This window comes from Ovis canadensis, chromosome 14 (genome assembly GCF_042477335.2).
Source record: "Ovis canadensis isolate MfBH-ARS-UI-01 breed Bighorn chromosome 14, ARS-UI_OviCan_v2, whole genome shotgun sequence".
NCBI classification, from domain to species: Eukaryota; Metazoa; Chordata; class Mammalia; order Artiodactyla; family Bovidae; genus Ovis; species Ovis canadensis.
The window spans coordinates 75,502,412-75,604,461 of NC_091258.1; the positions used below are offsets into that span (position 1 = coordinate 75,502,412).

Below are 102,050 nucleotides of genomic sequence, written 5' to 3' on the forward strand. Positions count from 1 at the left end.
CTCAAGTGACCCACCTGCAGCTGGAGGTTCTCTTGCCCCTGTGGTCCACTTGCAAATTTACCAAGAGGAAGCTAGGGGCAGAGAATCAAGCATTCTTAAACTACTCAATTCTTTTTCTTTTTTTCTTTTTGTGGCCACATCCTGCAGCAAGCGACCCCATGGACTGTAGCCCACCAGGCTCCTCTGTCCGTGGGAATCTCCAGTGGGTCGGGTAGCCATTCCTTTCTTCCAGGGATCTTCCCAACCAAGGGTCAGACCCGGGCCTCTTGTATTGCAGGCAGATTCTTTATCGATGAGCCACCAGCGAAGCCCCTGAAACATCGCAGATTCTATTATGGATGATCTCACCTGGGCTATAAATGATACACTTAAGCTGAGTAATCACTTAATTCTATGTCTATCTCCATCATGCTGCTGCTGCTGCTGCTGCTGCTAAGTCACTTCAGTCGTGTCTGACTTTGTGTGACCCCACAGACGGCAGCCCACCAGGCTCCCCCGTCCCTGGGATTCTCCAGGCAAGAACACTGGAGTGGGTTGCCATTGCCTTCTCCAATGCATGAAAGTGAAAAGTGAAAGTGAAGTTGCTTAGTTGTCTCCGACTCTTCATGACCCCATGGACTGCAGCCCACCAGGCTCCCCTGTCCCTGGGATTCTCCAGGCAAGAGTACTGGAGTGGGGTGCCATTGCCTTCTCTGGTCTATCTCCATAGAGATTGTTAAATCTAGCCTAATTGTTGGGTACAAACCATGCATGTCTAATACATTGCATTTTTTTCTGAGCCAAAAAAAAAAAACAACAACAACTGACCTTCAGTTAACAACATTATTGGAATCTGGAGTTACATTCCAAGAACTGCTCATCCTGGGAACCAAAGGAGGTAAAATATTCCCTTTAGGGATTTCCCTGGTGGTCCAGTGGCTAAGACTCCATGTTCCCAATGTGGAGGGCCTGGGTTCAGTCTCTGGTTGGGGAACCAGATGCCACATGTCACAAGTGCAGGTCCTGCATGTCACAGCTAGGACCTGGCACAGCCAAATAAAACAAATAAATTAAATAAATAAATAAAAAATTTTAAACTCCTCTATAAGGGTCATATTTATTCCATGAAAATTTCCATTTACACTAACACATTGTTAGTAAAATTGTGTTCCGCTTGAAGATTCATTGATTCCCTTTTCCTTTTAGCTTGTGTTCTAGACCATATCTTAAAACAGATACATTTCTTCTGCAGCACGGCCATAATCAAGTCTTTTCAAACCCTTATGCTATGAATCACCAACCCTGAAAAAGTTGGGTTCATTTTTGTTTTACTCATTTACAGCATTAAGTGAAAGTGTTCCCAGTTCTGGTGCAGGTCATTAGCATGTGTGTGCATGCTCAGTCGTGTCTGACTCTCTGCGACCCCAGGGACTGTAGCCCGCCAGGCTCCTCTGTCCATGGGATTCTCCAGGCAAGAATACTGGAGTGGGTTGCCATTTCCTTCTCCAGGGGATCTTCCCATCCCAGGGGTTGAACCCAAGTCTCTTACATCTCCTGCATTGGCAGGCAGGTTCTTCATCACCAGTACCACCTGGGTAGCTCCCATTAGCATGTAGTCAGGTATAAATGGTTTGTCCAGTGATGAGTACCATGAAAATTCACCCATGCACAGAGGAAACTGGGATTGGTGTGGGAGCAGCTGTCCTGGCTGGGTTGGTCCAGATGTCCTGTCAGCATTGGAGCTGAGCCCTTGATAAAGTAAGACATGTAAACGTGGTAAGGAAATACCTGAAGATTCTTTGGAAGGACTGATGTTGAAGCTGAAGCTCCAATACTTTGGCCACCTGATGCTAAGGGCCAACTCATTGGAAAAGACCCTGATGCTAAGAAAGATTGAGAGCAGGAAGAGAAGGGCAGCGGCAGAGGATGAGATGGTTGGATGGCATCACCAACTCGATGGACACGAGTTTAAGCAAGCTCCAGGAGTTGGTGATGGCAGGGAAGCCTGGCGTGCAGTCCATGGGGTCGCTAAGAGTCAGATGCAACTGAGCAGCTGAACAATAACAACAATGATGGTAAGGAGGCTGGGGATGAAAGAGATTGATATGGGGTGGGGTGGGGGGAGGTGGATGAAGAAGTTTGGTACAGGAGGTCAGAAGCCTGGCAGGATGCACACTCTGGACACACTACCTGCCCAAACCCAGTCAGTCCCTCCAGTCCAACCATCCTTCCTGCCCATAGTTTAGACCTTGTGGAGAATTCACGGATCTGGCAGGGTTTCTGAAAGTGATGAAGAGCCATGACGATCCAATCCCTTCAGTGAGATTTCCACATTCCAAGTTCTTGCTGAAAATACAAACCTTCTGGAGAGATGCCTCACTGAATTCCCCAGACGAGCTTACCCTGATAGCATGCTGGATTCAACAGGTGAGCTATAGGATATCCGGTACAATTTGAAATTCAGATAAACAATGGATGATGTTTTAATATAAACGTCCCATATATTGAATATTTGGGACACGTGAAAATGTTTGAAAGTGTTGGCTCAGTCGTGTCCAACTCTCTGCGACCCTATGGACTGTATAGCCTGCCAGCCAGGCAAAATTTCCCAGGCGAGAATACTGGAGTGGGTTACCATTCCCTTCTCCAGGGGATCTTCCTGACCCAGGGATTGAACCTGGGTCTCCTGCATTGCAGGTGGATTCTTTACCATCTGAGCCACCAGGGAAGCCCTCATTTGGGACATTCTTATAGGAAAAAAAAAATGAGTTGCTATTGAAGTGAGGAAATTATCTGTTATTTAAGCCTGTAATATATGAGAATACTTCTTTGAATAGCAGACGATTCATTGTGTACTCGAAATCCAAATGTTACTGAGCATCCTGTATTTTTTTTGCTATTTATTTTTATTTATGTGGCTGCACCAGGTCTTAGTTGCAGCATGTGGGATCTAGATCCCTGACCAGGAATTGAAACCGGGCCCCTCGCATTGGGAGAGCAGGGTCTGAGCCACCGGACCACCAGGGAAGTCTTGAGCAACCTGTTTTTTTTTTTTTTTTTTAACATCCTGTATTTTATCTGGTCACCTCTTCTGCCACCCAGAGGTCTGTGAGTGCATTTGCCTCACAGAACCATCTCTGCACCTTTGTTGATGTGGCCAGACGGCTCTAAGTCCCACGTGGGAAGACATCATTTCTGATTGAGAAACATGTTTGGGGGCAAGAAGCTATATCAAACTGCTGTTGGCATGGGTGAACTCAAGAATGACATCTGTTCTCAAGGAACTTATGGTCCTAGCAGAGCAGAGAAAATCACATCATGAAATAAAATGGAGATCGATGAACAATCTTCTCTTTTTTGCTGCTTCCCCATCACCCAGATCCTTCCCCATAAATTATATTCCCTTTGTTCTGGTCTATATTGTAGAACCTGAGTGATTTGACCTGTAAGGGTGTCCCATAGTCTGGATTTTTCTGGCTAAATCTTCCTGGTGCAATGATCCTTGGTCTTTATTTCCTGCCAGTTGACAGTAAGATCTGGAATTGGTTCAGATGGTTATGCCTAGTATGCTTCCTGTTCATTTTGTAACATTTTATTTCATTTTTTAAAGTTCCCATCTTAAAAAAAAATCATTACAATAGAGGCTTCTGAGTATGACCCACTGCACCCTGCCAAAAAAAAAAAAAAAAAAAAGCGATCTGTTTTGCAAAGAAAAAGAGAGGGTACTTTGGTCTTGTCAGGAACATATTTTCTGAGGAAATGGCATTTACCTTTAAAAGGATACACAGGGTGGTGATTAGCTAGCTAAAAGCATTCCAGGCAGAGTGGATCAGGCTGACAGCCCTCTTCAGCAAAGCAATAATGCACAGTGAGGGGGGGGGTTGACATCTAACAAGACAGAGGGTAATGATGATGCAGAGCTTGCAGGGATACAGTTAGTTAAGTCCCTGTAAGGGCTGGTAAGAATTTGCCTTTACAAGGGCTTTTGTTCCATTAACGGTTTTTTTTTTTGAGCTGGGTTTAGGTCAGGATAATTATGTGCGTTTTGAAAAGAACATTGCGGTCTAGCTCCAGAGCAAATCCTGGAGAGGCCGGAGTGGAAGTAGGGTAAGTGCAAAAAGGGATGCTCACAGAGCGTCCTCCTCCGGGTGAGATGCTGCTGCCCAGTGGGATGCAGCGGGAGGAAGGGGCTTGTTTGCAGGGTGGATCCTTCAGCAGCTGGAATCAAGGCCTTTAAGTCTGAGGAGTGGGAGTGTGTATGAAAGGAAGGGGAGTGTATACAACAGGCTATGGATGCAGATCAACAGGCCAAATCTGACCTCTATCCAAAATGACCTGCACACATCTCTGTGTGCTCAGTTGCCAAGTTGTGTTCGACTCTGCGACCCCCTGGACTGCAGCACGCCAGGCTTCTCTGTCCATCACCATCTCCCGGAGTTTGCTCAAATTCATGTCCATTGAGTTGGTGATGCTATCCAACCATCTCGTCCTCTGTTGCCCCCTTCCCCTCCCACCTTCCATCTTTCCCAGCATCAGGGTCTTTTCCAATAAGTCAGTTCTTTGCATCAGGTGGCCAGAGTATTGGAGCTTCAGCTTCAGCATCAGTGCTTCCAATGAATCTTCAGGGTTGCTTTCCTTTACGATTGACTAACTTGATCTCCTTGCAGTCCAAGGGGCTCTCAAGAGTCTTCTCCAGCACCACAGTTCAGAGCCACCAGGGAAACCAGCAAATGCTTTTTGGATTTAATTGTTGCCATAGGATTTTCCACTTTGAAGTACAGCCTCAATGTTTCAGCAGTTCAGTTTCTCACTGGTTTTTTTTTTTCAGCAGAACGAGTTTCACTTCCATGGACTATTTGTTCGTATCTTTTGAACTTGGGGACACGATTTCCAAAGATATTTGATCATTTGTTTTGGGATGTACCCCAGTCCTCTCTGTTTGCAAGAGGCTGATCTGAATGATCTAGCATCCCCTTATTTTATACCACTCTCACTCACCCTGACTATAACACCATACAATTGGAATTTCTTTTTTCTGTTATGCTGTGTGGAATGCTGGATCTGAGGTCTCCAACCAGGGAGCTAACCCTGCCTTGATAGTGGAAGCAAAGTCTTAACCACAGGACCAGCAGAGAATTCCATTCCTTTCCCCATGCTCCACCCCTCCCCCGTGCCCAATTTTTAAAAAAATTATTTTTTATTGGAGTATAGTTGATCTACAATGTTGTTAGTTTCAGGTGTACAGCAAACTGATTCAGTTATACATGTATCTATTCTTTTTCAGATTCTTTTCCCATATAGGTTCTTACAGAGTATTGAATAAAATTCCCTGTGCTATACAGTAGGTCCTTGTTGATTATTTTATATACAGTAGTGTGCATATGTTAATCCTAAATCCTAATTGATATACCTTACCAAAAGAAAATGCAATTTTCAATATCATCATTGAAAAAAATGAGACTGGGCATAGTGCGAAATCTCTGTAAAGTGACTGACATCATGGCTTACCTGTGATAATCTGATCTCATTAGTTGGGAAGCAATGCTTTGGCCACCTGATGCAAAGAGTGGACTCTTTGGAAAAGACCCTGATGCTGGGAAAGATTGAAGGCAAAAGAGAAGAAGGCGGCAGGAGATGAGATGGTTAGATAGCATCACGGACTCAATGGACATGAGTTTGAGCAAACTTAGGGAGATCGTGAAGGACAGAGAAGCTTGGAGAGCTGCAGTCTATAGGGTCGCAAAGAGTCAGACGGGACTTAGCGACTGAACGACGATAACAACCAGAGGCCAAAAAAAAAAAAAAAATACCAGAAGCTTCCAGTAGGTGGGGCTAATAACACAAATTAGATCTGCAGTCTCAGCGTCTAACTCCTGGCTTGTAGGAGCTTCTAGATAAGCAAGGGGCTTGACATCTCTGAGCCCTGAAGTCACTATGAGAACTGCTTTAGCAATGTCCAGGGTAAATAAATGAAAGCACATGCTCTTTACGCACTGGGAGTGCGGATTTGCTAAATAGAGCCAAAATCTGAGCTACTTGCTAGTGGCTCCTCCGCCCGATCGTCTGAACCAGGGCTCAGTGAAATTACTCACTGGCCCATTTCACCCACTCAGCAAGCTTTCTGCAGACCAGCGCCCACGCTGAATCCAGAGACATGTCAGTCTTGTTCTTGGCTTTGAGGTGCTCCCACTCTGATGAAGACAGTCACAGCCCAGATGGCACAAACAATGGATTGCTTGTGTTGATGTAAAAAAACACACGTAATGAGAGTTGGGAGCCAAGGACGTTTGTGTGCTTGTGATTGTCGCACAGTCGTGTCCGACTCTTTGCGACCCCATGGACGGTAGCCCGCCAGGCTCCTCTGTCCATAGGGATTCTCCAGGCAAGAATACTGGAGTAGGTTGCCATGCCCTCCTCCAGCGGGTCTTCCCCATCCAGGGATCGAACCCAGGTCTCCCGCTTTGCGGGCAGATCCTTTACCCACTGAGCCACCAGGGAAGCCCCAAAGTAAGTTTATTTGGGGGCAAAATGAGGACCGCAGCTGGAAAGACAGCACCTCAGGCAGCTCTGAGAAACTGCTCCAAACAGGCAGGGGGAAGGTCAACTATGTATGTGATTTGGGGGAAGGCAAGTGTATGCAATCAAGCAATTTTTTTTTTTTCCTGCAGGTTTCTGCTAGTCACGAGGAGCAGACGTCACCATGTAGGATTTTAGTGCTTTCTTAGATATGGGGAGATACAAGACCTGGGCTTATAAAATCAGCTCCTGGAAATATCTTTCTGAAGACCTGTCCTGCCAGTTTTTCCTGGAGCACAAACTACCTCATTTTGTTACTGAGTCCAAGCTGCTCTGCTTGCCACACAATAATAGGACAGTGAATCCTAGAGGCGAGGTGTTGAGGCACGGAAGAGAGTTTAATCGGGGGCCGGCAGACCGAGAAGAGGGCAGGCTGGTGCCTCAAGATCACCATCTTATTGGGGTCTGGATACCAGGTTTTTTCCAGATCAGAGAGAAAGAAGCAATGAGGAACTAAAGTCTAAAGGTGCAAGAGAGAGGGAGAGGCAGTGAGGAAGTAGTGGAAGGGTCTTCAGTCCTGCAAAACATCTCCAAGGGGAGGTCTGGCCTTCAGAAGGGGTGTGTTAATCTGTTCTGTCCACAGGTGGGGAGGAACACATTCTCTCTCTGTGAGCTGAACAAAGGCACTTTAGTTTACAGACTAGCAGAAGGGCAGGGTCCTCCAGGCAAACCATTAAGTATGATTATAATAATAAAGGCAAGCCAAAGAAACAGTTTCCAACATGGAGTCAGAATTGGCCTCCTCTCTGCAACAGTTCCTGCTCTCCACCCTGAGCTCCTTTCAGGGGGTGTTGAAGGTCAGCAGCTGCAGTAGCATCGGATTTAATCCTTGTAGAGGTGGATGGCAAGTGCCAATTTGTAGCTGAAGCATGTTGAGTCACAGATTTCACTCACTAAAAAGAAGTTTTCACCCCAAAATAAAGTCCTGGGATAATTGCAGACATGTGTCTTCCTGGGGGGTTACACCTCTTCCTCAAAATTTGTTTCTAGTCTACTCAGCCCCTCTTCTTTCTCCACGTTCACCCCGACTTTGCTTTCCTGTTCAGTCAGCTGGGACCACACTTTGCCGGGGTCTCAGTGTGCCCATCTGTGAAATGGGTATCTGCTACATGCTAAGTCACTTGCAGTCATGTCCGACCCTTTGCGATCCCATGGATTGCAGCACACTAGGCTTCCCTGCCCTTCACCATCCCCCTGAGTTTGCACAAACTTATGTCCATTGAGTCAGTGATGCCATCCAACCATCTCATCCTCCGTCACCCCCTTCTTCCACTCTCATGGAGCTTCTATTTCAGAAATCAGGTTCCTGACTATGAAATTTCAGCTTTACTCACCAGCCCCACCATTCCAGCCTCATAAAATCTGGAAAAATTTTAAGAGGAAATTTCCTGGCGGTCCAGTAGTTAGGACTCTGGCTTTCACTGCCCAGGGTGTGAGAAGCCACAGGCCTTGGCTCCAGAACAAAGCTTTTCAGATTAAACTTTTTATCCTGTGAATGTGAGTTTTTACAACACCTTTACATACCCCCCACCCTACTATGCTTGCCTATCTTACTTCCCTTTGAAATAGGGGCCCACATGGATTCCCAGAGTTCAGATAAAATAATTTTTAGTCCACAAATTATCCCTATTCCTGTGTGTGTTGTTTGTTTGTTTGTTTTGACTGTACTGTGAGACAAATGTGATCTGAGTTCCCCAACTAGGAGTTTTAACCCGTACCCCCCTGCAGTGGAAGCAGTCTTAATCACTGGACCACCAGGGACATTCCTTTTGTCCCCAAATTATATTTATCCCCAAATAAAAACAATTCAGCTCCTGAAGATGCAGAAAGAAATCTTAGATAAACTTCATCTGCCTCCCCAAAAAACAGCTGCCCTCAACCACTTCCTCCAAGGGGAGTTTCCTGTAAATTCAATTGCCAAGGCAGAAGGCCCATAGCCCTAGCATCAGAAAGCCCCATAGAACTTTCCATACCCTCCCACTGAAGCCCTTATGCGCACCCCTTCAGTTAAAGTGTTAATTGCTCTTTGCAACACAGTGGACTGTAGCCCGCCAGGCTCCTCTGTCCTTGGGCTTCTCTAGGCAAGGATACTAGAGTGGATTAGCCATGACCTCCTCCAGGGGATTTCCCAACACAGGGGTCAAACCCAGAGGTCAAACCCAGGTCTCCTGCATTGCAGGCGGATTCTACACCATCTGAGCCATCAGGGAAGCCTTTTGTAAGTTTCTCTAGTTTCTCAATACTGGGAGGTCCTTTATGCACTTGTTAATAAGCTTCTTTTCTCCTGTTAATCTTGCTACTGTTAGTTTTCTGGCCTTCAGCTACTAGACCTGATTTGGAAGAGAAAAAGCTTTTCCTCCCAAAGCTTTCTTTAGAATGTCTTTCATAAGATCTCAAACCAGAGTCACCCCTATACTGTACCCCCACCCAGTGGCCATAGCTCAGGTTCTGAACCCTTGAGCATGGACCCCAAGTACTAAGGGATTATATCTCTCTTTCTTACCAGTGAATTAGGACCCGGAAAATAGATTTCAACTAATACCTAATGAACAAAGAAATTGCTCAAAAGAAATCTTCTGGAATATTCAGTGAAATTGGATTTTGGAAACTAAAAAAGTGTCCTAGTAAATCCTAAACAGATGAAAAAGAAAATGAGATTAAGCCCCACCCCCAGAGCTCTTCAGGATTCCAGTCATCCAAGAGGAATTCCCTGCTAAGTGAGCTATCTTTGTTCTTTGTGTTAAAAATATATTTTTGCATCTAGCTCAGGAGACTCAGTTCTTTGAAGTGAGCTGGACATCTGAAATCTCTTTTCCAGAAGCTGTAATGCCTTGGAATATTTTCTAGACCTCTACCCTGTCAATGAAAAATCAGTCAATCCAAGAGAAAAAAATGGGAAACTTTATTTCAGCTGAATTTGAGGATCAGCAGGGCTCAGAAAATAAAGAATGCCCCTGCAATGCAGGAGACCCAGGTTTGATCCTTGGGTTCGGAAGACCCCCTGGAGAAGGAAATGGGAACCCACTCCAGTATTCTTGCCTGGGAGATCCCATGGACAGAGGAGCCTGGCAAAGAGCTGGACACGACAGAAGCAACTCATACACACGTACAAGACTAACCTTGGTGACTCCTGTGACCCCTCACAAGATCTCGAAGGAATCCTCTTTTTTTGTTGTTTTGTTTGCCTTGCTGCAAGACTTGCAGGATCTTAGTCCCCCACGGGGAATCAAACCCATGCCCCTTGCAGTGGACGTGTAGTCATAGCCATTGGACCACTGGGGAATTTCCTCAGCTTCAGATTTAACTGTTCATCCTGTATTTTGCCTGGCAACTCCAGACTGAGGAGCTGAATTTTTTCCCCGCCTGGTTTTTTTTTTTTTTAAATTGAAATAAAGTTGATTTTCAATGTTGTGTTAATTTCTGGTGTACAAAAAAATGACTAAGTTATACATATATATAAAATTTTAAAATATTATTTTCCATTATGGTTTATCTCAGGATACTGAGTACAATTCCCTGTGCTATTCAGTAGGACCTTGTGAGGAGCTGAATTCTTAATTAAATTTTAAAGAGCTACACATGGCTAATGGTTATTGTGTTGGAAACACAGAGTTGATGGTAAAAATGAGTCCAGAGGGCAGATAATAGGACCTAATTATTGAGATGATTGCCAGGGCTGAGCAGAGAGGTCCTTCATGGCCCATCCCTTCCCTCCCTTATCTCCAAGCCTTCATCGCTGTGGCATGTTCTCTCTCTTTTTTTCTTAAAGTACATCATCAGTAAAACCCATCTGAGTGTAGAATCCCAGAATAAATGGTATGGTTCTCAGTGTTTAACAGTGCAGGTTCTGGAACAAGTATTAAAGAAAAAAAAAATCCACCGGACACTTGTTAAAAGTTGGTGAAGACTTGGGAATTCTCAGGTGGTCCAGTGATTAGGACTCCATGCTTTGGTCCTTGCCCCCCACACCGTATCTTCTGCCTGCCTTTTGCCGTGGAACACTTTAGTCAAAGAATAAGTTTGATCAGAGAAGGGAGAAATGCTGAAACAAAGGAAAACGATCAAAGGAGACTAAATAATAATGTAGTCATTCAACATAGGCAAGGACCTTTAGTTTCCTCTCAAGAGCTATGGACACTATTCCGAGCCATATCTGTGAGCTGTCTTATAGATAGCAAAGCAGCAGGTGGAGAAGTTAACTACAGGGCGACCGGACTGCACCCTGGACATGAGCTGCCACAATTCAGAGAATTAATTGACTGGAAAGAAATGGGAACAAATGGACCCTGAAACTGAAGATTAACTGTACCTAACACAATCAAGTTGATGCTGCTCAGACCACTGATGACCAATTTGAAGATGACTGTTGGAGAGGACTGTGCTGTTTCTGCCTGTAGCCCCCCTCCCCCGTCTATAAACGCTCTCACCCCCTTCTTGGAGTGGGGTGGAGTCGGCTTTTGGATCGGTGTCCACCACCCTCCCCCACCCCAGTTGCCAGCATCTGAAATAAAGCAAACTTAACTTTCCACCAAACTGGCCTGATTATTTGCTTTTGAGTGGCAGGCAGCCAGACCCCACACATGCTTTTGGTAACACTTTTTGCCGAGGGCCCAGGTTCAATTCCTGGTCAGGGAACTAAGACCCCACAAGTGGCACCGTGCAGCCAAAAAGGGGCGCAGACTATCAACCGCAGATTGGCACTTGACTCTACGAGGGTTAAATCATGAGCTGCGGCAGCTGTTGCCTTTCACCACGGCCTGAAAGGAGCTCACAGAAAGGAGGCAGGCTGTGCTCAGTGGAAAAACTGGCAGGACAGGTCTTTAGAAATTTAGATATTTTCAGGAACTGATTTTATGAGCCCCATTCTTGTATCTCCTCATATCTAGGAAAGCAATAAAATCCTTCCTGGTGATATCTGCTCCTCGTGATTAGCAAAAACCTTCTGCAGGAAAAAAAAGAGAAGTGCTTGATTGCAGAACTTCTCTTGCCCAAAATCATGTACAGACTGACCTTCCCCCTGCCTCTCTGGAGCCGTTTGTCAGAGCTATCTGAGGTCTGTCTCTAGACTGCAGTCCTCATTTTGTCCCAAAGAAAACTTAACTCGCAGCTCTCACATGGCGCTTTTTCTTTCTTTCTTTTTTAAGTCAACGAGACTTAACAGAAACAGACTAACAGATTTAGAGAAGGAACTTACGATTTCCAAGGGGGGAAAGGGGGAAAGACAGACTGGGAGTTTAGGATGGACATGTACACACTGCTATTCTAAAACAGGTAACCAACAAGGACCTGCTGTAAGGCACAAGGACCTCTACTCAAAATTCTATGATAATCTAAATTGGAAAAGAATTTGAAAAAGGATATGTGCTGTGCCCAGTTGAGTCTGACACTTTGTGAGCCCAGAGACTAGAGCCCACCAAGCTCCTCTGTCCATGAGGAGAATCCTGGAGTGAGTTGGCATTTCCTCCTCCAAGGGTTTCTTCCCCACCCAGGAATTGAACCAGGGTCTCCTGTATTGCAGGCAGATTCTTTACCATATGAGCCAGAAGGAAATGGCAACCCACTCCAGTATTCTTGCCTGGAGAATCCCATGGACTGAGGAGCCTGGTGGGCTGCAGCCCACGGGGTCACAAAGAGTCGGACACGACTGAGTGACTTTAACTTAACTAACTTAACTTAAGGAAGCCCAGGGGGATTGAGATTGGGCTCAAATTCAGGGAGTCAGAGCCTGAACAGCAGTGTAAATGTGAGTGAGTGGCTGGAAAATTACCAGGAGACCTCATGGTGGGGGTACACTTACTAATTCGCTTAACAGGATTCTTGCTGAAAGCGAGCCAACGGCTTAGACATCAGGGGGTGTTGGATGAGGAACTTGATCAGAGATCAGAAGTTATCAGTTATCAAGGGTGGGGTGGAGACAGGCAGATTTTTTTTCGAAGATTGGACTGGGAGGGCCATGGGCAGGTCAAGGTCAAGGTGCCTCAGTTAAGAGGCTACAGGGGAGCCTGACTCAATCAGGCTTAAGTCAAAGACAGAGTCTTGGTCAGTGTTATCCAGAGGAAGAAATGTGCCTCTCCTCTTCTAGGTTCTCTTGTTCTAAATTGACATGAGACCAAGTATTCCCTGGTGGACCAGTGACTGGGACCCGGTGCTGCCACTGCAGGGGGAAGACTGGGACGCGACTGAGAGACAGAATAGCAATATACATGAGGGAGCCTGAGGAAAACGGAGCAAATAGCCAGGGTGGCCCAAACCTTTGCCTTACAAACCACCTTCAGCTAAGACAAAAGAAGATGCTGAGGCTGGTAGAATGGGACTTGAGAGAAGGGCAATTCACATGGAGATGAAAGCAAATGTTTGGTAAACAAACATTTGCTTGGGCCGGGCTGGGACAATGGAACTCAGAGCGGGGTCTGATCTCCAGGCCTCCAGGTTCTCCCCCATCTCGACACACACACTTGCCACGTAGTCTTTGTAGACATCACTGGTGGTAGCTTTATTCCGAGAACAGGTTCTCTCTCTCTTTTCTTTTAATGTGTAAATTTCTTAAATTTTTGGCAGCACCTTGTGGGATGTGGGATCGAATCTGTGCCCCCCTGCATTGGAAGCTCAGAGTCTTAGCCACTGGCTGCTGCTGCTAAGTCACTTCAGTCGTGTCTGACTCTGTACGACCCCATAGACGGTGGCCCACCAGGCTCCTCCGTCCCTGGGATTCTCCAGGCAAGAATACTGGAGTGGGTTGCCATTTCCTTCTCCAAAGCATGCGTGCATGCTAAGTCGCTTCAGTTCAGTCCGGCTCTGTGCGACCCTATGGACACCAGCCCACCAGGCTCCTCTGTTCATGGGATTCTCTTGGCAAGAATACTGGAGTGGGTTGCCATTTCCTTCTCCACTTAACCACTGGACTACCAGGGAAGTCCCCAGGCTCTCTATGTAAACTCTTAAGGCAGTTCACTTAAGGCAGTGTTCGACTTTTGCGACCCCATGGACTGCAGCCCACCAGGCTCCTAATCTAATGAGAAAAACAGAAGACCAATCCCAACAGAGGAGGCCGGCAGATTAGGGTCCCTGGGGTCCCCAAGAGACAGACACAACTGGGCAACTGAGCACATAATCCCAGTTGAAGCACATTCTATAAGACCTGAGCAGAAGGCCTCAAAACTGTCCCCAAATAAGAAAAGCTTGAGAAACCCTCCCAGCCAAGTGTAACCCCCCCCAAAAAAACCTAAGGAAACTGAGTTAACCATGGATTGCAGCTAATAATAATATTGGCTTATTAAATATAACAAGTTTGTTGTACTAATGTTCTAATAGCAAAACTAAGGAAATATAAATTAACTATGGACCGCAGCTAATAACAGTAACGATATTGGTTTATCCACTGTAACAAATGTGTTCTACCAATATACTAATGATGTATTTTTAAATTTATTTTTATAGGTATCAATTACATTTCAAATTCTTTTACCATTTAGGTTATTATAGAGTACCTAGTTCTCTGTGCTCTGTTTGTTACATTTAAAAAGCCAATATTATTATTATTATTAGCTGCAGTCCATGGTTAATTCAGCTTTCCCTAGGATTTTTTTTTTTTTAACCTTAACCTAATGTCATTTTCTGTTCCAGCATCCACTCAGGACATCACATTACACATAGTTGTCCTGTTTTCTTAGGCTCCACTTCTGCCTTTGGCTGCAAGGGTTTCTCAGTCCTTGTTGGAGTAATAATGTATTCATGTATAGGGGAAACTAGGGGTAGGCATAGTGGAAACTCTACACGTTGTAAATCTAAACTTGTTCCAAAAGGAAAAGTTTCATTATTTTATTTTATTTAAGTTTCTTTTTTTTAAAAGGGGAGAAAAAGCCATAAATTAAAAAACGGTTCTGGCTCAGTCATTTCTTAGAAATCCAAAGAATGAGAGTTAAGTCCCACCCAGTCAAGTCCCCACCCCTAGGGGGCTTTCATAGTAAATTTGCCATTATTAAACAGATGTTTGCCTACTCTTTGTGTGCTGGTGATATTCAAAATACTCTCTGAAACAGCTATCAAATCTCATTCTTTGTGCTGAATGAGGGTCTGAACCTCTTTCCTGAGGAGAAGGAAGGAATTCCTGCCCTCAAGTCCCCTTTTCCCTTTCAGATTCCCACCCCCATCCATTGCCATCAGCTTTTGCATCAGCTTCCACAGCCTGGCCCCACAAAATCTGTCCATCTGCCCCACAGGTAGAATTTGTAATTGAGGGAATAATAAGCTTGTCCTTGACCCTGAGCCTGCCTTCCAGGTCTTAGCAAAGAATCCTGCTAAATCTTTTCCCTGACCCTAGAGAGCTAATCACCTCTCATGCCAAATCAAGTTCCTCTCCCTCCATTTAACCTCTGAGTCCTTGACCTGCCTTAATGAGAATCCTATTAGACTCACTTAGTAAGACCCCTCCTCACTTTGGTATATCTTCTCAAGGATTTTGCATCCACTGACCCCTCACTCAACATTCTGGCTGCAAATCCACATTTCACCTTGAGAAAGACCCTGATGCTGGGAAAGACTGAAGGCCAAAGGAGAAAGGGACGGCTGAGGATGAGATGGTTAGACAGCATCATCGACTTAATAGTGAAGGACAGGGAAGCCTGGCGCGCTGCAGTCCGTGGGGTCACAAAAACACGACTTAGAAACTGAACATGGAATCAGATATTCTGTCAATCCATCTCCCCTGTTGAGAAAATTTTTACCCTGAAAAAGTTCAGAACAGCCATCCCAAACTATGTAGCTGCATGTCTATTGGATAAATTGATTAGTGAAGGGGTTTGCAAGATCTCACAAGATTTGCCTTCAGAATCCCCTGAATTAAAACTCCTGGGACTTCCCTGGTGGTGGTCCAGTGTTTAAGACTCCATACTTCCACTGCTCTGGGCATGGGTTCCATCCCTGGTTAGGAACTAAGATCCTGAATGCCACGTGGGTGGCCAAAAAAGAAAAAAAACCTTAAAACTCGTGACTTTGCTTCCATCTAAAGCTGAGGCAAACCCATGTCTTCTCAGTGTTAATCAACAACAGTATCAGACACATTCGAACACCTCTGACAGTCACGAGAGCTCATGACTCTCATACCTTCCTCTCTTTTATCATTACATGCGTTCCATCACCAATATTGTTAGAATGGCTTGCCTGGTGGCTTGCCTGGTGGCTCAAGATGGTAAAGAATCTGCCTGCAATGAGGCAGACCCGGGTTCAATCCCCAGGTCAGGAAGATCCCCTGAAGAAGGGCATGGCAACCCACTCCAGTATTCTTGCCTGGAGAATCCCAAGGACAGGAGCCTGGTGGGCTACAGTCCATGAGGTTGCAAAGAGACAGACATGACTGAGAGACTAACATTTTCATCCTCACAAAGCTTGAATATAGATGGTTAAATTAGGCAAATTATACTCTTTAAATGAATTTCTTTTCCACACAATGTAGAGAACCCTGAAGGAAATGCAAAATAATCAAGGTGAAAACCAGGACAGAATTCTTAAGATGCCTGACAAATATTCTCAGTGAGGGCTATGTGACTCCAAGCACATCCCATCCTAAGTAACTGTGATCAACATTTGATACGCCTCCCTGAGGTTTCCTCTTGGTTCTCTGCTGCTGCTGCTAAGTCGCTTCAGTTGTATCCAACTCTGTGCGACCCCATAGATGGCAGCCTAGGAGGTTCCCCCATCCCTGGGATTCTCCAGGCAAGGACACTGGAGTGGGTTGCCGTTTCCTTCTCCAATGCATGAAAGTGGAAAGTAAAAGTGAAGACGCTCAGTCGTGTCCGACTCTTAGAGACCCCATGGACTGCAGCCTTCCAGGCTCCTCCGTCCATGGGATTGTCCAGGCAAGAGCACTGGAGTGGGGTGCCATAGCTGTCTCCCTTGGTTCTCAGTGGGTGTTACTAAAAGTAAAATTATCATTACACAGATTTACATTCACAGGGATTCTCACATTTTCTAAAGTGTTCTCCCAGACTCTCTCTCTCTCTCTTTTTTTTTTTCCAGTTGGCAGATTTATTTATTCAGTGAATATTTTCAGAAGTCTGTGATGGACCAAGCACGGGAGACACAGTTCTGAACAAAATAGAAAACATCCTTCCTTCATTAAGCTTGCATTCTTGTTTTGGAAACAGATAACAAAGAAATAAGCAAATGAGATTTTAATATCAGCTAATTATGCATACCAAGTACTCTAGATACAGCATGGAGGTGAATGTCAAAAATTACAATTTTTTTTTCAAATGTGCACTAACTTTGACACTTTCTGAAATATATTCATGTGTTCATGCTCATTTATTTATTTTTTGATTGGATGAAAATTGTTTTACAACATTATATCGGTTTCTGCCATACAACAACGTGAATCAGTCATAACTGTACCATTTTATTTATTCCATATATTTCTTTTGGCCTCATCACATGGCATGTGGGATCTTGGTTTCCTGACCAATGATAAAACCCATGCCCCCTGCATTGGAAGTGTGGAGTCTTAACCACAGGACCATCAGGGAAGTTCCATGGAATTGCTATTTTAGAAAAGCTGGTTGGAGGAAGTATCCTTGAGGAGGCATGATTCAATGAAATCAGGAAAGAAAGCAATTAAAGAACTGGAAAATTCTGGACAAGTAGACCTACTATGTTTCGTGTCTGTATCATTACAACTTTCAAAACTTTGCTCTATTTCTTTCCCATAGCCTGTGATATTCTAGGGCTTCCCTGGTGGCCCAACATGGGGCCTGGTGGCCTGCAACGTGGGAGTCGCAGAAGACACAGGTTCAATCCCTGGGTCAGGAAGAGCCCCTGGAGGAGGGCATGGCATCCCACTCCAGTATTCTTGTACGGAGAATCACATGCATAGAGAAGCCTGGTGGGCTACCTGTGTCCCAAGTGTCGCAGAGTTGGACACGACTGAAGGGATTTAGCACTCACGAGATGTTCTAACATCACTGCTTACTTGATTGATTTTGAAGGCCATAATGAGCATCCCCTTACTCAGTGGTGTCCAACTCTCTGCGTGACCGTTTGGACACAGTGTACCCACCAGGCTTCTCTGTCCATGGGATTCTCCAGGCAAGAATCCTGGAGTGGGGTGCCGCTTCCTTCTCTAGGGGATCTTCCTGACTCAGGCATCAAATCCAGGTCTCCTGCATTGGCAGGCAGATTCTTTACCTTTGAGCCACCAGCGAAGCCCAGATATGTTAAGTGATGTCTAATAAGTCTCAGCTGTCGAACACACAGGTAAGGTCTTCTAAAGTGTTTCACCTAGTCTGGAAATAGTCCTCACTTCCCCCCACTTTTTCTTCTCAACTTCAGCACTAAGCAGTAACTTTACATTAAATTGCAGGAATTCTTTTAATAAACACGATTATCACCCATTCACCTCCAGGCTGTACCTCATTGTTGAGCAAAGAACTCTGTACACAAAAGGATTTCAAACACTGTTGAGAATCTTTTTTTTTCTTTCTTTTAAAAAAGCTATTCTTACTGGTATGCAGACCAGCCAGATAAAGGTACGAATTGGGCGGGGATGGTAGGGAGACCAGGTGATTGTAATGACAACAAAGTCTAGTGATTTGCAAATGAAGAGCTTTCAATTCTGCAGGAAGAATGTTTGATTTAGCAAACTTTTCCCATTTAGTCCTATTCTCCCCCAGCCACCCCAGGCTATCAAATCTCATTTCTTAAATCTTTGGAATTTTTGAATCCAAAAAAAAAGAAGAAAAAAAAGTGGCTCAGTAAAGAGGAAAGGTAAAGAATGTTCCTGCAATGTAGGAGACCCAGGTTCAACCCCTGGTTTGGGACAAATCCCTGGAAAGGGAAATGGGAATCCACTCCAGTATTCTTGCCTGGAGAATCCCCATGGACAGCAAAGTCTGGCAGGCTACATTCCATGGGGTTGCAGTGTCGGACTGGACTGAGTGACTAATACCTTCAAAGAGGAAAGATATTAACTTGAGACTTAAGGTTCATTAATAGTTAATAAATCAAGTATACATCAATAAAACTTTAATAGGTAACAAATCAATTGTACATCAATAAAGCTGGGGAGAAATTGGAAAAAGCAGCTAATGAACTTATTAACTTGAGATTTTAATGGGCACATTGGTGGTAGTTTAGTTGCTAAGTCATGTCTGATTCTTGTAACTGGGTTCCTCTGTCCACGGCATTTCCCAGGCTAGAATACCAGAGTGGGTTGCCATTTCCTTCTCCGCAGGATTTACCTAAAATCAACTTTGAATGGAAGTCTTTGTTTCACCTTTCTTAAAGTCAATTGCGCTAATAGAGTTTTTCACCATTAAGAACAAATGCTTTTTGCATTTTTACTAAGTGCGGGCCCGAGGGCTGATTTGGGGATGGGAGGATGTAGGTGAATAAGACAAACCACTGTCCCCAGGGAGCTGAGCTCAAAGGACGACTGTGACAAGTAATTGAACTGGCGGCTAGTGATTAGACAAAGAGAAATTCTAAGCCCTTGAAATGTGAGAGACACATAGGGGTCAGCCCTGAACGTGCTCCTTGAGGGTGAAGGGCACGAAGAAAAAACTGTCAGTCACTGAGAAAATAAGGTGATGTGGGTTTGGGGACAGAGCAGAGGGTCCAGGTGGAGAGGAGTGGCGAGGTTAGATTTGGGTGGAAACCAATGTCTCCATTTTTACCAAATCCACATTTTAGGGAATTCCCTGATGTTCCAATGGTTAGGGCTCAATGCTTTCATTGCCACGGGCCCAGGTTTGATACCTAGTTGTGAAACTAAGATCCCACAAGCCTCTCAGGGTGGCCAAAAATAAAAAAAGCTCATTGTAAAGAAAATTCTTTTCTTTAAAGAAAAAATAGAAAAGGAAATATTAAAAAATGCTCATTCTAACACAACATTGCAAATCAACTATTTGCCAATAAAATTTTTAAATAAAAATATTAATGAAAAATGATTATTATAGCACTATTAATAAATTATCCTAAATTTGCAAAAATTGAAAATGTCTAACAGGGGCTTAATGAAATTTGCCATTAATCATTAAGGCACATTATTTATTGTTTTTACCATATTATTTATATATTTTCTGAACTTCATCCAACAATCTTTAGCAAATTCCATGGACTTGTTACTCTTTGTCCAGAATTTCTTATAGGGAGAATACTCAGATCTCAATAATATGCATAAATTTAGTAAAACAGCACATTTTTAAAAGATCCTGAAACTATTTTGAGAAATTGTAATATAGTTGTTAAAAAGAAGCATTTAAAATACCTTTTAGTGGGGTTTTGGATTTAAAGAACGCAGAAGTGATCCCTACATCAATGCTTTGCATGAATATGCAGAGACTCAGGGATAATATGAACAGAATTAGATGTGTCCTTGCTTGTTTTTTTTTCCGTCCATCACCCTTCCTCTAGGTTTCACTCTTTCAGCTTCCACGCCATTCACATTGTAAAGCGCTGTCCATAGTTTAGAATGTTTGCCAAGACCCCTGGCATTATCCACAAAAGGTTGAGGGTACTCCATTGCCTTCCCCAGTTGTGACAACCAAATGTGTCTCCAAACTTTGCCAGATGTCCCCTGGGGAGGGAAAAAAAAACACCCTCAATCCAAAACCACTATCCTAGACTATAAAATCCATGGTTTTATTCACCCCAAACCCCCCAGACACTAGCAAGCATGCCTTGGCGTGTCTTATGTGCTCAACAAATAATTGCTAAATAGTAAATAGTAGATGAATGAATAACCGAGTCCCCGGAAGGTACAGTTATATTCTTTTGGGGGTACTTCTGTTAGGTAGGTAGAACCGGGAAAAGGAGTCCAAAATGGCGGTGGCTAAAAGCACTGCTATGCATTTTCCTAGTTTGTTTATAATTTGTTTTTTTCTGATGGTATAAACAATGAAGGAGTCGACGGCTTAAAAAAAATATATATTGGAGGATGGGTCTCACTCAGAATGGGGCAGGGTGGGTCTGGGTGGAGACCTGTGGAGGGGAGTGGTCTTCTCCGCAAAGGCTGGGTCTTTGGCTTATATAAGAGGTCGGCAGGTCTGGAACCTGACTGCCTGGCGAGAGAAGCAATGAGATCTTGTATCTTGTGAGTATCACCTGCACATTCTTTTCCTTAAATTGCTCATCCTTTTGTCTTTCCAGCTGCTCTATTTTCAGTAAGTTTTATTGCTTTGCCTTCTGAAATTGCACTGGGTTGCTACCTCTCGGTTTAACCCGAAGCTACCTTTTTCCCATTTAAACTGCCCTTGTGAATTCTAATAGGTTTTTTCATTCTTTTTCAGCCAGGAGGCATGCAGGGTATTCCCAACGTGGGATCGAACCCACGTCTCCTGCATCGAAAGTACTGAGGCGTAATAACCAAGAATGCCACCCACAACTCGCCCAACCAGTGTGTACTGCTCTGGTGCCTGAGTTTTGTGTCCCCAGAGTTGCTCTAGTGTTTGGCCAGCGACATGTAGGGACGGGAGGTTTCTTGCTTCATTTCAGCGTAAATTGAGGCAGCCTTGAGGTTTTCACTTCTACCCGCACGACGTGGCAAGAGAGGGGTCCTAGTTCCCAACCAGGGACTAAACCTTCCCCACCTCCGTGCTTCAAATGCAGAGGACTTGGCTGGGAAGTCCAAGGCAAAGTCAGAAGTCGAATAACCTCAGCATGCAGACTTCTCACCTGCATGTTAACTGTCCTTCACCGAGGTTTCACTCCTATAATAGTGGAGGGGCGGGGGGTGACCACGAGCTTCATAACCGGGCTTCCCTGTTGGCTTTTCCCTCTTGTTGCCCTTGCGGTTTGGGGTTAAGGCGGGGTTAGTGTTAATCCTTTGAAGCGTTCAGTCTTCTCAGTCCTTCACTTGGTGATCCTGGCCCGCAACTTCTCAGCCTGTGGTACTCAAACTGTGGGGGCACTTCCGTTTTACGAAGGGAAGTGCCGCCATGTTTTGAGTGTTACCGGTTGAGAGAGGAGCTTCCACTTGGTGAAAACATTAACTGGGCGCCTGGTATGAGTGGGGAAGTTGTCTAAAGTTTCCTTAACGTTGTCTCCTTACACCAATGGCTTTTCCAGAGATCACTAAACTTAATTCTTTCCTAGTATCAGGGTCAGAACAGGTTCCAGCAAACCCAGACCGGGATGCTCAAAATGGGGGTGCTTGCCGATCTGTGACTGGAAAGTGCTCCCATTTCGAGCGTCCCTGTTCGGGAAAGCCATCTAACGGTTGGAATCTGCGATGTCTGCTCGCGTTTACCGATCGTGCACTTCATTACTGACTCAAGTCGGAGATTCTGTCAGCAACCACGGATTTCCCACGTAGTCAATGGTGGGTTTTACTTCCAACTCCACGGCTTTTGTCTGTAATCTGCTTTTTGTAACCTGTAATCTGTTGCTCCATTAAAAGCTCTGCCTATTATAATTGTATGTCAACAATCATTTGCTTTCAATCTTAAAAGCTCTGCCTAGTATAATTTTATTTCAATTATAAAATTCGTTTAAATATTAATAAAAACAGTATGCCTGTATTGTGTGCTGTTATTTTCCTGGTCATTTCCATAGTTGGTCCTTGGGAACACTATGGGGAGTTTCTGGGGGTTTGCTGGAAAGTGGGTCTACCTCAGTGGGCGCCTCAGGGATCTCTATGGGTCCCTTGTAGGAATTGGCCATTCTTCAGGGTGCAGCTTTGATCCCTAGTGTGGAAAACGAAGATCCTGCGTGTTGCTCAGGATTAAGCCCTGGAGGTGGGTTTCTAGGGTTCTAGCAATCTCACTCCCTGGGTTGGGGACTAAGGTCACAAGTCTTAGTAAGCCAGAAACTTACTAGTAAGCCAGAAACTTACTGGTTCCAAGGGCTAGTTATGTGGGAGACAGTTACCATGGGGATGGGGACATGGTTCATGTGAATCAGAAGTGGTGAGCCGCGGATAATTTTGTTTGCTTCTCACCTCCTGTGTGACCCTCCAAACCTCTGCAGCTGGGGTGGAGCATTCTATAGTGTTTGAGGGGTGGCTGCTGTGGTCTCAAACATTTTTTTTCCAAGTTTTGCTTAGTAGCACCTGGGATATAAAGTAACCGTCAAGGTTAAAAAGGGAGCTTTCTGACAAGCTCCAAAGAACTTCTTGCTATTTCCTTCTCCAACGCGTGAACGTGTTCAGTTGTGTCCGACTCTTGGCGACACTATGGACTGCAGCCTACCAGGCTCCTCCGTCCATGTGATTTTTCCAGGCAAGAGTACTGGAGTGGGTTGCCATTGCCTTCCCCGAAACAAGCGCATAAGTGTTGTTCCTTTAGGGCTTCCGTGGGGCTCAGGCAGGGCTTCTCGTGGCTCAGGTTAAAGCGTCTGCCTCCAATGCGGGAGACCCGTGTTCGATCCCTGGGTAGGGAAGATCCCCTGGAGAACTAAATGGCAACCCACTCCAGTATTGCCTGGAGAATCCCATGGACTGAGGAGCCTGGTGGTTTGCAGTCCACGGGGTCACAAAGAGTCGGACACGACTGAGTGACTTTACTTACTGGTGCTTAGAGGCGTAAACACGTACAGTAGCAGTTTGTATCTGATGTGGCTTCCCAGGTGGCTCAGGTAAAAGGACCGGACTGCTAATGCAGGAGACATAAAAGATTTGAGCTTAGTCCCTAGAGGTCGGGAAGGTCCCCTGGAGAAAGGAATGGTAACACTCCAGTAACCTTCCCTGGAAAACGGACAGAGGCGTCTGGCTGGCTACAGTCCATGGTGTCCCAAAAGAGCCAGACATGACTTAGCAACTTAACAGTCTGGCTATTTAGCACTCAGTGTTAAAAGAATTAAGTTTAGAATTTGTTCAGAAGTTCAAGCGGCTAAGTTTAGAATTTGTTCAGAGGTTCAAGCGGCTGAACTGTGATCTTAGAATCAATGGGCTAGCAGTTTGCCCAAGATGCTTAAAGTGAAATCGCTCAGTCGTGTCCGACTCTTTGAGACCCCATGGACTGTAGCCTACCAGGCTCCTCTGTCCATGGGATTTTCCAGGCAATAGTACTGGAGTGGGTTGCCATTTCCTTCTCCAGGGATGGGTAAATGTGGAAAGTCAATTGCCAGGACTCTTGTGCTTAGAATCGAATTTAGAGATACAACTTAATGTAAATTTTATTAATAGTTGGGTAATTCTGAAATCTACTAAGATTCAGTTGTAATGGTTACAGGTGTGTAATAATGGTGATTCACAATTTCTAAACGTTATACCTCATTCGTAGTGGGAAATCCTGGCCATTATAATCGGGACATCCCATCTCTGAGAAGTTGTGCCATGTAGTCCTCCCCAAACCACTCCAGCCCCGGAACCTTGAGTGTCCAGTAATTAAATCCTGGAGTCCTGTGTTGCTGGTTTTAAACGAAGGCGGCTCATCAGTAAAGAATCCGCCTGCAATGCTGGAGCCGGAGTTCTGACTACAAAGCCAGAAAACTCATACCTTCAACTTATGGTGTACTCTCAACTTTTATGCCCAGAAGTTCCCTTAGCCTTCAGCTTTATGACAGCAGCTGCATGTGCTAAGTCCTTTCAGTCTCACTCTTTGTGACCCTATGGGCTGGAACCTGCCAAGCTCCTCTGTCCATGGGATTCTCCGGGCAAGAATACTGTTGCCACGCCCTCCTCCAGGGGATCTCCCTGACCCAGGCAGGGATCAAACCTGCGTCTTTAACGTCTGCTCCATTGGCAGGTGGATTGTTTACCACTCGCGCCACCTGGGAAGCCCTTATGACAGTTTAGGGATTGCTTTAAGTGGGTCAGATTACCCCTAGTTCAGCTTGCTCATGAATTTAGGGCTGCCAGAGGGGAAGGATGGGGGAAAGGGTAGTTTGGGATGGATAATATACTGCTCTATTTAAGATGGATAACCAATAAGCAGCACCAAGTTCCTTATCGGGGCCTCCTGTTGTGAGCAAACTCAGGCAAGCAGGCCTGGCCGAGGAGGGTGGTTATGGCCAACAGTTCCCTGACACTTAATTGTGGGCACTGTCGCTGTATTTTTACTTTCTACGACATTTATAGCAGGACTTCACAAGATGCCAACAACTCTCCCCAGCCCATTGTCCTCTGACAATGCTGGGTGTCCTGGGAAGGGGGAGGTTGGAGGGGGGCTGACAAAAATCACCCTCAGTTGAGAGCTTCTGTTCTAGAATCATCTGGGACCCTGCCCTGAATTCTCTCCATGGCACCAACTCTCCAAACTAAAATTCCACCCTCTTGCCCAGCAATCGCACACACCCCAAGCAGCAAAGATTATCCTGCAGAGGATCTTGTCTCTTGAGGAAGTAAAGAGACAGAGATCATCATTGATTCATGGGTCCTGGGATGGTCCTCTTCTGTCCTGACTTCAAGAGAAGAATCAGCAGCCCAGCCACTCAGCAGCCAATGTCCAAGTAAGGTTTTGTCACTCGAAGTGCCGCCAAACTTCGGTGGGTCATTTTATTCAGGTCCATCCCAAACAACCTGAGGACACAAGATGGGAAATATTCCAGGCCACTATGGTGGCATTCCGTCCATACAGCAAATCTCTCATACATCCTGCTTGGGTACAATATGTTAATTCCATTAAGTAGTTCATCATTGTAAATCAAATCTTATTGGGAGATAAGCTTGCTCTAAGCTATACCCCATTTTTAAGACCCTAGCCTGTGTGAGCAAATTTAATTTGTAATCATCTTATGGAAGGGCTTCCCCTGGTAGCTCAAACAGTAAAGAATCTGCCCGCAACGCAGGAGACTCAGGTTTGATCCCTGGCTGGGAAAGATACCTGGAGGAGGAAATGGCAGCCCACTCCAGCATTCTTGCCTGGAGAAGCCCACGGACAGAGGAGCCTGGAGGGCTGCAGTCCATGAGGTCACAAAGAGTCGGATATGACTGAGTGCCTAAGCATACTGACTCCTGACCCCAAGCCCCAGGGCCCGTCTCCTCCAGAGGCAGGGACCATCTCTCACCAGAGGACTCGGAGTTTGCAGCCCGGGTGGCTCAGCCTCTCGCACAGCAGCCTGACACCTGTGTTCCCCAGGGCGTTGTTGGTCAGATAAAGGTCTGTGAGGGTCTGGTTGACGCCCAGGGCAGAAGAAATGTCCTCACAAGCTTTGCCCGTGAGGCTGCAGCTGTCCAGCCTGTGGAAGATGAGAAGCGGTTGAAGCAACATTGGCAGTTCGTGTTGGAAAGGGAATCAGGGTGACATTTTTAGGGATCAGTTTAAGGAAGAAGTAGACTAGAATCAGATCAGTCCAGGTTAAGGCCGATGTGGTGAGGGAAAGCATTTCATAAAGGCATTTAAAGACATTCCCCTTTGCTGTGCAGTAGAAACTAACACAAAGTTGTAAAGCAACTATACGATAAAAATTCAAGTTTTTCATTTTATTTATTTTAATTGCTATTTATTTTTGGTTGTGCTGAGTCTTCGTTGCTGTGTGGGCTTTGGTTGTGGTGAGTGGGGGCTACTCCTTAGCTGCGGTGCTCGGGCTTCTCATTGCAGTTGCTTCTCTTGTTGCAGAGCTTGGGTTTCAGCTGGTTCACCTCATGGGCTCAGTAGTTGTGGCTCACGGGCTCTCGAGCTGAGGATCAATAGCTGTGGCACTCAGGCTTAGTTGCTCTCTGACATGTGAGGACTTCATGGGCCAGGGATCGAACCCATGTCTCCTGCACTGGCAAGCAGACGCTTTATCACTGAGCCACCAGTGAAGCCCCAAAATTAATTTTTTAAAACAAAAGAAGAAAAAAAAATAAAACAAAAGAAGAAAGAAAGAAAAAAGATCATAGCTCCATCTGTAATGGATATCCCGATTCTGCAGCCAAGAATTTCTCCTTCTGGTAATTCTATCCCAATTTCTCATTGAAACCCTCATCTCAGGGATTAATGTCTATAAGCTCTAGCAGTAGATATAGGGGCCAGGCCTAAGCTGGTTGGTTTCCTTGTCCCCAGCCACCACGAGTGGTTCCCTCTGCGCACAGGATCCATCCAAAACAGTGACCCAGAATCATGCTTTCCCTAGAGACTTTTTCAGAACTTGCACCTGAAAAGAAGTCAATCTATAGAGCTGTAGGCTTTTTGCCACCATGTATTGGATCAAGGCTAATTTTAACTCATAATGGAGCCAGTACAGGAATAAGTAGAGGGGATAATGGAGATCAAGTATCTGAATGCCTAGATCAAGCCATACCTGAAACCTACACTTCTAGCTACACAACTTGATCAATGCTCTCCCCCATTTTTTTTTTTTTTTTAAGAAGCCAGCATGATTTGGGCTACTTCCTGCCCCACCCAACACTACTATGCCATCTGATTTTCTCTGGTTTCTATTCTGTCCAATTGTGTTTCTTTCCTGTATTCCATGCTGTTACAGTAAAAACAGGTAGCATTGAAATGTTGTTGTAGCTGGGATGTTAGATGGAAATGTTTTCATCTTTGGCTGAGGCTGTGAGGCAATACGTGCCTCCAAACAAGGTAGAAGGCAACAGTTCAGGACTTGAAATGGACGAGAAAGACCCAGGTGGGTGACGTGTAATCACTACCTCACAGGCACAGAAGGGTAAGGAGCAGGACATACAGTGAGAGCTGGGGAGGGGATTGTGGAGAGAGCTTGACCCAGATCATCCCATGTCGGGAGCACCTTCTCTGGGGTCCCCATGAGAACACACAAGTGATCCCCACAAGACAGGTATCATTTGGACACCTGCCAGACTGGGAGGGGCTGGTGCTGACATCCCAGAGGGAACCTAGCAGCATCAGTGAAGGGAGAGATGGGGCTTCCTTGGTCCAGTGGTTAAGAATCCACCTGACAGTGCAAGAGACGCGGGTTAGACTCCTGGTCCCGGAAGACCCCACATGCTGAGGAGCAGCTAAGCCCACGAGCCACAACCACTGAGTCCGTGCTGTAGAGTCTGTGCTCCGCAAAAAGAGAAGCCACCGCAGTGAGAAGCCTGTGTACTTCAGCTAGAGAAAGCCCTCTCGCAGCAACCAAGGCCCAAGTGCGGGCAAAAATAAATAATGAAAGGGAGACATGCTGTCCCTAAGCCCTCAGCTTCGTTTCCAGTTACCCAGGGCCCCAGATAAGCAAGAGATTTACGAAGGGAGGAAAATTAAAAATAGATAAGCCTGGGCTTCCCTGGTGGTCCTGTGGTTAAGAATCTGCTTGCCTGTGGAGGGAGCAGGGGTTCGATCCCTGGTCCAGGAAGATCATACATGCCAGGGAACAACCACAACCACTGAGTCAGCGCTCTAGAGCCGGTGAGTCACAGGTACTGAAGCCTGCCTGCCTAGAGCCTCTAAGAGATTCTTGACCATCTGAGCCACCAGCATAGACTCGCAAGAAGAGAACCCAAGGCAATGAGAAGCCCTTGCCCCGCAACAAAGAGCAGCCCCTGCTCTTTGCGACCAGAGAAAAGCAGTGAAGACCCAGCACAGCCAAAAATAACTAATTAACACAATTAATTAAAAAAATAGACACAGCCTCCTCTCATTCTGTGTTTTGGGAGGAAGGGATGGGCTGTTATTGGGAGAAAGGGGAAGGAAGAAAGGTTCATTAACATTTGACTGAAGTTTATTCTGGATCAGACTGAAGTTTTTAAAAAATATTTATTTATTTATTATTTATTTAACTGCATCAGGTCTTGGTTGAGGCATGTGGGATCTAGTTCCCGATCAGGCATTGAACTCAGGCCCCCTGCATTGGGAGCGAGGAGACTTATTAGCCACTGGACCACCTGGGAAGTCCCAGATTGAACTTTTATTACATAAAGGTTACCAGAAAGCTACAAATCTGCCCAAGTAAATGCCCAGAGAAAAGGGGAGTTTTACAGAACATGTTTAGAGGCAATGACTGGATGGAAAAACTTAGCCTCGTCTGTTTGTATTCCAGAGGATGAATTACTCAGCGACTCATTCACGCAGCTTTTCTCTCCACCTCTGAGCATCTCGTATCTTCCAGAGAGATGGAGGGATGGAAGGATAAGTCCAATAGAAAGAAAGATAAGGACAGATCCCCTCCCACCCCTGCCAGGGACCAGCATCACACCCAGCAGTCCTGGCTCCCAGCCACTCACCACAGTTTCCGGAGTCTGCAGGTGGGGTGTCGCAGCCCCTCACACAGCAAGGACATGCCGCGGTCTCCCAGGTCATTAAAGCTCAGGTCCAGCTCCCACAGGTGGGAGCTGACCCCAAGCACAGCAGAGAGACCCTCACAGGCCGCAGAGCTGAGCCGGCAAATGCCGAGCCTGGGAAGACATTAAGCACAGGAGAGAGCTGGCTCATTCCTTCTGAAGTTTTTTGGGGGAAGAGAGGTTGGATCTTACTTCCTCCACCAGGGATTGAACCCCGGTCCTCAGCAGTGAAAGCAGGGAGTCCTAACCACTGGACTACAGGGAATTCCCAGATGTCTTCAGCTTAATGGGGCCGAAAATGCTACTGTATTAACTAGTGAGTATTATGCAAAAGAAGCAGACTCACAGATACAAGAACAAACTAGTGTTTAGGGGTGGGGAGAGGGAATGGGGGAGGGGCAAGATGAAATTGACAGTCCTGCTGCTTTTTTTTTTTTGCCCCACCCAGAAGTTTCTGGTCTTAGTCCCCCAACCAGGGATCGAACCCCAGCCCCCAGCAGTGAAAGTGTAGAGTCCTAACCACTGGACCGCCAGGGAATTCCTCATTTTCTTTTTTTTTAAATTTGCTTTTTCATCTGTTCCACCATTTAAAAATATAATCTCTGAGCCAGATCTTTCTTTTTTTTTTTCCCCTGAGCCAGATCTTATGCTAGTCACTGGCACACGCTGTTGCCACGATGTGCTGTTCCTGTACTTCTGGAATACAACAACACACACACACATTTTGATAAGTGACACTGAGGAGAAAAATAAGGTCAAATAGGATCCTAAAGTAATCTTATCTAGGAGCTGGAGAAGGTGTGCCTGAAGAAGCAGCATTTGCTTTGGATCCTAACAGATGAAACAGGTATTATCAGGGTGAAAAAAAGAAGAAATCAGAGCAGAAGTGCATCTCAGGGAGTCTTCCCTGGTGGTCCAGTGGCTAAGACTCCAGGCTGCCAATGCAGGGGGCCTGGGTTCGATCCCTAGTCAGGAAACTAGATCCCACATACTACAACTAAGAGTTTGCATACCACAACTAAAAATCCTGCATGCTGCAAGTAAGACCCTGGGGGCAGCTACATAAATAAATAATAAATAAAATAAATATTAGAAGAAAAAAAAAAAGGAGTGCATTCCAGGAAGAAGGAACTGCTTGTGCAAAGGCTCTGTGGCAGAAAAACCTTTGACAGGAGGCCGATGGAGTTAGAGGTTAGGAGAGGAGGGGAGGGAGACAGCCCCCCTGAGCCCAGGCAGGAGGGCAGGAATCATGACTTTGGACTCCTAGGATGGTGAGGAAAGCGGGGACTCACCGGAGGGTCTGGAGTTTGCACTGGGGGTGCCTGAGGCCCTCACACAGCAGCAGCACCCCGGGGTCCCCCAGGTCATTCAGGCTTAGGTCCAGCTCCACCAGGCTCTGGTTCACGCGGAGGGTGGACGCCAGGTCTTCACATGCAGCACCAGTGAGAAGGCAGATCTTCAACCTGCAAAATCCAGTTCGGCGTGTGCTCAGGAGGGTTTCCTGTACAATGCTGATGCTATCCTCACTGCCCCCAATCTTTTTAAAAAATGTTATTACAGTCGACTTGATTTACAATGTTCTTTTAATACCATGTTCTTTTAATATAATACAATGTTCCTTTAATAGCAAAGTGACTCAAGTTATACATATGCGTTCTTTTTCATATTCTTTTCCATTAGGGTTTATCACAGTTTTATATAGTTCCCTGTGCTGTACAGTAGGGCCTTGTTTATCCATTCAGTCTATAATAGTGAGCATCTGCTAACCCCAAACGCCCAGGCCTTCCCTCCTCCACCCTGCCTTCCCCTTTGCAACCACAAGTCTGTTCTCTGCAACAGTGAATCCGTTTGTGTCATAGATAAGTCTATTTGTGTCACATTTTAGATGCCACGTATAGGTGATATCATTTTAGATTCCATGTGTAAGGGATATCATTTGTCTTTCTCTTTCTGAGTGACTTTGCTTAGTATGATCATCTCTAGGTCCATCCATGTTGCTGCAAATGCCTGCCCCTAATCTTAAAAGTAATGTTTTCAAATAAACCACTTGTTTGAAATATGGCCAAAGGCCTAAATAGACATTTCTCCAAAGAAGACATATAAATGGCCACAAATCACGTGAAAAAAATGTTCAACATTATTAATCATTAGGAAAATGCAAGACAAAAGCACAATGAGATATCACCTCATACCCGTTTGGATAGACATTATCCAAAAAAACAGAGAACAACAGGTGTTAGTGAGGATGTGGAGAAATTGGAACCTCTTTGCACTGTTGGTAGAAATGTACAATGGTGCAGTGGCTACGGAAAATAGCGCTTCCTCAAAAAATTAAAAATAACTGTGTGTGTGTGTGTTCAGTTGTGATTGACTCTTTGCAAACCCATGAACTGTAGCCTGCCAGGCTCCTTTGTCCATGGGATTTCTCAGACAAGAATACTGGAGTAGGTTGCCATTCCCTTCTTCTGAAGATATTCCCCACCCAGGGTTTGAACCTAGGTCTTGTGCATTGCAGGCAGATTCTTTACCCTCTGAGCCACAGGGAAGCCCATATGAGGTCCCTAAAGGAGTCAGATTCACAGAGACACCGGTAGAACTCACCACAAAATCCGCAGCCTACAGACTGGGTGCCTCAAGCCTTGACACAGCAGCCTCAGGCCCGAGTCTTCCAGCGCGTTTCCTGTCAGGTCCAGCTCCAGCAGATGGCGACTAGCGCTGAGCACAGAGGCGAGCTCCTGGCAGGCCTCGGCCTCCAGCTGACACTTCCTCAACCTTGGGAGGAAAGAGAAGAGTTGAAGAGGGTGCCATCTTGCTTTTCCGTGTCCTGATGCTTCCTGCTCTGGCCCATTGAATCAGCCGACATGCTTCCCTGGTGGCTCAATGGAAAAGAACCTGCCTGCCAATACGAGAGACGTGGGTTCGATCCCTGGGTCAGGAAGAACCCCTGGAGGAGGAAATGGCAGCCCACTCCAGTATTCTTGCCTGCAGCATCCGATGGACAGAGGAACCTGGCAGGCTATAGTCCATGGAGTCGCAAAGAATCAGACATGACTAAGCGACTTCACGTTCTTCTTTCTATAGTTCCTTTTGGAGAAGGAAATGGCAACCCACTCCACTGTTCTTGCCTGGAGAATTCCATGGACGGAGGGGCCTGGTGGGCTGCAGTCTATGGGTTGCAGAGTCGGACACAACTAAGCAACTAACACACACACACACACACACACACACACACACGGGTGGTCTCATAGAGTCAGTGTACACAGTAATAGTTCGGAGCAGGGTCTCTAGGGTTCAACAACCTGTTCCCCACCCCCCATACTTTGACCTCAAGGGAGATTTTTGTTTTGTTTTTGGGGTTTTTGGTTGTTTGTTTAGCTGCTTGTGGGACCTTAGTTCTCAGACCAGGGATTGAACCCTGACCCTTGGCAGCGAGAGGACAGAGTCCTAACCACTGAACCACCAGGGAATTCCCTCAAGCGAGTTTTCCTCAGGTCTCAGCTTTCTGTTACATGTGCCACCATGTCTCAAGTCACTGACTACAATAAGGATATTAAGTATGCCGGCTCAGGGTGGTTGTGAGGATTACATAATTTATTAGAAGCAGTGGGGTAGAGCCAGCCTGACACATGGTCAGTGCTCTACCAGCGGGAGTCACTGTTTGTTGAACATCCTGGAGGAGGCGCCTCCTCACCCAGCTTTGGCACATGGTGTGCAGTGAGGGAAGGCTCTCTGGGAGGACTTGAGCTGGTTCTCGAAGGGTAAGTAGAAGTTGATTTGGAGGAATAAGATGAGGGGTAGTGAGATAATAGAAAAAAAAACATCACACACACACACACACACACACAAAGTCTCTGCTCTGGCTCCTGGCACAGAGTTCCTAAATCTTTAATTTTCTAAGGGATAAAACAAAAGCAAAAACATGGGACTTCCCTGGTGGTCCAGTGGTTAAAATCTGCCTTGCAATGCAGGGGACACAGGTTCCAGGCAATGAAGCCTTATTCTGACGCCATCTCCAGGTAGATAGTGTTAGAACCAATTGAAATTCCAGAACACCCAGTTGGCGTCACATGCCTTCGTGTGAGGATAACTCCACACATAAAGTGTCAGAAGTAGAGTGTTGGGGGCCTTCCCTGGAGGTCCAACGGTTAAGAGTTTACCTTCCCACTGGGGTGGGGGGGGTGCAGTCTGGGTTTGATCCCTGATCGGGGAACTAAGATCCCACATGCCTTGTGGCCAAAAATCCAAAAATACAAAACAGAAGCAATATTGTAGCTAATTCAATAAAGAGTTTGAAAGTGGTCCACATCAAAAAGAAGTCTTTAAAAATGGGGAAAAAAATGGAGCATTCTTATGAGTAGTAGTAACAAAAACATAGAGGGGGAAGGCAGGGTGATTTTTTGAAAACAGTGGCACGGAAGAAAAAGGAAGTTGCACAAGAAAAGGATCTTTGCATGGAGACCTTTGGGGTTCTGAGTACTCAGGATGTGGTCAATAAATAGGGTGTGGGTTCTGGGTGGGCAGGGGCCCCAGGGACTCCTCACCATGTGGAAATGACTGGGGTCAGAAGAGGCCAGAAACAGGTTCTCCAAAGTGCAAAGAGTCCAGAGCGGGAGTCTCAGGTCAAGGGTCTAAGGGCAGCTCTAATTTGAGCTCAGTGGTAAAGAATATGCCTGTCAAGCAGAAGATTTGGGTTCAAACCCTGGGTCGGGAAGATCCCCTGGAGGAAGAAATGGCAGCCCACTCCAGTATTCTTGCCTGCAGCATCCCATGGACAGAGGAACCTGGTGGGCTACAGTCCACGGGGTGGCAAAAGAGTCAGACACGACTGAAGTGACTCAGCACACTCGCACAAAGTGCAGAGTCTGGGAGGGGTGGCATCTCAGGTCACGGGCCTAAGGGCAGCTGTGATGAGAGGTAGGGGTTTGGGGATTGGCATCTGGGGAGATGCTTCAAGTCCCAGGACACAAGCAGCTTGTCCCAGGAGGTCACAGAGGTGAAGGACATGTTCCTGGGCGGGGCGGGGGGGGACACTCACTGCACCACCTGCAGCCTGCACTTGGGGTGCCGGAGCCCCTGGCAAAGCAGCTGCATGCCCAGTAGCCCCAGGGCATTGCCACTGAGGTCCATCCTCAGTAAGTGCTTGTTGGTGATCAGTGCGGTCGTCAGGTCCTGGCAGACGGAGCTGGAAACTCGGCATCTCTTCAGCCTGGGACGCAAAGAGGAAAAGAGCCAGGTGATTTCGTTTGGGGTTGTTTTGTAAAGGGGCTTCCCAGGCGGCGGGTACTAGTGGTAAAGAACCCGCCTGCCAACGCAGGAGATGTAAGAGAGGCAGGTTCGATCCCTGGGTGGGGAAGAGCCCCTGGAGGAGGGCACAGCAACCACTCCAGTATTCTTGCCTGGAGAATCCCACGGACAGAGGAGCCTGGCGGGCTGCAGTCCATGGGGTCACAAAGAGTCAGACACAACTGAGCGATTAAGACACATAGTTGGTTTACAATCTTGTGTTAGTTTCAGGTATACAGCAAGGCAAGGTGATTCAGCTTTACCGAATACATACAAATATAAAAATTATATGAATACATATATGAATATATATATCAGATTCTTTTCCTTTATAGGTTATTATAAGATATTGAGTAGAGTTCCTTGTTCTCTACAGTAGATCCTTGTTGGTTATCTATTTTATATATGAGCTTTCCTGGTGGCTCAGAGGTAAAGAACCCACCTGCCAATGCAGGAAATGCAGGTTCAATCCCTGGGTTGGGAAGATCCCCTGGAGAAGGCCATGGCAACGCCCTGTAGTATTCTTGCCAAGACTACAGTCCATGGGCTCGCAGAGTGGGGCCCGACTCAACAACTAAATGACAACAACAAAGTGTGTATATTTTAATCTCCACCCCCTAATTTATCCCTCCTCTCCCCATTCTCTCTTCTTTTCTCCATCACTACAAGAAGGTAATTAAGTTAAAGTGAGGTCATTAGGGTGGACCCTGGTCCCATATGACTGGTGTCCTTATGCGGAGAGGAGATTAGGACAGAGACACACACAGAGGAAAGACCCTGTGAGGGCATGGAGAAGGTGGTCATCTGCAAGGCAGGGAGAGGGGCCCCGGAGGAAACCAAGCCTGCCGACGCGCTGAGCCAGAACTCCCAGCCTCCACAGCTTTGAGAAAATCAAAGTCCATCACTTAAGTCATCCAGCCCGTGGTGCTTTCTTATGGGAGCCCAAGCAAACATCATCCTATGATTTTTTTTTTTTTTTTTTTGGCTACACCATGCAGCTTGCAGGATTTTAGCACCCCAACCAGGGATTAAACCTGTGCCCCTGGCAGTAGAAGCTGGACGTCTTAACCACTGGACCACCAGGGAAGTCCCACCCTATGCTCTTTCTGATGGAATCCCTTAGGATGGAACGGTAGGGCCCCCAGAAGCTCACAGACCAGCCTGGACTCACCTCAGGTTCTGCAGTCTGCAGTTGGGGTGTCTGAGTCCTTGACACAGCAGCTTTACCCCCTGGCTTCCCAGGGCGTTGCTGTGCAAAGCCAGCTCCACCAGGCTGGGGTTGGTGCTGAGGGCAGCAGCCAGCTGCTCGCTGTAGACATCAGGTAAAACGTGCCTTTCGGGGCTGCGGGAAGGACACAGGATGGTCGATTTAAAGATGGTTGGCCCTGGCATGTGTGCTCAGCCCCTCAGTCGTCTCCCACTCTTTGCCCGCCAGGCTCCTCTGTCCGTGGAATTTCCCAGTAAGAAGACTGGAGTGGGTTAGCATTTCCTTCTCCTGGGCATTTTCCCAACCCAGGGATCGAACCCACGTCTCCTGTGTCTCCTGTATTGGCAGGTGGGTTCTTTGCCATGGAGCCTGAGGGCTTCCCAAGCAGCGCTAGTGGTAAAGAACCCACCTGTCAATACAGGAGACGTAAGAGACAGAGGTTCAGTCCCTGGGTCAGGAAGATCCCCTGGAGGAGGGCATGGCATCCCACTTCAGTATTCTTACCTGGAGAATCCCATGGACAGAGGAGCCTGGTGGGTTACAGTCCATGGGGCCGCAAAGAGTCAGACACGACTGAAGCGACCTAGCACACACGCGCGCACCAGGGAAGCTCTATATTTGAATGTGGACTGAGTATTAGAAGATATTAAGGAATTGTGTCTTTTGGTTGTTGCTTTTGTTTTTTGCTATGCTGATCAATTCCTGGGTTCAATCTGGTATTGAATCCAGACCCTTCGCAGTGACAGTGGGAAGCCCTAACCACTGGAAAGTGAAAATGAAATTGCCCAGTCATGTCCAACTCTTTGTGACCCCATGCACTGTAGCCTACCAAGTTCCTCCATCCATGGGATTTTCCAGGCACGAGTACTGGAGTGGGTTGCCGTTTCCTTCTCCAGGGGATCTTCCCAACCCAGGGATTGAACCTGGGTCTCCCGCATTGTAGGCAGATGCTTTACTGTCTGAGCCACCAGGGAAGTCCCCTAACCACTGGACCACCAGGAAATTCCCAGGAATTGTTAATTTTGTTAGGAATGATGATGCCATGGTGAGGGAAAGGGGCACAGGTTCAATCCCTGGTTGGGGAAATAGAATCCCACAAGCCTAGCAGGAACAATCCTCTCCCGCCAAATTTCTTTTGAGAAAAAAAAAAAAAGCAAGACAGGGAACAATAGATGAAGCACATTTGGCAAAATGTTGCTAACTGGTTAAATAAATGATGAATATATATATTCATCTATCTATCTCTCTATATATACTCTGCATATATTTGAAATAATCCATTGTAACATTTTTTTTTTTCCAAAAGCATTAGCAAGCAACTCAGAGAGGGCAGAAAACCATATAGCTCCGCTCCTTGATTGAGTAACTATCAGGGAGCTCTTTAAATTTATTGATTTATTTATTTTGGCAGTGCATGCAGCGTGGGGGATCTAAGTTCCAAACAAGGATTAAACCTGCACCCCCTGCAGCGGAAGCACGGAGTCTTAACCCCTGGCCCACCAGGGAAAGCCCCAGAGAGCTCTTTAAAACCTTTCGTCTGTACTTGTGGTTCCCAAGTGCGGTCCCCAGGCCAGCAGCATCACCTGCTCTTCCGGTCTTCATTCTCTCTCAGTAAAGTTTGGGTGTTTCCCCCGTTATGCTGTCTTACGTCAGTTTAATTCTTAGGCCCAGCCAGAGACCCTAAGAAGGAAGAGGATTCTTCTTCCCCCGCAGTTCCAAAGCTGATGAAATCATTGTGAGACTGCACAAACTATTATTCCATCCGTTTCCCCACATATTTGCCTTTCCACAGCTTGCTGCACCGGAAACTCAAAACCCTTTTCTTTCGTCTTGTCACAGCCCTAAAAACGTATTGTTTTTGTTAAGACTGTCCCTAAGCCCAAATACTTTTTGTTTGAAATTTTTAATTGGAGGATAATTGCTTACAACCTTATGTTACTTTCTGCCATACACCAGCATGAGTCAGCCACAGGTATACACATGTCTCCTCCCTCTTGAACCTCCCTCCCATCTCCCACCCCATTCCACCCCTCTAGGTTGTCATGGAGCACCAGGTTGAGCTCCCCAAGTCAGACAGCAAATTCCCCCCGGCTGTCTATTTACATATGGCAATGTATGTTTCCACGATCCTCTCTCAATTCCTCCCTCCCTCTCCTTCCCCCACTGTGCCCACGAGTCTGTGTCCTTTGTCTGCCTGTGTCTCCATTGCTGCCCTGCAGATAGGTTCATCGGTGCCATCTCTCCAGGTTCCACATATATATATATATGCATAACCCCAAATTCTACGGATCCCTTTGGGGTACTCATTTCTGGGTCCATCCACGTGTAAGTGGGAACAAACGTGCCACTAAACTTCTATTTTTTTTTTTTAGCTTATGAATCTGTCTTTTGTAAGTCTAATTTATAAGCCCCCAGTCTCACAACCTAAGAGAGGAGAAGAAGCAAGAATGTTTCCTTTCCACTCCACTTATGTTGAAATCCTTGCTTCTAAGGTGATTCCTCAGGGAACCCAAACCAAAACAAAGTCCTAGCCGAACACACACACAAAGAATGTCACTTGCTCAGAGTTTCCTTCACTGACCACCTCCTTTCATGTTGCCCTTCCCCCTCCAAGTCTCTGTCTGTTATATAATATTACCCGGTTTTACTTTCTTCCTAATAGATAACTGGCTTTGCAGCTACCTTAATCAATTTCATTTCATTTGCCTATTGATTTATTTACTATTCTTTGTCTATCTTTGTTCTCCATTGAACGTTTGCTCTGTTAGGGGTACTGGCTGGCCTATTCATACTGTCTTCAATCTATAAAAAAAAAATGCCCAGCAACAAGGACCTACTTACTATATAGCACAGGGGACTATACTCAATATCTTGTAACAACTTATAATAGAAAATAATCTGAAAAAGTATATATATATATGTATGTATTATATATGTGAGTCACTTTGCTGTACACCTGAAACTAACACAGAATTGTTAATCAGCTACACCTCAATGTGAAAAAACTTTCAAGAAAAAAAAGACCATATAGTAAGTTTAGAAAAATCACTGGGAATTCCCTGGAGGTCTAGTGCTTAGGACTGTGTGCTATCACTGCCAGGGGCCCAGGTTCCATCCCTGGTCAGGGAACTAAGATCTCCTAAGCCCAGCAGGGCAAGGACAAGGAAAAAAAAAAACAACCTGAAAAAAAAGGGATAGCCCAGACCACAGATATAAAGCCCTGGATAATATATGTTGACTGGATACATTCTCCTTGACATGGGCCACTATTTAGTCCTGATAAGTATTGCTTAGAGCTTCCCTGGTGGCTCAGTGGTAAAGAATCCACCTGCCAATGCATGAGACCTGGGTTCCATCCCTGGGTCAGGAGGATCCCCTGGAGCAGGGCATGGCAACCCACTCCAGTATTCTTGCCTGGAGAATCCCATGGACAGAGAAGCCTGTCAGGCTACAGTTCATGGGGTCTCAAAGAGTTGGACACAACTGAGCAACCATTAGTGTTTTTGTTCTTGTTGTTTAAGAACTGGAAAATGACCTGGGCACTGTTGACACTTTGGAGCCAAATAGTTCTTAGTGATGGAGGCTGTCCTGTGCACCTTAGGATATTTTTGCAGCATTCCTGACCTCCACCCACTAGACCCCTATCATCTGTCTGATCTCCCCTAACTGTGACAGCGAAATCCTTCTCCACATATTGCCAAATATCTCCTAGGATGGAGGGAAAAGTCACCCGCTTTGAGAACATGAACCTGGCTAAGGGCATGAGCTCGGGGAGCGAGCCCCAGCAAATACTTACGACGTTGCCAGGGGCCATCTCAGCCCGTCTTCTCCATCGGCTTGGTAGGCAGCCCCGAACAGCTGCAGCACCTCGGCTTTCCTGCAGCTCTTCACACAAAAGGAGGACACTATGTATTCCATCTTGGTGGTGATGTTGTTGACCACGACCACCTGGAAGTGGCTGAGGGCTTGTTGGATGAATTCCTCCTCCTGGAGCTCGTACAGGCAGCCGAAGACCTCCAGGGCACCCTGCTTCAGGGTGGACCCCTCGCTCCGAGCCTTGCGGCGGATCCACTCGAGCAGCTCGGTCTTGACGCCAGGCGAGACCTTCCAGCCCAGCGTCTTCTCCAGGTAGCTCCTAGTCTCCTCGTTCAGGAGTCCAAACAGGAAACGGACCGTGAGGGCTAAGAAGCTCCTCTCGGAGAAGGCGTACTCGGTCAGCAACCTGCTGAGGTCCTGCTCGGGGCCGGACCCGCTCGCTCCATCATCCAAAACGTAGTGCATGGCCGCGAAAAACTCCTGGAAACTCAGGTGGATGAAACTGTAGAGCGTCTCGCAGTTGATGTCCTTCTGGAAGATGTTCATGTTGAGGAAGGAAGAGACGTCGGCCGCGTCCAGGCCGTGCTCCCGGAGGTCGCGCTCCGCAAAGAGGATCTTCTGTTCCCAGAGGCCGTGGGCCGCCAGGGCGCACAGCCCCCTCCGGTTGGGCGGGGACGGCAGGGTGGGAGTCCCTGGCTTGGGCTGCATCAGACTCAGGAGGTAGAGCAGGTACACGGCCGTCGTGGTCCTCGACCTCCGTCTTAATAGCCCCCCGCCCTCCAGCTGCTGCTTGAGGCAGGTGCAGACCACCCAGCACACCATGGGGACAAAACAGAGAGTGAAGAGGGGCTCGTCGTCCCTCACGAAGCTGAAGACCTGGCCTGCCTGCTCCCTGTCTTGGAAATACCTGTGGAAGTACTCCTTGCGCTCTGCCTCGGAGAAGCCCAGGATCGCCACGTGCCTGGGATGCTCGAGTGAGCGCTGGAGCTTGGCCAGAGCAGTGGGCCTCGTGGTGATGAGGAGAGACAGCTCGGGCAGGAGCTTTTTACGAATCAGGCTGCCCAGGAGGACCTCCACGGGCGCTTTCTTTTCCCAGCAGAGGCACCAGGGGCCCTGCGGGTCGTGGAAGGAGGGTCTGAGTTCGTCAAAGCCATCCATGATGACGAGGAGACGCTCAGGCACGCGGACGAGCTCCTGGAGAGGAGCGCAGGGCTCCGGCCAGCAGCCGGCCAGGAGGTCTCGCGCGCTGCGCTCCGCGGTGCCCCGGTTCATCTCCCGGCAGTTGATGTAGCAGACGTAGTCGAACCTGTCTTGGAAGAGCTTCCCATCGGCCCAGTCGAGCATCACTTTGTGGGCCAGCATGGATTTGCCCATGCCCGCCGCGCCCTGCAGGACGACGGTGCGCGGGGGCTCCGGGCGCTCTTCATCTGGCTCGAAGAGGGCCTCGATCTGGATGAGGCTGGCTGGCTGGCCAGCGGTCCCCGCGTTGCTCTGGCCTGTGTCCAAGAGCTTCTGCTGGGCGCACCTGGGGCTGGAGTGTTCCTTCGCCAGGAGGAGCCGCGTGTACCGGTGGCTGAGGTTGACGAACTCCCCCAGGCGCGCGTTGCGGTCTTCCATTAGCCGGAATTTCCTGCGGACGTAGTCTCTGTAGGTTTCCTGGGAATCTAACGGAGAGGAATGAAGGACCGTGAAAAATAGATTGGTCAGCAGCTTTTAATGAAGGCGTGCATTAATGCAAACTGTGGTCTAGGGAACTATCTGCTTTGCGATGACCTTGGAAGTCTTCTAGATGGAGCCTGGGAACTTTGGTACTTTGGTACAACACCACAGATCTTGCCTCCTTGTGGGAAGCAGAAGCATCAACATGGGAACTATTCTTTTTTTGTTGTTTTTCTTTTAACTTCCCAGGTGGCTCAGATGGTGAAGAATCCTCCTGCAGTTCGAGAGACCTGGGTTCAATCCCTGGGTTGGGGAGATCCCCTGGAGAAGGGGACAGCTACCCACTCCAGTATTCTGGCCTGGAGAATTCCATGGACAGAGGAACCTGGTGGGCTACAGCCCATGGGGTCTCAAAAGAATCACACATGACTGAGCACACCCACAGGGATAGTTGATTTATTTTACAATGTGGTGTCAATCTCTGCTGTACAGCAAACTGACTCACTTATATACATATAGACATTCTTTTTCTAACTATTCTTTTCCATTGATTTATCACAGGATATCGAATATACTTCACTGTGGTACTGTAAGACCTTGTTGTTTATCCATCCTATATAGAATAGTTTGGATCCGCTAATCCAAAACTAGTCCTTCCCTCCTCCACCCACCTCCCCCTTGGCAATTAGGAGTCTGTTTTCTAGGTCTGTGAGTCTGTTTTGTGGATAGGTTCATTTGCGCCATATTTTAGATTCTACCCGTAAGTGATATCATATCGTATTTGTCTTTCTGACTTCACCTAGCACGACAATCTCTAGTTGCATCTGTGTTGCTGCAAATGGCATGATTTCATTCTTTCTTGTGGCTGAATAGCATTCCAGCTTCTTCAGGCTGGAATGGATAAAGAAGATGTAATATATATATATTTATCTTTATCCATTCAACTGCCGATGGACATTTAGGTCATTCCCATGTCTCGGCTACTGTGATTAATGCTGCTGTGAGCAAAGGGGTGCATGTATCTTTTCGAATTCGAGTTTTGTTCGGGTATATGCCCAAGAGTGGGATTGCTGGGTCGTATGGTAATTCTAGTTTCAGTTTTCTGAGGAACCTGCATGCTGTTTTCCATAGTGGCTGCACCAGCTTACATGGCTCGTGGCTCACCTTTTCTTGGAGCGGCAGGCAAGACGTCCAGAGAACATGCTGACTCGCTGCCCAGTGAGGGTGGGCCACCAGGTGGAGCGTCTGGAAGAGGAATTTGCCAGATCAGCTGGCATGTATCTGACTAGCCCTTCACGACAGTAACTTCCATTACATCAAACTGTCTACATGGTAATAACTCATGCCCACGGGTATCGATCATAGTGATTGGCACCTCCATCCATCTGATTAATCCCTCAGCCAGAGCATTCTGAGTCGGCTTGGATTCCTCCTCCCCTTCAACCCCACACCAGAAACTAGCATTTTTGAGATGTCTTTTATACATGTGTACCTGGCATATTTTTTTATTCAGTACTTATTTATTGAACATCTTCTATTCTTTTATGGACTCCAAAATATATATTTATTAAGTACTTAGTATGAAAAGTGGGGTTTCCGAGCCAGCCAGGGTGATTGAGCAGGGAGAGGGAGAAAATGAGTAAAGGAATCACAGAGAAAGTAGTGCTTTCAGGGTTCTGACAGATGAATAGGAGTTTTCCAGGTGAAGAAGAGGGAGGTACTCCAGGCAGCTCAAACAAAGGCCAGGGGGATGGGTTAGAGGTGCCTCTTGGGAGCCCAGCAATCATCAGGAAGGAGAAGGGGCGATCTTCCCCAGTGGTCCAGTGATTAAGAACCGGCCTTCCAATGCAAGAGAAGTTCAATCTCCACTGGGGGAACTAAGATTTCACCTGCCTCCAGGCAACTGGAGAGAGAAACCAGCATGCTACAATGAGGACCCCAAGTGTCACAAGTAAGACCAGGTGCGGCCAAATTAATTAATTAATTTTTAAGACAGGAAGCAGCACAAAAATCTTGAAAAAAAAAACCACAGCAAAACAAAAACACAAAAGAAGGGAATCGGTGGGTAGCAGCCTCAGCCCGGACCGTCACCACCTCCTTACCCCTCCCTTGGTCCTCTCTGTGGCCTCTCTCCCACAGGTCCTTCCTGTTGATACGCTGAAAGACGCCAAGGGCCAGCAGCCAGGCCTCCCGTGGCCCGAAGTGAGCCGCCAGCAGCTGGGCCATTTCCAGGGGACCCGCCGGCTCCATCCGCCCCCAGGGGATCTTGGCCTCCCCCATTTCTGTCGCAGTCCCCAGGTATAACTTGAACTTCTTCAGCTCCACGGCCTCCAGTTCCTCCAAGTAGGTGCAGAGGCGACCCAGCTCACTCCTGAGCGGGGCTGGGGACATGGGGGCTCCGTGGGCCCTCCAGGAGAGAGGCTGGAGGGGTGTTTCTATACCCGGGAGGAGTGAGGACACATGCCCAGCTCTGATCACCGCAGGCAGAGACGTGAACGCCCAGACAGCCCTTCTGTTGAAATAGTGCCTCCTCCCCCTTCGATTCCTTCCCACCCCTCCCCACCACACCCTCACCTCACCAACAGGTCCACTTTGAAGAGGAGGAAGTGGAGACAGATTGGGAAATCGCAGGAGGCCTTGAGTGGTAGTGAGAAAAAGCTTTCACTTCCCTCCTTCTTCCCCGCTCCCTGGACCAAACATTCTTTGTCCTGACTACTGTCTTTGCCTCACTGGGTCCGAGGTAGATCATTATCAAAATAGTTCTTGCCCTTGGGCTCGGGGGATGCTTTCCTGGTGGTGCTAGTGGTAAAGAGCCTGCCTGCCAGTGCAGGAGACATAAGAGAGGTGGGTTCGATCCCTGGGTCGGGAAGATCCCCTGGAGGAGGGCATGGCAACCCGCCCCAGTATTCTTGTCTGGAGAATCCCATGGACAGAGGAGCCTGGTGGGCTACAGTCCATGGGGTTGCACAGAGTCAGACAGGACTGAGGCAGCCTAGCAACGCATGCTTCCTCATGGGAGAATGAGACCTCCTTTCCGATGATATCGGACTTGGATGTGTCGCTTGCATTAACCAATGTCATGGGAGCAAATGTGAACATGAAATGTGGGTGAAGGTGAGCAAATTTTTCTTCCAGGTATTGATGAGGGAGACAGAAGCTTAGAGGGGTACATGGATTCTCCACCATCACACAGCTAAACAAGGGCAGAGATAGCCATCTCATCTCCTTCAGACCAGGAAGCTGCCCTCGGATGAATGAAAGGGTATAGTCAGGACTTCCCTGGTGATCCTGGGGTTCAGAATCCCTCTTCCAGGGCAGGGGGTGTGGGTATGATCCCTGCTGGGGGAACTAAGCCCACAGACTCTGGGGCCAGCCTGCCAAAATTAAGACCCCACGCAGTGCACCCCCTACCCCTAAGAAGATACAGTCTGAGAAGGATGTAGCTCAAATAGCTATCAGGTATTTATGCTGGGAAAGATTTAGGTTGGATGGGGAGAAAGGAGGGATCTTATAATTGGATATTCTTTTTTTCCTTAAAGATTCATTTATTTATTTTTGGCTGTGCTGATTTTTCATTGCTCTATGTGGGTTTTCTCTAGTTGTGGTGAGTGGGGACTATTCTTCCTTGTGGTTCTCGGGCTTGTCATTGTGGTGGCTTCTCGTTGTGGAGCCGAGGCTCTAGGGAGATGGTCAGTAGTTGTGGCACATGGGCTTAGCTGTTCCATGGTACAAGGAACCTTCACTGACCAGGGATCAAACCCATGTCCCCTGCATTGGCAAGCAGATTCCTATCCACTGTGCATGCCTGCATGCTAAGTCACTTCAGTCAAGTCTTTGTGACCCTATGGACTGTAGCCCATCAGACTCCTCTGTCCATGGGATTCTCCAGGCAAGGATGCTGGAGGGGTTTACCATGCTCTCTTCCAAGGAATCATCCCAACCCAGGGGATCGAACCCATGTCTCTTATATCTCCAGCATCAGAAGGCAGGTTCTTTACCACTAAAGCCACTTGGGAAGCCCCTTATCCACTGTTCCACCAAGGATGTCCAGGGAGCCAGTGAATGGTTATGAACATGGCAACGAGGTGAAGAAGGGGTTTGGGGGAAATGCTTTGGTTTCTAGGTCTTTCTAGGGACAGTGATGCAATGTGGATACCCTCTGCGGTCTTCACATTCCTCTCCCCCCACCCCTTGCCCTGGGTCTTTTCTGGTCAAGTGAGAGCCTGGAAGTGCTTTCTAAGCTTCACCCTAAACTTTTATAGGCTTGGTGAGGAAATGAAGAAGTAGGACACAGCGTAAGTCCTTCCACAGTCTATGTAAACTGGGAATTTCAGAGACGAGGTGTTTGGCTCTGACACTTAACTTGTGACGTGCTTTAATTGTCCCATTCTCAGTTCCCTCTTTCCTCAACCACCATCCACACTGGAAGTCTGCCTCTTCAACTGCTGGAGCTTCTAGGAGGAAAGACAGGACCCCTGTGCTTAGTGGAAAGGGGAGGGATTCGTGAGGGCCAATCAAGTTTTTTAGACTCAGAATAGAGCTGGATTCATATACAAACAATATGGCTTTTCATGTAACAAACTATAGTGAAATAGAATAATGTACATATATATATATATTATATGACTGAATCACATTGCTGTATACCTGAAATTAACACAATACTGTAAATCAACAATGCTTCAAAATTTTTTTTTAGCGGTTAAGCAATGGAACTGGGGTTAGTGAACATTTCTGGGTACAACTGCAAAATCATGTCTCCAGGCAGGGATTCTCAAACCCTAATGTGCATCACCAGGAGACCTTATTGAAATAAAAATTCTATTTTAGTGGGTGTGAGGGTCTACATTTCTTTCTGTCTTTTTATTAATTTTATTGGAGTATAGCTTCTTTACAGTGTTGTGTTAGCTTTTGCTATACAGCAAAATGATCACCGCGGAGCACTGAGCGGAGTGCCCCGTGCTGTACAGCAGGCTCTCACTGTTCTCCGCTGTGCATGTATGTCTGTCCCAGTTCCCCAGTTCATCCCTGCTTTCCCCTTGGTATTAGTACCTTTGTTCTCTACATCTGTTTCTGCTTTGCAAAGAAGTTCATCTGTACCATTTTCCTAAATTCCACACATGGGCAATATTATATATTTGTTTTCAAGGTTCTGGAGAAGGAAATGGCAACCCACTCCAGTATTCTTGCCTGGAGAATCCCATGAATGGAAGAGCTTGGTGGGCTACAGTCCATGGGTCACAAGGCTCAGCATGTAATAGTCTATATCAGTACTTCATTCCTTTTTTGGGGAGGGGCTTCCCTGGTGGCTCAGATGGCAAAGAATCTGCCCACAATGTGGGAGACTTTGAATCCCATGGACTGAGGAGCCTGGTGGGCTGCAGTCCACGGGGTCACAACGAGTCGGACACGACTGAGTGACTTTATTACTTACTTACTTACTTACTTACTTACTTTTCGATCCCTGGGTCAGGAAGATCCCTTGGAGAAGGAAATGCTGACTCACTCCAGTATTCCTGCCTGGAGAATCCCATGGACAGAGGAACCTGGTGGGCTACGTTCCATGGGATTGCGAAGAGTTGGACATGACTGAGCGACTAACACTTCATTCCTTTTAATGGCTGAATAATATTCTTTTGTGGGACTTCCCTGGGGACTCAGTGGTGAAAAATCCCATGGACAGAGGAGCCTGGTGGACTGCGGTCCACGGGGTTGCAAAGGAGTCAGATATGAGTTGTTGACTAAACAGCAACAATATTCCTTCGTATGATATGGAATGGTTTTGAGTATGGGAGGGATGGAGTTGGATCTGCACCAGGGAAGATATCTCAGGGTGATAATGGACAATGAACCAAAGGAGGCAGCCTGGAGCCATGGTGCAGGCTCTGACCTGGGACAGGGAATGCGTTCAATTCAGGGGTGAGTCACACGAGTTCTCAGGCAGGGGGTGAGAAAGAAGGTGGTGGTAGCCTGCACCCTCTAAGGGTTAGACCTTGGCTTCCCCGATGACGCTCTCATTACCTTACCTCTTCCCCTTCCTTCCCAGGAGGGAAAAACATAGTTCTAGGAATTCAGAGGGGAGGGAAGCTGAATCGCTAACCTGTTTCGCAATACTCTTTCAAGAAAACACTTCTTTCTCATGGGAAGGAAGAGACTTGGCAATTTTGGGGCCTTCTGGGGCTCAGCACTTGTTTCTGGAAACACAGGAAAGGAGCCGTTCCAATGCATGACTTCAACTTCTGCTTCTATACGTAAGGAGGGACAATTTTTTTTTTTTAAAGCCACTTCAGGAAACACATAAAATGCTTCTTGAGACTTTTCCCTCTCACCAAGAAGATGTGATTTTCTGATTGTAGACAATGACATCTCTGTCTCTCTCTTTTGGCATGTGAGATTTTAGTTCCCTGTCCAGGCATGGAACCTGTGTTCCAAGCAGCTCAGTCTTAACCTCTGAACCTCCAGGGAAGTCCCAGCAATGCCGTATCTTTATTTACAAATATTCTAGTGTGTTAATAAGTGGAAAGAAATGTAAGGAGGTTAGGAAATGTGGGGGCTTCCCAGGTGGCTCAGCAGTAAAGAATCTGCCTGACAATGCTGGAGACACAGGTTTGATCCCGGAGTCAGGAAGATCCCCTGGAGGAGGAAATGGCAACCCACTCGAGTATTCTTGCCTGGAGAAGCCCATGGGCAGAGGAGCCTGGTGAGTGACAGTCCACAGGTTTGCAGAGTCAGACAGGACTGAGCTTCTGAGCATAAGCTGGATAAAATATGCTGAAGAATCTCTGGCAGAAGTCTGAGACACGATTTTCATGCTGACTGTAAATCTAAATTCCCTCATGTAGGGGAGACATATCCTAGTTTTTTTAGACATAGCCTTGCTTTTTCTTTAAGAAGTTGTTTTTTTTTTTTTTTTTAATTTGGCTGTGTTGGGTCTTAGTTGGGGGCACATAGGATCTTCATTTCATTGTGATGTATGGACTCACTAGTTGTGGTACTCAGGCTATTTTTGGTGTGAGGGTTTAGTTGCTCCTCGGCATGTGGGATCTTCAATTCCCAGGGATTGAACCCATGTCCCCTGCACTGTAAGGCAGATTCTTAACCACTGGACCACCAGGTAAGTCCCAGTGATTAAAGGCAATTTTTAATTGTCTTACTCTATGCGGTATGATGAAAACTCTGCCCCCATTCAGCTCCATCATTGGTATAATCTCTGTTACTCACTAATGCGTTGTAAGCTGGACTTGCTTTTACATGAGGTGACAAAATGCTGAGTTTTTAGCAACTGAATGAGACTCCAGGCTGTTCCATAGGCTATCACAGTGGTGGCTTACATACACCCTTTTTGTTCAGTTGCTAAGTCACATCCGACTCTTTTTGAGCTTGTGGACTGTGGCAAGCCAGGCTTCCCTGTCCTTCAGTCTCTCCCGGAGTTTGCTCAAACTCATGTCCATTGAGTCAATGATGCCATCCAGCCATATCATCCTCTGTCACCCCCTTTGTTGTCACATAAAGAAAACATCAAGCTTTACCCCCCTCAAACATGCTCATCACCACCAGCATCCCCAGCTCATAACCAACTGACCAAAAAGAGAGACCATCACTCTCAGCTTACAGATGGGGAAACTGAGGCTCTGAGGGAGGCCCAGAGAGTACAGCAGGGATAGAAGATAGATGACCTCCAAATTTAAGTCAGTCTGGCTCCAAAGTTCAAGCTTTTAAATGCTTAGCAGCTGGAAGGGCACTTATCAACCCAGCAGACTGCTGCTCCAGTTTGAAAGAGGCCAAACAGTGAAGTGACCTGCAGACCATCACACGGCTCCCCAAAGCTGTCACAGTGTTGGTGCTCCCACTGCTCAGGGCCCCGCTGTCGACAGGTCCCCGTCACGCCCCCTGTGCCCTGCGAGGTTGTGCAACTTCCTCAGCCTTGTCCTCACTCTCTGACCACAGACCCCGGCAGGAAGCTCCCAGCCTGACTGGTCCCTCCCCAACTGGGTTTGAGGAACAGTCAGATATTAACAGATCATTGCCCAAGAGGCTCCCACTGTTCCTGCCCAGGACCACTGCCTGCAGATGATATTGAAAATGAACATTGAGGGGGCTTCCCTAGTGGCTCAGTGGTAAGGAATCTGCCTGCCAGTGTTGGAGACATGGGTTCAATCCCTGGTCTGGGAGGAGCCCACATGTGTAGAAGTACATAAGCCTGTGGGCCACACCTACTGAGTCTATGCTTGAGAGCCCGGGAGTTGCAACTACTGAGCCCACAGCCTGTTGCTACTGAAGCCCGCACTCCCTAGAGCCTGTGCTCTGCAACAGGAGAAGCTACTGCAATGAGAAGCCCACGTACCACAACTAGAGGGTAGCCCCCAAAGCAATGAAGACCCAGCACAGCCAAAAACAAATTTTAAAATAAAATGTATCTGAAAAATTAGCATAGAGCAAAAATGGGTGGTGCTTAAAGAAAATTTGTCAGGTTCTTAATATCACAGACCAGTTCATGTCTCTCTTTAGAAGCTCTCCTAGGATCTCAGACTTATCCTTCAGGGCACACAGAGTGCTTTGCAGCTACTGATATGTATTGCTCTTGCCCAATTAGCCTACGACCACCAGGAACAGACCTGTAAGACTGACAAAGCTGAGTTTATTGCAGAGGAAACAGGTGAGACCTGAGAAGGGGCAGGGAGGGAGGCAAAGAAGAACTCTCACCTCCTTTCTGGTTTCTGGATTCCTGAACAAGTGGGGTCCCTGGAGCCCAGACTGATTTGTACTGGAACACCCTCTCCACCCCAGAGTGCACACCTTTTTACTTCCACAGCAGTTCTCTCTCCCACATTTTTCTTTCTTCCTTTCTTTTTTTTCCCCCTTGGCTGCGCAGCCTGTGGGATCTTAGTCCCCCGCTCAAGGGTTGAACCTGCACCCGCCACCGGAGAAAGCAGAGTCCTAACCACCGGAGGGCCAGGGAATTCCAGGTTCTGTCCCTTTATCTTGGCTTCTCCAGCCCAGGTTTTACTCTGAGAATTTTCTTTTATAGCTACAATACCAGGGAAGTTTATAGTAAGCCGATGTAACCAAGAATCCTAGTGCTGAGATAAGATAGACTTTCCTTTTCTCTTACAGAGGATGTTTGCGGTTGATGCAAGGCCAGCAGGCGGCGCTGTTCCGAACGCTCATCCAGGGACCTAGAGTGATGCGGTGTGTGGTGTTCGGTGGCTAAATTGTTTGCGTCTCTGCAATCCTCTGGGCTGTGTGGCCCACCAGGCTCCTCTGTCCGTGGGATTTCCCAGGTCAGAATACTGGAGGGGGTAGCCATTTTCTCCTCCATGGCATCTTCCCGACCTAGGGATCGAACCCGTGTCTCCTGCTTTGGCAGCTGGATTCTTTACCATCTGGGAAGCTCGATGGGGTCTCTGCTCTCAACAGTTGCTTCCACCTCTTGTCCTTCCACAGAGGTCACATTCCCCAGGCAGCAGGAAGATGGGAGGGGGGAAAACATGGAGAGAAGGCAATTTTCTTATGAAATCACAGTCCATGAAACACACAGATCATTCCACGTACATCCCATCCTCTAAGACTCAGTCACGAGAGCAAAGGAGCTGCAGGAAGGATGGGAAATGTTGTCCCTAACTGTATATTATGTGTCCGGATAAAATTCGAAGTCTCCTGTTTTTAACCTGGAGACTGGGTAAGCAGAATGACTAGCAGTCTCCATCAGTTCAGTTCAGTGGCTCAGTCGTGGCCAAATCTTTGAGACCCCACGGACTGCAGCACGCCAGGCTTCCCTGTCCATCACCAACTCCTGCAGCTTACTCAAACTCATGTCCAGTCTCCGTGGTTACTGACAAATAACTGTGCTTTCTGAGCAGAGGAGCAATCCATTTCATCTTCTATTTTACTAGAATGCAGAAATAACCACCATCAGCTTTCCCAGAGCAAACTTTTTCTCTAAGGCCTTCACTGAAAAAAAAAAAAAGGAAATGGATTAAATATCGAGCAGCCCCTCTGGAAGCCTTAGGCTCTGAGTTTCTTGGGAGAAAACCTCAGCTTCCTTGATCAGCAAATTCCTGCTAACTTTCTGGACCAGCTCATTCCTCAGGCAGCAGATGACGGGGTTCACCAGGGTCGACCTGATCGCGTGGCAGGAAGTCCCTCCTTGTTATAGCTCAAGCCGCATGGTCTGCCTGGGGCTCAGGTACACAGAGAAGGGGTGAGGCGGGGGAGGCTGAGCAGCTCGCGGAGGTGAGGGAGACCACCAGGACTTGGGACAAGTGGGTGGAGAAGGCGGCCCCTCGAGGAAGGCAGGTGCAGGCCTGTGCCAATGATGCAGAGCTGTAGGACAGGCCGGGCCCTGCCGCGGGGCCTGCCAGGGTGCACACGGCCACCAGGAAGGATGCCAGCGCCAGGGGCCGGGTGGCTGCGCACGCCCGCTCCAGCAAGGGCATGCTGTTGCAGAGGGAGTGGTCCAGGATGCTGGGGCCACAGACGGGGAGAGGACATCCAGGTGAGGGGCCTAGTGAGGAAGAGGAGGCCGCCCGCCCAGCCGCTGGGTCCGAGGACCGGGCAGATGCACATGCGCATGGGGCGCTGGGTACCACCCAGGTGGCATGGCCAGGCAGCGGTCCGCGGACATCCCCGCGGCAGCAGGGGCTCCGCGGGGCCCAGGGTGAAGTCGAGCCCCGTCTGGGTGAAGCATCCGGCTCAGGGGACAGTCCCGCGTCCCGTGAGGAGGTGGGCCTGCAGCTGCGGGGTCACGGCCGAGGGGAAGCCCACCTCCAGCAGCGAGGAGGGCCGCAGGAAGGAGTCCCTGGTGGATGGCCTGGCGGCGGTCAGCCAGAGTCAAGGTGATGATGAGCAGGTTTTCCGGAAGGGTCAGTGCCTAAGTGATAAGGAGCACCGTGAAAGGGAGGAGCTAGTGACCCCCAGGAGCACGAGCCGCCCCCACCCCGGCCCCTTCCAGGGGGTCCGCTCTGCTGGTTCCGTGTGTGGCCCGCGCTCCTGGTTTGGTTCTGGCTCTCTAGGGCTTAGCCTCTTTGGGGTCTCCTCAGTAATGCAGGGATGGGAAGAGTACCCACCCCACGGGGGAGTCATGAAGAGGAAATGAAGGGAAACTTACAACAGGGATCGGCTGGTCATAAACGCCCTCCGGGATGCTCGCTATTATCTGTTGGTAGTGGAAGAAGTATTTCATCAGAATTCCCAGGGCTTCCCTGGTGACCCAGTGAATAAGCATCCACCTGCCAGTGCAGGAGAGGCAGGTTCCATCCCTGGTCCGAGAAGAACCCACATGCCTGGGAGCAGCTAAGCCCTTGTCCCACAACTACTGAACCTGAGTACCCTAGAGCCCATGCTTGGCAATAAAAGAAGCCACCACACTGAAAAGCCTGGACACGCAACAAAGAGTAGCACCTGCTCTCCACAACTAGAGAAAGCCTGCCTGCAGGAGCAGAGACCCACCACAGCCAAATAAATAAATACAACTATAAGAAACTTTTTCCTCTTGCCTCCCACAAACCCTGTTACTTACTTAGTTATTTGACTGCCGTGTCTGTTGCTGCAGGCCTGTGAAGTCTAGTTCCCTATCTGGGGATTGAACCCAGACCCCCTGCATTGGGGGCAGGGGTCTTAGCCACTGGACCACTAGGGACGTCCCCAAACCTGTTATTTACTGATTACTTTGTTAACCCATTGAGGGGTGAGACCTGTTACTTGAAGGGCTTTTATTGTCTACTGAGTGAGTTCATATAGATTGGAATCAGAAAAAATAATATAGAGGACTGGGGTTTTGCATTTCACAGCTGTTTATTTACCTGTTTGCTTATGTTTATGAATGGTAATGTCATATACTGTTTCAGAAGTGCATGTCTCATTACCGTTTTTTTTTTTTTTTTTGCATTGCTGCGTTTTCTCAAATAGAGCATACAGTTGCAGCCAGCCCCCAGATCGAGATGCAGGGTAGGAACAGCACCTTGTGTCCCTATAGTCACAACCCCCCTCCCAAAAGGTCTTTCCTGGTGACTCAGTGGTAAAGAACCTGCCTGCCAATGCAGAAGACCTGGGTTCCATCCCTGAGTTGGGAAGATCCCCTGGGGGAGGAAATGGCAACTCGTTCCAGTATTCTTGTCTGGAAATCCCATGGACAGAAGCCCTGGTGGGCTACAGTCCATGGGGGTGCAAAGCGTTGGACAGGACTTAGCCCTTGCTTGTTGCAACTAGAGAATGCCTGTGTGCACCAACAAGACCCCACTGCCCTCAAAAATAGATAAATAAATAAAATTTTAAAAAGAAGATTCTACTGTTAAAAAATAAATAAAAAGAAAATTGCATCTGATTGATTTAGGACATCTGTATAAAGTTAATATATATATATATATATATATATATATATATATATATATATATATATTTAACCCATGCCTCCTGCAGTGGAAGCATACAGTTTTAACCACAAGACTGCCAGGGAGGTCCTGAGCCAAAGTAAATTTTTGCTCCCCTTATCATTGGTCTACTGTGGCAACCAGTTTAGGGTATCCAAGTAAAATGCAGGGGGGCAAGGTAAATTTGAAATTCCAAAAGACAATGAATAAGCTTCATTTATTAAATGTCCATGTGTCATGTAATTCAGGATACATGTGCTGGGGACATGGTTGTGCCTAGCGTAGTGAAGTAGTCATCCTTACCCCTTACCTCCTCTTTCTCTTCTGCCTCCGTACTCATCTCTCCCAGCAAACAGAGCTGCTTGAGGAAGAGGACTAAGTCGCATTCCACTTCATCCTCTTCCATCCCTTTGTGCAAGGCTGGACACAAGCATGATGCTTGTTAGCTGCTTTTGTTGCTGTAGCAGAAGTGATGAAAATCAATGCTTTTGCTGCAAGAATTAACATCAGAGATTTTAAAACTCCTCTTCTCTTGATTCAGGCACAGCTAGGCTTGGGGTCCCCCACACTGGAGTGTGTCAGGTCACGTGCAGACTGTGGGGATTCGAGTCGCAAAAGAGGACTTGGGGGGAGCAGGGTTAAGTGGGGTCCTGAGTCTCACAGCCCACACTTCTCAGGGTCCTTGATGATCAAATGAATTCAAGTGTCCACAGAAATAATCAATAAACTATCTGTAATAGGAATAGGAAAGAGTTTTATCTGAGCCAAACTGAGGACTATAGCAAGGGAGACAGTGTCCCTATAGCTCTGGGAAGCTGCTCCATTGAAGCATGGTTTCCAGCACAGTCTTACACCTCATCCAAACAAAGCTCACACATCAACACGACAGGGTGTATTCCTTCAAAGTTTCAAAAGAGACAGCCTTAGTGCAGAGACAGCGAGGCAACAGGTCCCTGGTGTCTGGGAAGAGAACCTTATCTTCTAGGAAGTGTTACCATGGACACCATGAGAAGGGAGTTATTCATCCTTATCTTCAAAACAGACGCTCTTTACCTCAGTGGTTAACGCAGATGAGCTGCGAGGGTTGGACAGGCTGTCTTAGCTCACACAGGACCCCACTTAACCTTAGTTCAGGCTGAACCATGGATGAGCCGAAATGACTTCCTCATTCCTCAATATGTGAATATTTTCTCCATCACAGGATATAAAAATCTTAGAACTGTATGATCCAGCAATTTTACTTCTGAGAATATATCCAAAAGAATTAAAAGCACACTCTGGAAGAGATAGTTGTAAACTGCTGTTCACTGCAGTATTATTCACAGTAACTAAAGTAGGAAAGCAAGCCAAATGCCATTGACCAAGAACGGGTAAGTCAAGTGTGTAGTGATAGAATATTCTTTAATGTTAAAAAGGGAAGGGAATTCCAACACATGTTACAACATAGAGGAATCTTGTGGACATTTTGCTAAGTGATATCATCCTGACAGGAAATGACTAATATTCTGTGATTCCACTTAAGTAAAGGACATGGAGTGGTCAGTTTCACAGAGACAGAGAGCAAAATGGTGATTGCCAGGAACTGTGAAGGAGGAAGGGGGAATTGTCGATGAATGGGTGCAGAGTTTAAGTTTTGCCAGATGAAAAAAAATCCTGGAGTTTGGTTGGACAAAATGTGAATGTACTTAATGCGATTGAACTGGACACTTAAAGATGGTTAAAATGGTCAATTTTATTTTATGAATATTGTACTGCAACAAAAATCATCTTGGAACTATTCCCCGAGGGTAACCACAGAAGAGTCAGGGCTGATAGTAACACGGCAGATGGTCCCCGCCCACCCAGCCCCACCCCCACCCCTACCCCCACCGCACCCCAACAACCCAGGGTTAAGGACTGTCTTCTGTGCTCAGGACTCCCTGCTTCGGTTCTTGGAGATGTCTCAGCTCCAGCCCTGCACGGCTTAACCTCAGCCTCTTTGACTGACCCAGAGCTCCAGGCTCTGCTCCAAGGATCCAGTAAGTCTGGGGTCACCCTCTTCTGTGGGAGACTGGGCACTGAGTTCACGTCCTCCCAAAGAGACCTCTGCAACCCCAGAGTGCTGGGGGGTCAGCCTGGCTCCAGCCTGAGGGTGGAGAGACCCATTTTCTACATGAAAGCAGGAGCTGGGAATGTGTGTGAAAAAAAGGTGTGTCGGGGAGGCGGGGTGATTGGACCAGTGTCCTGGCAATATGTGAATATTTTTGATTCAAATAAGAGCAATAATTACCCTCAAACAGTGAATGTGACACGTGGACCCCTGATTTCTGTCTTCACTATACTCTCTGCCCTCCGTGTCTGTGGGTTCCTCATCTGAAGATACAGGAGTGACTGCAAGGAACTTGGGCACCATGGATTTGGGTATTCGTGAGGGGTGACAGTTTGATGATTTATATTAAATTACTTTTGGGTTTGCTACACCCAGCCCTGGTAGCTCAGATGGTAAAGAATCTACTTGCAATGCAGAGACCTGGTTTTGATCCCTGAGTCTCAAAGATTCCCTAGAGACAGAAATGGCAACCCACTCCAGTATTCTTGCCTGGAGAATCCCGTGGACAGAGGAGCCCGGCAGGCTATAGTCCGTGGGGTCACAAAGAGTCAGACGAGACTGAACGACTAACACACACACACCCAGCAACTCTGTGAAGCCAGTTCTATTATTTACCATTGGTAGCAATTTAAACAATGGTAGCATAATACAAGTTACATGAAATTTACCATCTTAGCCATTTTTAAGTGTTGTTCTTGTTCAGTCACTAAGCTGTGTCTGACTCTTTGAGACCCCATGGACTGTAGCCTGCCAGGCTTCCCTGTGCTGCGCTATATCCTGGAGTTTGCTCAAATTCATGTCCATTGAGTCGACATTGCCATCCAACCATCTCATCCTCTGTCACCCCCTTCTCTTCCTGCCCTCCGTCTTTCCTAGCATCGGGGTTAACACATTCAAATTGCTTCATATGGTGGGCCCATAAAAATTCTGAGGCACAAATACAATCAGGTAATTGAGGGTTATACACTCCCCTGAGCTAAGGAGAAGGAAGTAGGGATCTGGGGCTTCAAAAGGGAAGAAGACAACTTACAGGAAAATGGGGAGAACAAATGCTTGGGAAAAAATGTTTGCAGCTCCAGGCAGGAGAGTCTTTCTGAGATAAAAAGTTATCCCTGGTAATAGGTCCTGGAATAGGTTGCCTAATCTAAATGACTTTGAGCCATAAAGTGTGAGGAAAAAATATATATATATTTTTTTGAGTCTGCAGCATCTTAATTGTGTTCAGCTCAAAAGAACCCACAAGCCAAAGTGACACATTTTAGGGTGATGTTTTCTGCTCCCCCAACTTCCCTTCAGCCAGCCTCCCAGTAACTTTGAAACATATTAAAAGATGTATTTATGCTTAAGGAACCAAAGCTCAGAGATGGAGAACTTGCCCAGTGTGTCCTGGGCAAGTTTACCACCTGCTCCCCGTCACTCTCCTGGTGGTTCAGATGGTAAAGAATCTGCCTGCAATTCAGGAGACATAAGAGACCTGGGTTCAATCCCTGGGTCAGGAAGATCCCCTGGAGAAGGAAATGGCAACCCAATCCAGTATTCTTGCCTGGAGAATCCCGTGGACAGAGGAGCCTGGCCCTAGTGGGCTGCAGCCCATGGGGTCACAAAGAGTTAGACACGACTGAGTGACTCACTATTCACTCACTTTTCCCCATCACTCTATTGCTTTGTGGAATTGGACTCGCAGGGCCAAGGGCAGATGGACATTCTTTCTTCTAAAATTAATTTTATTGAAGTAAAGTTGATTTAGAATGTATTAACTTTGGCTGTCCGGCAAAGGGATTCAATTATACATATGTATTTTGGTGCCTTTTGATACTCTTTTCCATTATGGTTTATCCCAGGATATTGAATAGAGTTTCCTGGGTTACGCAGCAGAACCTTGTTTAGGATGGACATTCTTGATGGCTCTGTGTCTTGTTTTCTCAGCAGATCGTGGTCTCCTCAACTATGTCTAGGATTCTGTGTCAATATGTTCTCCAGTTTGGTCAGAAGCTGGTCTGCAGGCGGCCTCTGGAGCCCATAGAAGAATCTGAGAGTCCCACGGCTCATCTGAACATCCTAGATCTGGTTGTCTTGGGTGTGGGCAGAAGCCTGGGAGCCGGCGTGTACGTCTTGATTGGCTTCATTGCCAAGCTCATAGCTGGACCATCAGTTGTCATCTGCTTCTTGGTGGACTCCCTGTCTTCTGTGTTGTTCGGGCTCTGCTATGCTGAGCTGGGGGCCCGGATGCCACGCTTTGATTCTGTGTATCTCCATAGCTATGTCATCCTGGGACAACTGTGTGCCTTTGTCATTGGCTGGAACCTCATTTTGTCCTTATTTGTTGGTGAGATGATGGGTAGGGGGAAGATGTGGGCTGAAGATCCAGAAACAGGGAGGTGATATTGGGGTCTTACTCATTCATAAACCCCTTGCTATTGCAGCGGGAAGCTGGTAATAGTGGCCAAACCCTTTTCAACTTCTTTCTACTCAGCTCTGTCCTGTTTTGCTTAAATGATGGACCAAGAACTCAGAGGAAAGGGAACTGTAGTGGGTAGATGAGAGGGAGACATGGTCCACAGGCTCACCCCCTCCTCATATTGAAGTCTCTGCTCAGCTGTTGTCTTTGTGGGATTTTCCATTATCTCTAGATTTTACATTTCACCCTCATCTCCCTGCCCTCCTGGTCCCACTTCCCCATGTTCTGTTCTTATATAACATTGATCTCCTCTCAGTACATTAGGGACTTCCTGGTGGCTCAGACGGTAAAGCGTCTGTCTACCATGTGGGAGACCTGGGTTCGATCCCTGGGTTGGGAAGAGTCCCTGGAGAAGGAAATGGCAACCCACTCCAGTACTCTTGCCTAGAAAATCCCATGGATGGAGGAGCTTGGTGCAGGCTACTGTCCATGGGATCGCAAAGAGTTGGGCACGACTGAGCAACTTCACTTCACTTCACTTCAGTGTGTTAACCAGTTGATGTATTTTGTGAATCATTTGGGTCTGCTTTCCCCTTCCCTCTCTCCCCTCTCCCCATGAAGAGAAACTTTGAGATTAGGGTTTTTGCTTAGTTTTTTTTTTTTTTAATACATCCCAAGGCACATAGCAGAGGATGTGTGTTTGTATGTGTTACTGAATATTCCTCTTACCACTGCAGGCACTGCCTGTGTGGCCAAGGCCTGGAGCATCGCCTTCGACAGCCTCACTGGGAACCACATCTCTCAGGCGTTAGAAGGAACCTTCTCTCCGTATATGCCCTCTGCCCTCGCCACGTTCCCCGACTTTGTCGCGCTGGGCCCGCTGCTGCTGATTACTGGTGAGAAGGGGTCAGTGATAGAAGAGTGAGGTGTGGAGGGGGAAGTCGGGTGGAAGGCTTGGAGTGGTGGAATGATGGGGGGCTTAGAACAGGAAGAAGGGTCTGGGATATGAGAGACAGAAGGGGAGGACATAGCTGGTCATTTTCTGCCCTTGGCAGTAGAGATTCTGGGCTGGATCATTCTGTGGTGTGGGGTTGTCCTGTGCATTGTAAGGTGGGTTTTCTTTTTTTTTAAAGTCATTATAGAGTTTTGAGCAACATCCCTGGCCTTTACCCATTAGATACCCCTGATGCCCATTCCCCCAAACTGAGATACTGAGAATGTCCCCAGACAGTGCCAAATGTCCCTTGGAAGGCAAAATTATGCCTGCTCAGAATCATTTCCTTAGACCAAAAAAGTTCCTTCCTCTCCATTGAGACCGAAGATGTTTTTTCAATGGAGATGAAATTCTCATGGTGTAAAATTAACAATTTTAATACTTTCCCACCTTTTTTGAGATATATTTGACATAAACAATTGTCTAAATTCAAGGTACACAATGTCATGATTTTTTTAGATCCCCCCTGTTGTGAGATGATTGCCACAGTAAGAAATTAACCATCATAAAGGGCGCACTCAGTGACATCTAGTAAATTCACAGTGTTGTACAATCATCACCTCCACCTAGTTCCAGAGATTTTCATCACCTGAAAAGGAAACCCGGTACCCACTGAGCAGTCACTGTCCATCTGCCACCTCGATCCCGGTCCAAAAACTCCCAGACCCTGGTGACCACTAGTCTGCTTTCTGTCTTTATATATTTATTTATTTTGGATGCTTCCTATTCCATCTTATCCAAGGAGTACTGGTTCTTGGAGTTCCTGTGTCAGCCTGGATTATCAAAGTGTTCACAAGCTTGAATATTTTGATTCCAATCTTCATGATCATCTCTGGCTTCATTAAGGGAGACCTGCACAACTGGCAGCTCACGGAACAGGACTACAAAAACACATCTGGAGCCAGTGACATCTCTAGGACTGGAGGGTATCCTTGACCTTAGTAACACGTGTGAGGGGTGAGGGTGTGCTGGGCTGACAACATGGTGGGGCCTCGAGAGACCTAGGCTGGTGGATCCAGGTGATGGTGGTCCTGGAGCCTAGGACTTGTGGTGTTAACAGAGAAGTCCGGTAGAGACGGCTGAACTCACCTCACCCATGTTCGTCCTCGTTCCTTCTCTCACCATAGCTTGGGCCCTCTGGGTTCTGGAGGGTTTGTGCCTTTTGGCTTTGAAGGGATTCTCCACGGAGCGGCTGTATTTTTCAGATCATATTTTGGTTTTGATGTCATTGTCACTAAAGGTAACAAGGTCATTGAATGTCCCGTTGGGGGTGTGGGCATGGTTTGCGCTCCCCTTGGGCTTAGGGACGGGAAGAGGGTGAGCCTGCTTGTGGAGGTGCGTGAGGGAGGGGGTTTTGCGCTTTCACTCCAGTGTGTTTCCTGACCCAGTGCTTCCACCCGTCCTGCAGGGAGAGAAGCTCGAAATCCTCAGCGTTCCGTCCCCTTGAGCATGGTGATCTCCATCTTCATCTGCTTTTTGGCGTACTCAGCTGTCTCGGCAGCGCTCACCCTCATGGTGCCCTACTACCAGCTTCATCACTACAATCCTTTGCCACAGGCCCTTTTCCACGTCGGGTGGGCCCCTGCCGGGTATGTCATGGCCGTCGTCTTCCTATGCACCCTTTTATACAGGTCAGTGTCCTGGGCTCCTCCCCATCTACTGTCAGATGCTCAGGAATCCTGTTCCTTGGGACTGAGAGACAAGAGGGAAGGACACCTCTCATGGACTCGGGAGCAGATGGCCGGTCTGTCCTGCTTCTCCGCATGTTCCCATTTTCTTATCCAGCCTCCTTGGAGCCATGTTTGTCTTGTCTCGGTTGATCTGTGCAATGGCAGGTGACGGGCTCCTTTTCCGGGGACTTGGCTGGATCCATGCCGGAACCCACAGGCCGATCATGGCCATCCTGGCTTCTGGAACTCTTGCAGGTGAATAAGCAAAACCCACTCCTTCCCTAATCAGTTCCCCTCACCTGGACTTTTCCAGTGGTTTCTCATTCCCTTCTCCCACCCTCATTCTAGCAATCATCGCATTACCCTTCGAGCTCCGTGATATTGTGGAATTCATGTTAATTGGGATCATGCTTGCTTACACCTTTGTGGCTTTTTCTGTGCTTGTCCTCAGGTGAGACTCCACTGCACTTTGACTGCGGGTCTTGGACTTGTGGGAATTATAGGGAGGTAGTCATCTTTGGCTCATATGACGCCTTCTCAAATCCTGCTCTGCTTAATGCAGCACAGATGGGGAATAGATTGTGTGATGTTGGATCAGTAGGGGCTACTCTTAATATTGCTTTAATACCTCTAATTCAGGTACCAGGCAGATCAGAATTTCAGCACAAGTAAGAAAACAGAGGAAGAAACTGAGATGGGGCCTGTAATTGAAGAAAGTGCGTCAGGATCTATACCTGAAGCAGGAATGTCAAACTTTCTAAAGAGTCTGTGGTTCCCTGCCAGCACCATCCCCACCCAGAAATCTGGCCAGATTGTCTATGGATGTGTCTTCCTGCTTGGTGAGCAGTGGGATTTCTCTTTGGTCATATTCTAAAAGTGACAGGAGGTGGTGGGAATGTGTATTTTGGAAATTGAAAAGCCTTGGAGATACAATGTCCCTTCCTGGGGTGAGGAGCTTTGGAACGGGGTGTGACCCAAGGCACTGATACATTTGTCTTCTGGGTCCAGCCTGTTCTCCTCCTCCTTGACCCTTGCAGTTCTCCTGCTGAGCATCCTGAGCCTGATCCTGGCCCAGTGGCCCAGACGTGTGTTCTCTGGAGACCCCGTGCTCACAACAGTGGCTGTGCTGCTGCTGCTGCTCATCACTGGGGTCAGTGTCATCATCTGGAGGCAGCCCCAGGACCCCTCTCCCCTTTATTTCAAGGTAGGTGACCTTATGTGTCCAAAGTGTCCACCTTCAGTGAATGAAGTCTGCATGCTCTGAGGTCTAAACATCCTCTCCTGGTCCAGAGAAGAAGAGAAGTTGCTGAAACTAATGGGCCCTTCCCAGTTCCACACAGAGTGCTTTACATACACAATCTCAGCAGGCACTGAACACACAGCCTGAAAAGGACTCGAGTCTTCTCACCCACGTTGGGTAGGGTCTCCCTTTCAGACGTCTGGGCTGTGTCCAGGGATAAACTGACTCTGCCCACAGGTCCCTGCTCTGCCTGTCCTCCCACTGGTGAGCATCTTTGTGAACATTTACCTGATGGTGCAGATCACCTCTGGGGCCTGGGTCCAATTTGGCATCTGGAATGCAATTGGTAAGTGACTTTCCGGGATAAAGAGGTGTGACTGAACCCAATACTCTTCTTACTATCTTGTCTCCAAAAGTTTGTCAGACACCGTACTAGGAGGTCTATTAGGTATTTGTAAGTGATGAGAGCTCCTACTTTCCCTTCTCACCGTCTCATTTCCCTACTAGGATTTGTCATATACTTTGGATATGGGATCCGACACAGCCTGGCGGGGAATGACGAGCCACAGCCACCAGCCTCCAATTCTCAGACTTGACAAAAACATCCCTGGTGTTTTACAAAAGCATTCTGTAACCACAGGACATCGATGCTGTGTGGAATCCCTCTAGGCACTGCAGTTATCTTCTGGTTCAAGGGACATTTGAGTCTGTGGACTGTTGTTATGGTCTTCTTGACAGACCGGAACCTGGGGACAGGAGTCGACAAAAAGAAGGTGAAGCAAAGAAGGACGTGGGGGACCCAAGTCTCTAGCAGAACAAGGGTACTTTATTCATGACAGCGTGTGCTTATATATTGTTATACAAGGAAGCTTTAGGGAGAAAAATAAAGTTGAGTAAAAAACACCACAACCAGATGCTTAACAGTCACGAAGGGAATAATAGTCATAGGTCCGTAACAACAGTAACTAGGGGAATAGCAATCATCACAGGGCCAGAAGACAATCCATGTATTGGAAATAGGAAGATGACTAAGTAGTTTTACAAAAAAGTGAAAAGGTTACTGAAAGGAATCCATGTATGTGTTCTGCCTCGTGACCTCAGTCCTGAGAACTGGGTGCAGCTCTGCTCATTCGTGTTTTCCAGGAACTGATAGGGAACAGAAGGCCCTTAAGAAACAGAAAACAACATATAGGAGTCCTTAAAATTAAACGTTCCCTGACAGACTGTGATGATGTATGCATTTAAAGCTCTATATTAACTGGCAGTGGACAAAATCACATTGGTGGTGTACATGTATATTTTTTAAAAAAACTTTTAATAGCATAATATGCATAATGAAAAGTTCAGTCTTCACAAATGTGTAGCAGGATGAACTTTCATAAAGAAAGTACCATGATATAATCAACATCCAGAGGAAGAAACAAAATATTAACCTGCAGGTAAGAAGAGCCTGCTTCTGGCTCTTTGCAGGAAAAGCACCAGAGACTGCCTCATGGGAAGGAAACTCAGGTACTATATATTGTGTCCAGAGTTACACTTGCAATATTAGGACAAACAGATTGGAAGGAAAAGGAAGGCAACAGACACACTGTAAACAGTAACAGAAGAAAGCTAGGGTAGTTATTTTACTATCAGACAATGTAGACTCTTAAAAAAGAGATTAATAACAGATAAAGTAGATCATTCATATCAATAAAATGATCATTAAAAAAAAATCTCTTCCCCCACTTCATTGAGACATAGTGTAACATTGTGTAAATGATTGTTTTTCTTTACTTTTCTATTGTAAACTCAGAGTCACACAGTAGAGTTGATCCAGAAAACTTCTCAACTGAAAAATGAAACTGCATTGCTAGAAGTGGGGGAAAGGGGTTTAGGTAATGGGTGGTTGATAAATGGTTATAGTTGAGTGAGACTCTAGGACAGGAAGTGAAAGTAAAAAGACAAGATAAAAAGTGGTTGCTGCAGAACAGAATGTTGAAATTTAGAGTATGGACATTCTAAAAGCTGGTAATGATGAAGTATAGGATTGTTTGTTGGAACAATGGGAGTAGAGTGAAGGAGGTCAAGAAATAGTACAAGTTATTAGATTGCCCTGGGTAGCTATACAATGTGATTGGGTAGCCTAAATCCAGGCTTTGTAACCAAGTACCAAACTGAATGGTGGAGACAGAGCCAAGGGGGCAAAAGCAGGCTAATGCCCTCAAAACCATGTGTCCTGACACGGAAGGGGTAGGAGGAGGTTTATAATAACTGTTCAAAGAGGAGAACATGATGAGCTAATAGACATTCTTCTGATGGGTTGGTGTGAGGTCACTGGGAATGAGCATCATCAACTTTCTGATTCCACCTGGTCTGGGGTCTATGTGTTCATGGGAAGTGTACAGTTAACTTGTTTCACCTGGGTGGGGCGTTCGATAGCTGCAACATAGCTCAAAAGTATCATTGTATGTATCTCAAATGGGCAGGGCAGAATCCTGGCCCTACCACATCACAGGGCTGTGCTATTGTGTGTTTTTTTTCAGTTTTTCTTTTGGCTGCTTAGGGTCCTAGCTGCAGTGCGCAGGATCTTCATTCGTCATGTGGGATCTCTCCTTTCAGTGCATGGAGTGCGGCTGTGGCACGTGGACTCAGTAGTTGTGGCTCTCCCCGTCCAGTTGCTCCACGGCATATGGTATCTTTGTTCCCCAGAAAGAAAGTGAAAGTGTTAGCCGTTCTGTCGTCTCCGACTCTTTGTGACCCCGTGGACTGTGTCCATGGAATTCTCCAGGCAAGAATGCTGAGGTGGCTTCCCTGTCTTCCTCCGGGGGATCTTCCCAACTCAGGGATGGAACCCAGAGCTCTTCTGTCTCCTGCACTGGCAGGCACGTTCTTTACCACTAGTGCCACCTGGGAAGCACTTACGTGCACTACGGGCCTCTTATTTGGTCGAAACCATAATCTGCCTGCGATGTGGGAGATCTGGGTTTGATCCCTGCGTCAGGAAGATCCCCTGGAGGAAGACATGGCAACCCACTTCAGTATTCTTGCCTGGAGAATTCCACGCATAGAGGAGCCTGGTGGACTACTGTCCGTGGGATTGCAGAATCGGACATGACTCAGAGCAATTAACACTTCAGTTCAGTCCAGTCGCTCAGTCATGTCTGACTCTGCGACCCCATGGACTGCAGCATGTCAGCCCTCCCAGTCCATCACCAACTCCTGGAACTTGCTCAAACTTGTCCATCGAGTTGGTGATGCCATCCAACCAGCTCATCCTCTGTCGTCCCCTTCTCTTCCCACCTTCAATCTTTCCCAGCATCAGGGTCTTTTTCAGTGAGTCAGTTCTTCTGCTGAATGGGAGAAGATAAATCTGCAAACGATACATTAATGTTCAACATATATAAACAGCTCACACAACTCAACATCAGAGAAACAAACAAACAACTCAACTAAAACATGAGCAGCACTGAATAGATATTTTTCAAAGAGGAAATGCTGTGGCCAACAGACACATGACAAGATGCTCAACAGCGCTAATCATCAAGGAAATGCAAATCAAAACCGCGAGAGACGCCATCTTGCACCTGTCAGACAGCTGTCATCAAAAAGGACAGAAATGACAAAGGTTGGCTAGGATTTGGACAAAATGGGACCTATGTACACTGTTGGCAGGGGTGTAAACTGATGCAGCCACTGTAGAAAAAACTGTATGGTGGTGTCTCTTAGAACTAAAAATAGAACTATCATATGATGTAGCAAGTCCATTGCTGGGTATGTGGCAGTGTAAAGGAAAAAGCGGAGTGCGTTTTTCTCTTTCCCTTTCCTGAGAAAAAGAAGAAAAAAGAAAACAGTGAGCAGGCCTAAACATTCCTTTTTTTTTTTTTTTTTTAACTTTAACTGCTCCTAACTCTGCATGTCTGTAACTGGCTTTGCTTTTCTGGCCCCTGCACCTCACACTTATTACCCTTTGCTTACCCTTATGACATTCCTTTCACCTTGCTACGTTTCAGAAAGAAGGCCGCAGACCCACTGAACTGCCAGACTCAATTACTGGCTTACTGACGCCAGCCTGTGATGGGTTTTGAAAGGATGCAAGAGGAAGAAGAGAAGATCCTACTATCTTGGTTCCTCTCCACTGACTCCTGACTGTGAGCCTTCATCTTATAAAACCCCCTATACTTCTAGGGGTTAGGAGGGGAGGCACAGTTCTTGAGGCATGAACCTGCCTTATTTCCTTCTCTGCCAATTGAGAATTAAAGCCACCTTTCTATTACCTCCAAAGTCTGTCTCCATATATTTTTTTTCAGCTTCAGTGGGCAGAGAAAGCCAAGATTTTGGCCGGCAACAGCTATGTACACACATACACACGCACACACACACAAATATATGCATGTGTGTGTGCACGTGTGTGTGCGCTAAGTCACTTCAGTCGTGTCCAACTCTGTGTGCCCCATGGACTATAGCCAGCCAGCTTCCTCTGTCCATGGGATTCTCCAGGCAAGAATACTGGAGCGGGTTGCTATCCCCTTCTCCAGGGAATCTTCCTTACCCAAGGATAGAGCGCTGTCTCTTATATCTCCTGCCCTGGTAGTTTGGCAGGCAGGTTCTTCACCACTAGCGCCACCTATGTGTGTGTGTGTGTGTGTGTGTGTGTGTGTGTGTGTGTAAACAGCTCCTTGAAGAAGTGGACCAAGTCACATCCTCTTCCGTCCCTTTGTGCAAGGCAGGATGCAGGCACGGTGCTTGTTCCAGGCTTGCATTGTTTGAATTCACATTAGAGATGTTAAGCTGCCTTCTCCTGGTCGGGGCACAGCTGAGCTTGAAGGTCCCCACACTGGGGTGTCTCAGGTCGGGTGCAGACTGTGGGGAGTCAAGTCATGTAAGAGGACTGGGAGGGAGCAGGGGTGAGTGGGATCTCAAGTCTTACAGCTCGTATTTCTCACGGTCCTTGATCAAATGAGGTCAAGTGTCCACAGAAATGATCAATGAAAAGTACATAACTGAAATAGGAAAGAGTTTTCTTTGAGGCAAACTGTGGCCCTCAAGGGAGACAGTGTCCCTAAAGCTCTGAGGAACTGCTCTGCTGAAGCGTGGGGTCCAGCGCAGTCTTCTACCTCATCCAAGCAAAGGTCATACATCAACATGACAGGGTGTATTCTGTCAAGATTTCGAAAGAGACAGACCTAGTTCATAGCGAGACCGAAGCTTCCTGGTGTCTGGGGAGGGAACCTTATCTTCCAGGGAGTGTTAACGCAGACACTGTGAGAAAGGAGTTCATATTTATCTTCAAAACACATGTTCTTTACCTCAATGGTTAAAGCAGATGTGCTCTGAGGGTCTGACAGGCTGTTTTAATTCACACAGAGTTCAGGCTGAACCATGGATAAGCCAAAATGACTTCCCCATACCTCAATATGTGAACATCTTCTCCATCACAAGCAGATAAAAATCTTAAAACCATATGACCCAGCAATTCTACCTCTGAGGATGTACCCAGAAGAACTGAAACCACACTCAGGAAGAGACGTGTGTACATTCATGCTCACAGAAGCATTATTCACAATAGCTAGAACACAAAAGCAACCCAAGTGCCCGCTGACCAAGAAATGGATAATGCAGTGTGTACAAGGAATATGGTGTGTGCTGTTTATTCAGCGTTAGAAAGGAAGGGAACTGTGGACATTCTTCTAAGTGAAATGAGCCTGACAGGAAAGGACAAATACCGTAGGACTCCATGGAATGAAGTGCCTGGTGTAGTCAGATTCACAGAGACAGAAAGTGGAAGGGTGATTGCAAGGAACTGAGGGAGAAAACGGGAATTTTTGCTTAATGGGTACAGAGGTTAAGTTTTGCCAGATGAAACAAAGTCCTGGAGTTTGGTTGCACAAAAGGTGAGTGTAGTTAATATGATTGGATCAGACACTTAAAGATGGTTAAAATGGTCAATTTTATGTTATGTGTGTTTTACCACAATAAAATAAACCTTTCAGGACCTCCCCCGAGGGTAACCACAGAAGAGTCAGGGCTGATAGCAACACAGCAGATGCTCCCTGCCCGCCCAGCTCCATCTCCACCCCAACAACCCAGGGGTGAGGACTGTCTGCTGTGCTCAGGACTCTCTGGTTCGGTTCTTGGAGATGTCTCACTCCAGCCCCGCATGGCTTAACCTCAGCCTCCCTGACTGACCCAGTGCTCCAGGCTCTGCTCCAAGGATCCAGTAAGTCTGGGGTCACCCTCTTCTGTGGGAGACTGGGCGCTGAGTTCACATCCTCCCAAAGAGACCCCTGCAATCCCAGAATGTAGGGTGGGGGGTTCAGCCTGGCCCCTGACTGACCCGTTTTCCAATGAAAGCAAGAGCTGGGAGCTGGGAGTGTGTGTGAAAAAAAGGTGTGTGTGTGTGGGATGGAGGATAATTGGACCTGTGTCCTGATGATCTAAGCCTATTTTTTTGACTTATGTACAAACCATATTAATAATTACCCTCATACAGTGAATGGACGGGTGGACCCCCGATTTCAGTCTTCTACATACCGTCTGCCCTCCGTGTCTGTGGGCGCCTCATCTGAAGATATGGGGGCAACTGTAAGGAACTTGAGCTTCGTGGAGTTGGGTATTTGTGAGGGGCAACTGTATGGTGATTTATAGTATATTACTTTTGGGTTTGCTACACCCAGCAACTCTGTGAAGCTGACTATATTATTCACCATTAGTGGCAATTTTTTAAATGGTGGCAAAATACACATAACAGAGAATTTACCATTTTGACCATTTTTAAGTGTACAGTTCAGTAATGTTAGGTGTTATGTACATTGTAAGAGTTCTGATCTCCAGAACTCTTTTCACCTTGTAAAACTGAAACTGGGTCTCCATTTTATAATAACTCCTATTTATTTATTTTATAATGACTTCTATTTATTCCCTCTACTGAACCACCATTCTGCTTTCTTTATTGTTGATGTGTTTACATGGCTGCTCCTGGTCTTAGTTGCCTCATGGGGGATCTTTCGTTGTGACGCAAGGACTCTGTAGTCGTGTCTTGAGGGCTCCAGAGCACACGGGCCTCAGTAGTTGTGGTCTGCAGGCTCAGCCGCCCCACAGCATGTGGGGTCTTAGTTCCCAGACCAGGAATTGACCAGTCTCCCCTGCACTGCAAGGCCATCTTAACCACTGGACCACCAGGCAAGTTCCCACCATTCTACTTTCGGCCTCTATGATTTTGACTGCTTTCAGTACTTCATAGAACTAGAATCATACGATATTTGTACTATGTCACTTAGCATAATGTTTTCAAGTTTCCTCCATGTTGTAGCGTGTATCAGAAATGTCAGTGTTTTCAAGGCTGAATAATATTTCAGTGCATGTATAGACCTCATCACGTGTATCCATTTCTTTGAGGATGGACATCCGGGTTGCTTCCAATGTTCAACTATTGTGATTAATGCTGCTATGAATATAGGTGTACAAGTGTCTCTTTGAGATCCTATTTTCAGTTCTTTTGGGTGTACAGCCAGCAGTGGAATTGCTGGATCATGTGGTAATTCCATTTTTAGTTTTTTTTACATTCCTACTCACGGTGCACAGGGGTTTGTCAGCAGCATTTGAGCAAGAAGACCTTCTCTGCACAGGTCCAGAGAAGTGTATGGCTTGTTCAAAGGCACAGTAGTGTTCGAGGAGCCAAGATTCTAATCAGAATGTCCTGGCTCTTTGTTTTTATTTTTTTTTAATTTTTATTTTTACTTTATTTTACTTTACAATACTGTATTGGTTTTTCCATACATTGACATGAATCCACCACGGGTGTACATGCGTTCCCACACATGAACCCCCCTCCCACCTCCCTCCCCATAACATCTCTCTGGGTCATCACTGTGCGCCAGCCCCAAGCATGCTGTGTCCTGCGTTGGACATAGACTGGCGATTCGATTCTTACATGATAGTATACATGTTACAATGCCATTCTCCCAAATCATCCCACCCTCTCCCTCTCCCTCTGAGTCCAAAAGTCCGTTATACACATCTGTGTCTTTTTTCCTGTCTTGCATACAGGGTCGTCATTGCCATCTTTCTAAATTCCATATATATGTGTTAGTATACTGTATTGGTGTTTTTCTTTCTGACTTACTTCACTCTGTATAATCGGCTCCAGTTTCATCCATCTCATCAGAACTGATTCAGATGTATTCTTTTTAATGGCTGAGTAATACTCCATTGTGTATATGTACCACAGCTTTCTTATCCATTCATCTGCTGATGGACATCTAGGTTGTTTCCATGTCCTGGCTATTATAAACAGTGCTGCGATGAACATTGGGGTACACGTGTCTCTTTCAATTCTGGTTTCCTTGGTGTGTATGCCCAACAGTGGGATTGCTGGGTCATAAGGTAGTTCTATTTGCAATTTTTTAAAGAATCTCCACACTGTTCTCCATAGTGGCTGTACTAGTTTGCATTCCCACCAACAGTGTAGGAGGGTTCCCTTTTCTCCACACCCTCTCCAGCATTTATTGCTTGCAGATTTTTGGATCACAGACAGAATGTCCTGGCTCTTTGAATGCTTGCTCTGAATCAAAATGTTAAACTTGGACTTCAGAGTATCAGGGGCGGAAGCTCCCTGATGGTGACTTGTGGTCACTGGGTCAGCCTAGCCCTGCAGAACAGTGTAGTGAAGGGACATTTCATGCCCCAAAGCAGCCGGAAACAGTCCTGTCATTCCTGATTCAGAGTAAAGGTTAGTCCCTCATCCCTCCAGGCAGTTAGTTGGGAGGCCACTCTGCTGTGATGCTTTGACTGAGCTGGGCTTGAGTCTGTCCCTCCCTACAAATTCCATCTCCTTCTCCCCCAAAGCAGAGTCCCTGTTCCATGTCACTCTTCAGGCAACAGAACAGGAAGCTACCAGGTTTTATGATCTTCATCATGGAAACAGGTGGAGTCTATGATTTCTGATCACCAAGCCCCTTAGTCACTTCATCCCTATCTAAGACACAAGGAAATGATGATCATAAGGACAGTTTTCCCAGTGGTAGAGAGAAAAGCAGGACAAAGTTTGTATTTAGCATGTGCAATAGCAGCTAGCTAATAAATAGCAGAGCTGGATTTGAAATGGCAGAAATGGTTGATTTTGTTAAAACCAAGAAATCATCATTCTTATCCACTCAGATCACACCCATTAAGCAGATACTTTGAATCAGGCACTGTGCCGAAAGGTTTTGCTTCTGTAGGGACAGAAATTTCCTTTGCTAAGCTCTTTGGCTGGTTTAATAATTAAACTGACATAAGGCAGGCAAACAGGCACTTCCCTGGTGATCCAGTGGCTAAGACTCTGTGCCCACATTGCAGGGAGCCTGGGTTCGATTCCTGGTTGGGGAACTAGACCCTGTATGCTGCAACTGAGTTCACCTGCCTCAACGAAAGATCTTGCATGCTGCAACTAAGACCCAGTGCAGCCAAAAAAAAAAAAAAAAAGACAGATTAGGAGATTCAATTTGCTTCATAGGGGAGCCCCATAGAAATTCTGAGGCTCAAGACACTCAAACAATTGAGACTCATATCTTCTCTTGAGCTAAGGAGAAAGGAGTAGGGATCTGGGGCTTCAAATGGGAGGAAGAGAACCCACAGGAAGATAGGAAGAAAAAATGCTTGGAAGACCCTTGTGAGTCCCTTGGATGGCAGGGAGATCAAACCAGTCAATCCTAAAAGAAATCCACCCTGAATATTCATTGGAAGGACTGATGATGAAGCTGAAGCTCCAATACTTTGGCCACCTGATGCGAAGAACTGACTCATTGGAAAAGACTCTGATGCTGGGAAAGATTGAGGGCAGGAGGACAAGGGGATGACAGAGGATGAGATGGCTGGATAGCAGCTTCGACTCAATGAATGTGAATTTGAGCAAACTCTGAGTGATAGTGAAGGGCAGAGGAGCCTGGTGTGCTGCAGTTCATGGGGTCACAAAGAGTCGGACATGACTGAGCGGCTGAATGACAGCAACAAAAGAGCTCAAGTGCTTGGTATACAAATGTCTGCCACTCCAGGCAGGCAATCCTTTTAGAAAGAAACAGTTGTCTTTGGTGATAGCTCTCTTCCTGGTGTAGGTCCCTTGTGAAAATCGCTAAGTCGTGTCCGACTCTTTGCGACCCCATGGACTATAGAGTCCATGGAATTCTCCAGGCAGGAATACTGGAGTTGGTAGCCTTTCCCTTCTCCAGGGGATCTTCCCAACCCAGGGATCAAACCCAGGCCTCTCACATTGCAGGCGGATTCTTCACTAGCTGATTACCTTATTTTGAGCAGTTATGGGAGTGGCAAGGAGCTTCTCCTGAGTCTACTGGGTCTTCACTGCCTTCGGCTCAAAACAGTCAACCCATCAAAGGGGTACATTTGAGAAGATGTATTCTGCTCCCCTGGAGAAGGCAATGGCACCCCACTCCAGTACTCTTGCCTGGAAAATCCCATGGATGGAGGAGCCTGGTAGGCTGCCGTTCATGGGGTTGCTAAGAGTCGGACACAACTGAGCAACTTCGTTTTCACTTATCACTTTCATGCATTGGAGAAGGAAATGGCAACCCACTCCAGTGTTCTTGCCTGGAGAATCCCAGGGACGGGGGAGCCGGATGGGCTGCACAGAGTCAGACACGACTGAAGTGACTTAGCAGCAGCAGCAGCATTCTGCTCCCCATCACTTCTCTTTAAACAATCTTTCTAGTAATTTTGAAACACATTAAGAGGTTTCTTTGTGTTTGAAGAAACCAAAGCTCAGAGATGGAGCACTTACCCAATGTGTCTTTTTACCACCTGCCCCTCATCACTCCAATACTTCATGGATTTTAACTCCTAGGGTCAAGGACGGATACGCAGTCTTGATGACTCTGTGTTTTGTTTTCTCAGCAGATCATAGCATCCTCAACTATGTCTAGGATGGTGCGTCAGTATGTTCACCAGTTTGGTCAGAAGCTGGTCCACAGGCGAGGGGCAGACACCATAAAGGAGTCTGACGGTCTCAAGATTCAGCTGAGCGCCACAGAGCTGGTGTTCTTGGGTGTGGGCAGGAACCTGGGAGCCGGCCTGTATATCGTGTTTGGTGCAGTGGCCAAGTACGTAGCTGAACCAGCGATTGTCGTCTGCTTCTTGGTGGCCGGCCTGTCTTCTCTGCTGTCGAGGCTCTGCTATGTGGAGTTTGATGCACGGGTACCACGCTCCTCTTCTGCGTATGTCTGCAGCTACGTCACGATGGGACAGCTCTGGGCCTTCGTTGTTGGCTGGAACATCATACTGTTATTTTTAATTGGTGAGGTGATGGGACCAGGCGACAGGTGTGGGGGAAAGGTGTGGGGGCTAAGGTCAGGAAACTGGGCGATGGGATTGTGGTCTCATTCATGGGCACTTTGTTACCTGACTTGAGGTGGGAAATGGGTAACCGTGGCTGGAAAACCCCACAACTTCATTCTAGTCAGCTCTCTCCTGCTTTCCTTAAATAATTGGACTGAGAAAGAGAAGGAAAGGAAACTGGGCACGGGTGGGAGGGAGGCGTGTCCCACAGGCTCATCACCTCATTGTATTGGAGTCTTTGCTCAGCTGTTGCCTCTGAGTGATTTTTTTTTGGGGGGGGTTGCCACTTGATTTAAAATTTCATCCTTCCACTTTTAGCCCTCCTCGTCCAACTTCCTTGTTTTCTTTCCTTGTGAAACACTGATCTCCTCCTAACATATTAAATAGTGGACCTATTTTGTGAATTATCCCAGTCTGCTCTCGATACCCCATGAAAAAAATCTTTGAGCTTATATGTTTTGTCTATTTTTCCCTCCAAAATACGTCCGTTGGCACTTACTAGGTGTTCAATTTTGTCTGTGAACGTTCATTCTTCTGCTGCTGCAGCCACTGCGTGTACAGCCCGCGCCTGGAGGTACGCCTTTGACAGCCTCACTGGGGACAACGTCTCCCAGGCATTGGAGGGAACTTTCCCTCTGCGTGTGCCCTACTTACTGGCCACATATGCAGACTTTTTCGCATTGGGCCTGGTGCTGCTGCTTGCGGGTGAGTCAGGGGTCAGATATGAGATGGGATGCGGGGACTCCCCTGGTGGCCCAGTGGTTAAGAATCCGCCTTGCAATGTGGGGACGCAGTTCGATCCCTGGTCAGGGAATTAGGATCCCATGTGCCGCAGAACAACTAAGCCCAAGTCCTTAGCCTGCACACTACAACTGGAGAATCTCTGTGTCTGTGTGTGTGTGTGTGTGTGTGTGTGTGTGTGTGTGTGTGTGTGTATGGTTGCTCAGTCATGTCTGACACTTTGGGCTATAGCCCAATAGGCTTCTTTGTCCGTGGGGCTCTCCAGGCAGGAACGCTGGAGTGGGTTGCCATTTCCTTCTCCAGAGGATCTTCCTGACCTGGGAAGTGAACCCATGTCTCCTGTGTTTCCTGCACTGCAGGCGGATTCTTTATCCACTGATTCCCAAACTTTGCTGTTTGGGTCACAACAAAGGATCCCACAGCTAAGACCCAACTCAGCCAAATTACTAACTAAATAAAATATTTTTTTTAAAAAAAGATGGACTGAGGAGGGCGTGGAGAGGAGCTGAGGTTGGGAAAGACTTGGGGGTGGGGATTAGGACTGGAAGGGCTGTCTGTGCTATGAGAGGCAGGAAAGCAAGATCTGGGGGGTTGTTTCCCACTCTTGGCTCTCTTGACAATTACAGCCGGTTCCTTCCTTGGTAGGGGGGCTGTTCTGTGATTTCAGGATGTTTTAAAAAATCACTGTTGGATGCTGAGTGCCACCCCCGACCTTTGCTTACTAGATACCAGTGAAATCCACTCCCCCAATTCTGACAATTGGAATGTCTCCAGACCATGCCAAATGTTTGGGGAATAAAATTTAATCCCAGGTGAAAATCATTTACTTAGACTGACATATTTTAGTCTTGGTACTGAGACCAAAGTTGTTTTTTTTTTTTCCAGAGGAAATTCATAAAGCATAAATTTATCATTTTGCTATTTTCCTCAGCTTTACTGAGATATAACTGATATACAGCACAGTAAGTTTGAGGTGTGCAATGTGATTTTTTTTTTTTGGCTGTACTAGATCTTTGTTGCTGCTCACAGGTTTTCTCTAGTTGCAGAGAGTATGGGTTATTCTTTGCTGTGAATCAGAGGCTTCCTTTTGCGAGGCTTCTAATGTTGCAGAGCACGGGTTCTAGAGCTCGGGCTCAGTAGTTACAGCACATGGGCTTAGTTTTCTTTGGCACGTGGAATGTCCCTGGACCAGGGATGGAACTCTTGTCCCCTGCACTGGCCAGCAGACTCCCAACCACCGGACCACCAGGGAAATCCCACAGTGATGACCTGATAGACCTGCCTATGTGAGATGATCGCCACAATAAGAAATGAACTATTAGGACCTTCCTGGTGGTCCCATGGCCAAGACTCCTTGCTCCCCTCGCAGGGGACTAAGGTTCCACCCCTGGTCAGGGAACTACGATCCCACTGATGCAACTAAGAGTTCGCATGCCACACCTAAAGACTCTGTTATGCCACAGCGAAGACTCAGCCCAGCCAAATAGAAATAAAATAAAAAATTTTTCTAATTATGACAAACTATCTTATGGGTACAATTCAGGGGTGCTAGTACATTTACAATGTTGTCCAGCCATCACCTGCATCGAGTTTCAAACATGTTCATCTTCCTTGAAGGGCACCCTGTATCCACTGAGCATCACGGTCCATCCACCCCACCCCCACAGCCCCCAGCCCCCAGGCTGCTCCCTGGCTCTATGGACTTAGTTACTGCGCGTGTCTCATATTCCATCTCTCCTGCAGTACTACTCGCTCTGGGAGTTCCTGAGTCAGCCTGGGTTTACAGAGTGTTCACAGTCATCAACCTTTTGGTTCTCAGCTTCATCATCGTCTCTGGCTTCATTAATGGAGACCTGCACAACTGGAAGCTCACAGAACAGGACTACGCATTGGCCGCAGCTGTATTCTCATATAGGTTATGAGCGGACCCTTGGTCATATTAATGTCTGTGTGTGTGTGTGTGTGTGTGTGTGTGTAGGGGAGTCAGAGCTGAGAATTTGGTGGGGACTAAACAGACCCAGGCTGGTGGATCCAGATGGTGGGTTTCCAGAGTTTGTGGTATTGAGGGAAGAGTCCAGAAGTGATGGCTGAACCCACCTCACCCACGATCTTTCTTGCTCCTTCTCCCACCACAGCTTGGGCCCTCCAGGTGCTGGAGGGTTTGTGCCTTTTGACTTTGAGGGGGTTCTCCGAGGAGCAGCTACGTGTTTCTACGCATTTGTTGGTTTTGCTGCCATTGCTGCTAGAGGCAATGTGGTCACCGTGTGTCCCATGGGGGGTTTGGACAGAGTTTGAGCACAGAGTTTGGGCACAGAGGTTGGGAGAAGGTTAGCCTGCTTTAGGCAATTCTGTGCTTTCACCCCATGGCGTTTTCCTGACCTGCTGCTTCCACCCCTTTTGCAGGCAGAAGAGACCTAAAGCCTCAGCGATCCATCTCCCTGATCTCACTCCTCATGTGCTTTTTGGCGTATTTTGCTGTCTCAGCAGTGCCCACCCTCATGGTGCCCTACTACAAGATTCATCACCACAGCCCCTTGCCCGAGGCTTTTCTCCATGTTGGCTGGGGCCCTGCCAGATATGTGGTGGCTGTTGGCGTCCTCTGTGCTCTTACATCCAGGTCAGTGTCCGGGTTTCTCCCCGTCTACTGTCAGATGCTCATGCACCCCAGCCCGTGGGACTGAGACACAAGAGGGAAAGGCATCTTGCTCCGTGTAGACTAGGGAGCACATGCCCTGGTCTCCCCTGCTTCTCCACGTCCTCACACGTGTCTCCACTTTCTCTCCCAGCCTCCTGGGTGACATGTTCCCCATGTCTCGGTTAATCCGTGCAATGGCAGAGGACGGGCTCCTTTTCCGGGGACTTGCCCGGGTCTGTGGTCACAGAAAAATCCCCGTCGTGGCCATCATGTCTTCTGGAAGCCTTGCAGGTGAATAAGCAAAGCTCGCTCCTTCCTTGATCCATTTCCCTTATGTGCAGTCCCAGTGGTTTCTTAATCCCACCCCACCGTTTTTGCTCCCCCATTCTAGGGATCATGGCACTACTCTTTGAGTTCAGCCACATTGCAAACCTCATGGCAGCTGCGTCCCTGCTTGCTTACTCCATGGTGTCCTTCTCGGTCCTTGTTCTCAGGTGAGACCCCGCTACACCTTGACTGGGGGGCTTGGGGTCATGGGGATAATGGGGAGGTCATCCTGGTCTGTGTCTCATTATGCCTTCTGATTGTTCAAGAGAAGAAAGAAGTGGAATAGACAATCTGGTGTTCTGTGAATAGTGGCTGCTGTTAATATTGCCTTTAAACCTCTAACTCAGGTACCAGCCAGATCAGAATTTAAGTAAGAGTGAGAAAACGGAAGAAGAAACTGAGACGGAGCTTGTACCTGTAGGAAGTCCTTTGGACTCTGTAGCGGAAGCAGGAACCTCAAACATTCTAAAGAGCCTGTGGTTCCCTACCAGCACCACCCCCACCCAGAAATCTGCCCAGATTGTCTATGGATGTGCCTTCCTGCTTGGTGAGCAGTGGGGTTTCCCTTTATTCATGTTCTGAAATTGACAGGATGGAGTGAGAGTGTGTATTTTATCAGTTAAGGGGTCTGGGAGATATGATGGCCCTTCCTGATGCTGGTGGTTTCAGGGAGGGGTGTGACCAGAGGTCCTGACATCTTTGTCTCCTGGGTCCAGCCTGTTCTCCTCCTCCTTGACCCTTGCAGTTCTCCTGCTGAGCATCCTGAGCCTGGTCTTGGCCCAGTGGCCCAGACGTGTGTTCTCTGGAGACCCCGTGCTCACAACAGTGGCTGTGCTGCTGCTGCTGCTCGTCACTGGGGTGACGGCCATCATCTGGAGGCAGCCCCAGAGCCCCAGACCTCTTACATTCAGGGTATGTGACCTTATGTGCCCAAAGTATCCACCTTGAGCGAATAAAGTCTGTGTGCTTTGACATCTAAACATCCTTTGCTGGACCAAGAAAAAAGGGGAGTGGCTGAAACCAATGGACTCTTCCCTGATCCACACTCAGTGCTTACAAACCAGGCTCAATAGGCATGGAACGCAAAGCCTGAATTGGACTGAACTTGTCTCGCCCATGTGGGAAAGGGTCTCCCTTTCCGACGTCTGGGCTGTGTCCAGGGATGAGCTGACTCTGCCTGAAGGTCCCTGCTCTGCCTGTCCTCCCACTGGTCAGCATCTTTGTGAACGTTTATCTGATGATGCAGATGAGCACTTGGACCTGGACCCTCTTTGGCATCTGGAATGCCATTGGTGAGTGACTGTCTGAGGTGAAGAGGCTTCTTGAGTGACTGAACTCAATCCTCTTCTAACCACCTCTTCCCTAAACTGTGTCATATGCCATAATAGGAGGCTTACTGGGCATTCATAAGTCAGGAGAGGCTCTGTTTTTCTTCTTATTGTCTCATTTTCCTACTAGGATTTGCCATATACTTTGGATATGGGATCCGACACAGCTTGGAGGAGAACAATGAGCCATAGACACCAGCCTCCAGCTCCCAGACTCCGGATTAAAACACCCCTAGTGATGAAGCATCTTAGCCAAAGGAAATAGATGCTGTGTGGACCCCTCCATACACTGGAGGTATCTGCTAATTCAAGGCACACTTTGAGCCTCTATGGACTGTGAAGGTGGAAAGTATTTAGTATTTAGTATAAATATTTAGTATTTATTGCCAATGGACACAATGACTTTACTATTGTATAATTTTTAAGTAAATGTTTTAAAGCTAAATATGCATACAGAAAATTGCATGCTTCATAAGTATGTAGTAAGATGAATCTTTACAAAGAAAGTACTATGATGTAACTAACAAATAGAGGAAGAAATAAAATATGAGCCTGCACATAAGAAGCACCTTCTTGTACTTATTTCCAATAAGAACTAGAGATTGCCCCATGGGAAAGAAACTCAGGTAACTATGTATTATGTCAAGAGTTATACTTTTAGGAGCTTCTCTGATGGTCTAGTGGTCAAGACTCTGGGCTCCCAATGCAGGGGGCATGGGTTTGAGCCTTGGTCAGGGAACTAAGATTCCACAGGCCACAACTAAGACCCAGCACAGCCAAATAAAGAAACAAATACTATTTTTAAAAAGAGTTACACGTAAATATTAGCCCATGAATAGGCTAGAAGTAAAAGAAAGGGAACAGATATTTTGTGCAAATACTAACAATAGAAACTAGGGTAGCCATATTGCTATCAGACAAATTAGATTTTGATCAAAAGAATAGCAATAGATAAAGTTGATCATTTCATAATGATAAAGAGAAGTGATCATTTTGATATTTTCTCCAAGCTTTGTTGAGACAAAGTGTAACATAGTGTAAATGGTTGGTTTTCTTTACTTTTCTATCCCAGAGTCCTCGAGTCACACAGTAGTGCTGATGAAGAAAACGTCTTAATTGGGAAAGAAAACTTCCTGCATTGTCAGAAGTGGGGGGAAGGGGTCGTATGTAATGGTTGGTTGATAAATGGTTCTAGTAGGGTTGAACTAAAACCTCGAAAGACAGGACAGAAAGTTTCTGCTGCAGAACAGAATGCTTGAAATTGAGATTATGGACATGCAAGAAGTTGGTAATAATGGGGCAGAGGATTGTTTGTGGGAACAACTTAAGTGGAGTAAAGGAGATATGGAGGTCAAGAAACCAAGTACAAGTTACTAGCTGAATTTAAACAAAGATGGAGGAAAATGAATAGAATTAGGAAAGTCACTACCTTGCAAGTTCTATTGAAATTACTCACTTAGGAAGCAATGAATGGAGAATGAGACTGTCAGGTGAAACTTTGATGGAAAAGTTGACATCACCTGATTGTTGTTGATCCCTTACTGATTGCGGGAAAGGCAGATATCACGTGATACCCAAAGTACTGTGATAGGAAATCCAGAACACTGCCCATACAACAGTCCTGATGAAAAGTTGACTCAGAATTAATCAAGTCTCTACATCAATTGCTTTCCAGGTGGCCCAATGGTCAAGAATCTGCCTGCAATGCAAGAGACCCAGTTTCAATTCCTGTATCAGGAAGATCTCCTGGAGGAGGGCTTGGCAACCCACTCCAGTATTCTTGCCTGGAGAATCTCATGGACAGAGGAGCCTGGTGGGCTATAGGCCATGGGGTTGCAAAGAGTTGGACACAACTGAGTGACTAAGCATTGAGTGCCTGCACTCTAGATCACCTAGGAGCTCAGAGAAAACATTAGGGATAGATTCACATTTCAGCTGAAAACTTAGTCACCCAGGGACTTCCTCATTGCAAGGGAGCAGAGATTGAATCCTTGGTTGGGGAACCCACATGCCTCACAGCGAGGCCCCCCCCCCCCACCTCCAAAATCAGCCAAACCAGAATGTGGATAATTCTCCAGGAAACAAAATGATGCTCTTTCTGTAACAATTAAATGATATGACCCAAAGTGGAGAGTTCGTATGTTAAAGTTTAGTCTCTCAGCTGTGTCCAACTCTCTGCGGTCCCATGGACTGCAGTCCGCCAGGCTCCTCTGTTCATGGGATTCTGCAGGCAAGAATACTTGAGTGGGTTGCCATGCCCTCCTCCAGGGGATCTTCTTGACCCAGAGATAGAACCTGGTCTCCTGAATTGCAAGTGGATTCTTTACCATCTGAGCTACCAGGGAAGCCTTGGAGATATTACTGATTTGGTTCTACAGAGTTGACATAAAAGAAAATCACATTTTTTTTTTTTTTGGTTTCCCAGTGCACATAAAGGTTATGCTTATATTACAATGCAGTCTAGTCAGTGTGCTTAGAATCCTGTCTTAAAAAATGCTAATATACCTACTGTAAGCCACTCCTTTGCCCATTTCTGTTTGCTCATCCCTATTTTCCTTAGACCTTAATCATAAGGATGAGATCATGAGGCAACATTTAACTTTCCGGTTTTCTAATTATGCACAACACCTCACCTAACCTGCTGATTCCTGGCTTATAAGGAGTAAGAATTAAGAATTTTGTAGTTAAAGAATGACTGACTCTCTACCCCTAGGTTCCCCTTAGTAAATTTGCGGGTGGACCACAAGGGCGCGAGAACCTCCAGTTGCAGGTGGATCTCCCAAGTAAGATAGTGTCCCAGGGAAGACAGGGAGAAGTCAGCAGGTTTGCAGCAATGGAGAAATGACAGATAATCTGACCTCCTGCCTAAAGGATTAACTGAGGCATTATCATCTTCCCTTTAAAGATTCCTTTGTGGTTCAGCTGGTAAAGAATCCACCTGCAATGTGGGAGACCTGGGTTTGATCCCTGGGTTGGGAAGATCCCCTGGAGAAGGGAAAGGCTACCCACTCCAGTATTCTGGCCTGGAGAATTCCATGGACTCTATAGTCCATGGGGTCACAAAGAGTTGGATATGAAGATTGTCATGGCTGAGCAGAACTGGCATGGACACAAGCCCACCTTCTCCTGAGATAGCTGGCTTTTCTGAATAAAGCATCATTCCTGTCTGTGGAAGCTTGTTCCTTGCTTTATTGTCTGTTGAGTGACGAGCGGCTGAACCAGCGACTGGTTACAAATCTAACTGCTGGGCTAGAATAGCCAATGAGTCAATGCTAGTCACCATGTTTCTGAGTTAATACACCTAGGGCAAGTATTCTACCTTCATGCACAATGATTAAACATGGCAATTTGTAGTTAGGGTGGCCTACTGCTGGAGCCTGGGCTACTGCAGATATTAAAGCATTGATAGCCTTTTCTCCCTCTGTCATTCAGTAGGGTCTGGTTGGGTAGAATTTAATAGCTCATAGAAATGTTGGTGGAGAAGGCAATGGCAACTCACTCCAGTACTCTTGCCTGGAAAACCCCATGTACAGAGCATCCTGGTAGGCTGCAGTCCATGTGGTCGCTAAGAGTCAGACACGACTGAGTGACTTCATTTTTACTTTTCACTTTTCACTTTCATGCATTGGAGAAGGAAATGGCAACCCACTCCAGTGTTCTTGCCTGGAGAATCCCAAGGATGGAGGAGCCTGGTGGGCTGACGTCTATGGGGTCACACAGAGTCAGACACGACTGAAGTGACTTAGCACCACCAGCAGCAGAGAGGTTGGACAACACAGAGACATCTGGGTACTCATTTTCTCTGTAGCTGGTTAGACTTAGAAATCCCCCGAGTGATTGGGAACTGAGAAAGCCAGGGTTCCCTTAATTCTTTCAGAATCAATCAACATTTTTCCTTAGATATGAAATGACCTAAATATTTCAAAACTGATGAGCAGAACTGAAGTTTGTCTGTGGAGGCATTATGTCTCTCAGAGGCTAATTGTTGTAATGGATAATGTCTAAACTCTCCACAACAGCTTAAGCTACTTCATTCCACCTTGCGTTGTTGGCTTTAAGAAAATTTACAGTATTGTAAGTCAACTATAACGCAATTAAAAAAAATGTTTTTGTAAGAGACAATCACTACATTTAATTCTGTTTTGATGGTCTGTGCCCATGTTTTGGCTTTCCAGGTGGCTCAAGTGGCTAAGAAGCCACCTGCCGATTCAGGAGATGCAAGAGATATGGACTTGATCCCTGGGTTGGGAAGATACCCTGGAGTAAAAAATGGCAACCCACTCCAGTGTTCTTTGCTGAAAAGTCCCATGGACAGAGGAGCCTGGTAGGCTACAGTCCATGCAGTCGCAAAGACTCAGACATGACTGAACACACATATACATGCCCCGTGCTTTAGCATGAGAGTCCCTTGATGCAGATCAGAATCTAGTCAACCCTTCACCAGTACCTCTGTCCCCTTAACACTCCACTTCCTGCCCTGGCATTTTCCTTCCTCAAAAGGAAAGCTCGTGACCTCTTACATTATTTCCTTTCCCTGCCATGGTGCTCAGCTCTCCCAGCAAACCGAACTCCTTGAAGAAGTGGATGAGGAGGACACCTTCCCCTTTATCCTCTCCCATCCCTTTGTGCAAGGCTGGATGCGGGTGTGAAGCTTGTTAAATACTTTTGTTGCTTGAATTAACAGCAGAGGTTTTAAGCCCCCATCTTCTGGTTGGCATACAGTTGGACCTGGGAGTTCCCCCACACTGGAGTCTCTCAGGTCATGTCCAGAATGTGAGAGGTCGAGTAGTGTAAGAGGAATGGGAAGGAGGAGGGTTGAGTGTGGTCTCCGAGTTAACAGCCCCTACTTCTCGGGACCCTTGATGATCAAATGAATTCGTGTCCTCAGACATAAGCAATAAACAATCTGTAATAAGAATAGGAAAGAGGTTTTTTTTTTTTTTTTTTTTTTTGAGCCAAACTGAGGACTATAGCAAGGAAAACGGTGTCCCTATAGCTCTGAGAAACTGCTCTGCTGAAGGGTAGTGTCCAGCATCATCTTACACCTCATCTTACACCTCATCCAAACAAAGAACTCACAACACGATGGGGTGCATTTCTTCAAGGTTTCAAAAGAGAAAGACTTGTTACAGAGACAGTGAGACAGCAGTTCCCTGATGTCCGGGAAGGGAACCTTATCTCACAGGGAGCGTTAACATGGACGCCATGAGAAGGGAGTTGCTCATTCTTATCTTCAAAACAGACGTTCTTTACCTCAATACTTAGAGCAGATGAGCTATGATGGTCAGACAGGCTGTCTTAGTTCACACACAGTTCAGGCTTAGCCATGGATAAGCCAGAATGACCTCCCCATTCCTCAATATGTTTTCATCTTCTCCATCACAAGCAGATAAAAATCTTAGAACTTTGTGATCCAGCAATTCTACCTCTGAGAATAGACCCCACAGAATTGAGAGCATACCCTGGAAGAGACATTTGTAAGCTTCTGTTGCAGCACTATTCACAATAACTGAAACATGAAAGCAAGCCAAATGCCCATTGACCAAGAAATGGATAAGCCAAATGTGGTATATACCCATAAGAGATTATTCTTCAGTGTTAAAAAGAAAGGGAATTCTAACACATGCTATGACCGAGAATAACCTAGTGTCTACTAAGTGATATAAACCTGATGGGAAAGGACACGTGTTACATCATTCCACTTAAATGAGGTACCTAGGGTGGTCAGACTGATAGAGAAGAAAGTAGAATGGTGAATGTCAGGAACTGGGAAAGGAGAAGGGGGAATTGTTGATGGGTACAGAGTTGAAGTTTTGCCAGATGAAAAAAGTCCTGGAGTCTGGATGCACAAAATTTGGAAGTATTTAACACGGCTGAACTGGAAACCTAAAGATGGCTATAATGATCAATTTTATGTTATGGGTATTTTACCACACATACACACAGAACCTCCCCCTGAGGGTAACCACAGAGAAGTCAGGGCTGATAGCAACACGGCAGATGCTCCCTGCCCACCCAGCCCCATCTCCACCCCAACAACCCAGGGGTGAGGACCGTCTTCTGTGCTCAGGACTCCCCACTTTGGTTTTTGGAGATGTCTCAGCTCCAGCCCTGCACGGCTTAACCTCAGCCTCCCTGACTGACCCAGTGCTCCAGGCTCTGCTCCAAGGATCCAGTAAGTGTCGGGTCACCCTCTCCTGTAGGAGACTGGGCGCTGAGTTCACATCCTGCCAAAGAGACCTCTGCAACTCCAGGGTTCAGGGCGTCAGCCTGGCTTCACCCTGAGGGTGGAGAGACCCATTTTCTAGATGAAAGTGTCTGCACTGTGTGTGTGTATGTGTGCATGTGTGTATGTGTGTGTAAGGAAAGTTAGGGGAGATGGATCAGTGCTCGGAGGCTCTAAGACAATTTTTACTCATGTTCAAACAATATTCGAGATTAATTACTCAACGAGTCGGATATGACTGAGCGACTAGGCACACGACACAACCACAACCCTTGTATAGGGCTTATGATGCGGACCACTGATTTCAGTCTCCTGCATACTGCTGGCCCTTTGAATCTAGGGGGTTTTGTTCTGTTGTCTTTGGGGCAACTGTAAGGAACTTGAACATCCACAGATTTTGGTAAATGTGGAGATGAAGGCATGGTGACATATTCAGTCATTTTGGGGTTTGCTGCACCCAGTAACTGGGTGAAGCTGGTTGTTATTTATCATGGGCAGCAATTTTTTAAAAGGATGGTAAAATACATATAATGTACATTTGACCAACTTAATACGTATGGAGTGGAGTAATGTTAAGTATATCTGCATTTTTATGCAGCCAATCTCTAAAACATTTTAAAACTGTGCCTTCATTTAACAATAACTTCCTAATTTGCCTTCCCCCCAGGCCCCGGCCAGCCACATTCTGCATTTGTCTCCATGGCTTTAACTCCTTTGATTTCACAGAAGTGAAATCACACATTATTTGTATATTGGTGAGTGGTTTATGTCTCTTAGCATAATGTCCTCAAGGGTCCTCCATGTTGTTGCATGAGTCAGGAATTCCTGCCTTTTAAAGGCTGAATAATATTCCACTATATGCATAGCCACAACTGTGTTTATCCATTCCTTCATGGATGAACATTTGGGTTGCTTCCAGCTTTTACCTACTGTGAATAATGCTGCCGTAAACATGAGTGTGCAAATATCTTTTTGAGACTCTATTTTCCATTTTTGGGGGATGTACACCCAGATGTGGAATTACTGGATCACATGGTAAATCCATCGTTAGTGTTTTGAGGAACGATCATACTTCATCCATAGCAACTGCACCATTTTGCATTCCTACTAAGAGTTCCCGAGGGTTCACTAGTAGCATTTGACAAAGAAGAAAACAGAGGTCCAGAGAAGTAAACGACTTGTTCAGAGGTACAGTGGTAGTGGAGAAGCCAAGGTTCTAATCACAGTTTCCTGGAGTTTTGCTCTCAACCAACATGTTACATTGGACTTTTGAATATCATTAGGCAGAGACCCCCTCACAATAACTGGTGATCACTGGGTCAGCCTAGTCCTGCAGAGCAGTGTAGTGAGGAGACATTTCAAGCCCCAAAGGAGCAGCAAAAGAGTCCTGTCATTCCTGATTCAGAATGATGGCTAGTCCCCCCTTCCCTCTAGGCACTTGGGAGTTGTAGGGAAAGAGCAAATTAGCCAGGATGGCACAGCCAGTCTCTCTCACCCCAAACCCTCTCGTCCTTGCGCCATGTTTTGTAAATAATGACTATGTAACAGCAGAGATTACTTATAGCACTGCACACGCCTGTCACGAGGTACTCGACTGGCCACCAGCGGCTTTTGTTCTGTAAGTATATATAGAAGCTCCGCCTGGAAAGCCCTGGAGGTGGGGTTGTGTTATGGCTGCGTTGTGTCCACATTAGGGCCGCGTTACATGATGTTATGGCTGCTGCACCAGCCAGGAGACAATAAACATGCCTGCAATTCCTCTGGCTCCTTGAGTCTCCTTCCAGTTTTCCCGCTCCTGCCTTGCTTACCCTGGGTTCAGCAGAGCGTGCACGGTGAGACCCAGTGAGACAGCCGGTGCTGTGAGCAGGTTCAGCAAGACAGGAGGCCATTGTGGTTTGATGCTCTAACTGAGCTGGGCTACACCTCCTACAAATTCCATCTCCTTTTGCCCAGACTCGGAGTTCTAATTTCTTTTCACACTGCAGGCAGTGAGGTATAAAGCTACCAGGCCTCAGCATCCTTGACAAAGCAATGTATGGAGTCTGAGATCTCTGATTACTCAGAGAGTCATGGCACACTTATAAAGGAAGGGAGGGAAAAATTAGAATAATAAATTTTCCCCAGTTCTGTAGAAGAAAAGAGGATAATGAGTGGCGCAAAGCTTGAGCAAAGTCAGGCAAGCTAATACAGAGCAGAGCTGGATTTGAACCAGCTGATCTGGTTGATTTCAATTCAGAAACAAGCGTTCTTATCCACTGGTGCGTTGTGCATGCTAAGTCACTTCAGTCATGTCCGACTCTGCCACCCCATGGACTGTAGCCCTCCAGTCTCCCCTGTCCAATTCTCTGTGTGAGCATGTGTGTGTTAATCACTCAGTCGTGTCCAGCTCTTTGTGACCCCATGGACAGTACCTCTCCAGGCTCCTCTGTCAATGGGATTCTCCAAGTAAGAATACTGGAGTGGGTTTCCATTCCCTCCTCCAGGGGATCGTCCCAACCCAGGGATTGAACCCGGGTCTCCTGCATTGCAGGCAGATTCTTGACCATCTGAGCCACCAGAGGAGCCCACTCTGTCCATTGAACTCATACCAATTAAACATCTACTGTGTACCTGGCACTGTGTTAGAGGCTTTTGCTTCTGTAGGGGTGGAAAACTTTTCTTTCTAGGTTTCTTGGCTGGTGTAAATAACTAAATTGACATAAGACAGATTAATACATTTACAGGAGCCCCTTAAAAAACTCTGAGGCTCAAATGCACTCAGGCATTTAAGGCTTATATGCTCCCCTGGGCTAAGGAGAAGTGGATAGGGATCTGGGCTTCAAGGAAGAGGAAGACAACCCACAGGAGGACGGGAAGAGCAAGTGCCTGATGAACAAATGTTTGCTCCCCCAGGCGGGTATGTTTTCCTGAAATTAGAAGTTCTCTCCGGTGATAGCTCTCTTCCTGGCATAGGCAGTATAATCTACATTATTTTGAGCAGTTAAAGGAGAGGCAAGGAGCTTCTCCTGAGTCTGCTGGGTCTTAATCATCTTTAGCTCAAAACAGTCCACACGCCAAAAGAGCACATTTAGGGGAGATTAAAAAAACCACTCCCCCTCAGTTCTATTCAAGCAACCCCTCCAGTAACTTTGAAACATATTAAATGCCTGATTTATGTTTGGAAAACCAAAGCACAGAGATGAGAACTTGCCCATTCTGTCCATATGCCACCTGCCCCTCATCACTCCATTGCTCCATAGAACTGGACTCCCAGGGCCAAGGGTGGATGGACATTCTTGAGGGCTTTGTATGTTGTTTTCTCAGCAGATCGTAACCTCCTCAACTCCGTCTAGGATGCTGCGTCAGTATGTTCGCCAGTTTCGTCAGGGGCTGGTCCGCAAGTGGCCACTGGAGCCCCGGGAGGAGTCTGAGAGTGGCAGAGCTCCTCTGAGCACCCTCGACCTGGTGACCTTGGGTGTGTGCAGAACTCTGGGGGCTGGCGTGTACGTCCTGATTGGTGTCATAACCCTGCTCATCGCTGGACCAGCAATCGTCATCTGCTTTTTGGTGGTCGCCCTGTCTTCTGTGTTGTCTGAACTCTGCTATGCCGAGTTTTGGTCCTATGTACCACGCTCCGGTTCTGTGTATCTTTGCAGTGTCGTCGCCATGGGAAACCTGGGTGCCTTCATCATTGGCTGGAACGTCTTACTGTATTTAGTGGCTGGTGAGATGATGGGGAGGGGGATGATGTGGGGCTTAAGATCAGGAAACTAGGAGGGTAACTGGGGTCTTCACTCATTCATAAACACTTTGTTATAGAGCTTGTAGAAGGAAGCTCCAGAAAGCCCCACAGCTTCACTGTACTGAGCTAGCCTGTTTTCTTTAAACATGGGCCGAGAACCCAGAGGAAAGGGCACTGTCAGGGGTGGGTGAGAGGGAGGCAGTTCCCACTGTCTCCTCCCCTCACGGTATGGAAGTCTCTGCTTAGCTGTTGCCTTCATGGGATTTTCCTTTACCACTTGATTTAAAATTTCAGTCCTCATCTCTCAGCCCTCCTGGTCCCATTTCCAAGAAAAGTGTTCTTTTCTTGCATAACTTTGATCTCTTCCTAACATTTAATAGTTGACCTATTTTTTGAATCATCTATTCTTCTCTCCCCAATCCCATGAAAAGAAACTATTTGAGAGTGAGTATTTTGTGTTTCCCCCCTAAATACATCCCAGGGTGCATTGTAGGGGTTTAATTATTGTCCATTAATGTCCCTTCTTCTGCCACTGCAGCCGCTTCCTGTGTGACCAGGGCTTGGAGTTATGCCTTTGACAGCCTCATTGGGAACCACATCTCTAAGGCGTTAGAGAGAACTTTCTCTCCACACATGCCCTCTTTCCTGGCCCCGTACCCAGACTTCATTTCCCTGGGCCTGGTGCTGCTGATGACTGGTGAGAAGGGGTCAGACATAAGATGGGAAGAGTGGGGTTTGGAGGGGGAGCTGGTGTTGGAAAGTTGTGGGGTGGCAGAAGGTAGAATTAGGACTGGAAAGAAGGATCAGGGTTATGAGTAAGGGTGGCAAGGCACATAGACCATTGCTTTCCCATCCTGGCATCCTTGACACTTGGTGATGCTTCATCTTTTGGTGTTGAGGGCTGTCCTGAACTTCACACTGTAGGGTTTTTTTTTTTTTTTTTTTTAATAAATCATAGTCAAATGTTGAGTTTCATCCCCAGCCTTACTCACTAGATACTGGTGCTAAATTGCGATCATCAGAATGTCTCCAGACATTGTCAAACATCCCTTGAGTGACAAAATCACCCCAGCTCAGAATCATTTACCAAGAATGACAAATTTCTTCCTCTGTCTTGAGGCCAGATTTTTTTTTTAATTGAGAGGCTATTCTCATAGCATAAAACTGATTTATTGTCGTTCCCAGTTTTATTGAGATATAATTGACCTACAACCTTGTATATGTGCAATATATGTGTACAGAGTGATGATTTGACAGACGTGTGTTGTGAGATGACTGGCACAGGAAGAAATTAGCCATCTGAAAGTGCTTGTGTCTGCGTGGGTGCTCAGTTATTTCAGTTATGTGCAACTCCTGGCGACCCCATGGACTGTAGCCCATCAGGTTCCTCTGTCCATGGGTTTCTCCAGGCAAGAATGCTGGAGTGGGTTGTCATGCCCTCCTCCAGCAGATCTTCCCAATCTAGGGATTGAACCTGCCTCTTCTCCTGTATTGCGGGCAGGTTCTTTACTGCTGAGTCACCAGGGAAGGCCCTTAGAGTGTAGAGTCCAGAGGGACTTAGTACCTTCACAGTGTGGCAACCATCATCTCCATCTAGTTCCAAACATGTTCATCTCCCCAAAAGGAAACCCTGTACCCACCAAATGGTCACTATCCACCCATCCACCCCACTCCCACCACCCTCAAGCCCTGGCAACCACTGGCCTGCTTTCTGGGTCTATGGATTTGATTACCTTGGATGTCTCATATTCCATCTTTCCCACAGGACTACTGGTTCTGGGAGCTCGTGTGACAACCCTGATTATCAAAGTGTCCACAGGCTTGAACCTTTTTGTTCCAATCTTCATGATCCTCTCTGGCTTCATTAAGGGAGACCTGCACAACTGGCAGCTCACAGAACAGGACTACAAGTCAAATACATCTGGATCCAGCAGCACCTTTAGGTCAGGAGGGTCCTCTTGGTAATACATGGATGGTGTTGGTGCAGAGCTGGGAACATGGTGGGGACTAAAGATGGGGGCTGGTGGATCCAGGTGATGGGGGTCCTGGAGCCCAGGACCTGTGATATGAAGGGAGGAGCCCAGTAGAGAGGGCTGAATACACCTCACCCATGTTCTTCCTCTTTCCTTCTCTCACCATAGGGTGGGACCTCTGGGTTCTGGAGGGTTTGTGCCCTTTGGCTTTGAAGGGATTGTCCAAGGAGCAGCTATACTTTTCACCTCCTATTTTGGTGTTTTTGGCGTGGTCACTGCAGGTAACATGGTCATTGTGTGTCCCATCAGGGGTGTGGGCGCTGGTTGGGCTGCCCCTGGGCAGGGGTTGGTAGAAGGTAAGACCCTGATGCTGGGAAAGATTGAGGGCATAGGAGGAGGGGACCACAGAGGATGAGATGGTTGGATGACTTCACCGACTCAATGGACATGAGTTTGAGGAAACTCAGGAGCTAGTGAAGGACAGGGAAGCCTGGCACGCTGCAGTCCATGAGGCTGCAAAGAGTCATACTTGAACAACAAAAGCCTGTTTTTGAACTTGCAAGAGGAAAGGGGATTTTCTGCTTTCATTCCAGTATCTTTCCTGACCCAGTACTCCCTCCTGTCCTGCAGCAAAGGAGGCCCCAAACCCTCAGCGTTCCATCTCCTTGAGCTTGCTGGTCTCCATCTTCATCGGCTTTCTGGCATACTCTGGAGTCTCTGCAGCGCTCACCCTCATGGTGCCCTACTACCGGATTTACCCTTACAGCCCCTTGCCGCAGGCCTTCCTCCAGGTCGGATGGGGCCCGGCTGGATATGTCGTGGCTCTTGTCTTACTGTGTACTCTTTTATACAGGTCAGTGTCCTGGTTTTCTCCCCGTCTACGGTCAGATGCTCAGGTACCCCAGTGCTTGGGATTGAGAGACAAGATGAAGGGTACCATGTAGACCAGGAACCGTTTAGACTAGGAACCATGTAGACAGGAACCATGTAGACCAGGAACCATGTAGACAGGAACCATGTAGACAGGAACCACGTAGATCAGAACCATGTAGACGGGAACTATGTAGACAGGAACCATGTAGACAGGAACCACGTAGATCAGAACCATGTAGACGGGAACCATGTAGACAGGAACCATGTAGACCAGGAACCATGTAGACAGGAACCATGTAGACGGGAACCATATAGACGGGAACCATGTAGACCAGGAACCATGTAGACCAGGAACCATGTAGACCAGGAACCATGTAGACGGGAACCATATAGACGGGAACCATGTAGACCAGGAACCATGTAGACCAGGAACCATGTAGACCGGGAACCATGTAGACGGGAACCATATAGACGGGAACCATGTAGACCAGGAACCATGTAGACCAGGAACCATGTAGATGGGAACCATGTAGACGGGAACCATGTAGACTAGGAACCATGTAGACCAGGAACCATGTAGACAGGAACTATGTAGACAGGAACCATGTAGACTAGGAACCATGTAGACTAGGAACCATGTAGACCGGGAACCATGTAGACCGGGAACCATGTAGACCGGGAACCATGTAGACTAGGAACCATGTAGACGGGAACCATGCAGATGGGAACCATGTAGACAGGAACTATGTAGACAGGAACCATGTAGACTAGGAACCATGCAGACCCGACGAATGTAGGCAGGAACTGAGGGTGCCCTGGTTTCTCCTGCTTCTGCACACCCTCTCACGTTTTCCATTTTATCTTCCAGCTTCCTATGTGCCATGCTCTCCATGTTTCAATTGGCCCGTGCAATGGCAGCTGATGGGCTCCTTTTCCGAGCTCTTGCCCAGATCCACACCCGTACTGGCACCCCCATCATGGCCATCTTGGCTTCTGGAACTCTTACAGGTGAATAAAGGAAGCCTTTCCTTTCCTTTTTTTTTTTAAATAATTCTGTGTATTTATTTTTATTTTATTTATTTTTTGTCATTAGTTTTTTTGGGGTTTTTTTTTTTTAGTTTTTTATTTTTTTAATTTTAAAATCTTTAATTCTTACATGCATTCCCAAACATGAACCCCCCTCCCACCTCCCACCCCATAACATCTCTGTGGGTCATCCCCATGCACCAGCCCCCAGCATGCTGTATCCTGCGTCAGACATAGACTGGCGATTCGATTCTTACATGATAGTATACATGTTACAATGCCATTCTCCCAAATCATCCCACCCTCTCCCTCTCCCTCTGAGTCCAAAAGTCCGTTATACACATCTGTGTCTTTTTTCCTGTCTTGCATACAGGGTCGTCATTGCCATCTTCCTAAATTCCATATATATGTGTTAGTATACTGTATTGGTGTTTTTCTTTCTGACTTACTTCACTCTGTATAATCGGCTCCAGTTTCATCCATCTCATCAGAACTGATTCAAATGAACTCTTTTTAACGGCTGAGTAATACTCCATTGTGTATATGTACCACAGCTTTCTTATCCATTCATCTGCTGATGGACATCTAGGTTGTTTCCATGTCCTGGCTATTACAAACAGTGCTGCGATGAACATTGGGGTACATGTGTCTCTTTCAATTCTGGTTTCCTCGGTGTGTATGCCCAGCAGTGGGATTGCTGGGTCATAAGGTAGTTCTATTTGCAATTTTTTAAGGAATCTCCACACTGTTCTCCATAGTGGCTGTACTCGTTTGCATTCCCACCAACAGTGTAGGAGGGGTCCCTTTTGATGACTGCTTTACAAAATTGGGTTGATATATGTCATACATCAACATGAGCCAGCCATAAGCATACCTATGAACCTTCCCTCCTGAGTCTCCCTCACACCTCTCACCCCTCTAGGTTATTTCAGAGTCCCATTTTGAGCTCCCCGAGTCATACAGAAAATTTCCATTGGCTGTCACATTTGCATACATTAGTGCATATGCTTCCATGCTACCCTCCATTCATTTCACCCTCTCCTTCTTCTCTCCTGCCCTTGTCCGTCAGTCTGTTTTCCATGTCTGCATCTCCATGGCTGCCCTGTGAATAGGTTCATCAGTACCATCTCTCTAGACTCCATATATATGCATTAATATATGATGTTTGTTCTTCTCTTTCTGACTTACTTCGCTCTGAATAATAGGCTCTAGGTTCATCCTCCTCATTAGAACTGACTCAAATGTGTTCCTTTTTATGACTGAATAGTATTCCATTGTATATGTATATTCCACAGCTTCTTTATCCATTCATCCATCAGTGGATCATTCTTTCTTTGACCAATTTCTTTAACATGAATGTTTCCAGGGACTTTTCACTCCCTCCCCCAACCCTCATTTTAGGACTCACGGCAACACTCCTCAGGATCCTCGATCTGGTGAAACTCATGTCAGCCGGGATCCTGCCTGCTTACACTCTTGTGGCTGTTTCCATACTTGTCCTCAGGTGAGACCCACTAACCTTGGCTGAGAGCCTTGGACTCTTGGGGTTAATGGGGAGGTGATCCTCTTCTGCCTTCTATATGTCTCACTAGACTTAAGGCAAAAAAGAGGTAGATTATACTGTCTGATGTTAGGGTAGGGCCTGCTGTGAATACTGCCCTGATATCTCTCCTTCAGGTACCAACCAGACCAGATTTTAAGCAAGAGGGAGAAAACTAAAGAGGGAAATGAGATTTCTGACCATGAAGCAAGTCTTTCAGAACCTGTACCTGAAGCAGGACCCTTAAGGATTCTAAAGAGTTTGTGGTTCCCTACCAGCACCACCCCCAACCAGATATCTGGGCAGATTGTCTATGGATGTGCCTCTCTGCTTGGTGAGCAGTGGGGTTTCTCTTTCGTCATATTGTGAAATTGACAAGATAGGTTGGGATTCTGTGTCTTTGAAAGTTAAGGGGTCTTGGAGGTATGATGGCCCTTCCTGAGGTGGGCAGCCTGGGGTGAGGTGTGACCCGAGGTCCTGACATCTTTGTCTTCTGGGTCCAGCCTGTTCTCCTCCTCCTTGACCCCTGCAGTTCTCTTGCTGAGCATCCTGAGCCTGATCTTGGCCCAGTGGCCCAGACGTGTGTTCTCTGGAGACCCCGGGCTCACAACAGTGGCTGTGCTGCTGCTGCTGCTCATCACTGGGGTCACAGTCATCATCTGGAGGCAGCCCCAGGACCCCACTTATCTTACATTCAGGGTAGGTGACCTTTTGTGTCCAAAGTGCCCACCTTGAGTGAATGAAGCCTGGGTGATTGACCTTTAAACTTCTTTGTTAGACCTGGAAGTAAAGAGAGTTGCTAAAACCAATGAACTCTTCCTGGATCCACACTCAGTGCTTTACAGACCCAATCTGGGCAGGCACTGAACACACAGCCTGAATAAGCCTGGAGTCTTCCCACAACCATGGGGCAGGTTCTCCCTTTCAGACATGTGGGCTGTGTTCAGGGATGAACTGACTCTGCCCACAGGTCCCTGCTCTGCCTGTCCTCCCACTGGTGAGCATCTTTGTGAACATTTACTTGATGATGCAGATAACTTCTGGGACCTGGATCTTATTTGGCATCTGGATGGCGATTGGTAAGAGGCTTTTTAGGGTGAAGAGTCCTCTTGAGTGACCGAATCCAATCCTCTTCCTAGAAACCCTCCCTAAAACTGTCAGATGCCATAACAGGAAGCCTACTGGGCATTTGTAGCTGAAGAGAGTGCTTACTTTTCCTTCTCATTGTCTCATTTTCCTACTAGGATCTGTCATATACATAGGATATGAGATCCGACACAGGCTGGCAGGGAACAAACATCAACAGCCATCAGCCTCCACCACCCAGACTCCGGATTAAAACATCCCCAGTGCTGAATCTGCCTAACCCAAGAAAATTGATGCTGTGTGGAATCCCTCCAAACCCTGGCGGTATCTTCTGGTTTAAGGGGCACTTTGAGCCTCTGTGGAGTGTGAACGTGGGATACATTTACAGCTCTGTATTTATTGCCAGTGGATGTTGTATATTTTTAAAGCAAACTTTTAAAAAAGCATAATAGACATACTTAAAAGTGCATGCTTCCTAAGTGTGCAGCAAAATGAATTTTCACAACAAAATTACTACAGTGTAGCCAGTAACCAGAGGAAGAAATAAAATATTAACCGGACATGGGAGAAACAACTTCTTGTGCCTCTTTCCAGCAGGAACACAGAGACTGCCATTTAGGAAGGAAACATAGGTAACTATGTATTTTGTTAAGACTTACACTTTAAATATTAGGACACAAACAGATTGGAAGTAAATGTGCAAATAGTCACACAAGGAAGTCAGGGTAGCTGTATCGCTATCCAAGTAGACTCTGAGAAAGAGAAATAATACAGATAAAGTGGATTATTTTACCATAAAATGAGAAATTATTATATTTCTCTTTTCTCTCAGCTTTACTGAGACAGTGTAACATTGTGTAAATGATTGTTTTTTGTTAGCTTTCTATCTCCGACTCTTAGAGTAACACAGTTGAGCTGATGAAGAAAAGTTCTTAATTAAAAAAGAAAACAACCAAACCAAAACTCCTGCATTGCCAGAGGTAGGGAAATGGAATCATAGGTAATTGCTGATTGATAAATGGTTACTGATGGGAGTAACTAAAATGTAAGAAGTTAAAAGTATAACTAAAAGATAATTTTTAGTGTAAGAAAAAGTTAGTAAATTTTAGTGTAATGGAAAAAAAGAGTGCAACCAAAGTGTAACTAAAAGGTAAGAAGTTATCTTGGAGAGACAAGACAAAAAAGATGTTGCTACAGAACAGAATGCTCAAAATTGAGATTATGGACGATCAAGAAGCTGGTAAGAATGAAATAGAGGATTGTTTGTGGGAATGAACAACTGAAGTAGAGTCAAGGGAGGATGGATGTCAAGAAACCAAAAACAAGTTATTAGATGAATCTAAGAATAAATGGAGGAGGATGAATAGAATTTGGAGAATCACTACCTTTCAAGTGCTAATGAAATTACGGGCTTAGGATGCAATTAATGGAGACTGAACCTTTAATTTTAAAACTTTGATAGAACAGGTTGACAGCACCTGATTATCATTCTTCCTTATTGACGTGGGATAACCAGATCTCACATTATACGCAATGTGCTATAAGAGGCAATACACAACACTGCCCATAAAGTAGTCCTGAAGAAAATCTGAATCAGAATTAATCATGTCTTCAGATCAACTACAGGCTCATAGCAGACACAGGGATTTCACATTTCAACTGAAAATTTCATCAGCCAGGGACTTCTCTGGAGACTGTGGGTAGGGATGGGAAGGGGAGGGGGTGATGAGGAGACAGGTTCCATCCCTGGTTGGGTAACCCACATGCCAAAGGAAGTTCAGTTCAGTTCAGTTCATTTGCTCAGTCATGTCCAACTCATTGCGACCCCATGAATCACAGCATGCCATGCCTCCCTGTCCATCACCAACTCCCAGAGTTCACTCAAACTCAAGTCCATCGAGTCGGTGATGCCATCCAGCCATCTCATCCTCTGTCATCCCATTCTCCTCCTGCCTCCAATCCCTCCCAGCATCAGAGTCTTTTCCAATGAGTCAACACTTCGCATGAGGTGGCCAAAGTACTGGAGTTTCAGCTTTAGCATCATTCCTTCCAAAGAAATCCCAGGGTTGATCTCCTTCAGAATGGACTGGTGGGATCTCCTTGCAGTCCAAGGGACTCTCAAGAGTCTTCTCCAACACCACAGTTCCAAAGCATCAATTCTTTGGCACTCAGCTTTCTTCACAGTCCAATTCTCACGTCCATACATGACCACTGGAAAAACCATATCCTTGACTAGATGGGCCTTTGTTGGCAAAGTAATCAATGTCTCTGCTTTTTAATATGCTATCTAAGTTGCTCATAACTTTCCTTCCAAGGAGTAAATGTCTTTTAATTTCATGGCTGCAATCACCATATGCAGTGATTTTGGAGCACAAAAAAATAAAGTCTGACACTGTTTCCACTGTTTCCCCATCTATTTCCCATGAAGTGATGGGACCAGATGCCATGATCTTCGTTTTCTGAATGTTGAGCTTTAAGCCAACTTTTTCACTCTCCACTTTCAATTTCATCAAGAGGTTTTTTAGTTCCTTTTCACTTTCTGCCATAAGGGTGGTGCCATCTGCATATCTGAGGTTATTGATATTTCTCCCAGCAATCTTGATTCCAGCTTGTGCTTCTTCCAGCCCAGTGTTTCTCATGATGTACTCTGCATATAAGTTAAATAAGCAGGGTGACAATATACAGCTGTGACATACTCCTTTTCCTATTTGGAACCAGTCTGTTGTTCCTTGAGTTATTGTTGGTCAAGAAGCAAGTGGCCAAACCAGCGATCGGTTACAAAACTAACTGCTGGGCTACAGTCGTGAATGGCTCAATGCAATCAATAGGCCTTCGAGTTTATATGCCCAGGATGAATCCTCTATCTTCATGCACAATGATGAAACATGGAAATTTATAGGTAGGATGGTCTAATGCTGGAGCCTGGGTAAATACAGATGTTAAAGCATTGACAGTCTTTTCTCCTTCTGACATTCATTCAGTTGGGTCTGGTTGGGTAGAAGTTAGCAATGCATAGAGAAGGTGGGCAATGCAGGAGCATCTAGGCACTTAATTCTCTCAATGTCTAGTTTGATGTAAAAATCCCCTGGATTATCAGGAACTGAGAAAGTCAGGGTTCCCTTAACTGTTTCAGAATCAATCAACAATGTTCCTTAGATATGAAATGATCTAAATATTTCACTGTTTTCACCATTTTGAACTGTTGTGTTGGAGAAACCCTTGATAATCCCTTGAACTGCAAGGAGATCATACCAGTCCATCCTAAAGGAAATAAGTACTAAATATTCACTGGAAGGACCGATGCTAAATCTACAATACTGTGGTTACCTGATGCAAAGAACTGACCCATTGGAAAAGACCTTGATGCTGGGAAACATGGAAGGCAGGAGGAGAAGGGGACGACAGAGGATGAGATGGTTGGATGGCATCACTGACTTGATGAACATAAGTTTGAGCAAGCTCCGGGGATTGGTATGGACAGGGAAGCCTAGCATGCTGCAAACCATGGGGTTGTAAAGAGTCAGACAAAATGAGCAACTGAATTGTAGTATTTCACAACTGGTGAGCAGAATTGCAATTTCTCCTCAGAGGCATTATGCCCCCTAGAGGCTAATTGCTGTGACATTTGGACAGTGTCTGAACTATTGAGAACACCTCAAACCACTTTATTGCACCCTGTATAATTGGATTTTTGAAAATTTTTTTTACAGTATTATGAGTCAACTATACTTCAATTAAAAAAAAAAGAAGTTAATGTAAGAGTCAACTACTACATTTAAGTCCTGTTTTGATGGTCTGTGTCCAGGGTCTTATCTTAGGGGTTACTTGATAGATTTCAGAATCTAGTCAACCCTTCACGAATACCCCACACCACTCCCTTTACCACTCCACTTCCCGCTCCCTGGTTTTCCTTTCTGAAGACTGGAGCTCCTTACCTCTTACATCCCGTTTCCCTCCTTGCTTGTGTGCTCAGCAAACAGGACTCCTTGAAGAAGAAGACAAGGAGGACACCTTCCCATTTACCCTCTTCCACCCCTTTGTGCAAGGCTGGATGCAAGTGTGATGATTATTCAATGCTGTGCTTCTTGAATTAATATCAGATGTTAAATTCCCCTCCTTCTGGTTGGGGTCCAGCTGGGCTTGGGGTGCACCCACACTGGAGTGTCTCAGGTCATGTGAGGACTGTGGGGAGTTGAGAAGTGTAAGAGGACTGGGAGGGAGCAGGGTCTGAGTGGGGCCCCCAGTTTCGCAGCCCATACTTTGCAAGGTCCTTGGTGATTGCAAATTCAGGCAGCCAAAGAAATAATCAATAAACAGTCTATAATGGGAATAGGGAAGCATTTTGTTTGAGCCAAACTGAGGATTATCCTCTAGAGACAGATGCTCAGATAACTCTGTGGAACGGCTTTCCTGAAGCACCTTTTTCAATACAGTCTTATACCTTGTCTGACCAAAGAGCAAGCATCACGCATGACAGGCTGCACTCCTTCAGGGTTTCAAGAGACAAACTAGTACACAGACAGCGAGATGACAGGACCCTGGTGTCTAGGAAGGGAACTTTACCTTCCAGGGCATGGACCTGTGAGAAGACAGTTGCTCATCCTTACCTTCAAAATAGATTTTCTTTTTTTAAAAAAAATTAGTTTAATTATTTTAATTGGATGCTGGTTACTTTACAATATTGTAGTGGTTTTTGCCAAACATTGACATGAATCAGCCACAGTCGCAAATGTGTTCCCCATTCAGAACTCCCCTCCTACCTCCCTCCCCATCCCGTCCCCCAAGGTCATCCCAGTGCACCAGCCCTGAGCACCCTGTCTCATTCATCAAACCTGGACCGGCGATCTGCTTCACATATGATAAGATACACATTTCAATGCTATCCTATCAAATCATCCCACCCTTACTTTCTCCCACAGAGTCCAAATGACTGTTCTTTACATCTGTGTCTCATTTGCTGTTTCTCATAGAGGGTCATCGTACCATCTTCCTAAATTCCATATATATGTGTTAGTATACTGTATTGGTGTTTTTCTTTCTGACTTACTTCACTCTGTATAGTAGACTCCAGTTTCATCCACCTCATTAGAACTGATTCAAATGCATTTTTTTAGTGGCCGAGTAATATTCCATCGTGTATGTGTACCACAGCTTTCTTATCCATTCATCTGCTGATGGACATCTAGATTGCTTCCATGTCCTGGCTATTGTAAACAGTGCTGCGATGAACACTGGGGTACATGTGTCTCTCAATTCTGCTTTCCTTGGTGTGTATGCCCAGCAGTGGGATTGCTGGTTAGTATTGCAGTTTTATTTCCAGTGTTTTAAGGAATCTCCACACTGTTCTCCATAGTGGCTGTACTAGTTTGCGTTCCCACAAACAGTGTAAGAAGGTTCCCTTTTCTCCACACCCTCTCCAGCATTTACTGTTTGTAGGCTTTTGGATAGCAGCCATTCTGACCAGCGTGAGATGGTACCTCATTGTGGTTTTGATTTGAATTTCTCTGATAATGAGTCATCTTGAGCATCTTTTCTTGTGTTTGTTAGCCATCAGTATGTCTTCTTTGGAGAAATGTCTGTTTAGTTCTTTGGCCCACTTTTTGATTGGGTCACTTATTTTTCTGGAATTGAGCTGCAGGAGCTGCTTGTATATTTTTGAGATTAATTCTTTGTCAGTTGCTTTGTTTGCTATTCTTTTCTTCCATTCTGAAGGCTGTCTTTTCACCTTGCTTACGGTTTCCTTCATTGTGCAAAAGCTTTTCAGTTTAGTTAGGTCCATTTGTTTATTTTTTATTTTATTTCCATTACTTTGGGAAGTTAGTCATAGAGGCTCCTGCTGTGATTTATGTCAGAGAGTGTTTTGCCTATGTTTTCCTCTAGGAGTTTTATAGTTTCTGGTCTTACATTTAGATCTTTAATCCATTTTGAGTTTATTTTTGTGTATGGTGTTAGAAAGTGTTCTAGTTTCATTCTTTTACAGGTGGTTGATCAGTTTTCCCAGGACCACTTGTTAAAGAGATCGTCTTTTCTACATTGTATATTCTTGCTTCCTTTGTTAAAGATAAGGTGTCCAGAGGTGCATGGATTTATTTCTGGGCTTTCCATTTTGTTCCATTGATCTATATTTCTGTCTTTGTGCCAGTACCATACAGTCTTGATGACTGTAGCTTTGTAGTATAGTCTGAAGTCAGGCGAATTGATTCCTCCAGTTCCATTCTTCTTTCTTAAGATTGTTTTTGCTATTTGAGGTTTCTTGTATTTCCATACAAATTGTGAAATCATTTGTTCTAGGTCTCTGAAAAACACCATTGGTAGCTTGATAGGGATTACATTGAATGTGTAGATTGCTTTGGGTCATATACTCATTTTCAGTATATTGATTCTTCCAATCCATGAACATGGTATATTTCTCCATCTATTTGTGTCATCTTTGATTTCTTTCATTAGTGCTTTATAGTTTCTATATATAGGTATTTTCTTTCTTTAGGTAGACTTATGCAAGGAGATCCAACCAGTCCATTCTGAAGGAGGGCAGCCCTGGGATTTGTTTGGAGGGAATGATGCTAAAGCTGAAACTCCAGTACTTTGGCCACCTCATGCGAAGAGTTGACTCATTGGCAAAGTCATTGGAATCCCTCTGATGCTGGGAGGGATTGGGGGCAGGAGGAGAAGGGGACGACAGAGGATGAGATGGCTGGATGGCATCACTGGCTTGATGGATGTGAGTCTGAGTGAACTCTGGGAGTTGGTGATGGAAAGGGAGGCCTGGCGTGCTGTGATTCATGGGGTCGCAAATAGTCAGACACGATTGATTGAATTAAACTGAACTGAACTGAATTGATTCCTAAGTATTTTATTCTTTTCATTGCAATGGTGAATGGATTGTTTCCTTAATTTCTCTTTCTGTTTTCTCATTGTTTGTGTATAGGAATGCAAGGAATTTCTGTGTGTTAATTTTATTTCCTGAAACTTTACTATAGTCATTGATTAGCTCTAGTAATTTTCTGGTGGAGTCTTTAGGGTTTTCTATGTAGAGGATCATGTCATCTGCAAACAGTGAGAGTTTTACTTCTTCTTTTCCAATCTGGATTCCTTTTACATCTTTTTCTTCTCTGATTGCTGTGGCTAAAACTTCCAAAATTATGTTGAATAGTAGTGGTGAGAGTGGGCACTTGTCTTGTTTCTGACTTTAGGAATTGAAATGCTTTCAATTTTTCCCCATTAAGGATAATATTTGCTGTGGGTTTGCAATATAGGCTTTTATTATGTTGAGGTATGTTCCTTCTACTCCTGCTTTCTGGAGGATTTTTATCAGAAATGGATGTTGAAATTTATCAAGGGCTTTCTCTACATCTATTGAGATAATCATATGGTTTTTATCTTCTAATTTATTCACATGGTCTATCACATTGATTGATTTGTGGATATTAAAGAATCCTTGCATCCTTGGGATAAAGCCCACTTGGTCATGATGTATAATCTTTTCAATATGTTGTTGGATTCTGTTTGCTGAATTTTGTTAAGGATTTTTGCATCTATGTTCTTCAGCAATATTGGCCTGTAGTTTTCTTTCTTTGTAGCATCTTTGTCTCATTTTGATATTAGGGTGATGGTGGCCTCATAGAATGACTTTGGAAGTTTACCTTCCTGTAATTTTCTGGAAGAGTTTGAGTAGGATAGGGGTTAGCCCTTCTTTAAATTTTTGGTCTAATTCAGCTGTGAAGCTGTCTGGTCCTGGGCTTTTGTGTGCTGGAAGATTTCTGATTACAGTTTTGATTTCTGTGCTTGTGATGGGTCTGTTAAGATTTTCTATTTCTTCCTGGTTCAATTTTGGAGGGTTATACTTTTCTAAGAATTTTCCCATTTCTTCCAAGCTGTCCATTTTATTGGCATAT

At 46.4% G+C, this 102,050-nt stretch overlaps 4 protein-coding genes across 17 annotated transcripts; 3 read left to right on the plus strand and 1 right to left on the minus strand.

The window, feature by feature from the left end:
* Window positions 1-18,553: 18,553 nt before the first annotated feature.
* On the minus strand, window positions 18,554-43,132 carry NLRP12 (NLR family pyrin domain containing 12). 4 transcript variants are annotated; one of them, XR_011248908.1, is made up of 11 exons: window positions 42,716-43,129; window positions 41,778-41,858; window positions 38,935-40,618; window positions 35,103-35,273; window positions 33,684-33,854; window positions 31,250-31,420; window positions 29,941-30,111; window positions 28,592-28,762; window positions 25,492-25,662; window positions 24,779-25,003; window positions 18,554-20,122 (listed from the first exon to the last, which is right to left on the minus strand). XR_011248908.1 is itself a non-coding variant. In XM_069551868.1 (10 exons), exons 1-10 carry the CDS (start codon window positions 43,002-43,004, stop codon window positions 24,916-24,918), a joined length of 3,168 nt encoding a protein of 1,055 aa, XP_069407969.1. In that variant the 5' UTR covers window positions 43,005-43,132; the 3' UTR covers window positions 21,989-24,915. The 4 variants fall into 4 exon arrangements, 3 of the variants coding, with proteins under 3 accessions (XP_069407969.1, XP_069407970.1, XP_069407972.1); XM_069551868.1 differs by lacking the exon at window positions 18,554-20,122 and having other exon boundaries at window positions 21,989-25,003; window positions 42,716-43,132; XM_069551869.1 differs by lacking the exons at window positions 18,554-20,122; window positions 24,779-25,003; window positions 25,492-25,662 and adding an exon at window positions 25,881-26,215.
* Window positions 42,751-62,281, plus strand: LOC138419256 (cationic amino acid transporter 3-like). 7 transcript variants are annotated; one of them, XM_069551872.1, is made up of 16 exons: window positions 48,615-48,730; window positions 49,207-49,269; window positions 49,728-49,894; window positions 54,183-54,351; window positions 54,895-54,999; window positions 56,997-57,396; window positions 58,206-58,364; window positions 59,205-59,388; window positions 59,590-59,702; window positions 59,871-60,093; window positions 60,248-60,387; window positions 60,481-60,583; window positions 60,772-60,971; window positions 61,170-61,336; window positions 61,610-61,718; window positions 61,880-62,281. In XM_069551872.1, the coding sequence occupies exons 6-16, from the start codon at window positions 57,018-57,020 to the stop codon at window positions 61,966-61,968; spliced, it is 1,866 nt and encodes a 621-aa protein (XP_069407973.1). In that variant the 5' UTR covers window positions 48,615-48,730; window positions 49,207-49,269; window positions 49,728-49,894; window positions 54,183-54,351; window positions 54,895-54,999; window positions 56,997-57,017; the 3' UTR covers window positions 61,969-62,281. The 7 variants fall into 7 exon arrangements, with proteins under 7 accessions (XP_069407977.1, XP_069407975.1, XP_069407973.1 ...); XM_069551873.1 differs by having other exon boundaries at window positions 59,871-60,051; XM_069551875.1 differs by lacking the exon at window positions 54,183-54,351 and adding an exon at window positions 49,486-49,579 and having other exon boundaries at window positions 48,621-48,730; window positions 59,871-60,051.
* Window positions 62,282-67,482: 5,201 nt separating this feature from the next.
* LOC138419257 (cationic amino acid transporter 3-like) lies at window positions 67,483-78,272 on the plus strand. The gene is made up of 12 exons (XM_069551879.1): window positions 67,483-67,571; window positions 72,239-72,638; window positions 73,226-73,384; window positions 75,164-75,335; window positions 75,556-75,668; window positions 75,824-76,037; window positions 76,207-76,346; window positions 76,447-76,549; window positions 76,730-76,929; window positions 77,128-77,294; window positions 77,566-77,674; window positions 77,841-78,272. The coding sequence occupies exons 2-12, from the start codon at window positions 72,260-72,262 to the stop codon at window positions 77,900-77,902; spliced, it is 1,818 nt and encodes a 605-aa protein (XP_069407980.1). The 5' UTR covers window positions 67,483-67,571; window positions 72,239-72,259; the 3' UTR covers window positions 77,903-78,272.
* Window positions 78,273-83,733: 5,461 nt separating this feature from the next.
* Window positions 83,734-94,726, plus strand: LOC138418269 (cationic amino acid transporter 3-like). 5 transcript variants are annotated; one of them, XM_069549417.1, is made up of 12 exons: window positions 83,734-83,885; window positions 87,240-87,639; window positions 88,196-88,354; window positions 89,423-89,618; window positions 89,799-89,911; window positions 90,261-90,483; window positions 91,372-91,511; window positions 92,931-93,033; window positions 93,207-93,403; window positions 93,602-93,768; window positions 94,040-94,148; window positions 94,314-94,726. In XM_069549417.1, the coding sequence occupies exons 2-12, from the start codon at window positions 87,270-87,272 to the stop codon at window positions 94,406-94,408; spliced, it is 1,872 nt and encodes a 623-aa protein (XP_069405518.1). In that variant the 5' UTR covers window positions 83,734-83,885; window positions 87,240-87,269; the 3' UTR covers window positions 94,409-94,726. The 5 variants fall into 5 exon arrangements, with proteins under 5 accessions (XP_069405518.1, XP_069405521.1, XP_069405522.1 ...); XM_069549420.1 differs by having other exon boundaries at window positions 87,243-87,639; window positions 89,423-89,600; XM_069549421.1 differs by having other exon boundaries at window positions 83,773-83,885; window positions 87,572-87,639; window positions 89,423-89,600.
* Window positions 94,727-102,050: the final 7,324 nt, after the last annotated feature.

Coding starts and splice junctions, on each gene's coding strand:
- NLRP12 (XM_069551868.1), bottom strand. CDS start 43,004: ATGTCCCCAGCCCCGCTCAGGAGTGAGCTGGGTCGCCTCTGCACCTAC. Junction 40,619..41,777: donor GCCTGCCGCTCCAAGAAAAG/GTGAGCCACGAG, acceptor CCTCTCCGTTAG/ATTCCCAGGAAACCTACAGA. Junction 25,663..28,591: donor TGCAGACTCCGGAAACTGTG/GTGAGTGGCTGG, acceptor CATCTTCCACAG/GCTGGACAGCTGCAGCCTCA.
- LOC138419256 (XM_069551872.1), top strand. CDS start 57,018: ATGTCTAGGATTCTGTGTCAATATGTTCTCCAGTTTGGTCAGAAGCTG. Junction 60,972..61,169: donor TGGATGTGTCTTCCTGCTTG/GTGAGCAGTGGG, acceptor TGACCCTTGCAG/TTCTCCTGCTGAGCATCCTG. Junction 61,337..61,609: donor CCTCTCCCCTTTATTTCAAG/GTAGGTGACCTT, acceptor CTCTGCCCACAG/GTCCCTGCTCTGCCTGTCCT.
- LOC138418269 (XM_069549417.1), top strand. CDS start 87,270: ATGCTGCGTCAGTATGTTCGCCAGTTTCGTCAGGGGCTGGTCCGCAAG. Junction 89,619..89,798: donor AGGTCAGGAGGGTCCTCTTG/GTAATACATGGA, acceptor CTCTCACCATAG/GGTGGGACCTCTGGGTTCTG. Junction 90,484..91,371: donor CTGTGTACTCTTTTATACAG/GTCAGTGTCCTG, acceptor TTTATCTTCCAG/CTTCCTATGTGCCATGCTCT.
- LOC138419257 (XM_069551879.1), top strand. CDS start 72,260: ATGTCTAGGATGGTGCGTCAGTATGTTCACCAGTTTGGTCAGAAGCTG. Junction 72,639..73,225: donor CATACTGTTATTTTTAATTG/GTGAGGTGATGG, acceptor CTGCTGCTGCAG/CCACTGCGTGTACAGCCCGC. Junction 77,295..77,565: donor CCAGACCTCTTACATTCAGG/GTATGTGACCTT, acceptor CTCTGCCTGAAG/GTCCCTGCTCTGCCTGTCCT.